At 41.5% G+C, this 144,179-nt stretch overlaps 1 protein-coding gene and 2 long non-coding RNA genes across 5 annotated transcripts; 2 read left to right on the top strand and 1 right to left on the bottom strand.

The window, feature by feature from the left end:
* The first annotated feature begins 49,361 nt into the window (after nt 1-49,361).
* Nucleotides 49,362-98,272, top strand: LOC115595921 (cytosolic phospholipase A2 gamma-like). 3 transcript variants are annotated; one of them, XM_030440771.1, is made up of 15 exons: nt 49,362-49,804; nt 57,862-57,914; nt 60,714-60,824; nt 63,749-63,891; nt 70,265-70,451; nt 70,991-71,096; nt 71,181-71,321; nt 73,405-73,470; nt 73,633-73,773; nt 74,030-74,176; nt 74,299-74,382; nt 75,536-75,714; nt 86,024-86,195; nt 97,589-97,757; nt 98,041-98,272. In XM_030440771.1, the coding sequence occupies exons 2-14, from the start codon at nt 57,888-57,890 to the stop codon at nt 97,753-97,755; spliced, it is 1,671 nt and encodes a 556-aa protein (XP_030296631.1). In that variant the 5' UTR covers nt 49,362-49,804; nt 57,862-57,887; the 3' UTR covers nt 97,756-97,757; nt 98,041-98,272. The 3 variants fall into 3 exon arrangements, with proteins under 3 accessions (XP_030296631.1, XP_030296629.1, XP_030296630.1); XM_030440769.1 differs by lacking the exon at nt 49,362-49,804 and having other exon boundaries at nt 57,640-57,914; XM_030440770.1 differs by lacking the exon at nt 49,362-49,804 and having other exon boundaries at nt 57,641-57,914; nt 75,560-75,714.
* Nucleotides 82,226-83,158, top strand: LOC115595922 (uncharacterized). Its single transcript, XR_003986826.1, has 2 exons — nt 82,226-82,452; nt 82,577-83,158. It is a non-coding gene; the product is annotated as an uncharacterized LOC115595922 (long non-coding RNA).
* A 27,395-nt stretch (nt 98,273-125,667) lies between the features above and the next one.
* On the bottom strand, nt 125,668-127,186 carry LOC115595265 (uncharacterized). The gene is made up of 3 exons (XR_003986669.1): nt 126,909-127,186; nt 126,731-126,816; nt 125,668-126,361 (listed from the first exon to the last, which is right to left on the bottom strand). It is a non-coding gene; the product is annotated as an uncharacterized LOC115595265 (long non-coding RNA).
* Nucleotides 127,187-144,179: the final 16,993 nt, after the last annotated feature.

Raw genomic sequence — 144,179 nt, 5'->3', positions numbered from 1 at the left:
AGCGCCAACTTCCGCATTTCTATAAATAACCACCCGACCCTCTCCTCTGCTTCGCTCTCGTATTCTGAACCCCTCCCCCCCACCCCATTTATCTCTGCCTGTTTCTTCTTTCTCTCCTCTCCTTCGTAGGTACATGAGGGGGTCCGTCGCTGCCTGGGAGCGGCGGCGGATTCTCTACAAGAATCGCCACAACGCAGTTGAAGAACTCAAAAGAACCAAGATCTTCGACACTTCGTTTTCCTTTGTCACTAATAAATCCTTAAACGCATCTCGTTAACGGTGTGGTCCTTGCTAGTGAAACTGTTGATCAGGTATGTCTAGTGGAAGGGATTGAAAGAGATACAATAACCTCGGCAGAATAACCATTTTAACAGATTCAATACGAGAACCAAAATCAAGAAATGGTATTAAATCCCATCTCCTAATGTCTTCTCTAATTTTCTTGTTCAGGGGTAGAACATTCAGTGAGAGCAGTTTTGACAAGTCTGCTGGTATATTCACCCCCAGATACCTCATGGATTCAGCTTCCCAACTCAAATTATATCTTTTCTTCACATTTTCTGAGGACTGTAATTGAAACTGAGAATTTGTGTTTTTGAAACATTTAACTTATATCCAGAGAAAGATCCATATTGATCCAAAAGTGAAAAAAAATGTAGGCTACTAGAGATTGTTCTGGACTGGATAACTGTATCAGTATGTCATCCGCAAACAAGGAAATCTTTTGTTCTCCTCCTTTCATGGCTGATGATTTGTGGTAACAGTCCTTCTATTCATTTGGCCAGTATATGTGTAAAGAGCTTATAGTCCTGATTTAACACACTAACCGGTCTATAGTTACCGCATTCAGATCTATCCTTCCCCTCTTTTGGAATAAGTGAAATTACTGCTTCGCTCCAGGAGGGGGGTATTATATTCCTTTTAAGGACCCAATTAAAGGTGGACTGCAACATAGGGATCAATGAATCCACCATCACCCCGTACCCCTCTGAAGGAAACCCATCAGGGCCAAGGGCTTTCTCTGATTTGAGATGGGCTTTTGCTGCTCTTATTTCTTTCTCTGTAATTTCTACTGCAAGTTGGTTACTCTGCTCACCCGTCAATTTAGGAAGATTAATTTTCCCTCTATCAACATGGGCTTGAGAGTATAGTCTTCGAAAATATGTTTTAAAGCTATTCTGTAGACATTTTATTTTGAAAGGTTACTAGTGGTTACAGGCAACCATCTTCAGAGAACAATACAAACAATCTGTTTTAAGGCCTCCATTGTAAAATTGTGTAATTGACACTAGAATATAATACTAACATGTAATATGAAAATAATGTGTAGTATTTAAGTGACCAAATAGTATTGGGGTAAAAGTTATTGAATAGTGTTGAAATAAAGTGATAAAATTGTGAAGGATTAAAATGTTCCAAGAGCTCAAATTACTTTATCAAAACATGTTTCAATCACACTATATCAATACAAAATACACAGGTTTATTAGACATGAATAACTTGTGTTAATTTAACTCAATTGTTTAAATTGCTGCCAAAGCAAAACATCTGTGTGCAACCAATGTCCACTACTGAATTAAGTTAATCCAACATGTTCCTTTTTTCAGTGTATAACAGCATCATATGATTATAAACTGTCAGCGGGTACGTGTTTAGATTAACAAGAGGACAGTGGGGGAGACACTTTGAAAACACACAGATATCATCATCATGACGTCTACCAGCACAGGTAGGTGGAAATCTTTTACTTTTGGTAAAACAGGTAAAATAGTTAGGATCTACATGTGTAACATCAAATTGTGGTTTAAACTAAACAAAGATTGAAATATATGACAGAACCTTTGCTGACAATCAAAAGGCCAGCACAAGCTAACATGCAGCAATGTTTTTGGCTGGAAGTCAAACAGTGTATGTTGGGCCCTACCAGACTTGTCTCTTGTTATTTTCATGGATAGGAGTTCAATGTCCAGCCAGATGGGTGTGTTTAGTTTGGGGAATTTAGAATCAATTCTCTGCTTTTTGTTGATGATGTAGTTCCTTCTGGTTTTATCAGACAGTAACCTTTAGCACACTATCGGTGCAAAATAAGTTGTTTGCAGCCAGTGATGTGCACAGGGGGGGGGGGGGGCAGGGGGGCAGTCGCCCCCCCTCGTGGCCCAATTGTTGAAAAACATGTGCTAAAGTGCCCTCCTGAGAGCCAAAAAAGCGTGCCAAAGTGCCCTCTTGGTTGGCAAAACACACTAAACTGCCCCCTTGGCTGGTTAAAACATGGTAAACTGCCCTCTTGGGAGCCAAAACACGTGCCAAAGTGCCCTCTTGGGAGCCAAAACACGCGCTAAAGTGCCCTCTTGGGAGCCAAAACGCGCGCTAAAGTGTCCTCTTGGGAGCCAAAACACGCGCTAAAGTGCCCTTCTTATTGCCCCTGCCCTTCAAAAAGTCTGCGCACGCCACTGTTTGCAGCCAAGACTGAAGTGTTCAGGACAGGAGTCAGCACTTCTAAATCTGAGGCATGACTATGCCAGAAAATGGTAGAGTACTCCAGGGTAGGGGTGATTAAAAGCCGTTTCACACCAAGTGCGAATTTCCTTGCGGATTATTCGCACGGAAATTAATAAATAATGATTTCATGGGTTATAACTTTCGTGCGGCAAAAAAAAATCCGGAACCACTTTGTCGTCTGCGGAATTCCATCTGCGAAACTACACGCTTGACCAATGAAATCGCTTGCTTTGTAGACGGGAAGTGACATCATACAACGCAAACGATTTATCTGATAAAATGAGCGAAAGTTTAATCATTCTGGTGTCCCAGCTAGAGCTTAGATCGGGCCTGAAAAATCAAGCCCAACCCGACCCGAGCCTGTGCACGTTGTGTCCGAGCCCGGCCCGGCCCATTAACTGTAATTATGAGCCCGATTTATTTTTTAATACGTGGCCTGTTATAAATGCAAGGTTTCCTCTACATGTAATTGATTGTGGCGCACCGCCACGGCAAAATAAAAGCCGCCACACCTTCAGAATAATATTTTTTATTTTTTAAACCTTGTTTTTATGTTGTTTTATGTTTATATTAATGTAAATTATTGTAAGAAATGTGATTTTGGCACAAAACATAGTGTTTTTCATGAAATGTGATGCTACGCTGCAAATAGCCTACCCTTACTTTGAAAAACCAACACTGGAGTCACCACTTGCCTGTCTAGCTGCGGCGCGAAAGACGAAGAGAGTAGAGACAACACTCCGGACGTGGAGGGAGAGAAAAGGGTGAAAGAAAGGTACCTAAGCTAGGTTATATATTTTTATAGGCCTATATATACAGTTTTGTTCAAACCAGTGAAAACGACCCTAATGTATAGATGGATTAGGCTACATAAAAAATCCTGATAAATGTGTTACTGATTGGTTAATACAGGATACGCATTATTTCTATCATTATTTCAGAGAGATTCTTATTTTATTTTATTTTATTTTTGTACCATTGACACTTGTTAAAGAGAGATTACTTTAGGCCTAATAAAGCATGTCGAGTCTTTGGTTATACAGTAGAGAGAGATATTATTTTGTTGTAGATTAATTTTTAACTGTAAAACTTAATTTTCTATTGATAGAGGAAACCTGTTACGTTTCGGATACACGTTTTGAACAGCACGACATAACGTTAGCTTAGGTAATGCCCAGGTAATTTTCTGCCATGACTCTTTTCTGGTTACATTTTCAGATGAGTATATTAAACTATTTTCAAAAGAAGAGAAAGGTTCCAGAGGAAGAGAGTCAGGTAACCTTACATAAAGGAGAGGCTCAATGTTCTTGACTTATTGTCGTGATGTTATTCCCTCAAGTCAAAAGAAATGATAATGATGTGTACCATGATAAGTGTAATATTTAAATATTCCTAACATTACCTGCGTGGTATTGGTGATGTGAACGAATTTAACACTTCCCAATATTATATTAGATAAGAGCACAGGCAGAAGTAGTGCAGGAGGTGAGTGGAGGAGAGAAAAGAGGAGAGGCAGAGAAGGAGGTTGAGGTATTCAGTATAGACTAGTTTAGTTATTTAACTTATATCTTTAATTTGTTGTTGTTGTGTTTGTTGTTTTGGCCAAGTGATACTGCAAGATCCTATTTGCAATTATTATTTTCAAGCCATGTACCGGAAACCCTATAGTAAATAATGTATTTAGAAAAACATTCAGTTTGAAATAGTCATAATTTCACATTTCAAAATTCATGTTGCCGTCGTCGTCGTCACCACCCCTCTTCCACTCGGGAAGACCTCCCCCACGGTTTAAAAAAATCCTGGAGGAAACCCTGAAATGACGTTCTCAACTACAATTCCATGTTGTTTGAACCACAGAAATATGTTTAGAATTATCTTAACGAATAATGCAACAAGTGCCGCACTTGATGCACTCGACACAGCCGACACATGTTGTCACTGCCCATGATTTGTTTAAAATGGTTCCACACCTCCGACTTTCCTCCAAACTTGCTCAAAGTTAATTTTCCTGTTTTTCTTTTTTTCTTTACATCTTCAAGCTCCATGTTGCACTTAAGTTATACAATCAGTGATGCCGGTAACGCGTTACTCTAATCTGACCACTTTTTGCAGAAACGAATAATCTAACACGTTAATATTTCCAAACCAGTTATCAGATTAAAGTTACTTATTCAAGTCCCTGTGTGTTACTATCATTTTTGTCAGTTTCCTTAGTAAAAATATATATTTTCGCTTTCTTCTTGCGTCTCGGGGAGTGATGTCACGTGTGCGACAAGTCACGTTTTCAGCATGAGGATAACTCACGTGTACACCACGCAGCGACACAAACACACACAACAATGGAGGGAGGAGAGAGATGCACGTTTTCTAGCTTGAAATACAGTCATTATTTTGAGTTATTAAAAAAACAACAACACACAAATGCTTGATCAAGGACCCAGCCAATTACTATTGTTATTAGCCGGCTCTGTAGGTGCTGAAGAGCTTGAGCACTCCTGTCAGATAATGAACCGCAACTTTTTTCGTTACTCTCCCAATTTAAGGAATTATAAGAATCTCGGGGTCACGGTAAAATGGAGCTTGAGATCATTAGGCGGATTGGTGGTTTGAGAAGTAATGTGAGCATTGTACTGGACTTTTGTGGTAAAGAGGGATTTGAATCAAAAGGTGAAGCTCTCATTTTACAAGTTGTTCTACACTCCAGCTTTTACCTGTGTTCATAAACTTTTTGTAGTGATGAACAAGATGAGACTATGAACAAAAGCCGGCGGCTTGAAGCCGCTCACATAAGATTCATCTGTAGGGTGGCTGAGCTCATCCTTAGAGACAGGATAAGGAACCAGGAACTTGATGTTGCAATTGTAACACTTTCTATTTCTTCTTGTTTTTCATTTTGGCACAGCAGTTTCAGCAGAGCTTTGCTGTTGTGCACTGCAGTGCACACGGTGAGAGTCAGCTAAACGTCTGCATGTAAATATAAGGCCTCTGCTTATTTCTCTTCTGTTTGTCATGCAGCCAAAACTTCAGGGACACGCAATATAAATTAAAGTACATCTGTTTGGCTGTCAAGGCCTTGAGGGACTCATGCTAAGCCTCTGCACAACTGTGATTTCTGTAATGATATTTGAATACAGCCTCTGGAGCACCTTTAGCATGAGTCAGCAGAAAAGTTCTGTCTGCCTACTCCTGTGTTCTTAAGATGCTGACTTTATTGAACCGAGGTGTCCATAGCAACAGTATTCTGCTCTTTTATACTTCAAATCATTCCAATGAATATACAGCGTGTTTATGCCAGAAGCACAGTAAGGACATTTTAATTTTCTATAGTGGAATGTTGCTAATTTAAAGCTGTCTGTATTTGAGAGAGGGGGCCCTATGGGGTGCTTCAGAGGACTGAGGGGAGATGGGAGTATGGTTGAGAAACCTGTTAAGTGTAAACATCTACCCATTTGTATTTGGCTCTTTGCATGTTTTCCTGCCGCTCCCCCGTTTTCTGTCAATCCCAAAGCTGTCCTGTCAAATAAAGGCAACAAAGCCCCAAAATAATCTAAAAATAAAACAAGCAATGTAGGCTTATTTCAAATTATTGCTGAACACCTTTATCCACATATTGTCCCCACAACTGGATATTTACAAAGTTCTTTCCATGAACCCTTTCTTACGGTTGCCCAGAGGTGTCAGACCAAATACAAAAGCCACAACACAAATACAGTAGCCACAAAACAAATACAAAAGCCACAACACAAATACAGTAGCCACAAAACAAATACAAAAGCCACAACACAAATAGACAAAGAGACTTGGACAAAACAGGAGAGAGCCTGGTGAAAAGTCAGCGAGGAAGTTAGACTCTGTGTTGCCCAGAGACAGCCGGCACACGGACGGATGCTAAAATGCCAGCAACAATCCGCCTCATTGTCAACATCCGTTGCCGTTCACTTCCGTTGTGGGTCACTTCCGTTGTGGGTCACTTCCGTTGTGGCTTTTGTATTTGTGTTGTGACTTTTGTATTTGTGTTGTGGCTTTTGCATTCGTGTTGTGACTTTTGTATTTGTGTTGTGGCCTGACACCTCTGGGCCACCGTACTTTCTCCTACAAAATGGGTTGAAACAAGAGAGAGTTCGAGAAAACATGAATTGATAATCTCAAATACAGATGCAGAGTATATTCTTAGTACAACATATAATTTTAAAAGTCCTTTATTCTCTGGTGTTTTGCATCTGTGGATTCAATTGTGATAAAAAAAATAGCTTGAACCTTAAAGGAAAGGTGTCACTGTCTCCGGGGGAGCAGTGGTAAATCCAGTTATACAACCAAAAGGGCCCCTTCTAGATGGGTGCGACAGAGGACATAGTGTCTGTGAAGTGAACAAAATGAGGCCTGTTTTTACAAAGACAAATACGTTTCTTCTGGCAAAATGGAGATAGTGGAGACTATATGGCGCCCCTCCTAACAAATAGGATCCACAGGGGTCAGAGGTTAACGAAAAGGGAACGTTTATTTCACAGTTCAAAGAGGAGGCATGAACACATTGATATGCGTTTCTACAAATTCAAGGAATGTAACCCTAACCCTGCCACCAAAACTAAAATGGTATTGTATTGGTGTTTTCTGTGTTGCTTACCTTAGGTTGAAGCATTGATAAAATACTGTAGCGCATTCTGCAGCAGCCCATGACTGTTGTTGACTGTGTTGTCAAACACGAAAAGATCTACAAAAGCCTCTGTTACACGCCTCTTGCCTGCTCTCTGGCAAATAAGGCAAATATATAAATATACAAATTTCTTCTATTCCACCTTGGCCAGGGGATGAAGGGAGTAACATAGTTAAAATAAAAGCAGGTGTAAAGGAGGGAAAAGAAGCAGTTGGTAATAGTAAATCAAAAACTACTTCATTTGCGCCAACAAAAAACACTAATCAACCAAGATACCTCTTGTCGCAAGAGAACAGTGCAGGCTGTATCTCAGTGTCTCTGGCTCCTGCACATCAAGGCGCCCCCAGCCTACTGACATCCACAGCACCTTATACCACTCGGCCTCAGTGGCAAGTAGACTCAGGTGTGGCGCTCCACAAGGAGGGTAGAGTAGGAACAGAAAAACACAAAACACGCCCACAGCACTGGGGCTGTAACACACCTCTAAAGGGGGGGTCAGAGGTTCAAGGTGGCTTCAGAACAAATCCCTGGAGCTGGTGGGAATTCAGTTTGCTTCTTCAGGGCAATTCAGTAGGTAAGTTACTTGCCAACACAGAGATCCCTAGCTGATAGACGTTCTGTCTAACCAATTACCCCACCCTGCCTCCCAGCCTCTAAAACTAGTGTTAGATCCCGTATACTCTGCTCCACTCTGTGGTTTTCTTTAATGGCTGCCATCCAAGTCACCCCATGTTCCACAGAGAGCCCTGAGCTTTCTGACATCTACCTAAAAGAGAACATGATCGTCCTTCAAAGTGTTTTCCTTATCTCTAATATATGATAAAACTGGCAAGGAGAAGAAAAACACTTCCTACAATGGTTTAAATGAAAGACAGAGAATATCAGTGTTTTCCTGAGATTTATGGGTTTTCTGTAAATGAATGATGCTGTATTTACCATAACTAGTAGATTTAAGATCTAAGTATGGTTAAAAAATACTTGTAAAAGCTATTTATGATTTGTGTCGCTGCAAGTTATTTATTATGGCTTTATCGACTCACAAGGTAGGTCTGGCTCATAAACTGCTCTGTTTACGGAAGTTTAAGAGCTGTAGCTTTGCAGGTAAACACACTATCTCTTAGTCCCTTCTCCCAGTGTTCTGCTCCTCTCTGGGTCACTCATCATCCAGAGCTGCTCTTTGCTGCACCTGAAGTGTCTCTGGGCTTGTGAAGTATAAAAGACAGCCCAGAAGGCAAAGCAGTGGCAGGGCAACCCACCTCAACCAGCTGGCTGGAACTACCTATCTAGCAGGTTATTTCCAAACTGCATGTTCAGTGGTTGTCTGGGGTTAATGGCTTGTGTTTATCTCATCAGCACATCCTCCGGAGCCGATCTCCTCAACCAGCTTAGAGACACTGCAGCTGAAACAGCCTATGTGGTTGGTGTGTTCACCTGCAAAGCTGCAGCTCCTAAACCATAAAGCCACAGTAAATAACTTCTGGTGCACACAAATCGGACAAAATAAATATCAAAATCAAATTTGAATTCCTTATATGTGATCTGAGCATAAAGTCATGTTCACAAACAAATAATGACATAACAATTTTAATTTTCGGATTTTGGATTCTCTATTGAATTATGGATTATCCGATGACACCCCAACCCAAAAAATGGAAGTGACGAAAAATGAGTATTTGTCTTACACATACTCATTCTACCATATAGATGTGGTATGTGTAGCTCTGAAACAATATAAAATTACAAACTTCTGCATATAACTAGGCTTCAAATAAACCATAAACATCAAATACCAAATGAAATGAACACCATTAAATACACCTGTGACAAAAGATAATTGTTGGCATTTCACCTAAAGGTAGCAAAATCACAAACCACTCATACAACACACTCCTACTGTTGGTAAAGACGCTAATCATCAGTTTAACCTACTGCTGTCACGATTGCGGATTTGGTGTTGTGTTTTGTTTGAGTTTTCATGCCTCATGTGCCTTTAAGTTCCCTGTTCTTTTCCTGTGGTCTGCCCTCTGTCTCCCTCTGTCTGTCTGCCTTGTTCCCTCCTGGTCTGCTCCTCTGTGCTCCTCCCCTTCGTTAACCCACCTGGCTTCCTCCCTCCTCTCTCTCCTCACCTGTTCCTCGTCTGGTAATCAGTGTCTGTGTATTTAGTCTGTGTGTTTCCTTCACTCCCTGTCCGGTCATTGTATGTCTTCCGTTTGGTTCGTCTGCCCCTGCTCATGCCTGCTCCTGTCGGTTCCCTGTTCCTTCTGGTATGTGTTTTTGGATTTTGGATTTTGGATTTTGCATTTTGATTTGAACTTTGGTTTTGGTTTGTACTTTGCCCTTTTTCCTTTGCACTTTGTTGTTTCGCTGTTCAGTTGCTACTTTGTTCTTTCGTCCCTGTTTTGTCTGTTTTGGGTTTGCATTCAGCTTTAAAATAAAGCTCGCCTTTTGTTCTTATCTGATCTTGCCTCTTGTCCCCTGTTTTACTGCGTTTGGGTCTAACCCCTTTCCCCTGAGTATCCCGTTTCCCAAGAACCTGACAACTGCGTTCACTCAAGCAACAGCCCTTTGCAGTGGAAACAAAATTAAATATCAGTGCTAACACTGACAGCTGCACACACAATAATTACTTGCGTTAAATTATATGACAAATTGTATTGCACCAAACGATGCAGTCATCATCTCTTGCTCTGTGCATGTATAAATGTATACTATCAATCTGCATGCAGTCAACTACTGTTGAATACTTTGTTTTTATTTATTTAATTGGTTTGTTACTTAGTAACCCTGGTATGTGCTTTTAAATTACAGAATGGCCATTCTACCGTCTGGGCTTTTAATTTGAAATATATTTACTTTTAATCCCAGCTCACCACACTTGATTTTCCTAATGTCTTTCTTAAAACGGAGAGCAAAACAAAATTGCACTGTTATGTGGTTTTCATAAAAAGGAAGACTTTGTTTTTTTTGGTTTTGAATTCCAAGAAATAAAAGATCTAGCATTCTTCATTATTCAATCCACAAAGAAACAGTACTCAGGAAATTACCAATACCAAAAAATTGATTGGTTTGTTTTGAAACATATTTTATGATTATTTTGTTTTTAAATTACAAATGAGTAATGGATTATCTGATGATACCCTGTCCTTCTCAGTCCAGAATAGACCCCATCATTCTCTTTAGGTGCAGATCTGGATAAAGGGACATATCTAGGAGTTTTCCGCAGGTCTCTTATAGTGGTGTGGTGTAATAAATGCATGCTAAAACCCGTAAAAAAAAATACATAATTAAATGTCAATTTAATTACATTAAATTATAAAGCCCTTACATTGAAAACAGTGGTTGCTAACAAGTGTCTAATTGAGACTACAGAGGTTGTCGGAGACAGAGACTCATCTGCTCACTATACTGCTCACTGCCCACTTTAGATACAAACTATTCTAACTTTACAACTTGTACATTGATCAAGTTATAGAAAACGTTTAGAGCTGTATAACTACTCACTAACTAACTCAACCACCTTAGTACTCGATTCCCTGTGATCAAACTGGTCTGGGGTCTGGAGTTTGTGTTTAAGTCCTGACACTGGCTGTGTTAACTTGCGTGTATGCCATTGTTAGCAGTAACTTGAGCAAAAGCCATCTATCTGTTCATCAGGAATCTCTGTGAATCAACCTTCCAAATAAGGGTGTGGAGGTTGGGGCAATGGATGGTAAAGTTCCGCGTTTAGTACCTATACCTATACCTAGTACCTTACCTATAAATATTATATTTTCCATTAATTGTTACCGGAAAATGTTATCCTAAAAACATTCAATGCAATTCAAGGACTTTGCATAATGATCCAATATGAATTTTCTGTGGTGATAGTTAGTGTTTGTGTAGTGCGAATGTGAAAAGAGCTGGTCAGGTATTTTGTGTGCAATCAGCATGGAAGGATTAACCACCTGACCTATTGGGCCAGTGTCCGGGGCCTTTGACCTCTAGGGAGCTTTCAAAACCCAGCCAACTGTGGCCTGATCCTGTCTTTGGTTTTGGTCTTTTATCAAAACAAATAGATTAATTGAGTGTGCGTATGTGAAATGAAATGTGAATAAATGAATGCAAAGTAACTTTTTTTGTGAATAAGAAAAATATTGTAATTGATTTGCTGGCTGTGTCTGTACCATGATGATGATGAGTCAGGTAACTATGGGAATTTGATGGCACCAAGTCCAGTTGTAGACTGCATTAGCAGACACAAACAAAGACATTGCAGATACAAAAAGCAGTGAAGCAGCAAAACTGAGTTAAAAGAGGAAATGCTAACACATAGATTAAAAGATTAAGATTAAAATAGGGGAAATATAGCCATATCTATATCTTTTAATGCTATGCTGTCTGGCAAAGAGTCAAAGCTGTCTGTGAGGATGACAAAGAAAATATGGCACAGGCTCACAGGTACGCTTACAGTTTGACAGCCCCACAATGTATCTTTTACTTTTTACCAATCTAATTCAAATACACCTTTATTAATTTCCACCATTCAGGCCAGATGTCAAGTAATCACTTTGTGTTTAATCAGAAACGGCTGCAAAATCAACAGCAGACTCCATTTACAGAGCCTGTTCTGATTTGAATAAATTGTTTTTTCATGATATTAAAAGTACTGTTTCTGCAAAACACTCCAGTGCATTTTACAATGCTGTTTGTGGTTAAATAAAAGCAGACACTTTTGCCCAAAGCGACTTATAGTAATTCATACACTGATGGCAGTGGCTGCCATGCAAGGTTCCAACCAGCACATCAGGAGCAGTTTGGGGTTCAGTATCATGCCCAAGGACACTTGCAGACCAGGGGCATCAAACCAGCAATCTTCTGATAACAAGACACTGGCTCTACCCCTGAGCCACAACCAAACCCACAGCTACACACTGTAGTTGATATTGTGTTGATATTTTGTGTCCAGGGACCTCTGCATTCTTAATCTATGCCTGGCAATAAGGTTCACATGAGTCATCAAACTGAACGGCTTGTCCTTGGCCACAAGCTCCTACTGCTACCTCAGACTCCATATGACCCTTTCAGTTCATTTGAGATAACACATTAGCTATGAAACTGATTAATCCAGTTCATTTGTCACCAAACAGACATTAAAGGGCATTGCAAGATCAGAGGTAAATTTAGTTGTGAAGTCATCATCCGTTGCATGGAGCCCTGACTGCTTGCACATTGGACTGAGTCAGTTCTTTAGTCAAACAGTGTCATTGCCTCTTTTAATTTGTCAAATACATTTACTCAGTAATGTGCTGTGAGTCTAAGCTAGAGTGTTTCATAGATTTAGTTTTTAAATTCAATATAATGCCAATAAACACATTTCCCACCCAAGAAATACATTTTGTCTTCATGGATTTAAGTTTTAATGTTTGTATACTTCTGTCAAATAGCCTGCATTTGATACAACAAATATGTGGCTGTTAAAAGCTCAACTTCAAATAGGTCACTTGGGAGACAGCTTAATTAGCTTGACAAACTAATTCCTGAGATGAAACCTCCTAATAATGAAGTAGGATTATGGGAATATTCTCACAACTGGGTGCTGAGAGCCTGATATGGAAATGAGGAAAAGAGAAGGAAAAACAATGAATGCCACTAACACAAGTCTGAGCAGGAACACTGTTGGGTTAGCAACTGAGAGCAGTGCCGTTGGTTTATTCTGCACAACAGCTGCAAGGGGTGAATCAAACCAGTTTCAAAATTCTAATTCCCTCTCTGCTCTGAAGCCATGCTGAGACAAAGACAAAGAATGAGACTGGGAAGAAGGTAAAACATTTTTACTTCATCACTATTTATTTCCACAAGTCAAAAGTCATTATTGCTAGTTCATTTAAGTACAAGTGAGATGTGAGGATCCTTATTTTGATTCTAATCTACATACTAATACTTTGTAAAACATTTTTACTTGGCCACATTCAACTGGACAAAGCTCTTTGCTATTTTTCTTTAACCACCTGCATTACTTCCAGTACCATTCATAGATCCAACTGATATTTTTTATGAAATGTGTGTAATTTAGAGACAAGTACAGAAAACTTACATTTTGGTTTCAGTATAATAATTTCTCAAGCAGGATCATTCCAAATGTAACATTTCAAAAGTCTAATACCAGACAATTACAGAAATAAACAATAAGGTGCTGGTCAGTCTTGCTTCCAGTTTTGCCCAGTGGCCAATCGCGTATTACAGCAAACAAAGAAGAAAGCAGCATTTTAAAAGGGATGTCTGTAAAGACACTTCAAATTTTAAACAAGTTCAATTATAACTCCTTTCTCTTGTGAATTTTTGATCCATGGAGATTTCTATTTTGTACGTCTTTCCCCAATAAAACTGTACAACCAACCAACATGCCAACCAACCAACAACAGAGAGCAGGTCCTGGTGCAAAATAAAACAACCTTACATTACTGCTTGGCTGTAGCACCTGTGAGTAGTGCATATAGCCACTGACTCCTGTGAGCTAGATACGTAAGTGTAACTGGTGCAGTCAACAGGGAAGACTGCCATACTTTTAGCTCAATAGCCCATCTCCCACCACTGAAGCTTTCAGACTTCTGGCTCTGCTTTCTGATATTAAAGTTGGAATCTTAATGAAGTCAGGGCTCTCTAATTGTCTCACAGCTGACCTTAAGGTCAGTTTAGTTTTGTGAATATGCTACCTTTTCTTTATAGATGGCTGCATTTTATTTTGTTTGTGTTTTTGTGGCGTTTTAATGCATATTTGTATGATTTTTGGTGTACTTCATCTCATATCTTATTATGACCCCTTTCTAATGAGGGTTTTTCCAGTGGGGAATAATAATAGCTTTTTTAATGGTTGGTAAATTATTACTAATAATTTTTTATAGATCCTATCTGCTAAAAGCTGTGGTCTGTAAGTATTTTTGCTATATCTACTAAAATTGTCATTATGATCTGATAGTACAATAAGATACAGGTCAGCTGTGTAAAAATCCAGTCTGTGGCTCCACCCAGTGGCTGTAATTTAATTTGCAAAAATCCACTGCTCCCAGATCAACACAACCAATCAGAGCCAAGGGGAGTGTCTGAGAAGTGTCAGTCATTCTGCACTGCAGAATAAATAACTGATGAAGAAAAGCACTTCAGGCTCTTGGCTTGCTTTGCGAGGAGAGACAAGCTGTGAGAGACAAACGGCGAGAGCACGCCTACTGGCAAGGGCAGAGTGAGGAGACGCTGAAAGCGGTGTGAGAGAAGACTGAAGAGGGGCAAGAGAGCTGTTGTCCGTGCCAGGCTAAGAGCTAACGCTAGCCGGCCGTCTCTCCCGTCCATCCTTATCTCCAACGTTCGCTCACTTGAAAATAAACTGGACTACACCAGACTCAAACGGACCACACAATGGGACACCAGGGACTGCTGTGTATATGTTTTTACAGAAACATGGCTCAATGACCGAGTCCCGGACGCGGCCAATCAGCTAGGCGGACTAGTTTTGCATCGAGCTGACAGAGACCCAACACTGTGCGGCAAAACCCGAGGTGGAGGTCTGTGTGTTTTCATCAACATGGACTGGTGCAATAACTCTGTCCTAGTCTCCAAGTCCTGTTCATCGCTGGTGGAATACGCGGTTGTGAGATGTAGACCCTTTTATTTACCGAGAGAGCTCTCCTCCCTGCACATTGTAGCTGTTTACATTCCTCCCAGTGCTAATGCTAAGGAAGCGCTAACCGCACTGTATGGGGCCATCAGTGATCTTGAAAACAAACACCCAGAAGGACTGATTATTGTTGCCGGGGATTTCAACCATGCAAATCTCAAAGCTGTGCTTCCTAAATTCCATCAACATGTGGACTTAGAAACGAGAGGGGCGAACATGCTGGACCTTGTTTACACCACCATACCCGGTGCATACCGGGCTGAGCCCCACCCCCACCTTGTCCTGCTGGCCAGGCCAGACGATGTGGAGGGGAAAATCGTGGAGTAAGGACCGTATATAGATACACGATCCCTTCAAAAGTTAGGTGTCACTTAGAAATGTCCTTATTTTTTAAAGAAAAAGCACTGTTCACTGTTCTCAATGATGAAAACTTTAAATTAATCAGAAATAGAGTCTAGAGATTGTTTATGTGGTAAATGTCTATTCTAGCCGGAAACGGCTGATTTTTAATGGAATATCTAAATCGGTGAACAGAGGCCCATTTCCAGCAACAATCACTTCTGTATTCTAATGGTACATTGTGTTAGCTAATCATGTTAAAAGGCTAATTGATGATTACAAAACCCTTGTGCAATTATGTTAGCACAGCTGAAAACTGTTGTGCTGATTAGAGAAGATGTAAAACTGGCCTTTCTTTGAGCTAGTTGAGTATCTGGAGCATCAGCATTTGTGGGTTCGATTATACTCTCAAAATGGCCAGAAAAAGAGAACTTTCTTCTTAAACTCGTCTATTCTTGTTCTGAGAAAAGAAGGCTATTTCATGCGAGAAATTGCCAAGACACTGACAGGGGCGGATTTAGTCATTTGGGGGCCCAAGGCAAACCCAGTCATTGGGGCCCTCCACGTCCTCGTACTGCACCGACAAAAGTTTTATTCTCACCTCAACACAAGGTCTTCAATGCAGGCAGCAGCAAGTAGATTCAGCCTGGATATTGTTGTATCTTGTGTTACTACTTAGTTGAGCTAGAGCAGGGGTCACCAACACAGTGCCCACGGGCACCAGGTAGCCCCCAAGGTCCACATGAGTCGCCCTCAGGCCTGTTCTAAAAATGAAAATTGAATATTGATATTATCTGTTTCCCACCATTTTAAGTCATTGTTGATAATTATTGTGAGAAATAATCAACGTGATCAGTGTCTTCACATAGATGAGTATCATTAACCATCAATAATCATATATAACTAAAGGAAAACTGAGCAAATGTGTTATTTCAGAAGAGTGTATCAAACTGGTTGCCCTTCATATGACTCAGTACCCATGAAGTAGCTCTCAGTTTCAAAAAGGTTGGTGACCCCTGAGCTAGATAGTCCTTAGAAGAGACGGAATTCCAACACTACTAGAACGGCTGTAAGTCATTTTGACCGCTAGATTTTAAACTCTATAATCTCTCATGTAAATACCCAACTGAGTGATGAATGCATTCATTGTGTCATGATATTTAAAAAAAAAACAAAAAAACGAAATAATACGAAAATGTACATTTTAACAAGTTTAATTATACATTTATCAATATTCATATCATCGCACATAGTAAACCGTAATTATTGCATATATTTATACAAGATTTTAATAGAGAAAATCAGAACAAGAAAATTAACTATTAAAAGTAACTTATTTGATTATGAAACATGCTATTTTAACACTTAATATATAATAAATTGAATAATAATAATCGAAAAAACTGAAAACGAGTTGATCTAAAACAAAAACAAAGAGCCGTTGTGATCACTGGTCACAGATTACCTCCGCTCTCCTCACAGTCACCACACACGAGCTTGTGGCATTTCAAGTGTCCGACGTTTGGTTCCGTTTGCAGCTCTTTCGGACCGGCACTGCCTCCGTGTCCGTGTCTGCTGCTGCTGCTGCGGTTTCTTCCGCTGCTGCACCTTGTGACGACCAGTGTTGGGAAAGTTCACTTTCTACACGAACTAGTTCAAAGTTCAGTTCACAAATTTTCAAATGAACTAGTTCAGTTCATAGTTCATAATTCAAAATTTTGAACTAAGTTCACAGTTCCAAAAATAAACTAGTTCATAGTTCTTTTTTTTTTTTCAATATGTTGATGCGAGCTATTATTTTTCAAAATTATTGCCACAGCCCATATAGAACCACAGACGGCTATTATTCTATCAGTTTTAACATTGAAACTGCAGCTCTCCCACAATATTCTGCAGAACCAGGTTGTCCAGCTGCGGCTGGGAGATGAAGACAACGGAGCCGCTACTGTACACCGTTAATGCAATTTGGGTGGTAGAGGATCTGTTTTGGCTCGCCGTTGCCGTGTCTTTTGATTTTTTATTCACTTGCACATAACTTGAAAGGCTAGTCGGGTGCTTTAGAGTTCAAATTAAAAATAAAATATATAAATAAGTAAATATTTTTTTAAAAAGAAGAAGAAGAAAGGGAAAAATAAGATAATAAATAAATAGATAGTTGAGACAGTGGCTTCAGGGAAAAACTTTTCATAATGACTCAGTAAGGTATTACTTTTTTTGTTACTTAACAAAATCAGAGATTTAAGCAAAGAGCTCAGTTCCAGGAGAAAAGGAGCAAATTTAGGTAGTGATTTTGCTCATTTTTGTTTGTGAATAAAACATTTTGCACAGGATAACAAAGTTTGTCGTGTGTTCAAGAGCATTATCTTCTGGGTTAACATAGCAAATAACATGTTTAAGGGTAAGAGAATGGACAGAGAGCAGCATAAAAAAAATGAAATTCAACATCACTCCAAAACTTTTGAGATATATCACAATAAAAAAAAAACCAGATGTGAAGCCTTTATTTGTTTTTGCCTTCATGCTTAGCGCATTGATGACGCATGCGTCGGTGCGACTCTGTGGTGGCTGGTGTTGCTCCTCCAACTGTATCCGTCTGCAGCCTGCAAGAGAGGGGCGTAACCTGAAGTGGGCGTAACGTGTAGTTACGTCACTGCTACAGGTTACGCCCACTATGCACGGTTCTTAAAGGGATATGATCCTAAATAGGTACTACTACAGTTTGACCACGGTCCAGCGGCACAAACGTCAATGTATACGCAATCCTTGCCCTATAATAGATGTATTCTTTCTATTGTTTATTTGTTTTAGTGGTAAACGAGTAAAAAGGCAGGATATTATGATGAGATGGAAACACCAAACTTAAGACACTCTCAGAGACCAGAATTCATGAGTAAATGGATTCAATAAATAAATATATCAATGTCATTGCTTGTGTGGGTGTGAGTAAGATAGCTAAACATTCCTGTGTTAAAAACAACGTGTGAATTAAAATCGTATGTGTTAAGCATGTGTGTGTGCATTTATTTGAACAGTTCCTTATTGCAGAGGGCAACTGATGGTATGAATGACTTTTTGTAGCCATTCTTCTTGGCCTTGTCCTATGAGTCCGAATAGGTCTGCACTATTGTGAGAGGGTGTGCTGTGCCTCATAACGGGGCACATCTGAAGGATGTGGCCTTGCCCCCCGACGCTGATCGTCTTGGCCCCGACCCCGACCTGTCTTTATTTATTTTTTTTATTTATTTGTTTATTCAGACATGTTAAAGACAAAATAAGACATTAAAATAAGTTAATAAAATAATACTGTGCATCACACGCTGGCCGTGCGCCAGCGTTTGGATGTGATGCGTCGCTTGTGAAAATACAGATATGGAAACAAACACGAAACAATCATTTAATAAATTCCTTCATGGTGGTGTTTAACTCGGAAAGGACATTTTTTATCTCCCGCAGTTCCCTGGCAACATCATTTATTGTAGTGATGGTGTTTCTCTGCATTTGCTGTACTGCATCTGTAAGGACATAGCCGCTGGATGACACGAGGGGCATTGGTGTCCCCCTCCACCTCCGTCACAGCTCCACTCAGGTGGGATTCCCCAATGATCCCCACCAGTTTTTCATCCAGCGGGGTGAGCTCCGGTGGCCGCTCCCCCGCCCGTGACACAGACGCTCTGCCTGTGTGATGACAGGCGCTTTTTTGCTTCTACTTTTATGTCTGACCACTTTTTTTCACTTCGGCCACACTCCGACTTTCTGAAGCAACATTATTTACATTGTCTGCCGTAGCAGCCTAACATCATGGTGATAGAACCTGGTGCAAATATTCTTTTTGTGCCCCCATCCTAGACACAAGCTCACGCTCGTGATTGCAGGCACGCACACACAGGCTTGGACACACACACAATGCACAAGTGATTTCAATGTTTATAAATCAGCTTTTTATTAGTTCTTTGACTGCCATGACAGAGAGAACATGGTCTGCTGACAAACATCTGCTTGCGAACATGGTAGTGCTTGGACTTGTGTTAATATCAATGCTTCTCCTGTTAGGAAATACTTGTTAAGCGTTGTGTGATTTGACCTTAACAAAGGACACTGGACACTTATAAAGCAGTTAATAACATGGCTGTTCAAAGGCAAGGATTAGCTCTTTTTTTCTTTACATCCAACTCAGGCAGTGATGCACACTGTAATGCCTTTCAGCTTTTTGTCTCAAGTTTTATGGAGCCAAATGATGCTGATGGAACTATGAAATGAAACAGACCAACTGCATATACAATACAAAATGATTACAATATCCTGTATAATAGATAAGTTTATGTATGCACACATGCTCACATTTGAAACATACTCTAGTTTGTATGTGTGCACTGCTCTAGTCTAAAACACACAAACACATACACACAAACACACACACACATACTGCTGTAAATATTCACTTGTGCACCAAATGTGTATTACTCCATCGCAGAAAACAGTCCCCAACAAATGCACCATTTACTACAGTTTTGCATTACACAGAGGAGAATGGTTAGAGGCCCCCGTAGGGCTGTGACACATTTAATTGGAGGGTCAAAAGAAAAAAAAAAAGTCAATCTGTGAAGATATTACATCTTATAGCTGGCTAAGAAATGCCTCAGAGGGCTCTTCGCATTCTATCTTTATAGGCTTGTAGCTTCTCTGTTGCATCCTCTGATAAATGTTTCATCAAGTCAGCTTGCATCATTTCCAATTCACTGTCAAAAAAAGAACAAACATTAAATGAAAGGTTTCAAGTAGGTGTTGCAATATACTTTATTGTAGATGTGAATGGTTATATTTCATTACACATTGAAACATGTCTATCATCAATTCTTTATATATTAATCTTACCATGGTTCATAATGTGGGCCCCTTCTGAACCTGGCCACAGCCTCTGGCACTGTCAAGGTGTACTTTTCAACCAGGGTGTAGACTGTCACCTGGACAGGATTATTGACATTTGTTAAATTAGAAAACAGTCACAACTGAATGTAGCCTTTAACAATGTTATGTCTAGTTTGATATCACATCCTTATGACACTCTTAGAGTGCAATAGGCTATGTAAGATTTGACAAAAGTAAAAAAAAAAATGAATATTCTACAACACGGGGTCTGAATGCTCTGAACAATTTTGAGTTTGTCAAGCACCCCACAAGCATTAAAAAAGGAGGAAGGTTTTAATATTACACATCTGTATTGTTCCATTTCAAGGTTTTTTCATCTATCATTTATCTATCAAGTGTGAGTTGTGATATGAAAAACCAGTATGTACAATATGAAGCACAGTGCCAAAATTAATAAATGTATGTAAACAAAACAATCATGTCATACTTCTGGCAAAAGGACATAAAAATGAAAGCAACCCAATCTGTCAGCTGTCTCGCCCTTGGCGTTTCCCTTATGACCAAGAACAGGAAGGAGACAACTTGGTCAAGTTGTTCATCCTCAAAATAAAGGGTGGGCCTCTCCTTCCCGTGCTCCCATGCTGACAGAAGATCCCCGGTTATGATAGTCTGAAACTGTGTAGGTTTGTGTTTGACTGTAAATTTGAACAAAAACCTCAAACAAACTAATCACGGCACAACACAAGTGCTTGTGGTCAAGCTCTATATAATACTAGGCACATGAATGTCAAAGTCGAGCTGGTGATCCTTATCAAAGTTACCGGTTTAATGTCATTACTAATTTTAAATTGCTGCACTAGACCAGACTGCGCTAAAAGTAATGTTTTTGAATTAGCGGGTTAATATTACAGCGGAGTCACAATTTTCAAGTTATTTCTGGCTACATTACAACAGCCACAATTTCTAGCTTAGATTTATCTACTTGGGTCAACCTTTTAGGATTGTTTAGGATAGAAATACATACATACACGTTGCATGTTATTTACCAAACGGGCAAGTAAATAAGTTCCCAGCCTGGGATCAGTAAAGTATTTCTACTTAAGTAACCCCCTCTGAAGCTATCTTGCTAACGTTACCTTGTTTGGTTCAGTTTCCACAGCAACGGGCTAGCCTCGTTCTGTCTGCCCAATAATATTTAATACTGTGGATAAAATGTATAGCTTACTTGCTTAGTTCATCGCCCCGGTTAATAACATAACTATGTGCAGCAATTGTATACGTGTGTTACATGAACTAAATAAAATATAAGGACACTTACTTGTCTGGATACGATCCGCAATTTTTCGTTTTTGAGACATCTCTTGTACATTTCCTTGTTCTGTTTTTGCTTTTGGCGGGTCTCATTCTACATCTCGCGTGGTTCAACGTGATTTACACAACTACACGTTACGCCTACTACACGTTACGCCTACTACACGTTACGCCCACTACACGTTACGCCCCTCTCTTGCAGGCTGCAGACAGACCCTTCTCGGTGTTGCCAGTGTTGTGTCCGTTCAGGACGAATTAATCTGTGTTCGTTTGGTAATGCCTCACTGCATGTTTGGTATGCAGCTGTTTCTGTCTGAAATAGTTAAGTTTCGTTTTGATCGAAAGTAAAGCAAGTTACACAAACATCTCGTACAGCGTCCTTTCTAGACACAACAGCCAGATAGGGTGTTTTTCCGCTACATCAAAGCCTGTTCACGGTGTGTTTTAGCCGGTTTTGGCCTGGAAGGCTTGATGGAAATCTGGCACTCTCTTGAACGAAGTTAAACTGTGAGAACGCGCCGTTCACAAACGCCAGAATGAACGAGTTCACTATAACGTTCATCAGGCAGAAATACAGTGCGTTCAGTTCACGTTAGCCCAAAATATGAACTCGTGAACTCATGAACGATCGTTCATTGAATGCGTTCATGCACAACACTGGTGCCGACTGCCGCGGCCGCGTTCCCCTCCATGTATTCTGCCCTCAGCTCCTCTGCCAGCTGCTGCAGGACTTGGACCTTAAAGCAGCCTTTCTGACAGAGATAGAGAGATATAGAACTAGACAGCTATACATATATATATATATATATATATATATATATAAGATATATATATATATATATATATATATATATATATATATATATATATATATATATATATATATATATACATAGCTATATATATAGCTATATATATATATATATATATATACATAGCTATATATATAGCTATATATATATATATATATATATATATATACATAGCTATATATATATAGCTATATATATATATAGCTATGTATATATATTGGCTATTCAAAACGGGGAAAATATGGAAGAAACATTTTGAAAATCTATACAGTGCATCACACACATATTCTCGCCTCCTCAGTCAAGCACACGCCTATGTTAAATCCCCGCTAATAAAGGAAGCGTGCAATGGAGCGCCTCTCCCCTTCCGTTAGCTGCCTCAAGTTTGCGGATGAAGTCATGACCTGCAATGTCTATCCTATCCATCTTCACCGTAACGTAACACCAGAGCACTACTGTTTACCCTCACCATGCCTCACAGTCACACCATGCGTGTTTAGAAGCGCAACATTAAAAAGGGTCCGGTCTGAAACAGTGTCGCGCAGCGTAGCGTTCCAAACGCTGTGAAATACACCGGTATGGCAGTATATTAAAAATTCATATCATAACGAAAATATCCACGCGTACACCGGTATTCAGTGTGAACCGGTATACCGCACAGCACTAATAGAGATAGATATATAGAAAGAGATATACACAGACAGACCTGGCTGTCTGGAGAGGACCGGCTGTGTCGGTTCTGTCCACACAGACCTGTCTGTGTGGACAGAACCGACACAGCCAGAGCAGCACTTCCTGTTGCACTGTGACACATACACAGACCTCAGAACCCAGATATACACTAAAATCACAGGTACAACCCCAGACTTCCCCAAACTATCAGACCGAGAAAAACTGCACCATTTACTGGGAGAAAAAACTGGCAATGCTGTAGATGCAGCGAGATCTGTGAATGCTGCCACAGGAGAAGAGACGAGCTGCACAACAACACCTGACATGATTTCCTCTACATGAACCAGCTGATCCTGACTGGGTTCTTACCTGCACACTGATATTCTGTTTATTATTGTTATTATTGCCATTATTGTTATTGTTATTGTTATTATCATCATTATATTGTTAACATTTTTTTCTGTAATCCCGTACGCTTTGGCAATATTGTGAACCACAGTCATGCCAATAAAGCTTGTTGTTGTTGAAATATATATATATATATATATATATATATATATATATATATATATATATACATATAGGGAGAGAGAGAGAGAGAGAGAGAGAGAGAGATCTCTACACTCACAGCTCTCCTCTTGGCAACAGCACTGTGGACTACAGTATTACAGACCTGGAGCCCTTCAGTGTAAGACCATTCACTGTCAGCCCCCTCACACCCTTATCTGATCACAGCAAAATCACCCTATATATTCGTAAGACACCAACTGACCCCCATGTAGCAGAGCCCAGTAAACTCAACCCCTCCAAACAACCTTATAGATGGACAAGTAATAGTAAGGATGACTACCAGAGAGCCATCGGTCATCCAACAGTCCATTCTCATTAGACCATTTTATCACCACCTCATATCCCCACAGTAACGACGGCCTGAACCAGGCTGTGCGGGATATTAACTCCATATTTGACAGCACAGCATCTCTATCCAATCTGAAAAAATCTGAGTATGAAAGTTCAAACTCAGCTAATGAAAAGTGGTTTGACTCTGACTGCAGGTGTCTGAGAAAAACATTCCGAAAATTATCCAATGAAAAACACAGACAACCTGACAATCATGAGCTCCGCCTCCAGTACTGGGAAACATTGAAATCATATAGAAAAACACTGAGAGCCAAAAAGGAGCAGCATGAACAGCGTCAACTTGAAGAAATTGAGGGGTCCATTGACTCAAACAATTTTTGGAAAAAATGGCATACATTCAACAAATCCAACAAGGAAGAATTGGCTATTCAAAACGGGGAAATATGGAAGAAACATTTTGAAAATCTATACAGTGCATCACACTGGATTCAGACCAAAATAATCTGCTCAACAAACTAGAAATCCTTAAAGACAACCAAAATCCTTTAGATTATGAGATTAGTGAAGGGGAACTGTTGGCTAAGATCCAGGCCCTGCAGCCGAGGAAAGCAAGTGGCCCTGATGGCATCTTAAATGAAATGCTTCAGTTTAGCAGCCAGAACATCAAGACTGCCATGTTGAAATTTTAAATCTGATACTAAACACTGGAAACTTTCCTGACACCTGGAGCCAAGGGCTTATCACAAAAGTGGAGACAAATATGATCCAAACAACTACAGAGGCATATGTGTCAGCAGCAACCTGGGGAAGTTATTCTGCAGCATCTTAAACAGCCGACTGCAAAACTTCCTCAGTGAGCACAATGTCCTGAACCAGAGTCAGATTGATTTACACCACAACACAGAACCACTGAGCACATCTACACCCTCCACACCCTCATCCAGAAACACGTCCACCAGAACAACAACACCATCTTCTCTTGTTTTGTAGATTTCAAAAAGGCATTCGACTTAATTTGGCATCATGGTCTGTTTCTGAATTTACTAGAAAAAGGTATTGGAGGAAAAATCTACGATATTATTAAGACAATGTATATAAATAATAAATGTGCTGTCAAAATTGGAACTAGGGAAACAGACTTCTTCTCCCAAAGTAGAGGAGTGAAGCAGGGCTGCAGTCTGAGCCCCACCCTGTTTAACATTTACATCGACCAACTGGCCAAATCCCTGGAAGAGTCAGAGATCCCTGGTCTCACCCTCTCTGACACAGAGGTCAAATGTTTACTGTTTGCAGATGACCTAATACTGCTCGCTCCATCAAAGGAGGCTCTACAAAAGCAACTAGATCACCTGCAAAAGTTCTGTCAGACCTGGGCCCTGACGGTCTTCCAGAAACGACGCAAGAGTCAGAAAAATCCCCACAGGTTCCACCTGGACTCTACGGACATAGAACACACACACAGCTACACATATCTAGGACTAAATATCACATTGATGGGAAATTTCAATCTGGCCATTAAGGATCTCAGAGAAAAAGGCAGAAGAGCTTTCTGGACTATAAAAAAGTCTTCAAACAGAGACATCCCTGTCAAAATCTGGATCAAAATATTTCAATCGATAATTGAACCAGTTGTATTGTATGGTAGTGAAGTGTGGGGCCCTCTCATGAACCAAGACTTCCAAAAAGGGGACAAACACCCAATCGAAAGCTTGCACACTGAGATCTGCAAAAACATCCTCAAAGTTCACAGGAACACCCCCAATAATGGATGCAGAGCTGAACTGGGCCAATTTCCCCTTTTAATTCGGATCCAAAAAAGAGCAATAAAGTTGTACCAACACCTCAGAGCCAGTGAGCCCAGCTCCTACCCCTACAAAGCCCTACAATGCCAAGAGGAGAGCAAAGAAGGGAGTCCCCTCAGCCAGCTGGTCCACAGGCTGAGCTCCAACAGCACCGGGCACCAAGACCGCCCTCAAACCATCCAGCCCCACCAAATTATAGCAAAAGAAAAAGACAGTTACATCAACTATTGGACAACCGCAACCAAAACCCAAAGCAAACTTCAATGCTATTTGGCCCTAAACAGACAAAACTCCATGGCAGATTGTCTGAGCTCTGTAACTGACCCGAGACTGAGGAAAACGTTGACTATGTACAGACTCAGCGACCACAGTCTGGCCTTAGAGAGCGGCAGACACAGACAGACCTGGCTGTCCAGAGAGGACCGGCTGAACCCACCCTGACTGCATGCATTCCCACTAGTAAGCTACAGTTACTCTATGTAAGCTGAGTCCAAGTTGTCTCTAAGAGAGTCTCTAGAGTGTGAAATATTGCACATTGCCTCAGCCTGCAATAAAACTTTCTCATCTCCTAATTGTTATACTTAATAATACAATGTCAATGTTGTGTAAGAAGAATCATTAATTAAATATATGAAAGTTACACAAGACAACAATATAGAAAAATTTATGGATTTGACACTGTGATCGGTGATCGGCAATATCGGGATCGGCAGATACTGCTTTCGGTGATCGGTGATCGGCCCCAAAAATCCTGATCGGTGCATCTCTAAATATAATGCAGTGCAAGTAAAATAAGATACAATAGAATATAATAAATATAATAAAAAAGATTTTTGTTCAGAAGACGATGAGGGCAGCGTCCAGGTGTCTGTTCTGTGATCCAATTGTCATGTCATGTAACACCGACAGAGCTTTGTTGGTGTCTGCCCATGGTAGGATGGATTTGATGGTGTTGTCTGGGTCATTTTCCTCAAATACACTTATCTTCCATCCATTGCAGATCCCTGTTCTTTTTACTGAGGAGTAGTGGGCTCTGAGTAGTGGGAGCTGATGACATCCAGCCAGGCATAAGCTTCATCAGTGTAGAAGATTAAATTACATGCCCTCCCATCTTTATACAGGTCGAGAAAGAGTGTTTCTGGTCTTTCCCGGAGAACTTGTTGTTTATATTTGCTCCTTACAGTCTTGCTTTTTACAGCTGGGGGATATTCTATTGTCTCTAGGCAGGTAGACATCATGATACAGCAGTTAACACTCTGAGGTCTGTGAGTTTTTGAACAGGAAAGTTCCGTTGCTACTGCTGCAGGGAGATGCCACTGATGCCGTTGCTAGGCAACCGTCCAACTGTTATTAAGCTAGTGGAAGCTAGTTAGCTGTTAGCTTTAATATTTCAGTTGGGATTTTTTGTAATTAATTTGTAATTTAAAGTGTTAAAACGTACTGTCAGTGTCCAGTAGTTTTTACAACTTCACCGGACTAAATCCTACCACATAAGTCAGTTACGTATCATGTCAAAACCGGCTGAGCTCGCTCGCTGTGCTGTAAGTTTCGTTCTTCTGTTTTGAGACGCTGCTGCTGTTTGAGAGGCTTTCACGTAAGATCATCGTGATGATGAGACTCCACCTGCGCAAACCGCGGACTCACTGAAGTTACTGTGAGTGACTACTGTGCACTCAGGTGGCTGTAATTAAAGGCAAGCTAACTACGCTGACCGGGCCAGTGGCTCAGAGGCCACTGTGGCTGTACCATGAGGTTTTTTTTCACGGGGCATCAAGGCCAAAGTGCGGGGCAACTGCGGCCATGAAATTCCCTCCCTGCATGCAGTTAATGCACTGTCTTTATATATTTGAAACTCAGGGCTCAAAAGGAGAAGGAGCGTCATGCAAATACCCCACCAACCCATGGAAGCAAAACCTCCACCTCTTCTCTCCCCACGCCTGACAGAGAGCCCGCAGACGCTGACACTGACCCTCCCCTGCTGGAGCACTCAGAGGCTCCTAACATCATGAGGGAACAGTTCTCCCAGATGGAGATAGAGCTGAATTGAAATTATCAAAAATATTTGGATGAAAATTAACACAGAAATAATATGTGCAGACCAACATGTCTACCTATGTGCTATTTACATACACCCCTCAGAATCTCCCTACTACAATGAAGATATTTTTTCCACTCTAGAAGGGGAAATAAACCAATTTAAAACTTTAGGAAACGTGCTAGTCTGTGGGGACCTGAATGCTAGAACTGGAGAGAAAGCTGCCACTATAAACATCCAGGGAGATCAGCACTTAGGCCTACCTGGAGAAACCTGCTTTCCTCTCCCCAAACTCCCCCCAAGACACAATTTTGATAAAATTACCAACACAAGCGGTACCCAGTTTTTACAGCTCTGCTGCACGCTGGGTCTGCATTAGGTCAATGGTAGGTTACGAGGAGACTCTCTGAGCCGTTACACATTTAGTCCAGCTCTTGGCAGTAGTACGGTAGACTATGCCATAACAGATCTGGACCCAATGTCTCTCAGAGCTTTCACAGTCAACCCACTCACACCCCTCTCTGACCACAGCAAGATCACAGTCTATCTGAAGAGGGAACACAGTAACTGTGAGGCCTCTAAACCCAGTGAACTGTACAACACCACACATTCATACAGATGGAAATCAGACAGCATGGAGAGCTACCAAAAGGCATTTGAAAATTCCAAAATCCAATATTCAATCAATTTTATCCATCATTATTATGAGGAAATATTTCAGTTCTGAAATATTTCCCCCATAACAATTTTTTTCCCCATTATTCCCCCATAACAATTTGATAAATTGGCAAAGTTATCACACTTGAAAACATCTAATCATAAACCAAAACAAATACACAATAAAAAATCGTTTGACAACGACTGCAAAAATATAAGGAAAACTTTAAGAAAGTTATCAAACGAAAAACATAGAGACCCAAATAACCAAAATATAAGCCTTCATTACTACGACACCTTGAAACAATATAAACACACACTGAGAGCTAAGAAAGACCAACACACCAGAACCCAGCTCTCTGAAATAGAAGAATCTTTAGAGTCAAACCAGTTCTGGCAGAAGTGGAACACTCTAAACAATACACAACAAGATCAATTGGCAATACAAAATGGCAGCATTTGGATGAATTATTTTACTGAATTATACAGCAATTTTGCAAAGAACAGTGACCAAAATAAAACACAAGCCAAGTGGAAAACTTTAGAATTAGTATTTAAAGACAACCAAAACCCTCTAGATGCTTCAATAACAGAGCAGGAACTGACGGAAAGCATCAAATCCCTGAAAGCTAAAAAGGCCTGTGGAGTCGACAGCATCCTAAATGAAATGATCAAATATTCTGATCAAATAAAATTGGCTATACTCAAACTTTTTAATATAATTCTAGCAGCTGGCACTTTTCCTGACATATGGATTAAAGGTTTAACAACACCACTTTATAAAAATGGAGATAAATATGACCCTAATAATTACCGTGGAATCTGTGTAAATAGTAACCTAGGAAAAACCTTTTGCAACATTATTAATAAAAGACTTATCAGTTTTATCAATGACCAACATGTTTTGAATAAATGCCAAATTGGATTCTTACCAAATTTTCGCACAACAGACCACATCTATACCCTCCACACCCTGATTGAGCAAGAATTAGACAAGAAGAAAGGAAAGAACTACGCATGTTTTGTTGACTTCACAAAGGCCTTTGATTCCATCTGGCATGAGGGTCATTTCTACAGACTGCTCAACAGTGGCATTGGAGGAAAAACATATGATGTAATAAAATCTATGTACACAAACAGTAAATGTGCAGTTAAAATAGGAGACAAACAAACAGCCTTCTTTCCCCAAGGTCGTGGCAGGGATGCAACCTTAGTCCAATCCTCTTCAACATATACATCAATGAATTTGTATGTCAATTAAATCAATCCACGTCACCTGGTCTCAATCTGAATGGCACAGAAGTTAAGGGTCTCCTGTACGCAGATGACCTGGTGTTGCTGTCGCCAACCAAAGAAGGTCTACAGCAGCACCTCAACCTCCTGCATACGTTCTGTCAGTCCTGGGCTCTGACAGTTAACCCAAAGAAAACAAAAAATATGATCTTCCAGAAGCAGTCCAGAAATCAGGACAACACACACAATTTCTATTTTGACACCACTAAATTACAACATACAAAAAACTACACATACCTTGGCCTCAACATAAGCTCCACAGGGAGCTTCAACTTGGCTGTGAAAGATCTGAGAGACAAAGCAAGGAGAGCTTTCTATGCAATTAGAAGAAATATCAAACTGGACATTCCAATTAAGATCTGGCTAAAAATTTTCCAATTTGTATTAGAACCGATAATTCTCCATGGCAGTGAAATTTGGGGACCAAAACTAAATCATGAATTTGACGAATGGGACAAAACAATAATAGAATCTTTCCACACAGAGTTCTGTAAGAACATCATGCACGTCCAGAGAAAGACACCAAACAGTGCATGTAGAGCAGAACTCGGCCAATTCCCCCTCATATTGAAAATACAAAAAAGAGCAATTACATTTTACAATCACCTAAAATCTAGTGACCCCCAGACATACCATCACAAAGCCCTAACCTGCCAAGAGCTGAAGCCAGAGAAGAGTCCCCTCAGTCAGCTGGTCCTGAGGTTCTGTCCAGACAACCCAACATGGCCCGGACAGCCTCGGGACTACAACACCAAGCCAATCAGACCAAACCAAATTATCAACCAACAAAAAGACATCTATATCGCATACTGGAAGGAAACAACTAAAACACAGAGTAAATTAAAATGTTATCTGACCCTAAAAAGAAACTTCACATTAGCAAATTATCTGAGCACAGTAAAAGATCCTAAATAAAGAAAAGCCTTGACTATGTACAGACTAAGGGTGTTTTCACATATAGTCCCCTTTAAAGGTCCCATATTATGGTCATTTCTGCATCTTAACATGGTTCCTTGAAGTCTAAATGGAATGTTAGTAACATGCTTTGGTCGAAAAAAGCTGAAGGATTGAGCACAGCAGGGTTCTTGAAACACCAGTTTCACAGCCCTGCTCCAGGTGGCCTGTTTCAGTGCCTTTCCCTTTAAATGCTAATGAGCTGCTGCGCGCCGCCCACGGTACCGCCCATCTCTTCCTGTCTGCGGAAGACGTGAGGACGGCATCATGTGACCATGGCAACGGCGGAGTTTCAGGAAGTAATGGCCGCTGGACAACAGACTGCGGTCCGACCCAGAACAAAAGGCTCCAGAAGAAAGTAAGCAGCCAATAATTAACATTGATGTTTCTCAGTGGTTAGTAGTTAATTTGTTACCTCGACATTACTTTTATGTTACTGCAGACTAAGTAAAGTTTTACGGGCTTACTGGCCGTCTGCCCCGCGTTGTTTCAAATAACAGCCCCCTTCTCCTGCCTCAAGTGTTTACATCATAAAGCTAGCCAAACCTCGGCTGGTGTTTACTGCTGTCCAGTTGTTGTAACGCGGATGCAATTTAGCAACAGCCGTTACAAGACAAAAGCATAACCCCATATTATTATTTACCTTTATGTAGCCAGGTAAGTTGATTGAGAACCTGTTCTTATTTGCAGTGACGACCTGTAATTAGCTACTGCCAGTAATTTTCAACTGTAGTTTTCAGTAAGCCAGTTGCCCCCCATCACCTCTCTACCAGTAGAATTGTTTTTTAACCAGTTACAACGGTTTATAAACTTTAGATATATCACCAAAGAAACAAAGCGACGTGATTAGCGATTATAGTTTACAATGAATAATAAAAATTCTGCATAAAAGCAGGTGTTCCTGTGGCAATTGTGAACAAATGTCTACATAACCTGAGAATATCTGCTGTATGGAAATACCACAATGAAGTGTGAACACTGGGCAAACATGGTTGTTATTTTGCAGTCTATCTTTTCTGTAATCTATTGTCACTCACTTACCTTTCATAATTTCTAGGTTACACGAAGACTACAGCAGCTTCCTGAGCCACCATCATGCATGGTGGACCCTCCTGGCCTGTAACCTGTCTGCCTGACTGTATCTGCACTGCAGAATGCACTGAACATTTATTGGGCAGACTATGGACCTTTACGTCTGAGGGGAATAGTGCAGTAAGCTTTTAGTCACATAAATACTATTCATTTATCGCAAAAGTGTTATGATGAAAAGTACATAACTGATTCCTCTATCTTACATTGCTTATAGTTTATCTTTTACTTATTACCATGAAAATTACATAGCAATCAATGAAAACACAGAACAGTTAGGAAAAATGTTTTATTGTAAGAAACATTTTTAAACGTGTTGACATGAATGAAATAATAACAAGAAGAAGAAAATAAATATCTGAAGTGAAACAGTTTAACTTTATATATTAACTTCAATATCAATAAGAAAATAATAACAAATAAAGTATCTAGTTGCCATGGGTGTAAACATTCAGTGCTGACTTTATATTGAATTGTGTTCAGCCTATATAGCCTACAGAAGCTTTGTAAGCTGGTGCTGGGGCTCTCAGGGGCGGAGAGTGAGAGTTGTGCTGCCTGTCTGCATGGTCTGAGAGATCTTCAGGGATTATGAGTTTCAGCACCTCGTTCACATGTGGGTCAGGGTCCTGGAGAACCTTCTCGAGATCAGGTCCAACAGTGCATCACCGCAGTCTGCAGTGCAATAAACAAAAATGTATGTTTACAGGAAAATTGCAGTAGAACCAAAAAGCCTTGTGCTGTACTGTTGTAAAGTTTCTCTTATTACTTAATTACTTAGTGCTTGTGTTTGTTTTCAACCTTTTGTGTGATGCCTGTGTGTCCATGTTTATTTTAATTTGAGAAGTTCAAATAAAAGATTGTAAAACTTACAGAATGTCATGCCTGTCTTCACGGGTTTGGCTCTGCACTCTCCCTTCCTGGACTTTGGAAAGCTCAGTTTGAAAAGAGGATCTCCTGATGATGTGGTGGCTTGTCCTCTATCAGCCTTCTCACTGTAATGCAGTGCAGCCAGGTAGAGTCTTGAACAGTAAAAAGACAATAAAACATAAAACAATTGCAAGAAATGGGCAAATGTTCTCAAGTGATCACAGTTAGGAGTAACACATGACAGCACTGTTACAGTATAATTCAAGCACTGAAGGCTGCATCGCGTTACGTTACTCTAACCTGACCTCTTTATTTCTGTAACGAGTGATCTAACATTTCCAAACCAGTGATCAGATTAAAGTGATTTATTCAAGTCACTGTGCATTACAATTATTTTTTATCATTTTCCTCAGTAAACATATATATTCTTGCTTTCTTCTTGCGTGTTGGTAGTGATGTCACGTACGTCTCAAGTCACGTTTTTACCATGAGGATAACTCACGTGTAACACCACGCAGCAACACAAAAATGGAGGGAGGAGAGAGATGCGCGTTTTCTAGCTGGAAATATGGTCATTATTTTGAGTTATTAAAAACAAAAAGTCACGATTACTTGGTCAAGGGCCCGGTCCAGCCTGCTGTGTAGCATTCAGCAGTACACTGGTTTTGCCCTGGCCTATGCCAACATATTCCAACTTAGCAAACGTTTTCAAATGCATTATTTCACAAAATCCTGAAAACTTAGACCCGGCGGAGGGTGTGTGTATGTACCTTGACCGACCGGGTCTCTGGGTTTGCATGTGGAGACCGTGTTGATCGCGAACTAGAAGCTCGCGGTTAGCATTAGCCTGGAAGCTCGCGGTTAGCATTAGCTGGTACTATGTGACACTGCTTGGTTAGTTCGTGTAAAATTGCTAAATAAACACAGCTAAACACTTGCACATGCAGACATTTACCTAGGACGCGCATTACATAATGTGCAAGATCAGAAATGTAATACACAGAGTGATTCTGCTGTAGCACTAACTTGTGTGGTCAGAGAAGCTAACGTTAGCGGTTAGCCGCTAACAATACCTTGTTCTCATTGGTAAAACACACAGTACATCACGCACGAGTTCAGCCTTATCTACAGGAACACACAGCACATTATTTGTATACTTACATGTCCTTGGTCTGCAAGTATTCCTTTGAGTACAAGTCTGCCGACTACTCCTGCCTTGTACTGGCCCAAGTTGGTGAAACAGTCAGCGTCAAAGTGGTTCACACACACCAACAGTTTTTTGCCAACTTCAGCTGGGACATTGGCCTCAAAAATAAATTCAGTCCATGCAGCTCTTTTGTCCTCTGCAGCTGGGAGACGATGGAGTGTTTTGTGCTGGTCCTTGCAACCAACAACAGCGCACTTCTCCTTGAGCTTGGACATGGTGATTTCAATAGCGTAATGGCGGATCTCCCAGACGGTAGCTGTACCTGGTGGGTGGAGACACCGTGCGGTGAAGGGAGGGGCAGTGGGGTAGCCATATGCAAATGAGTGGCCGTCGACGTCGACAGCCGCAGCAAATTTGACTGGTGTATCTGGAAACTGCAGGCAGGACCCCTTTAGAAATCTGTATCTCACTCAAAAAAGCACGGATAGTCTTTTTTCAAAGTTTCTAGGTGTGTGGCAGCACCATAGACCCACAATAACACCCCAAATCCCAGAAAAAGTCAGTTTTTCATAATATGGGACCTTTAAGTGAACCGAAGTCAGTCCTCTGTAAGTGGACCAAAAAGTGGACCAACAGAAAAAGCCCTCAGTTCTTTTTGTGTTCACATTGTGAGTCTATTACAAAGAGGACCGGGTTCTCTTTCTGGTCCAGTTCAGCTTTGATGGGGCCTCAGTCCCCTTTCTGTTCACACCTGGTCCTCTAGAGCTCTCAGACCCCCAATGCACTGAATTCTGGGTAGTTTTCACTTGGAACAAAATGTCTGCTGCCATGCTTGCCCTCCTGTGTTTTCTGGTTAGATTTGCGCATATTCATCGGGAAAATAGAGTTATCCAGATTACATATGAGCACAAAAAGCGATTGAGGAGACTAAAAAGAAGACTGGCATTGCCACGACCACGACCACGACCTGCCTTGTTTTGGATTCTCTACCCCTGAGTTTTCCCCCACAGTCGCGTGACAAATCTACGGCAAGCGAAGGAGGTTATAATACAGTGAAAAAGGTGAAGAGAACCTGGTGCGCTTTGTGTTCACAATGCGCAGATTAGGTGAACCGTACCTCTGACTTTTAGCGAACCATACCGAGTACGGTTCATTTCAAAGGGGTCTGGGTACGGTTGTTGTGTTCACATGTGCACAAAAAATGCTGAGTCATCGGTCTGAGTTCGTTTGAAGGGCTGAAAGGGACCAAGTGTGAAAACACTCACAGTGAACACAGCCTGGCTATAGAGAAGGGTCGGCACAGACAGAGCTGGCTGCCAGAGGAGGAGAGACTCTGCTCCCACTGTGACCGACAACAGGTCGAGTCAGAACTGCACTTCCTCACCTCATGCCCCAAATACCAGGCTCTGAGAAATGAACATTTTCCCAAAATAATAAAAATACACCCTGAATTTGAACACACAACAGACATGGAGAAACTCCCATATTTACTTGGGGAAATGCCCAAATGTGAGGACATTGCAGCCAGATTCATCATCTCATGTCACGACCTGAGGACAGCCGGTGGAACCTGAGAAACAACTCAGAATTTACTTCTTTTAAGTGTTACCTCATGCCAATAAAAAGCCAACTGAATTGAAATTGAATTGAATTGAATTATAGGGATAGAGATATAGAGATAGATGGAGAGACAGCGATACAGAGATAGATAGATAGCTAGAGATTCTAAGATTAAGAAGTCACTCACTGGGGCAAAAAGGGGAGCCAATCAGGGCTGAGATTTACTGAGCAGATGGGTCCAACACAAAAGGGATCCCAGGAACACCACACGTGAAGTAAATAAAAGTGAAACAAAATCAACCCAAAAATAAGTAGTAACACATGAGGGACACCGCCACCGGGACACCAATCCGCCACCCTAGGCTCAGCACCTGAATGGGGGGAGGCAGAGGACAGCAGGTGAAAAAAACATCTGAAATTAGGTGCAACTAATCACAAAACACACATAAGAAATCAAGAAATTTAATATACGAAAGAACTAACAATTAACACAATAGCAAATCAAATAGAACTAACAGAATCTACATAATGACATTTATCGGCAACCCTCAAGGACCAAAATAACCGTAAAGCCAACATAATAGTCAAAATAACAGGTTGCAGTGAAACCAATTTTTCCAAAACATAGCCTGGGTAGGAGCTATTTTGGCTGTATGGTTAGGGAAGACCATGAAGGAAATCTAGCCATAATGGCTTGTGGTCATTCACTAAAATCCGGATGTTTTTACGTCTTTATCTGGTCTGCAACTAAATCTTCACATTTATTCTCTTGCTTGGCCAAGTTAGCTGTTGGAGTTTTAATCGTAGTTTGTATGACAGCAATTTCATGAGAACAGCTGTAAGCGACTGCTTCATTTCCCTAACAGTATCTTTCAGAGCTAACATATTATCTTCAGCAGCAGCTTTGTCTGGTGCTAGTTCTTTCAAGGCTGATGGTTGCCAAAGCATCTCAGAGTTCTGTCTTAAGTTCAGTTTCTAACATGCTGTAATATCTTTCCTCAAAGCGGCCAGCAGCTCGAGCTTCAGGGCCATCATATCAACTGAAGGTTCTGCCTGGGGAGAAACAGGCTCAGCGGATGGAGACATCTCAGAGGAGGCCATGAGTGAGGCTTGTTGACTAGGCCTCATTTGTGATCGAGAATTGCAGTAAAAGCAGCTTTTACTGCTATTCTCAGACATTCTTACTGAATGCAACGATGACTGGACAAACAAAAAGCTATATGAAGCAGGATAGTGGTAAGAAGAGACTCCAAACTTCCGTCCTACTTCATTTCCAGCTCAACAGCGCCCCCAATCACAATTTTAACATGATTTCATTCAAAAGGAGAATTTATTATAGCATACACGAGAAACAGAATGACAGGAATGAGAATAGTTGATTTAAAAGGTGCATAAAAAGGGAATAGCATTAAATGATCAGTTCATGATTGGTTTTCAGCCTTATCGCTACATTAGAAAAGAGCAGTTTCACTGACATGGTCTTGTGTGCCCTCTTCAATCTGAAGCTTTTACCCGCTTAAATAGCACATTTAACTCTTTTAACCATCTGTTGTGGCAAACATTGTCAGATTTGTTGGATATAATTATTTTGTCTTGCATTTACAAATGACAAAGTTCAGTTGCCTAGGTGTGCAACTGAGACTACAGCATAGGACAAAACAGTATAGAGTATAGAAAAATATGATTTATAACCTAGATGACTGTGTTGAAGAGTATCATCATGTATGTAACAAGGAAGTGTGTAATGGTGAAGGGTGGAGTATATTCTTTGTTGGATTATTAAAGCATTTGTGGGAGAAATTATGATTTATTTAAATCATACAATTAATTTGAATAATTATTAATTAAAAATGTTGATTCTATGCTAGCAGCTCTGTGAGGCTGTACTTTGGCATGGCAGTTCTGTTGAGATTCATTATCATTTTACAACCAGGTTGTGTAACATAATGAAGTTTCTGGACCCTATATGTTACTTACAACAAAGGTGTAGATGGAATAATAAGTCCTTAAAAATTAAAGTTTTTTCTAAGGAAAAAGGAGTCTCAAGCCTTAGAAAATAAGCTGCTCTGTAGGCAGCAGATACTTCGGTATATCTTGCCAGATGACCCCAGTGACATCACTGATGCTCTGTAAATGGGTCTGTCCTATAGAGCCTTCCTGTCTTGTGGGAGCACATAACAAACCAGTGTTTGATGTGTGCAATCAGAATGCTTTCTATCTCAAACTTGGCACAGAAATGTTGCTTTCTTAGGTTTACTCAACCCTAACGGGATAATTCAACATTGGCCCTGGGAATTGATTGAACAGTCATGTGCTCACACATGAAACAGAGAATACTGTATTGACATTCATTAGAGGAACCACAATGTATAAATATTTCATTGTAGAGGTTATCGATTTGTGTCTGCATAAATATTCAGTTAAAAGAAATGTCCCTGATCTGCTGTGCAAAACGAAAGGTAAGTGGTTGGAAATAGGCATGAGCCACTTTCATCATGCTTTTAATAATGATTGCTACTTTCTACTACAACATAGTTTGCTTTTGGTTATCAGATTTTATTTTCTGCAATAGTAGGGTAAAAAAAAAAAAACTGGCAGGGCACCATTGATTTTTTTTAGTTTTCCCTCCCATATGGTACAATAACCATTCTGCATGGCTAGCTTAAAAAAGACAGGATTAGTAGGAAAACACTGCCAGAAGGGTTTTTTAGACTGGCACATAGTGCAACTGACAATTTGACGAAGTCACACAATGGTCATGTTAATTTCAAGTTGCGATCAATCTCTGACTTGAGATGATGGAATGTTGAAGACTAACTTTATCTTCATTATGGCTAATCACATTTACATTTAGGGCATTTAGCAGACCTTTTGTCTAAAGCGACTTACAATAAGTACATTTCATCAAATGGTTATGATGTCCCAAGGTAGCAGTAAATGAATGCACATATTGTGGCTGCTGGGATGACAGCAGGAGGGCTGTCGAGGGGCCAACATGGATGCAGAATGATCAGGGGCTTGGTACATGACTGAGGTGCGGGTACATGGTGAATAGAAAGGGAAGCTGGTATAGCATGTGCAGACACAGGAGGAATGGATAATGGGGCAGACTGAGCAGTAGCAGTGGGAACCTTAACAGGGGCTAAGCCTTGCTGCAGTGGTTAAGGCATTGGAAGAGTTTGAGAGGCACTGGGTTAGCCAATTTGAGAAAGCAGGGGAGTTGAATCAAAGTGAGACCTAGCATATCTCATGTTTGAGGGGGCAGAGTACATATTTTGGAGGGAGGCAGATCATAAAAGGTGGCTACATATTCTTGAAGAGATGAGGGAGTTAGGGCAGAAGCTCAGATACAAGCTGGACTGACTCAAGTTCTTTAATACGTATGAGTCTGAAGATTTTATCTCTCTTCCTGTGTGCATCATTTTGTCTTTGCTGAGCAGCACTGGCTTCCTCATCAAATAATATGCATTTTTTATCTTTGTCTTTTTAGCTCCTCCAGCACATCTCTCTTCTCCTCCAGAATGCTGGCTTGGAGATCACTCAAATTAGAAACATTGCTGCCTCTGGAGTGCCTAGGAAATTGAGAAGCTGTAGGGAGACTTGAAGCTGACTTGGAGTCTTCTTGTTATGAGCACTATGTGAACCATGGGATCGTGTAGATGTCTTGTGTTGTGGTAAATTAATCCCATAGTAGTCAGGGGGGTGCTTATGGCTCTTGGGTCTAGCTCCTGGGCCCTGGCTTTGTGGGAGGGTTATCAGATACAACATGAGATACTGATGGCAAAGTGGTAGCTAATGGTTCAGGTGGAAGGACAGACTCTGTTTGGGGAGCAGGTGAAGATGGCCTAGGTGATGTTTAAGACAGTACGGGGGAGCCTTATCCATGTTAGGCTGGGTTATGTTCTTTTCACCTTGATATCCATTCATATATTCAGTAGAAGGAGCCTGAGCTTCATCTGGGAGCTCATCAACAGGGTTAATACTAGTGGTGTAAAGATTCAACAATACGAAACGGTAACCAATTTAATGTTAAAGATGCGACCACATCAATATGCGGACCCCTGTATCGATTTAAATTTACCATTAACGGGTCGATGGCCCGATTCTAAAGTTATGTATCAGTTCACTAAAGCTTTCCTGCTAATTCCTCAGACCGTCTCTCAACTCTCATAAAAGGTTAAAGGGCAATGCGAAATTCTCACAAGAGTAACGTTAGCGTATGCTAGGGAAAAAGACCTAATAACAACAACAACCACAACATGCCTGATGACTCCGACACTGTTTACAATACACCAGCTAATCTGAAATCTAAAGTTTGGAAGAGATTTGGATTTTATAAGAAGGAGGGACATTTGGACAAAAGTCTGGCCATATGTAAGATCTTTTATAGAATTGCTTATTTTAATTTAAAATGGAAAATGAATGTGTACATTAAACAAATGTTAAGAACTTTATCAGGTTGCATCGAACCATATCAAATCGAATTGCATTGAATCGCACCAAATCGTTCCATATTTAAAATGTATCGTCCCTGAATCATATCATAGCCCATGTATCTAGATGCATATCGAATTGTCTTATGAGGGAGAGATGTACAACCCCAGTTAATACAGTCTCTGAATCAGCCATTTTAGGTCACTGTGTGGAGGCTCGAAGGACCATATGTTGTGGATATAATGGTTGTACTGGAGCCATAAACCACCAGGAAAGACAGGTTGCAATCAAAAATTAATTGTTTATTTTCCCAGAATGATGTGAATATTGGTGTTAGAATGATTCCTGGTTGATTGCCATGGTTCTAAAAGAAAAGAAACAAATTACAATATTTTGTCCAAACAAATTAGAAATCCAGTTTTGAATTATGTTAAATACTTTTTAATATACTAATATTAATACTAATATTTAAAATGATGATTTGACCAATGTACTCGTTTTGGTTAAGCTGAAGATATTTCAATTACTAAGTACTATTTTGCAAATTATATCAAATGTTCTTCATCATATTTAAACTTCATAATCCAAATAAAACAGATTACATACTATTTACAGTGAGGGATTCTCCAAGACACATAGCAAACTTTATGAAGTGGGAGGAACAGTGGGAGGTGCTTGCACCACTATTCCACTTGGTGTCCTTGTCACGAGCCAATGACATGAAGGGTATCAAACCTACAGTTTCTAACACTGCGATTTTACATGTACCTACATGGGTGAAGACGTGAGCAATCGATCTCAGCTTCAGACCACTTTGTAAAGGTTGACACTAACAGCAAAAAGAAAGTAAACAATGTTGACAACAACGGCACCCTGTCACAACAAGATACACCAGCGGACTTATTAGTAAGCCCTCTCTGCAAAGCTCACTTCTATCCTTGTAATTCTGATGAAACTATCTACGATTTACAGTACAAGCCATGTGTGAAACTTGTAAGATAACTGTAGTTTTCTTAAGCTGTTATAGCCAGTATCAAGAAAAGATGTACACATACATAAACTATGACTTTCACAAGTCACAGAGACACTGTTCTTCTCCTTTTTCTCCCTGGTCTTGGAAAGCCGCTTCATTCCAAGTAGGGAGGCCAAGGGCTGCTGACTTCCAGTCACAAACTGTAGCAGCAGCAAGTGCCCTGGCTGTATGAAATTAAACAGGACTGGCCATGTAATTGCTCCTGTAGGGACTGCTCTGCTTCAATAACACACTTTGCGATTGGGTTTGGGAAGAGCCTGCCCTGACAGTCAAGGCAGAATAAACAAGGAGGTGGGGGGGTTTATTCTGGTCACTGGCCTCATGTGTGACAACGGGACAGCACCCAGGGGAAACAGGCAGCCAGATGTGGCCTGTGCTGCTTAGTCCACACACACATACACATCCTCAGCTACTCTCCCATCATGGACCATAGCAGGGGCAATTGATATGACTATATAGGATGTGACAGGTAGTGTGGGGTCAATTGTAGGGAGCAGGCCTCAAGTTGTACATGAGAATTTTTCCCTTTTACAGTACTCCCATCAGCCTTCATGTCTTTCTTTTTCACTTTATTTCTTACAAATAAAAAAGCCTGCAAGACTTACTCTCCATAATGATGAATACAAATAACTGTAGGCTGTTCAATTGGTCTTTGTGTGTGATAATGTGGGCTACATGAATTAATGAGCCTGAAACAGGTCCAGGTGTTCACTTAGTAATCAGTTAATTAAATTATAATTTAGTTCATTACAATTTTGGTCTTTATTTTTATTTTTATAGTCATTTCTTTAGAAATTATAATCCATTGCAGTTTACAGACCCTCTTCTTCGTTTAACTTTGAACCTCTGTGCTTGCCTTTGTTGTGCAGTGGTTGTTTAATGAAAAACGAATACTTACATTTCAGGTCCGTTTACTTTCAGGTTTATATCCAAGTGCCATCCAAGTGTCTAGGTGGTGAAAATAATTTTACTTCTTCAGGGGGCTGTGGGAATACAGGTTGCTTAATCACTGTGATTAAAGTGAATCTTTGAATTAAATGAATGATGACCCCATTCACAGAGGCTTGAAAAATATGGTCTCAATCCTGTATCATTGGCAATCCTAACCTGACAAGATAAGATACATCTACACGATCGCCGGCAAGCCCGCCTGCCAACCCACTGTTGAAAGGGGGTTCCAGATGCTGTCAGACAAGCTGACAAGCAGTTCATTTAAAGTGCTGTGTTAAAGGTAGGGTTAGTATAAGTTATTCTAGACGCATTTTATATTTGTAGAAAATCTCTCAACACCCAGACATCAATCAATAAATCAAATGCTCTGGCAAATTTAAGATAGAAGTCCAGTAACTGTGGCTCTTCAATCATCTATTCAGCCTGTATAAAAAGACTGCACGGCTACATGTCCATCTACTACATTTGCCTGCCTGCCTGCACACAATGCTACTCAAAACTTGGCTACAATCTCACCAACCCCAGCTTAATTTCATCAGCAAAAAATATTGATAACCTTTAATCCACAACAAAAAAAGCTAAACCAAGTAAAACATTACTGTTGACGCAAACTGTGACAAATTATTTTGTCAAAAATTATATTTTCAAAAACTATAAAAGAACATTATTGTCTCAACGACCTGAAAGGATCTTTGAGAACCTTCATGACCTGTACTAATAAGCAGTAATATTTCAGTAACATTATGTGTCTGCCATGCTAAGCTAACATAACGGTTTTTTGGATTACTACATGTAACTATTGTATTATTATTATTATTATTATTATTATTATTATTGTTATTTTTCTTTTAATTAATTGTATATTTCAGTTCTGTGTAACTTAGAAAAAAGGAACCTACTTATATAGAAAAAAAAACAAGCTAAATCTATAGAGAGAAGATAGATTTTGGTGGAGTAAAACTAATTGGAAAAACTTGGTTGAGTTCAGCATTGTTGGTCCATGTGCTGCAGCAGGCCTGACTGCCTCTGTCAGTTGGAGTTTTCAGCATGGCGGCTCTGCTGCTCTTGGACAATTCTTCAGGCTTCCTGCTGAAACTGCCTGCACTGTACTTTTACTGCATATTCACTGAATGATAAGACATCCCTATGTATTGTGACCAAACATAAGCAGGGCAACTGTTTAATTGTCTTTGTCTTATCAGTATCAGTATCTGTACTCCTTGGTTATTGACAAGTAACAAAAAAGTAGTGGGCTGTCGGTCAACTCAGAATTGGTCATTAAGGAGACCGACACAGCTCTCCACAGCCCACCCCCCAGCTGCCTGCTCTTTAGTTTACAACTGGTAAATCAAATCAATTTTTTTCAAATCAATTTTATTTATATAGCCCAAAATCACAATCACATTGCCTCAGTGGGCTTTACAATCTGTACAGTGAACAACATCCTCTGTCCTTAGACCCTCGATTTGAGTGAGGAAAAACTTCACATGTTGATGGAAAAAAAACCTTTTAACAAGGTAAAAAAAAACAATGAAAGAAACCTCAGGAAGAGCCACAGAGGAGGATCCCTCTTCCAGGACGGACAGACATGCAATAGATGTTGCGTGTACAGAAAAGAGCAACAATTCACAGTTTACAAGGTACATCAACAGAAGATCTGATACAAGTTATGCAATGTTAGTGGAACCAGGAGATGACCGAGCAGGACGAGACATCACCAAGTGGAGCCCGAGCCAGACGACCTCCTGTCCACCATGATGACCTGGAAGAGGGCAGGCCACACAACATAATTAGTAATAGACAGAGAGAGGCATCAAGATTAACAGAAATATAGATATGAGGAGATAGTGAAGCAGAGGAGAGCAATGATCCAGCAGAGCCCGGGGTGTGACGATCCAGATCAGCCAGTATTTCAAGGCAGCAGGAGCCCGGAAATGGTAGATGGTCCCAGGGGGCCGTGGTCCATCAGAAGGGAGCCTGAAAGAAAGAGGGGAGGAGGAGAAAGAGAAGGAGGAGAGAGAAGAGGAGGGGAGGAGAAAGCTACAGAGAGTGACACAGCTTGCAGCTTGTGGGAACAGACAACAAAAACAAAGGTTAGAGAAATGCAGTATTTATCAGAAAAAACAGATTGTTTCTCGTCGGCAGCACAGTGTAACTCTAGTACTATAGGAACTCATTGAGACTGACACCTAGCCACTGAAGAAGCTTACAGTTGATATCAGGGCTAATTAAAGGCTAAATCGAAGAAGTGAGTTTTGAGATTAGATTTAAAGGCGTCAACAGAGCCAGATTGTCTGATGTCAGCTGGGAGGTTATTCCAGAGGAAAGGAGCCCGATAGGAAAAAGCCCTGCAGCCAGCTGACTTCTTCTTTATCCTGGGAACCAGCAGGAGCCCTGAATTTTGAGAGCGTAATGCCCGAGTTGGAATATATGGTTTAATGAGATCTGACATGTTCGATGGGGCAAGGCTGTGTACAGTTTTGTATGTCATCAGCAGCACCTTAAAGTCTGATCTTAGATGAACAGGGAGCCAGTGCAGAGATGCTAAGATTGGTGTAATATGATCAAATTTTCTTGTACGTGTTAAGACTCTGGCTGCAGCATTCTGAACCATTTGAAGACTTTTGGTGCTCTCACATGGAAGACCTGAAAATAAGGCATTGCAGTAATCAAGCCTAGACGAAACAAAGGCATGAATCAGGATCTCTGCATCCGCGGTGGACAGGAAGGACCTAATTTTAGCTATATTGCGCAGGTGGTAGAAGGCGATCTTGGTAATTTATTTGATGTGCTGATCAAAGGAGAGTGTAGAATCAAAAGTAACACCTAGATTCTTGACAGTTGAGCTTTGAATAATAACACAGTTGACGAGAGTTACAGTCACCTGGTCAACATGGTGTCTCTGTCTGGCGGGGGCGATGACCAGCATCTCAGTTTTTTCCGAATTTAGGAGCAGGAAGTTTTCTGACATCCACTTCTTCACTGCATATAGGCAGGTCTCTAGCTTCGTGATTTGCGATTTGTCATCAGCTTTTAAGGGCACATACAGCTGAGTGTCGTCCGCATAGCAGTGGAAATGTATTCCCATAGCTCCGAATAATTTGGCCGAGAGGTGAAATATATAAAGAGAAGAGCAAAGGGCCCAAAACAGAGCCCTGGGGAACTCCATACTTCACAGCAGTAAAAATTGATGACGTACCATTGTAGGAAACACATTGTGTTCTTTCGGACAGGTACGATTTTAGCCAGGCTAGGGCCAGGCCAGAGATGCCAAATTGACTTATGAGGTGTCTGGATGGCAACACATTCTGATATTTGAATTTACTTAGTGTAGATTAAATGATGATTAATTGTTTCTCCTCATATGAGTTAAAGAGTGCAGACAGAGTGAGGCTCACAGCTCCAGGGGTCCTAAAGTAGTTTTTCAACTGGTGAAGGCTAAAGGTTAGTAGACGGCAGGCCATCATAAAGTACTAAAACCTGAAGTTGGCCCCGTCCAAATGGTGGGAGATGCCCAAACGTTTATGTTCCCATAGAGGGATGGGGAACCCATTTGGGTCATTTTGGGGACAAGACCTACAGTTGACAGCAGCCAGGTCAGATGAGTTAGGGGAGAAGAGTAGAGAAACAGGTCAACTCCTCTTTTAGGCTATTGGATAATATGCCAAAATAACCAATTAGAAGAAGTGGGTGTTTACTGGGAAAGGGGCTCTAAAGGCCTGTGCAGGGAAAGAAACAGGGGTGGCACTTGAAAAACCTCCTAAGAAGCCAAGGCTGAGGTTTTGAAGGAGCAGAGGGCAGAGCATTTTTTGGCATTGTTTTGTCCACAGATTTGATAATATCAGAACACGGCCGCTTCTGATCGGGACTCAAGGCGCTAGATTTTGTTTCAATAAAGATTGCTTCTTCATTCCACCCGCCTTGACTCCGCAGACTCCTTTTATGATCAAACTACACGCCGACACCTTAAAGAAGAGAAGCCCAGAAACCACACTTTCAAGTCTGTCTGACAGTATGCCATGATCTATAGTATCAAATGCAGCACTGAGATCCAGTAACATGAGCACTGAGGTCGAGTTAGAGTCTAAGGTAAGTAGAATGTCATTTACCACTTTAGTAAGGGCGGTTTCAGTGGAGTGACAGGCTCTGAACGCTGACTGAAAAGGTTCCAGGAGATTATTATTGAGTAGGTAGCCTGAAAGTTGTTGGGACACGACTCTTTCTAAGACTTTCGAGAAGAAGGGAAGGTTGGATACTGGTCGATAGTTGTTTAGTGGTCCTGGGTCGAGGTGTGGTTTCTTAAGTAGAGGCTTAACCACAGCAGACTTAAAACTAGAGGGGACAACACCAGTCATGAGAGATGAGTTAACAATATTTAACATTGTAGGTCCCAGTGCTGGCCATAGTTCTTTAAACAGTTTTGCCGGAAAGGGGTCCAGGACGCAGGTAATTGGTTTAGAGGATGAGACAATTTTAGACAGTATCTGAAGGGAGATATTTTTAGAGATAGTGTTTAGAGCTGAGACTAACTGAGAATCGGCAGCAGGACAATTTTTGACAAGGTTTGACGAGGATGCCAGAGATGATGAGTTAATTTTAATTCTGATCTCATCAATTTTATTGCAAAAGAAATCTAAGAAATCATTTGCATTAAAGGGTGCACAGCTCACCGACTGTGGTTTTTGAGTAAGTTTAGCCACAGTGTTAAAGAGAAATCTAGGATTGTGTTTATTATTGTTTATTAGGCTGGAGAAATATGCAGTTCTAGCAGTATTTAGAGCACGCTTATAGTTTAGTACACTATCATGCCAGGCAAGATGAAAAACCTCCAGTTTGGATTTACGCCACACTCGTTCCATTTTCCTGCAGGCCTGCTTGAGATCTCGGGTTTCGTCAGTAAACCAGGGAGTAGATTTCTTTGGTTGTCTTGTCCTGGTAGAGACCGGTGCCACAGAATCGAGGAGCGAAACAGTATGGAATTCACTTAATTCGTGAGGCTTTCCACATGTTTTGTCACAGTCGCAAAGGGAGCCAGGACCCTGGGCACTTTATCACTGAGCGTCGCTGTGATTGCCGGGCTGATATGACGAGAAGTAACAACATTTGTGTCATGGACATACGGACAGGCTAATGACGCTTCAAATGTAATGAGAAGTGGTCCGACACAGCAGAGGAGACAGAAGCGACATTCAGGGCTGACACATCAATTCCATGGGAAATTATCAAATCCAGAGTGTTTCCGCTGGAATGAGTGGGTTCATGGACAAGCTGAATAAAGTTGGAAATATCAAGAAGTCTCAAAAAAGCTTTCCCTAGAGGGTCAGAGGGCTTATTTAAGTGAATATTGAAATCCCCAATGATTAGGATTTTATCTGAACGAGTCACAAGATCTGCAATAAATTCACCAAATTCTTCTAGGAACTGGGAGTAAGGCCCTGGAGGTCTGTACAGTACAACCAGGTGAAAGCCTGTTCCCTGGACAAGGCTGTTACTATTTGATGAGGATGGTTTTAAAACCATAGCCTCAAATGAAGTAAATTTAATATCCTGGTTGGAGCTTAGGCTGAGAATAGATTTGTAGATTAGAGCAACACCTCCCCCCTGTTTAGAGGCCCGAGCAACATGGGCGTAGTTATAGTCAAGAGGAGCGGCTTCATTTAATGGCAGAAAGGTATTTGGTTTCAGCCATGTTTCACATAAACCAATCATGTCCAGCTTATGCTCAGTGATCAAATTATTAATCAGTAAGGCTTTGGTTGACAGTGATCTAATATTGATAAAACCAAATTTGAGGGTTTTAAGCTCATTGGAGCAGTTTCCAGTGACCGGCCGTTTGGTGGAGCTTATGGTAGATAATTTAGGAATTGGAACAAGGTACCTTTTTGTAGTAGTAGGTTTTGGCTGCCTGTGCGGGAAGGGATGACGGGATGCAGTAGTGATTAGCTTTGGTATTTTATTATGTTAGACTGTGTAAGGTGCTTGCTGAGACATTTCCCCACTGTCAGAGGTGGAGATCAAGATTAGATTTTTATGATTTACACATTTTAAGGATGATTCAATGGAAAAGTGGCAAGGGAAGGTGACAGTCTCAATGTTATGAACTAAGCTATCAGTCTGGTACTCTGTGCTATGTCCCTGACCAACCATGTTAACTAGGCTAGTGGACTCCATACCAGCACTAACAATAACACTAGCAGGCTCTCTAGAGACCTGCGACCTGCTGAGTGTTACATCCCTTGTGTCAAACCTGCTTCAAACACCTGTCTATATTGCTAGACAAACCAGCAGCGCCGACTCCAGTAGGATGAAGGCCGTCTGCTCTCAGCAGGTGGGGGCGACCCCAGAAAGAGGGCCAGTTATCCACGAACCTGTATCCCTGCTCCCTACAGTGACGCGCCAGCCAGCGGTTCATAGCTGTAAGCCTACTGTATGTCTCATCATTACCCCGCTGGGGTAAGGGACCAGAGACAATTAATCGATGCCGACACATCTTTCTTGCAGCCTGAAAAGTCCTGGCTAGGCTTTTGTAATCTCAGACTGCTTCTGACGAATATTATTGGCGCCAGCATGAATTACAATGTTGCTGTAGCTTGTGGTGCTGTGTGCCTGAGTTCCCTGTTTAGCCCTGCGTGATGCCAGCACCCTAAGATTAGCCTCTATGTCGGAAGCTCTGGCCCCAGGTAAACAATAAACAGTGGCTGACGACGCTAGCTTAACGTGGCGGGTAATGGAGTCCCCTATCACTAGCGTGTGGAGTTTAGCCCCGTCGGCCGGGGCTGGGGAGGCACGCGAGCCAGCCGTGCTAGCAACTGGGCTAGCAAGGACAGAAAACTGGTTAGCAGTCAGGAGGGGTGACTGCTGACCACCCCACGCAACTGGTGACCTGCTCCTGCGCCCTCTCCTACGCCTCGGCCGAGCAGGAACAAACTCCACAGCAGCTGCCGACGAGACTGGGCTGGTGCTAAGGCTATCAGGCCTGCTATCAGGCCCGGGGCTAACACTATCTGCAGTGTCCGTGTTTCTAGCTAAAAGAAGCTGCTCTAGCTCACGGACACGTCTCTCTAATAGAGACACCCTATCAGTAACTGCAGAACAGTCAGCACAGGCCATCGTAACACTTGTTTATCGAGGCTGTGTTGACTGCGGTGAGAGGCAGAGAAGGAATGAGCTAAGCTAGTTTGAGGAAGCTAACCGGGCAGTAACAAACTACCCAGTAAAAGAGGCTCAATTCAACAAAATACGTACAGGTACACAAAGTCTAGCGTTAGCTACGGTACAACACTTGTATGACTATGAAGACTAAGAAATCGAAGAAGAATAAACAGCTAAGATAGACGGAGAAGGAGAGAGACACAGTAAATACAGCTATCGAGCTCACGGAAGTCCCGGCGTGCGTAACAGGCGGCGTCACAGGTGGCGTCACAGGCGGAGGCGGCGTCTGGTACCTGATTTGATTATAAAAGAAAAGACAGTAAAAGAAAACCAACGTTTCAAAGCAGGTTCTTTGCTGTTTTAAAAGAAACACAAAATAGAAACCTGGTACATTATGTTTAAAAGCATTAAGTTCAAAGGTCTTAACCAGTTGGACAGAAACAAACAAAACTGTTTAGTGCTGTAATTGTGTGTTGGGCCTCGTGCCCTCATGCACATGTCTCAAACAAAGAGACCAAGAGAGGCCTGTAGTTGAAGCCAGAAGCCTAACTTCTAGGGCATCACATGAGGAACTACCGAACAAAGAACAGGGTAAAAGGCCCACCAGGTGCGAAAAACATGACCAGGTTGACCTGCCCCCAAGACGTCACCCGGTCCCTATTGGCTGTGAGCCCGGAAGCTCCGCCAGGATCACAATGACGTCACTCCCACATTAAAAAGGTCACGGAGCAATCCTGCTCTTTGTATTCCGGGAGCTTATGTTGTGAAGAGACTTTGGTTTCACGCAACTGCTGCCATAAGGGTACAACTTTGAGAAACGTTTTTCATTTTTGCTTGAGCTAATTTCAGTGTCCTCCTCACTGGACGAGACAGAGACTGTTTTTGTTTCACTTTCATTTTTGTTCGAATGTTCATCATAATTGTTTTGGATCCCGAGAGGAACGCTGTACAACCCAGCCGTTTCCTCACCGCCTGCAGAAGGAAGAGAGTATCTTTAGAGGGAGACTAGATCCCCGAGGTCCGTCCCTTCCATCGAGTCGACATATCACTGTGAACAGCCTGCCGTCAGCAGTTTAGGACGCTAACGCTGATCCCACGCTCGCCTCCCGAACGAGTTGGAGCTCCGAGTTAGACGGGCACCCACGCTACTGCAACAAGCAGCAAGCAAGTAAGAGGCTTTTGTTTGGGCAGAAACAGATAGTATATAGCGTGTTTTTCTTTGTTGTGCTTTTTATTTTGTTGTGAAAGGATCGCAGAGTCCGATTTACGGTTACCCGTACTGTGTGCTAACTGTGTTTGCTACACTCGCTAGGAGCTCATTCAGGCTAATCCAGCCTGTACGGTCTTGCTGCCGTGTGTGACCACAATACGTCGTATTCCCGCTCGATCAGCGGACGATACACGAACCTCGATTCACTTGCCGGCCACTGTCCAAGGGAGAAACGACCGCTGTGCACCACATGGTCGTTGTGTTTGTTTCTTTGTTGACTGCTAAGCCCGCTTAGCTTCTTCCCTCTTTTACTAACACACACACGCACACGCCTAGATACACGTACTCTTTAGGGCGATTTGTTGTAAACTTATAGTTAACAACCCCGCTATAACATAAGACGTGTGTCCAGCATATTCCCTTTATTGACTTTAAAGACAGACTTCCCCGGTAGCACGGTTACCTTTTTGGGACAGTGGCTATCATCCCTGTAAATTCACCCCTCGTGTGACCAAACCGCACACGAGATCAAAGACGGTGCAACCGCTGCCTTTGTTCAAACCACGCGCGCACGTGTAGTGATCACCTTTGGTCAATACAGTCACTGCCGCCATTTTTGACTTCCAGGTATATGAATCAGTGAATCTGAATTCATCATCTCGGAATTCGCATTCTCGCGTGACACAAAGTCACGTCCAGTGTTTCCTGTAGTCTCTCTGACGAGACTTCCCAAGTCACGCCCACTAATTTGTAGTCCGGCGAACGTGACTTCCCAAGCCACGTTTGGCCATCTTTGTAGTCTTTATTGGGGACTTCCTGCCATACACACACACACACACACACACACACACACACACATGACTCCACCCAGGTATCTGTTTGGCTTGCTTATGTTTTGATGTTGCTAGTTGTTGAAGGAAACTGTTGTTTGTTAAAGTAGGTGGTTTGTTCTGTGGAGAAAAGCTTTAATAAACACTGTTGATTTTAACTGAGCAGCATCTGTGATTATTTTGCACAGTCCCATATTGTAATAACTCCTGGTTGAGATGGTCAGTGCTCGGATTCACACCTTCCCTCTTGTCTAATTATTGATATTTTCATAGTATTGACAAGTTGACTAACTTTCAGGCTATGAGACTAAAAGGTAAATCATTTGATTATTGATCCCTGATACCAGGGTGGTGCCCCGTGTTCATTAATGACTCATAGTTACCTAGGTTTCATTAATCAACTATAATAATTTGTAATTAATTAATAATAACATATTAATCAATAATCAATAATCAATAACGATTCCCAACATGTGATTTGAGAGCAAAAACAGCTCAGCCATAAAGCAGTCAACCACGCAATTGCACAGAGCAGGGCCAGCGAGTGCTGACGCACCTTTAATCTGCTGCATCACTTACAACAGAGTTTCAAACTGCCTCTGAAAGCTAAATTAGCATAGGAACTGTGCAAAAAAGTATAGCAGCAGCTTGAGTTTCCCTTTTTCTTTGTTAAAGTTTCACATCAGTATCAACCAATTTTACAACAGATAGGTCTCAACACATTTGACATATGAACAGTTTTACAGTTTCTCTTTCTTTCCCTCTTATATCCCAATCCCCACTCATCTCTCAATCTGTCACTCTCTTCTCACCTCTTTGATCTCTCTGCATTCAGAGTCACAATATCACATGGTATAGCTTAATTTGCATGCAATTGGTTTGTGGATTTCCCGAGCCGCTAAATTAGTACCGTAAAGTCTACAAAAACTGCACTGGTCAAAATAGAAGCCCCCGGTCAAAATTTGAAATACTTAAATAATTTATTGACTATAGGTCCAGGTCTGTATCGGACGGCGTCTGGTTCCAGACTCTGACCTGCGGCCTGCCTGTTACTTACCTATGATGTAAAGCATGCTGGAAATGAAAGTGAAAATATGTCCTTTGAAGGGATGAATCATGCTTTACATGATGAGCCAAACAAGTGCAGTTTGGGGAGAGCCCTTTCCGGTACCAACATGACTGTGCCCCTATGCATGAAGCAAGTTCCATAAGGACATGGTTAGATGACCTTGGTGTGAAGGAATTTAATTGATCTGCCAAGGACTGACCTTTAACCCACTGAACACCTTTGGGAGGACTTATCAAGGTTCAGGGTTCATCTGTCATTCTAAAACAAAGGGTTGTACATCAAAATGTTGAGTTGTAGCCCCTTTATACGTCACAAGACTAACTCATTTTGATGATGCAGTGTTGAGGGTAAGTTAAGAAGCCTCACAGCTGCTCTGTAATCTGGTGGTATGGCAGCAAATACATTTGTATCTGTTGGCAGCAGGGTGAACAGACTGTGTTTTGGTGGGTCTTGTCGTTTAGCATCCTTTGGGCTCTGTGCAGACATCTCACTTCACTGATGCTCTGTAGATGGTACAAGTGATGTTTTGGGCAGAAAAAAATGTTTAAATATCGTTATGAACGTGCAATGTAACAGTTTGAGTTTTAAAGTAGTGTTTTGAAATTGTGGAATTGTTACTTGACTTTGTAATCTGATGAACCTCCCCTTTGTTCTCCTTTTGGTGCTCAGCCCATCGTTAGAGGATATTAATTGTGTCTAGCCAGATTTCCAACAGTGGAAGGGGTGCTTCAGGGATTTCTGGAGGTCACTGATGTTATGAGCTAGGGCAACACCAGCACAGCTCCATAATGTTGCATTTGCAATTTGGTTTTGTTCAATCCTCTGCAGACGCTTACGTGGGTGTTCGCTCCTTCACTCCTCCGCTCCATCGCTCAAAGTTATACCAGACAGCTCTGCTCAAAGACCGCTCTCCGCTCACCTAAAATTAAATTCAGCTCCGGTGAAATCGCTCCACGCTCGCTCAAATTTAAATTTGGGAGCAATTCCTGACATTGCACCTATATGACCTGTCTGCTTGCTTTTCGAAATATTTTACAAACTCCATCTCTCAACGAATGACCTCTGACGTAGGCTAACCCTTGAAGGCACACGTGAGTCTGTGTGGACTTGTGCATGCCCTAGACTTGTGGAGAGTGGTATCGGAACGGAACTGGAGTGAAACAGAACCATCGCTCTCTCATAGAATCACACTTACACTTCTAGAAAAAACCTGAGGGGTTAACCTTTCCAATGGAAAGGTAACACCTCCAACCACCTCCAACCAAGCACATCCCTGAGTCTCAAACTATGTGGTAGCTACCATGCTTTTAATTTCGGTAGGCTATGTTGTTTTGGAAAAAGAACCTTAAAATGTACACTTCTCTGGATTAGAGCAGAATCCAATGTGATTCTAGATGTATATTCCTCCAGAAGGTCTGGCTCTGCCCCTGACCCTCACTTGAGAGCTGGCCTGCTGTAAGCAGCTCAGTTTTGGCCCTCCCCACACAACATGTTTTGATAGAGAGACCCCTAGCAGGCACAAATGACATATTGTGTATTTAAATAACAGGGTTCGTACGGGAGCTTGAAATCTGTGAAAGTGCTTGAATTTCAATGTTGTGTTTTCAAGGTCTGAAAAGTGCTTGGATTTTAGTTTAGGTGCTTGAAAGTGCTTAAAACTCTGTTTCTTTCACAAAATTGAGATCAGATTTGATAGTTTGCTTATAACAAGGAGAAATAAAATCAGTAAGAGAACCGTATGTGGAGATGTTTCCTCCTGGGCTCCGCTGAGCCTCTCTGCTCTTCTCTGCGACCTGCTGGTCTGTGTGTGACCCCGCCCCGCCCCCTTCGAAGAGAGACGGCAGGAGATGACAAAATGCCGGGAGGCTCATGTGTTAACGAGTGTTGGCTTGAAAATGATAACTACAAACTATGGTTAAGATAAGGACTGAATCAAAGAGTGGCCTCATGCAAAGTCTGCAAAAACGATTTGATGATTTGTGCAATGGGAGAGTCTGCGCTCCAGTCACATGAAATGTAAGTTAACTTAAGACTTGAGTAACTAAGGCCAACGCTGCACGTTAACACTTTGTTTATGTTAACCGTTAACGTTTGCTAAATTAGCGTTTTTACAGACAACAATTATTATTGTCCAAGTTAACATGTTAATTATAGACATAAACTACTAAACTATAGAAAAAACGTACGCGTTAACGCATGTGATTAATATATTAATATGGAAACCATAATATGCTAAAGAATAATTAACGCACCATTAATCATGTTACGTGACCTCGTTAGGTTAGTGCTTGATTGTCTGTATGCAGTCTGTGGCCTGTGTGTCGTCACACATGCAGTCTGTGGCCTGTGTGTCGTCACACATGCAGCCTGGTAGCAATAGAGAAGTATGGCTGAGGAGAAGGAGTGGAAGTGTGAAAAGGGAATGTTCACTTTTCTCCACTTTTCATTACTTACTTCTATTAAAGTAAAATTAGATGGAAGCCAAGACTTCTTACAGATAGGTGACACATTTTGACAGTGTTGGGCAAGTTACTCCAAACATGTATCACATTATTTATTTATTACTTGTTACTGTCATTTCAGTAACTTTATTACATTATAATATTACTGTGTAAACATTTGCACAGATTTTTCCTCCCCTGCTAATCTTGCGGTGTTGGCAAATTTGTATAAAAACAACACACCACTTAATTTTGGGTTTAAAATGCACTGTAACGTGCGTTACTGAGATTTGTACCGAGGAAAATATTACCTTTTTTTTTTTTAATGCCTTACATTACTGCGTTACAGCAAAAAGTTATGCACTTCAGTAATTGCATTACTTTTGTAACGTGTTACTCCCAACACTGCATTTTGAACATAAAAATGTATGTTAAAAAAGGAAATTACTGGGTGCTCTCAGGTCTCTCTTTGTCTCGGTGCAAGTGTGCCTGAAGAACGCCAAGTGGCTTCCCTCTTTTTTGGATAAAACTTTGTGTTCACCTTTAATTTCTAAACTTTTTGCTGTTATGAAACATAATTTTAAATGTTTGCAGCATAATACAATGTACATAATTGTGATAAAAAAGTGAAAAAAAAATAAGTATGAGTATATATGTTCCTGTAGATATGTATTTTACCCCAGCGATAAGGTGCTGGAAAAATGTGAAAATTACCCTTAGAAGTGCTTGAAAAGTGCTTGAATTTGACGAACGTGTACGAACGAAATGTGTACGAACCCTGGTTTCTGACAGGAGACGCCTCTGGGTTCTGTCATCATTGATCCCACACACGATCCTGTCTCTTAACATCTGTTGCAGGATGTTGCCGTAGTTACAATCTTGTGCTAAACGGCGTAGCTCGGCCACATATTTCATGACTGTCTCGTTGGGCTCGTTTTTACGAGAGTCAAATTTGTACCTTTGCACAATTTCGCTTTGCTTTGGATCAAAGTGATTTTACATCAGTAGTACAAGCTCTTGGAAGGATTTATCTTTCGGCTTGTCTGGGCTGAGGAGGTTGCCCATCATGCTGTAGGTCAACGCTCCTACGACACTTATCAGTATAGCTTTTTGCCTGTCTGCATCATCTGTTTCATTGGCCACGAAAAATTGCTCAGGTATTACAGTATACTCGTCCCAGGTCTGATTCTTGAGGTCAATCGCTGCTAGTGTGCCAATTGTAGCCATACCTCTCTTCTTAGCCAACGACTAATTGCAGTCCTTGCTAGCTCCGGACATTTAACAAACTCCCTCGTCTGTTTTTTTTTTTTTTCTTGTCCTTCTGACGGCTGTCCACCCCAGACTAATCCTCGTCGCAAAAAAGATGTTGTATCTTAATAAATAATCCACTGTCCACACGAAAATGGTCTTTCCAAAAAGGTCTTTACTGAACCACTTGCAGCATAGCACATGTACAACTCTGGCTACGTGCCGTCAGCCTTCTACTTCTACTGCAGGCATAATATGAACCTTGGCCACTTAAACGGTCTCAGTCCGCCCTCTAATGGACTCTTATAGATAATTCAACATAACACCCATGATGCTCTCTGCAGGGGGTATCACTGTAACCCATGTCAATAGTTAAGTATGCAAACATCAAATGATTAGCTGCGATACCACTTAAACGATAGCTTATGTTCTATCCATCAACATCCTGAGGCATAATAATTGCAAAGTCTAACCTGAGGACTCACGTTGTAACCTGAAGCTGCTCCACGGAGTGTCCAGTGACACCTGTAGCTGCTGCCGGATGTATAGCAACGATGCCGCCACTCACTGTAACCTGTGGCCTGTAGCTTGCTGCAGGATGAGAAGCACCGCTACTCATCAGTAGCCCGTAGCTTGTAGCTTGCTGCAGGATAAGAAGCACTGCTGCTCATAGTAGCTTGTAGCTTGCTGCACGATGGGAAACACTGCCACTCATCAGTAGCCTGTAACTTGTAGCTTGTAGCCTGCTGCAGGATGGGAAACACCGCTGCTCGTCGTAGACTGTGGCCTGTAGCTTGTAGTTTGCTGCTGGATGGGAAACACCGCCGCTCGTAGTAGCTTGTAGCTTGCTGCATGATGGGAAACACTGCTGCTCGTCGTAGCCTGTAGCTTGTAGCTTGTTGCGGGGATGTGAGACAACGTTGCACTCTGATGTCTCCTGATGGTTTAGGACAGTTATATAATGGTCACAATTCATACAGATGTCTTTTCAGGGTTTATTTGCTCCTTTTCTCTGACTCAGCAGACACCCAAACACCGTGAAAACTACAACAAAAATAAAAAACTAAGGTTTCAAAAATCACATACAGTACATAAGCCAGTGTCCATTAAACATACAAAGGAAATTACCGTGTGCGCCTCTTGGACCACATGTAGAGCAACTTATCTCTGGAGTGGCTTCTTCATCGACAACCGCTCTGTTCTTACCCAAAATGCCACTGAAATGACCTCACCACATGACCTCACATTTCCCAAAATGCTCTGCAATATATAGTTATACTTATGTCAAATATCTTTTAGACATGGCTTAAATGATCTTCTACTTATAACAGAAACATACACAACAAACACATCAAACTGTCTCTGAGACAGTTACATGTCCCATGACATGATTGATATCGAAGCCACCATTTTTACTCTACAGTGTGTTGATTGAAGGACATTTTCTTGCAATGGAGTACTTTTACTTAACTGAAGGATGTGAGGACTTCTCCCATCAATAACCATGACTTCTGACAGACACTGTGACATGACTTGAACCTCCTTAGGCAAGTCCTGTTGGATTTTAAGTCCAGCTCCACCCACTCAGCCATCAGCGCTCTACAGCATCCAAATATTTCTATTTTGTTGTTGATACAATCTATCATTACTTAAGAGAACAACACTGACTCTGCTAATGATCATGTGATTGATCTGACATCAGGACTCAATTATGATTGAGCCGTCGGCCAGCAGCAACAGAGATAAGAAGTGTTGTGAGGCAAGAAAGAATGTATATGTGTGTGTGTGTTTGTGATTGGTTGGTTTGGTGGGGGTTTATGCCTGTGTTTGGGAGCACTTAATCGACTTCATTTCTTGTTGCTCAGCCTGTTTCGAATTAGACATCTGAAGCTTGCTTAGAAGTTTCTCCCTCAGCACATGGTAGAAATCAACAAGCTTGTGTGTGTGTGTGTGTGTGTGTGTGTGTGTGTGTTTGTGATTGGTTGGGGGGTTGGGGTTTCTTGTTTTTCAGCCTGCTCTTTCCCTCAGCAGTGAGCACATGGTAGAAATTAACAAGCTTGTGTGTGTGTGTGTGTGTGTGTGCGCGTCTGCGTGTGCTAGAATTTGATGTGTGTGATTTGCTTCTGGTACATGCCCTGGCCTGACTGTGTGTGTGCATGCTTGTGTTTCTCTACGTGCAAATTCACACGCATACCTTGTTGTCTGAAGCCTGAGCAGCTCCACAAAGAAAGAAACCATTTTAATGCAGCAACATCTGATCAGAAGTATAACTGTGAATGAAGTCAGACAAGTGCAGGACTTTTACGACTGTGTGGATAAACCTACAGCATTATTTTAGACATTGATGGTCCTATCCACGCCCCGACATGCAGACTGGACATACAGGTTTTTCAGCCTCATTGATTTGCCTTTTGCTTGTGATTTCAGAAGCAATAGCACAATCAGAGGACAACATGGAGGCAAAGGCAGCAGCTTCTGAGGTGAGACACACATCGCAACGGATTTTTAGTAGTTTGTACTTGAGAAGAATGATGTGTATAATCAACTGTCTCTTGACATTCACCAGGAAAATGCATATATAAATCAGGTATACATAAGGGAAATTCTCCTTGTTTGAGCTAATTCTCCAAATAAATTTAGACTCAGCATGATGAATCAGATCTCTTTAATGCTGCATGGAAAGAAGATCCAGTGTGTTCTCTGCAGTCTTCTAAATGTTTCCGAGTTAAATACAACAGAATTGTGTGATCATGCCTTGCCCAGGACAGTGACCATTTGCTGTTTTATTTGAATGTAAATCTACCTTCCTGTAAACAACTCAGGCAGAGAGAATCCCCCCTCATATGACTCCCTGACCTGTTCTTATACTAATAAACCTCCATACCTTAGGTGAAGAGGAATCTCCCCTCCCCTCACATCCTGTTCTCTGCCATACACTGATTACTGAATTCAAAACTATTTAATTTTCCACATCCTGCTACGCTGATACTGTGTCTGTGTGACTGTTTTCATGTCAGGTGCAACAGAAGCATACTGACAGAAAACTAAACAAAAAACATGTCATTTATAATTTGACTGTCATGGCAACAAGTGAGGATAGTTGTATTGAATTACTCCAAGTGGAAATGTGGAAAAAAATCCCTTTCATTATGTGAAAAACTGCTACACTTAAAGGTCCCATATTATGAAAAACTTGTTTTCTCTGGTCTCTACATATATAAACTGGTCCTCCCTGAGCCTACCAACTCCCAGAATGAGGAAAGCAAACGAGTCCTGCATTTTCTCTGCAGGCCACCCACTGGTAAAACAGCGCTCCTACAGGCTGTTTAGATTCAGCTCCTTTTGTTACGTAATGAAAGGAGAGCTGTTCATAGGCCGGCCTCCTCTGTCTGATGATAGCAGATATCCGAGAGGGGGGCGTCCATCCCCGAGGTGAAGTTCGATGTGTCCAGCAGTAAGCTAGTAGTGTTTTGCAATGTCGTTGCTCAGAGCTAGACAAGCAAATTGTTCTGTTGTTGGTTGTATAAATCAACGTAAGTGCCCATATTCTGTCCCAGCTACAGTACTGCTGAAGAGACAGTGGTTGCATTTAATTTTTAATGACAACGTGCCGGCTACGCTTCCCGTTAGTTTGTATGTGTGTGCACTTCACGTCGGACTGCTTCAGTAACGAGGGTCAGTACAAAGCTGGCTTTGCCTCGACACTGACCCTCGTAGAAGGATCAGTCCCAAACATACGGGACCCAGCAACTGCACTTGAGCCACAGGTAAGTGTCGCCGCGTTTGAATAATATTTTCAGTTGCCCATGAGCACGGTGAGGTCAGCTTGAAATTGGCTAACTAGTTAGCGCCGCTTCAGTCCGCGTTGCAATGGCGTTTGAAGCTAATTTAATGTTAATAATATTACGAGGGAGCTTGGTTGTCACAGTAAAAAGTCTGGAGACACGTACAGACTGGCGAACAGTGTCCAAGAGTTTGGAGACTGTGTTGGAGTCAAACACAGCTTTCGCTAGCTGTTAGCCGTTAGCTACATGGTTGTACCTGTAACAACACATACGAACAAACTAAGTAACATATTCAGACACACTAACCATTCTGAAATATCCTGCAGCTGAAATATGCTACCGCTAGCTTAAGCAGCATCCTCTCCCTGAGAGGGGCGTGTAACAGGCAAGGCAGGCAGTTGACAGACAGAGCTCATTAGCATTTAAAGGTGCAGGCACAGAAACAGCCTGCTCTCAGTAGAGCTCACTTGTGCAACTTTTATACAGCTAAAATTCAGGATCACGGATGGGGCAATACATTTCCAGTACATTGTTGTTGGACTTCTGACAGCTGTGTGAAATTGCTGAAAAACAGTATAATATGGGACCTTTAAACAAACACTCTAATCAGCGATTATGGCAATACAGTGACATTCTTGTCCTTGTTTTTTGTTGGACTTGTATTTCAGTGACACTTTATTTGACAGGTCCACTAATTTCATGGTAAGTAGCTGGTCATTACCAAGTAACGTATTTGAAATTCTTTGACTACAGAATGTATTGAAAATAACCCGCACCATTTAGCAATAATATGTATTATAATAGCTGGCAACTTCCTCAGTTAGTTTCTGTCTAACTTCCCCTCAGCAGATGTCAAACTGAAGTGAGTTGTTGCAGCTTCATCTGTAGGTTTCTGTAGGTCAGCACACTGAGGTAAGGGGAAGTTAGACAGAAACTAGGCTATTGTTGGAAATGAAAATGTCACATCAGTGTGTGTATGTGTGTGTATAGAGATAGAAGAGAGAGAGAGAATAACAGATAGATAGAGGGAGATAGAGAGATATAGGAGAGGATATAGATAGAGAGATATATAGGGGATATAGAGAGATAGATATATAGAGGATAAAAGAGATATAAATATAGATATATAGATAGAGATAATAGAGATAGATATAGAGTATAGATAGTGATATATAAAGAGATAAAATATATATAAAGATATATATATATATATAAGATATATCTAGATATAATATATAGATAAAACATATACAAATATATATATATATATATATAGATATAAATATATAAAATAGATATATATATATATATATAATATATATATATAATAAATATATATATATATATATATAGATATATATATATATATAAATATTATATATATATATTATATATATATATATATATAGGCCATAAATGTATTATACATGTACTATTCACTATTATTATTTCCAGTAGACTCTAATTCTGTTAGCTGTCCTTGACTCTGTCCAGACAGCCGTCCGTTGGTCCCAGTCTCTGTGTGCTGGTGAACAACAGTATGTCCGTCAGAGGAAACAAGTGGTGCTAAAGACACTCAGCAGCCTGGGAATCAACTGTACTGCAGTAAGAAATTAACCTATCACACTTCAGGACAGGCTATGTCTTTGTCTCCTGTACACGTATATAATGATGCGATGGCATCTCTTTACATTCTACCAAAGTCTTTTTCCTCCATGATTTCTATGAGCACTTTTGTGAGGCTTTAGAGACCCATCAGGAACAGAGTGGATTTAAGTGCTTCTTCAAGTCATTTAAAGCTGCTGTAAGTGATCTTGTTAAAATCAAAATTTTTAAGAATTAAATAGCTCTGTATTCCAACTGAATCTCTGTTAAAGACTGTTTGTTCCTGTCTGCACAGAGAGCAGAAACCCCCCTGCTCATTCATGTGGAGAGGTAGAGAGGAAGCTGGGGAGAGCTCACTGTAATACACACAAGCAGTTAGCTAAACCAATGATAACACCAACAGCACCTATAAGGTAACTTTTAGATGGTAAATAGTAGAGATGCACCGATCGATCGGCAACCGATCGCAATCAGGCCAAATCAGGCCGATCAGATGACGTTTCAATATAGAGACAGTGCATTAACTGCATGCAGGGTGGGAATTTCACGGCGGCCATGGCCGCTGTTGCCCCGCACTTTGGCCTTGATGCAGCGTGAAAAAAAACTCATCGTACAGCCACAGTGGCCTCTGTGCCCCTGGCCCGGTCAGCGTAGCGGGCTTGCCTTTAATTACAGCCACCTGAGTGCACAGTAGTCACTCACAGTAACTTCAGTGAGTCCGCGGTTCGAGCAGGTGGAGTCTCATCATCACGATGATCTCACGTGAAAGCCTCTCAAACAGCAGCAGCATCTCAAAACAGAAGTACGAAACTTACAGCACAGCGAGCGAGCTCAGCCGGTTTTGATATGATAACTAACTGACTTATGTGGTAGGTTTTAGTTTGGTAAAGTTGGAAATATATTCACAGATTCGAACTTCCCGGATCAATAACTCATAAGTGAAACCTTGTTAAAACACAAACGACGGAACTTTCCTACCGTAGTGAGGAAGACAACGAGCTACAACCGTATTTTCATCTAAACAAGTGTCTGGACATTAACTCTGGTCTGTATGGTCAGCCAGCTGTGAGACGAGGGCGCAGGGACCGTCTACAAAGTGCAGCACTGAAAAGAGAAACTACAAAAAAATTCAATAACTTCACTATTATTCAGAGTGTAGTGCCACCAAAATCACTCCACACATCCATGGTCTCCTGCTGTTATTCTACATTTTTTTGTTTGGAAAAAATGTGCTTTGCCATAATTTTGGGGAATTTCTATTGGGAGAAATATTCAATAACACTAATATTCAGTGTGGTGTCACAAAAATCACCTCACTCTAACCCTACTTAACAAAAACTACTTTCTAATGTAACTTTAACTTGATTTTGGTATTAGAAAATTTGTTAATACATAATCCATGTCTTATTATAAATTAGGATGTTATGGTATCAGTCTGAAAGGTAAATCAACACATTTTACTCAGTGGCCTTTGTGCCCTGTCATGTGGCCTTGGTGCCCCTGAAAACAAAAGTGCAGGCCAAATGGACTTGCCCCTAAAATGACAAAATTCCCATCCTGACTGCATGCATTCCCACTAGTAAGCTACAGTTACTCTATGTAAGCTGAGTCCAAGTTGTCTCTAAGAGAGTCTCTAGAGTGTGAAATATTGCACATTGCCTCAGCCTGCAATAAAACGGTGGTCAATTCATGATACTTTCTCATCTCCTAATTTTAATACTTAATAATACAATGTCAATGTTGTGTAAGAAGAATCATTAATTAAATATATGAAAGTTACACAAGACAACAATAAAGAAGAATTTATGGATTTGACATTGTGATCGGTGATCGGCAATATCGGGGTCGGCAGATACTGCTTTTGGTGATCGGTGATCGGTGATCAAAATCCTGATCGTGCATCTCTAGTAAATAGTATCTGTATTGTTGAACCCAATTCCCAGAAGTTGGTGGAGATCAAATTGGAGGTTAAAGATAGTTGTAGATAGTTGATGTGTGTTTATGAAAGAGGCAATATTGCTAGGCAAATGTTTGCTACAGCTAAATCAACAGAACAAATGTTGGCAATTCATGTTTCTGCAAAGCACAGAAAATGTCTTCACGTTACTAAGTTTCTGAAGGAACTCTCAATTTCATGTTGTGCATGTGGGCTGGATAGGTTCAGGCACCACTAGTAAAAGGGTCAGGATCATGTTTTGGCTTTAAATACCTGCTTTGGTCACCACAAACACAGCTGGAGATGTCCAGAGGTCTACTTCAACATATCAGGTGGCTTCACTCTTACAAATGTTGAAATGCAGATGCAGTCGCCGGCTCTGCAGCCTTTTTGCCCCAGTTTAATTCCATCACCATCTCCTCCACCTCCCAATAAGACAGTCGAATCATAGACATGTAATATAAACATATTATAAGATGTATGGTATGTATGTATTGTGAGAAGTGCCAATATGGTTCCAATGACAAGTATAAATGTGAAAAGATTAGTGTTCTGCAGAAACGATTGCTGCCAACATTTCAGTTTTTCCACAGGGCTGGTTTGGTGAGCTTTTTTTAATTATTCTTCGGGCATGTTGGAGGGATGACAGGTAATGAGCAGGAGAGAGCAAAACAGAGGTCCATGGCTGGATTCGAACCACAGACTTTTACATTTATTTTTGGTGTTTTAAACTCTGAGTCACTTGAGTCCACCAGTCATATCAACTTATGTACTAATGTCAAAAACAGCAGAGAGCCTCAACCCTTTGAGGACTGTGACAACTGTTACTATAACTACTACTTCAAATAATATAAATAACAACAGTTAATATTAATACATGCTTTTTAAAGATTATAGGTGAATACATTCTCTTATATCTGACAGTTCAATGCAATTAGCTTAGCCTAGCCTATATAATTTATCATCTTTCCAACATTTTTCCAACCAGGGTTTGGTTCCGCACATCGCTCTGTTGGGATCAGGTGGAGGTCAGAGGGCAGCCGTGGGTCTGGTGGGTTCCCTCTATCAAATGGAAGAAGAAGGTCTGTTGGACACTCTGCTCTACCTTGGAGGAGTTTCTGGCTCAACATGGTAACAATGCTCACAGTTAACACACATGAGCATGAGTTTGTGTATGAATGATTGAATAACTCCCTCAACAGCTACCAGACAGGTACGTTTGGAAAATAGACTAATGACGACTTATAAGAAGTGAATCGTACAATATTAGTGTTTTGTGCCAAGTGACTGAACTTGTATTTGTCAGGTGTAACGTGAGGTGAAAAGAACTAGCAGCATGTGACTAGTTAACAGGTGCTCCAGGGTAGCTGATTAGCTCAGCTCCATATGACTTTTTATCAAGGGTTTAGGTTACATTTTGACATTGGTGGGGACATAGCCAGTTACATTACAGTGTTATAGCCTATGTTGAGGTCTCACCTGTAACTCCTCTTAAAGAAGATCAGTAGTATTAACTAGGCCTACTTTTAATATTACAACTAGCTAACACATAAAATGAAATTAACCACCATGTCCTTATTTAAGTTCACCTGCTGCTGTGACCCTGCCACTCCACTCTGTCTGATAAAGGGGATGGCTGTGTTGCTTCTTTTGTCAGCTGACAAAGTAACAAATCAATCGCCATTGAGAGTGAGAAAACGGTTGGAAACAATGTTTTGCATTCATTAGCGGTAGCCTTTGAGGGGGAACTATGTTCCACAGGTGACATACATTTTGTTTGGTGAAATAGCTTCTAATGTCTTCCACCTTTCTTTTCTTACCTGACATCCTCGGACATGCGTTGCACGAAAACAGTGTTGACCTCCTCTTGTTAACACTGGCAAAGCCTGCAAGTGAAACAACTTTGACAGCCTACAGGGAGCTAAGCCAATCAAAAAACAGACCTGTCTCAAAGACGTATTTGGTGGGAAAGGATTTAACCCTTTGTGTGCCGCATGAGGTACATTTTCCTTTAACCTTAATATTGTTGTGGACATTTCAGCCATCGTTTTAGATTGGTATGGACATGTCCATATGGTCCATACGGTCCATACGCAATTCTATGCCAATGGTTGTTATGATGTACCAGAGCTGAGTGTTTCTACTGATGTTCACGAGAGAAAAGTTCACAATTTCTTCACCACTCATCATGCAGCTCATTAGCTTTCCACGCTGTTTTTGAAGCATTGTTTTTATCTGCTGCCCGTTTGCCCTGTTGAAGTTAGTGCATTACTCTGTGAATACAAACTCAACACTTCCTGTATCCATTTGAAATTTAAAGCCCACTAGTGTTTCAGTAGACAGAAATGTTGCAGGAATGGAAGACTCATTCAATTGCGAGATTCACATAAGTAGGTCGCTTGAACACCGCCTCTGCCATCCGTTCTCATATTGTTTTAATGTAAAGAAGAAGAAGAAGAAGAAGAAGTAAAGTTCAGTTTAACTGTTGAGAGGAATAAATACACAATGTGTCCACAGTTTCCTTAAAGGACTGTTGTGCTGCTGCCATTCATGGGCACTCATTATGTTCTTCATGGGATCGGTTGAGTCACCTGTGACAGCTGCTGGTGAAATACAGTGTTACCTGTCTGGTCTGGTCCAGTATTAAGACTCCAATCAAAGTAGTTTGGACTGTTTTTAGTTGGCCCAGTATTCACTTCTGAAGATTATTTTCTACAGCATTTCTGTTTTATTGTGAAGAGAGACAGAGTATGACCTAGAGAACTCAGGACAGAAGGTCTTACTGGTACAGTGATTGCAATGACACATACTGATCAACGAGGTTATGATGTTGACACATCAGCTTACTGGTGATCACACTCTGTGTTTCATTAACACTGATGTTAAAAAGCTGGGAGTGGCCACAGTTGCAGATATCTTTTTAATCCCCTTATCTCAAGTCACAGGTTAATTATCTCATTATTCTACGACAACCAAGATGAAAACAAGTGTAATGTGTTTCTGTCATCATGATCTATCAACAAGATAATCATGTCATTTTTTTTTTCCTCAAGAAAACATGAAGAGTCTGAAGCCATATGAGCAGCTCTGTGAGGCTCTGTTCTAAATGCTAATATCATGCTAACAAACTGACTGTGACAATATTAATGTCATGGACATGGGAACGAGGGGTGCTGAGGGGGCTGCAGCACCACTTGTGAAACAACAGTTAACCTGTTCACACCCACCTATTTTCGGTAATTTTCGCCTATTTAGCATACCCAAATGGAAAAGCGTATAACACAATAACTACAAGTCCTAAATGACATCAGTTCAAACATGGCTCTAAAACATTTTATTTTGTCTTCGAAAATAATAGGTCATATTTGAATAACAATAACTATGATGTGCTTTATGGCATATGGCAATATACCACATACCTTCTACATCTTGTCAACTACACCTGGATTAAATTTTAGACTTCTAGGCCTAACCTTATGGGAGTTATGGAGTTTTTAGTTTGTGGTGTCACTGGCGTCCACGAACCTCTCCAAAACGTCTCCAAATGGCCAAATTGTGCCAAATGCTTTTACTCACTTCTGTGACACTGGAAACATTACTGAAGCATTTTGGTGACTATAAAACCTTTCTCCATGATTCAAAACATAATTTTTTCACACATTCATTTGATGGGTGGTTGGAGGGGTTTCCACACGCTTCTAGGTGGCCATATTGAGATATTGTCATGTGACAAGACACTACAGAATAGTAACCATTATACAAAAATGACAGACTATACTGAACTGAATTTCAAACAAGGATTTTATTATCTTTCAATATACTATTACTGTATGTACAACTGTGCTAATATCAACAAAATATGAACAATGAATGAACTATATACAACAAATATAGAATATGAACTAAATATGAACAATATACAAAAACTCTAAAATGTGTATAAAAGTAAAAAGTAGTGGAAAATGTATAAGAAAACTTGTCTACAAAAATGACGTATATACAACTGTACTGTAAATATAAACATAAAAAGTGCGCTGTGATGCGCAGTGGACATTTTGGGCCATTCTACATTCCATTCTGTGTGTACCACTCATTGAAACAGTCCCTTGTGGCAACAAAACACAAGGGAACATCACACGTTGAACAGCCAACTGGTGTCTTTTTGTGGCAGAGTGTGCAGAGCCATCTGCCGACACTGCCTGCATCCCGCTTAGCCACATTTTGTCCCTCTGTGAAATAATGCAGCTTGTGGGATGCTGCTGGGTTTGGGGGTGCAGTGATACATGAGGTGGATGGCTGGGATGTTGATGCGGGTCTTTGGTCCGCAAGCTCCTCAATAAGGGCCTGACGGAACTCTTTCTGCGTCATTGACCCACTCTGACACTGCTGGTACAGGTACTGGTGGATGCAGAAGAGGATCGTTGGCGCTTCTGACGACCGCCTTCAGCAGGAGAGGGGGTTGGGCATCTGACTGTCTCACTTTAAGGTTCCCAATCCATGTCACTGTCTTCAGACTGTGACCTACAAAACACAATGCAATGCACAAATGTTACCAAATATAATGAAAAAATATATAAATGCAATTCAATGGGGTGTTATTTACATGGGAAACAAATAAACACAGATATATGATATTACATATTACACAAAAACATCAGGAAAATAACTGTACATAAACAGAATAATTGAATTGGGGGAATATTCCCAGTGTCTGGTCAGTGAAAAAGATCTAGTTCAATTTGTTTACAAGCTTGATAAAAAAAATCTAAATAAAAGGGAATTAGAGGCTCAAAATGAATTACATTATAGAATAGAATAACAAGGATTACATAGTTGAGTAGTTGAGTAGCTAGCTAGCTAGCTAGGCTTAGCTAGGCTAATTAGGCCCTGGGGCGCTAACCATTTAGCATCATTTATGAAATGCTAATGTATACTGTACTGTTCACTGTAAGCATAAAAACCCCCCACCCACTAACTTTCAGTCAAATTTCACTCATGGCAAAATAAATAAATCAAACATCAACAAAGATAACGTTACTCACCGATCTAAGATGTCGTCGAGTCCCTGAGCAAACATCTCCTCTCTCTCAGAGTCTGCTCACTATCTTCACTTTCATCAGATGATGCCATGATCAATTCCAGGTCTTGTTCCCGGACAAATTTAGTTTTCTTTGTGGCTTTCGCCATTGTAAACTCTGAAAATTCCCGTACATGAAAATTTAAATGTCCAAAGGTCCCTTTACCGTGCGTCTGCTGCGTAAAGTGAGCCTGCTAGTCGCCAGACGCAGCAATACCCCTCGGCTCATACATAACTGACCTGGGCATGCCTACCCTCGTTGGAAAGGTAAAATAATTGGCTATACCAAGGCAGCAAAAAACAGTGAACATAGCCTATTGGTCCTTCAAACAGGCAGCGCGCGATCTACTGAACAGAAAAAGATGGGGACACTTTTATTTTGTAGCCAGCAAAGTGATGAAAACAAGCATACCCAACAACACCACCATACTAGATAACAGTTCGAGTAGGCCACTCGGAACAAGTGTGTTTTCAGGCTAGATTTAAAGTGGACACTGTCAGAAGTGTGAATGTCTGGTGAGAGAGAGTTCCAGAAGCTGGGGGCAGATCGACTGAAAGCTCTTGACCCCATGGTGGTTAGGTTGGGAGATGGGGTAAAGAGCTGGATGGTAGAAGAGGATCGGAGAGTGCGGGAGGGTGTGTGATTATGGATCAGTTCAGCGAGTTATGATGGTGCCAGGTTATGAAGGATCTTGAAACGTGAGGAGCAGAATCTCAAAATCAATGCAGGATTTGATAGGGAGCCAATGGAGTTGCTGCAGGGCTGGAGTGATGTGTTCAGCTGAGGGTGTTCTGGTGATGATACGGGCAGCTGCGTTCTGGACCAGTTGGAGATTATGGAGTGGAGAGCTGTCGGTGGTAGAGTGGAAGTAGGCTTGGTGGAGATATAAAGCTGGGTATCGTCAGCATAACAGTGGAATTGGATATGAAATTTCCTGAGAATGTGTCCAAGGAGCAGAAGGTAAATAGTGAACAGGAAGGGGCCAAGGAGAAAGCCCTGGGGAACAATGCAGGAGACTGGAGAGGAGCAGGATCTTAGGTTCTTGAGTTGGACAAATTGTGTGCGACCAGTAAGATAGGATTTCAGCCAAGCCAGAGGGATGTCAGTGATTCCGATGGAGGCCAGCCTGTCCAGGAAGATGTCAGGAGAGACAGTGTCGAAGGCTGTGCTGAGGTCGAGGAGAAGCAGGATGGAGAGTAAACCAGAGTCAGATGCCATCAACAGGTCATTTGTGATTTTCACGAGGGCTGTCTCAATGCTGTGAAGGGGACGAAAGCCAGACTGAAATTGTTCAGAGGTTGTGGTGAGATAGATGGGTAGTTGAGCTGCAACAGTTTTTTCGAGTATTTTGGAGATAAATGGCAAGTTTGAAATGGGACGAAATTTGTTCAAATCATTCGGATCTGCACCGGGTTTCTTGATAAATTTGGCATTGAAGAAGGTCATAAAGTTATCGCACTGTGCAACAATGAGTAGGTGAGGTGGTAGGGCATCAGGTGGTTTCAGGATATTGTTGATGGTCTAGAATAGGGCTCTAGTGTTCCCATCAGCTGTTCTGATTAAGGTTGAGTAGTTGGTAGTTTTTTGTTCTATATCCATGATTCCCACCAAGCTTGCTTTTAATTTCATTTTCCAAACTCTATAGTTGTTGTATAGTTAAGCTGTCTTAACATGTCTGAAACATTCTCTTCTTCAGTCCTGCTCTCATTTACAGACATGTATCTGTCAACATGCAACTGGCTACCAACAACAAAAATACTGAATAGAATTTTTTAAATGTAGCATCTTTATATAGACATAAGGTCAGCCTGTGATATATTTCTGTCCGAAGGTGGGATTTTTACTAATTCAAAGTCTTTGTTTAGCATGTCAGCAAGCTCACATTACAAGGAAAAAGAAACAGAGGAGGGTAAGGGACATTTTGGGTGAAAATGATATGATATAAATCAGCCTCACCCTTAACACGTCAAATACAGCAGCATGGTCAGTGACCCTGTGCTTCTAAGTTTGACACTGTAGAAATCCTATGGCATCACTTCTTGAAGCGCCCTTGTAATGCAGCGGTATAATGACAGAGAACAGTCTGACTCAGTGTTCAGTTGGGGTGGTTGGATGGGTCATACACTGGACTTCTGGTGAACTGCATTGTGTGTGAGAGAGACAAAGCTGATTTGTTTTTAACTTTGGCAACAAAGTTTGTTGTAGACCTCTCTTGTAAAGATACTCTGGTTCTCACCCCTTTATTACCTACCTAACATTTAGCCTACATGGCAATCCATATATTACAGTATTTCTTCAATCATACATGAAGTGTTTTATTCTGGACCAAAGCAGTGGACCAACCCAGAATTTATTTACTTACATGAAGGAATGCTTAACTTTTCTCCATGACAGTTTGACCCATGTGTGCCTGTCTCCTCTGGCAGGTCCATGTCCTCCCTGTACAGTGACCCGGAGTGGAGCACCAACCTGGACAGAGCAGTGTCCAGGCTGTCAGGTCCTGGGGTGGAGATGGAGCTGGCTCTGGCCTGGTTGGATGAGAGGTCAAAGGAGGAGAACTTCTCTCTCACTGATGTTTGGGGGGTTTTGACCTCTGCTGGGATCATGAAACAGGTACCAGGACCAGTGTTGGGTAACATTACTTTAAAAAGTAACTCATTACGTTACAAGATACTGCCATTAAAAAGTGTTACCGTTCTGTGTTTTTTACTGAGTCAAGCTAACAGTGAAACCTCTTTGTGAAATAATGGGGATATTTCCACTAAGTTAATGCTGTCCACTCTGCCATCTCACTATACTCAATTAGTGAGCTATGCATGCATACTGACATAACTGTAGCTTTACCTTCAGCAGCAACCTGCTGGGCAGCAGGAGAGAAAAAGAAACAGTGCAAATGCTCTATTGATTTTATTTTTTATTTGTGGTGACAAAAGGAATGGGAAATGACAGCATTTTTTGAAAAATTAAAAAAAGGATTGCTTGATTTGCAGAACTAATGCATTACGTTACAACAGAAAAGTAATCTGAGGCCTGTAACGGATACTTTCTAACAAGTTAATTTTATTCTGAGTATTTCCCATTTGAAACGCAACACACTGTGTATTAAGTATTCTATATGTGGTCCATCAGAGATATAACTTGTGTTTCATCAGATGGACCTAAGGCGTTTCTCTGATGAGGCCAGCAGAAATGCCTCTAACCCTTACCCAATCTACTGCGCCATAGAGAAGCATTGCTTTTCTAATGGGCCAATAGAAGGTACACACACATTAGGACTAGCAGTACATACAGTAGTGAGCTACTGACTTGTATTATGTGTAAAGTTGGCCCTCTGTCTGTCAGGAAAATGGTTCGAGGTGAGCCCTCATCAGGCCGGCTTCCCCGAGTTGGGTGTCTTTATTGAGACTTCTCTGCTGGGCAGCAGGTTCCAGGGTGGAAAGCTGCTGGAACAGAAGCCAGAGATGGACATGGTCCAACTACAAGGTGTGTGTTCACAGGCTGAGCAAGCTGTTTGATGGCAGCAGTAGAATGGTAACTACAGCTTTAAGTAAACACCTGGAAAACAAGGCTGCAGTGGTGCGTTTTTTGTGAAGTCATTTTAGTATTTACAGTTTTTACATCAACAATAGTTTCCACATTCATGTTTAAAGTGAAAGGGGTCACTGTCGTATCAAACCCACACTGATAAACCCACTGCACACTACCTGTTCAGCAACATGGACAAAGACAAAGTTAATGATTGATGGATTAACTTAATAGAGTATTTGCATCTAAAGAGACAGATATTTTCCCAGGAGTTGGTGGAGACCAACACAGAGCTAAAACAAGAGTAAAGATTGGATTTTGGGGGATTTGTCAGGGCAAAAAACAACATGAAGCACAAACATGTAGGAAGATGCAGAAAGCTCAACATCCAAATATGTTTTGTGCATGTTTCAGGGGCCAGTTGGGTCACAGAAGAGACCATAAACTACATGTGATATCCATAAATATTGTATCTTGGGGGCTGCACCGATATTTATAAAGATAATATTATAATAGGTTCTGTAGTCTGAACCAGGACAGCAAACTTTTTTTTCCGCCCACATTTCAGATGAAGTGCACATAGACACATTCCATTGTTCTACCTTCCAAAATAAAAGCTCTAGATAAGCACTGCATAACTGCTTATCACCTTTTACTAACAGCTACTCAATAAAATAGCTTACAAATATCATATTAATTTGCGCATAATTATGTTTTCATAAGTAACCTTAAGTTTAAATTATTTGCAGTGATACTAAAATAATGACAGTTATCCTGACATATTTGCCAAAATTGCTCTTTTAATAATGTTTTCTATTTGTTTGCAATCTGCTGTCATCTGTTGTCTTTGGAGGCACTGCAGCTGCTTGATCTCACTGCTAACAAACTATGCTAATGGCGTGGTATGTTGAGTCTGCAACGCTGCAGCAGGACCCCTCTCGTCTGCTAGATGTGAATAGACAGCTAACCAGCCGACTATAAGATAAGAATGTAGGAGATACACTACTTAATAATAAAGGTAATTAATCACTGGCGATTAATAATACATTCATAAATGGGGCACCACCTCCATTGTTTAACTATTTGAATAATCCGGAGGAAATTACTCAAATACCAATTGTACAAGTTTGGCTTGAACAGTTCAACTCAACTTCAAATCAGTTTATTCAATTTCAAAATCTATATTCAATCTCATATTCTGCAGCAGTGCTTTCTTTACACACATCTATCAGTTCTCCACGTTAAAATTGACTTGCATAGACAACGACAAACCATTATATATGTTTATAACTAAATAATTCAGGGTAAAATAAATGAATTGACAATTTAGATGAACAACAACAGAGAACAGATAATGTAGAGATGGTAATGAGAAAAGTAATGGTGAAATTAAAGGTCGGGTATTTATATATTAAATATTATAGGAGTAAATTTTATATTACGGGTTGTGAATTACTAAAAGAAAGTCTCCGATGACGTGTTTATAGCAAGAAAAACATCATCCTCCTGCTCGGTGGAGAGGTGAGGGGCTTTCAGGCCCATATGCTGTAAAGAGCAGTCCATTTGGGTGAAAGGTAATCAAACAGGACCCCTTTGAGATGCAGACAAAAGGGCTTGTGTTCCTACAAGAACAATATGTTGGTGATGTTATGCTGTGCCTACGTGGCAAAAGATAACAATAATGCAGCCTTAAAAGGATGAGTATGGTTGAGAGTTTCAAAACAGATGAAAACCTCCTCAAGGGGCGCCGTTTAGCTCAGTTGGTAGAGCGGGCGTCCCATGTGCTGAGGCTCTGCAGCGGAACCGGGTTCAACTCCCGGCCTCAGTCCCTTTGCTGCTAGTCACTCACCCTTTCTCCAACCCTGTTTCCTGTCACCCTCTTCAGCTGTACTGTCAATAAAAGCCATAAAGGCCAAAAAAAAAAGAAGCCTCCTCAAGCCAGTCAGTGGTGCACAGCAAAATATTGAAGGAAAATGTTGATCATGCATGCACTGTATTCCTCATTGTAATCACACTCTGTGTGTGTGCTGAAACTATGCAGGTGTTTTTGGTTGTGCGTTGGCTCATGAAGAGGTTATCAGAGAGTTCATCCCTCCCTGGCTGGATGGTAATCCCCTTTTCACATTTCTACACTTACTAAACACATCTTTAGAAGCTGCAGGGATAAATCTGTTGAGGTGGAAAAGTCGTCACAACTTCATGGTTACATACTTGCTCTTTGTGTGTGTGTGTGTGTGTGTGTGTGTGTGTGTGTGTTTGTGTGCATCAGTGCCTGGGCAAATAGACTTTGCAGCAGAAGAGTACCTACGTGTGTACAATGCCCTTCACAAACTAGTTGCCCTGACCAGAAGCACCAGTAAGGACCCTGCTTCTTTGTCTGACCTGGACAAACTGCAGAAAATACTAGAAGGTATTGATGATGATGATGATGATGATGGTGATCAGATGGTTAATTATAAATTTGAGCACCTCAATCACATTTGTTCATTAAATCTTGTTTTGGTCGCTGCAAGCTAATTCACAAGACTGCAGCACTCAACATTGATACTCATCAATGTTTCAGTTTTCCTCCCATATCAAATATTTTGTGTCTGTGATGAAATAATGACACAGCAGATGTCTGATTCAAAATGCCACAGTGTCCATGGGAGTTTTATCTTTTGCAGACAAGGTAAATCGTAACGAGTCTGCATGGCAGCAGTCAAGGAGTATGGAGGAAAGAAAAACTCTTTCTAAGCACTGGAGTTTGGAGCTGCTGGCAGTGGTGGAGACCTGGAGCCAGGATCTGGAAGAGGGAGCTTTTAAAACACATGGTCAGTGTATGGCAGATAAACAGCCAGACTGGTCAGTGTTGTAGACACAAAACACATACCCATTTTGCTTAAATTACATTAATACATGTTTGTGTATTTTTCTTTCCATCTGTTCCCCTCAGTCTCTCGGCTTATTCAGACAGTCCTTCCTCTGATTCTGAAGTGGGAGTGGGGAACAACTGCAAACTTCCTGTACCAATACCAAGGTGAGGAGACAGACCTTATAAGTCGTCATCACAATTAAAGGGGCTCTAGGTAAGAATTTTGTAGCAATTTACATTTATCTAGACTATATGTGTGATGACTGTACGGTAATGTGAACAATGAGACCTTCCCTCTCTCTGTCAGCTGACTATACAGCTTTTCTCTTTTTTTAAGTAATGTGCTTATTCGCCCTCTTCTCAAGAGGAAAAAAAGACTGTTAACAGTCTTGTGTCTGTGCAGTAATTATAAATTAAGCTCAAGTTAACTTAAACAGGAAACGGAGGGAAAGCTAGCCAAACAAAACAAACCTACCAGCACCTCTAAAAGGTTCAAAGCCTCATTCATTTGTCACTTAACACCAGAGCTGTAGTAAGGTTCTAGGTCCCTTTATGTTTCGTAATAAAAAAAAACGAACAAACAATTTTTTACTTGAGTGTTGATGATGCTTGGGGACAGAAGCTGCTCTGTAGTTTGGTGGTAGCAGCAGATACTTCTGTATCTGTTGTCAGATGTCAGCAGGGTGAACAAACTGTGTCTGGGTGGGTGTTTTTTTGGGTACACTTCACTGATGTCACTGATGCTCTGTAGATGGAACCAGTGATTTTCTGGTGGTTTTAATCACCAAGCCTTTAGTGGGTGTAAAGTAGTGGATGGCATTGCACATAATTTGAAAGATGTGATAATGTGCATGATGAGGAGTAGTTAATTATACTGGCTGTTCTGCATCTAAATTTGACATTAGACACTGACGTTATACTCTTTACAAGCAAATATCTAGAATAATGACTTATTTGTGACAACAGTGATGGTGTATATAGTGAATAGACAATAGTGTATCATTATGTTTGGTTATAATGTTACAACTTAATCTCCCCAATAATTAAAGGATGATAATTGTCTCTACTGACAGTTTCACCACTCAGTGTCACTGTTGTTATTTTACACTAGCTGTGTATTAAGATTGTGTAAAATAGCAACAGTGACACTGAGTGGTGAAACAGTCAGTACAGACAATTATCATTGTCTGACTGTGTCGAATGTACTAATTGTAATTGTGAAATGCCCTAAATGTAAATGTAATGTTAGATTTTTTTTAAGCTGTACGCCTATTTGCTATTAAAGTAAATCAACAAGTTAAAATAAGTTTGTTTGAAGGTCTAACATTGTGTTGCTGGGCAGAGCACAGCGTTCCACCTTGCCTCCAACTGAAGGATAGATTCCACCTGTTAGACGCCGGGCTGCTGATTAATGTAGCCTACCCTTCATTTCTGGGAGACAAGAGGGACATCGACCTCCTCATCGCACCAGAGTACAGTGCTGGAAACATGTTTGAGGTACTGCAAAGTGTGTTGTAGTGTTCTCACCACATACAGTATATGACATATTAATAAATGCTCATTAGAAGGGGCATAACCTTCATCAATTGATTAATCCATTAATTAAATAATTAGGAGGAAAACAAATACGTATAAAAAAGGTATATCTAAAAGTTATATATTTTGCTTACACTGACTTCTATGTCGGTCATAAATGAAAACAAAAATACAGTGTCTTGTGAAAGTATTCCCCCCTTGGCATTCTTTCTATTTTGCTGCCTTACAACGTGGAATTTTGGGGGAGGGGGGGTATCAATACTTTTTACCTTTTAGATCACTGTTAATACTTACACTTTACCATGAACTGAAATGTATTTGGGATTACTTTTGTTCCTTTTGAACACTTTCACCCTTTAAACATCACAAACACAAATCACTCTTTGTCTTAACTTGAAATATCAAAAGCATTCAATAACCACACCTGTTTTATGAAAAAGTGTGAGTTATTTACTTTGAAAAATATGAACTCACTGGTTAAATGTTTCTTGCAATGGTCTTATCAAATGCTTTACAACTCACAATATTAAGTGCATTCACGAACACATTTAAAACACATGGGCCCAAAGAAAATAAAATAGCCGGCAATAAATTGCCTAAATGAAATAGCCCAGTTCAAAGTTGCAGGCCTGAAGGTAGCTCCTGTACGTTGTAGCCTTAAAGAAAATGGCTGCTTCACCATGAAGGCAAACAACAAACACTGGTACCGTCATTCAATTGAGTTAGCCTCCCGCGCTCAGAAGCAGGAGGAGAGATGAAGAGAAGACTCACACTGCTGACGATATCAACCAAGTCCACCACTTGACAACGCTGTCCGGCTCCATCTGGGTCTCTGTGTCTGTCGTCGGTCTCACAGCTCCACACCGGCTCCACTCATCAAGTTTGCTCGTTGCTAGCTTGTTAGCAAAGTCTGTGAACACACCGCTATCCGCTAGGTCAGCTGCTAACTCAAACTCCTTAATGTCTTCTAGTGCTGAGTAGTCCACTCAAACATAGAACCCTGCCACCATTCAACACCTGGTCGAACACCTTCACTCAAACTGGCGTAGACATTAACTAGAAGGTTCGTCTTTTTACTTTACAGCAGACGACCTGCATCACTCGGTTTTTTCCACTCTTTCTCTCACTCCCTGGTCAGCTCTGTTCATCCCGCCCCCTGGTCCTTTGACCTCAAATGAGACTGGTCCAGGAATGCGAAAGGTCCTGACATAACATAAAATCACCAAAGGTCCAAGAATAACAAATTCACAAAACATTTGTACAGCTATTCCGTTCCTATTCTTACATGTACATTCAAAGCATTTTAGCATGTATAACACAACCAACAATTAACATTTTTAAATGCTTAATTTTATGAAACCTTACATTGTACCTGAACATTACCCAATATTAATTACTCTCATTGAGCAACATTATAACTTCACTGCTGGTCAATGAATTTTAATATTTTAACCTTAAATGCTACTTATTACCCCATGAACTCATTTATTAAATTTCATTATCTTTATCTTTGAATGCATTTCGACAGGGTTACATAAGGTCTGGGCTTTGACCTGGCCACTCCATTGTGTTGCCTTAGCAGTGTGTTAAGGCTTATTGTCCTGCTGGAAGGTGAACCTCCATCCCAGACTCAAATCTCTGGCAGACTCAAACAGGTTTCCCTCAATAATTTATCTGTATTTTCCGACAGCGTTGGATGGTGTTCTCAGCGCGATGAGAGGTGTTAGGTTTTTACCAGACACAGCGTTGCTTGGACAAAAAGTTCTTTTTTTAAATTTTATTTAATGTAAAAATAAATTAATGAATTAATAAAAATAAAAATAATGCTGATAACAATAGGACCCTGGATATGGTATACAGTATATACATGCCCAAATGGACACAGATACACATACATACACACAAATATACATGCACACACTCGCTTTAATTAAATACATATTTAAAACAGTTATAACATTAATGCATTTCAAGGGCGTTTCTCAGGACATTATATGACACCACATGGACATGCTACTTTCTCAAAGCCTCCTCCTGCTGTAGCATGTTACCAACACTAGCATCATGTCTTAAAAAACGTATAAAAGGTCTCCAGATGTCATCAAAAACATGTTGCTTCCGTCTAATAATGTATGTTATCTTTTCCATTGTCATGTTCAATGCCATCTCTTTGATCCACCTTCCAATTCTTGGTCCATCAACATTTTTCCAATTAAGGGGATACCCAAAAGAAAAAACTTGGGGTCCAGCGGTAACTTCTTAGCTAATATCTGATCAATCATATTGACAATATTTGCCAGAAAGGTTTCACTTTCACACATTCCCATACGCAATGGTACATCGTTCCTCTTGCTTCATTGCACTTAATACATGTATCAGGGATGTTATCGTTAAACTTGTGCAATTTGACTGGGGTTATGTATGTATGCATCAGCCATTTATACTGAACAAGTTTTAGGTTGCTGTTTATTGTTTGTTTCTGAGCTTTCATACATGCCCCTTAGTCTTATAGTGATATTGCGTCACCTATATCTTCCATCCACAGTCTCAGCTTATGTTTTGAAGATTCATCAGACCCGGATATAAGCAAATTATACAGGGATGAAAGTAAACCTTTACCATAACAATTTACTATAATTGCTGTCTCTAATAAGGAAGTAATAGGTATGTCCAATGAATAGTATTGAGGTGATGATATAACATCTCTAATTTGAAGATATTTAAAGAAATGCATTTTATATTATGCAAGCATAGGCGTTTCCTAGGACCAGCGGTGCTAGGAACCCTATTGTAATTGTAAAGATTTTTAGGGCCCGAGCAGGTAGACCTGCGAGGTCCCTATTGTAATTGGAAGGAAAGAAATTTTCTTCTCCAAGTTTGACTGCAGTTTTGGATGCCTGAACATACCCGAAAACTCACCAAATTTGGAATATACGTCACATCCGGCGAAAATTACGATCTTGCATTGTCACTGGACGTGGTCGTGGCCTGTGGGCCCCGTAGCGCCCCCTAATGTTCTTCCCTGCCTTCCACATGTGCATAGACGAACGAAATTCGGCACACAGATTCCTCATGACCAGACACACAAAAAAGTCTGGGGGGCCCATACTGTCACTCCAACAGGAAGTCAGCCATTTTGATGTGTGGCGGCATTTTTGTCCAATTCATGCCTACTTTGAAAACTATCTTGTCCTAGAGCTTAAACACCACAGTCTTCAAATTAACTCAATTATCATCTTCATGCCTTGAAGAACAAAAGTTATGGAAATCATTCGGCTGCGTCAAACTTTAGTGGGCGGGGCGGTGGAAACCATTTTTTCCTCACGCCGTCAAGCATCAAGGCTTTATAACTTCAACATACAATTTCCTATCCACACCAAACTGCTCATAAGTGTAGAGGCTGTCTCCCCGAATAAATCTCAGCATCAATACTTAGTCGGCCATTTGCTTTTGGCCGCCATTTTGAAATATTGCCCATCTTCGTACTTAAATTATCTCCTCCTACAGATGTAACACCACCGACTTCACAGTCACTCAGTATGATCCTCTGACGTTGAAAATGAAAAGTTATGGAAATCTTTATCCTACGTCATACCTGCTGGCCGCAGTGGAGCGGTCAATTCAAATCCTTCGCCGTAAAGCATCATGTCCTCGTAACTTCTTCATACAATTTCCTATCTCGGCCAAATCTCTCAGGAATGCAGAGGGAGTCGCCCTGAACAGATCTGTGCTGTCATGGGGCGTGGTCGTGACCTGCGGGCTCTGTAGCGCCCCCTATTGTTCAGCCCCGCCTCCCACAAGTGCGTAGAAGAAAGAAATTCAATATGCAGATTCCTCATGACCAGACGCACAAAAAACCCTCTTGGACCGATACCTTCACTCCAACAGGAAGTCAGCCATTTTTGATGTGTGGCGGCATTTTTGTCCAAATCATGCCTACTTTGAAAATTATCTTGTCCTAGAGCTTAAACACCACAGTCTGCACATTCACTCAATTATCATCTTCATGCCTTGAAGAACAAAAGTTATGGAAGTCATTCAGCTGCGACATACTTTAGTGGGCGGGGCGGTGGAAACCATTTTTTCCCCTCGCGGTCAAACATCAGGCTTTATAACTTTAACATACAATTTCCTATCCACACCAAACTGCTCATAAGTGTAGAGGCTGTCTCCCCGAATAAATCTCATCATCAATACTAAGTCGGCCATTTTGCTTTTGGCCGCCATTTTGAAATATTGCCCATCTTCGTACTTAAATTATCTCCTCCTACAGATGTAACACCACCGACTTCACAGTCACTCAGTATGATCCTCTGACCTTGAAGATGAAAAGTTATGGAAATCTTTATCCTACGTCATACCTGCTGGCCATGGCGGTGCCCGCCATAAAAATCCTTCGTCATGAAGCATCGAGTCCTAATAACTTCTTCATACAATTTCCTATCTCGGCCAAATCTCTCAGGAATCTAGAGGGAGTCGCCATGAATAGATCTGTGCATCAATACTGTGTCATATCCATAGCGCCACCCACTGGACACAGGAAGTCAGACAAACATCATCCGATTGACATGACGTTCACTGCTTGTTTTCTCCCCGTCATGAAATGCTTGTAACAGGTGAGCGCGCAGTCCGACAACGCTGCAGCCCGACACGCGCGGACTGCAAGGGCCCGTTCATCACTGCTTGCAGTTTTAATTATTTTCATTTTTCTCCGGCTAAAAGTGGTGCTGCAGGCTAAACCGTGCAAGGGAGGGCGGTGCAATTTGGAGGGTTAGTCCAGACTCCTGCGAATATCTCAGACACAAAAAACTACATATATCCGCCTGCAGGGGCGCTATAACCTAGGCCAACATGTTTTTGCCTTTAACTCCCAAACTGTATGTCGTACATTCAAAAACCTTGTATCCCCAGATTCCCTCAATGGAGCTGAATCACTTTGCGATCGGCCACGCCCACTTCCGGTTAGAAAGTTTTTTTTCCGCAAAATCGCAAAAACTGGAAAACCTACTTGGGATTGGGATTTTGTCCGATCTGCGTGAAATAACACTGTCCAGCTCACAGGCACTGGGTGCTGGTAGGAGATGGGACTGCCCTCCTGAACTTTCCCAAATGCTGAGTCAACCAGTGGGACATCAGCACTGATTCCCATGGTGGTGATGAGTGGTGCGATGTCCGCTGAAAAGTCCTCATAAACCTCAGCCACTTTAAGGACATCAGGATCAGGCAGCTCCAAATCAATTCATTTACACAATTCAGCTCTGACTAAAAAAACATATACTGTAAATTCACATAGCAAGTCCTTGTTTAATGTGGTTTTATAGCACTCATAGACTTACCATAATTCTTGGCTTGTGCCAGCGTTGTTCCGTCTCTGTACAACTCAGGACTGGGGGAACAGCAGCAATGTTCAGCTGAGAGTAGTGTGTGGTCTGGTACAGCAGTGCAACATTATGGTTGCACAGTGCTGTTCCAGCCACACATGAACACTCTGCATCAGTCATCTGCACAGGGGAGGAGTCCTCAAGGACAATCTTGGGAAAAAAAAGCGTTATCATGTTAGAGTCATAAAGCAGATATTAACACATCAGCTTAAATATTACACAGAAAAAGAGAAATGAGAAACTTGATCAGATTGTTTTGAGTAACTGTGTAGGCTCATCAAATTATCAATAACATCACAAAAAGAGAGTAGTATATTTCTCTTTTGTTTTTGGAACATTGCAATGTAAGGAAATTAAAATAGGTAAGTCTGAGATGTCTATAATGTTAGCGTCTTAATTTACTTAAACCTACGTTCAAATATAGTTTGTCCAACAGTACTGAACAGCATGCAGGTAAATGAAACTCAACATACAAAGAACAGCCACCACAACCAGTTTCTGGGGTTTTCGTGAAGGCTAAATATTTGAATGCTACCCTTACGAGACAGGTGCCTATCTTATCTTACCTACTTCAGCCGTTAATGTTATAGAGTTCCAGAACCTATCCTAGCCACTTCAAATCCCCAGAAAAGGTTGGAGCAGAACTGATGAACAACTGAACTATCTTCTATCTTCCTACTCTGAGGTTGTGAGGTTTCTCATGTTTCCTCATAGACCTGTGGCAGGTTGCTCGGACGCTCACTCTCCCTGTCCGTTGATCTTTATTTGATACTTGGGAAAATATCAAGTTATCATCAACAAACTTAAAACTGGGTCATAGTAGTCACATAGTTGTCAAAATAACCAACGTTAGATAGCACATTTAGCTGGTTAGCAAGCTAGCTAATCCTCTGTACTGTTTATGTTAGGTAACGTTAGCTATTAAGCTAGTAAGTTAGCTTACCTTCGTAATTGTCAATGTACGTGGAAATGTACATTTTGAAGCCTTTCTCTCGCTTACTCCTTGGCGCTGATGTCGCAGCTTGAATGATGCGGTGAACATCGTTTATTGTTAAACTTGGAAGATCCTGGAGACAGCGCGTGTAGAAAGTCATGTTTCTATATTCTGGACACACTGGCCGGCGTCGAAACCGGAAATGCATGTCCCCACCGTCCTCAAACCGGAAGTTGTAGATCGTCTCCTATGCAACTAGCCAATATCCCACAGCTTGTTGGAAATGCAGATGGCAGCGTGTTAGTCGAGACCTTCGACTGGCAGAAGCATCTGAGTCCCAAGTTCCCGAAAGCTACCACAGATCAAGAGTTATCAGCACTTCAGGTATTTATATTGAAACTTTCACATTGTGTACATATAAAAAATAATTTCATGGACATGATAGTGTTTTATGAGAAAATAGCTAGCCATGTTTAAAGTGCCCTGTTATGTGCTTATTCTGTCACAGCTTTGATGCGAAGAGACCAGGTGTGGTGCTTGCAAGAACTCACTGTGATGCAGAACCTGTCGCATTCCAGCTACGGTGCCATTTAGCGGTTCTGCCCCCTGTTGACAGTCTTCCTGTCCTTGCCCCACCTGGACTGAACATTGACAGGCAGACCTATCTTTATGAAAAAATCAGGCCTTTCTGTGCTGACGAGGCAAGAGACATCACATGCCCAGCGCCAAGGGTCACAGCACAGAAGAGTATGCAGAAGAGGATGCAGATGTGATATCATCAAATAATTGGACTCTCCTTCCCACCTTCTCCAAAATGTGCTGATCAGCCATAGGAGCTAATTCAGCAACAGACTGATCCATCTACACTGCACTTCTAAATTTCAATTGCAATGTAATTTCACTTATAGAGCACCAAAACAATACACATGTCTCATGGCGCTTTACAGAGTGTTAAACAGATGTGGTTGTAGATGTGTAGATGTGGTTTATACCTTGGATTATGGCACAAGGGATTGTAACATCTTATCCTGTGTATTAATTAATGATATTCAGGGGCTTTTTGTAATAAAAGCATTTCCATTTCAACATAGTACCTTCTAATTCTGATCAGTCCACAAAAGTGCTTAAGAAAAATAACACTACATCAACATTAACTACATGACAACTGCTTTTGATAACCATTGTTCAAACCACTACAATACTTTCTGCCCTGCAGGCTAACAGATACCAGATGTCACTGAATGAATGTTGGGGGTAGGGCTTATCTAAATGAGATGCAAATGAGCACCATTGTGTTAACTAGCCAGGGGGTGAGAATTTCCTGCTGTGAGAATTGCAAATGTTCTAGGGCTGTTTTCTCCCTAAAGGCTTTTGAGATGTGCATACATTCAAATGGCCACAACTTATTCAAATATTATCAGATTTCCATGTGTTAGACATCATTGGAAAGCTAGAATTTGTAAATAACTCAAAATGCCGCTCGGGAGACTTGTTGCTGGTTTTCTCATGGCTGGTCACATTTGCCAGGCTCGAGTCGTTGATGGAGTGGGGGGTTTTGGGCTTGTAGTTGGTTATCTGTCTGAGCCCCTCTCAGACAGAACCAGTCGTTGGCTAAGAACTGTTGTTTAAGTTTCTCAGAGTACTGTCATTTAGCTTCTCTCACCGCCTTCCTAAATGTGTACTTAAGACTCCTTAAACTTGTCCCTGTCTCTACTCCTAAAAACTTGCTCCTTCTGCAACTGTAACTGTCTGAGTTTGGCTGTTAACCAGGGTTAGTCGTTGTTAAAACTCACCCTGGTGCGTGATGGTATACAGAATTCCTCACAGAAGCTGATGTATGATGTCACAGCCTCTGTGTATTCATCCAGACTTTCAGTAGGGGTCCTGACAACATCCCAGTCCATAGAGTCCAAACACGCCTGGAGATCCTTCGCAGCTTCACTGGTCCACTGCTTTAATGTCCTGTAACAGGTTTACAGAGTTTTAATTTCTGCCTGTATGAAGGAATCAGGTGGACCATGGCATGGTCAGAGAGGCCCAGTGCGGCGCGGGGGACAGCGTGATAAGCTCTGCTGACTGTATCCAGTATATTCTTCTCTCTGGTCGGGCATTTGATGAACTCTTTGTATAAAGGGAGTTCGTGACTGAGGTTTCCTTTGTTAAAATCACCAAGGACAATAACTAAGGAGTCCGGGTTAGTCTGTTCCACACTCAGTATATGATCGGCGAGCATGCGCTGTGCGTCCTGCACGGCCTGCGGTGGAATGTAAACACCAACCAAAATGAACGAGATGAAACTCACGGGGGGAGTAAAAAGGTTTACAGTTTATGATGAAATATTCCAGCGTAGAAGAGCAGTGCTGTTGGATCACTGTCACATCATTGCACCAGCTACTGATGGTATAAAAACAGATTCCTCCACTTTTCGATTTGCCGGAGAGTTCTGTGTCATGATCCGCTCTGCCAGCTGCAGCTCAGATTCCGGTATTGATCCACACAGCCACGTCTCCGTGAAGCATAACACAGAGGATAAAGAAAAGTCACTGTTTTTCCCCAGAAGAAGCTGAAGTTCGTTCATCTTGTTGCACAGTCATCGACGTTGGAGAGGAATATCCCACGTAACGGTGCGCGATGTCCGCGCTGGCGGAGACACACAAGCGCACCGGCACGTTTCGCTCTCCTCCTGCATTTCACTGCATGAGCAAAGGTGAGCGCACCTTTGACCACAATGTCCAATAATTCCATGGAAGAAAGAAGAAAAGTGGGAAAGAGATCAGCTGGAGTTATTCCCCTGATGTTCATGAGCTCTTCTCTAGTGAAAGAGCCCCGGGTATCGAAGCCGAAAACTGAATTAACACACGAAACAAGAAAAAATAAAGCGGTAGCCCTTGCTTAGTGGTGTTGCATTGGTGTTGACTCTGGGGCTGGTCAGAACAGGGGTATACACACTGAGATCATGTGACACTTAGATTGCCCACAAGTGGATCCTATTAAACTAAATAAAAATGTGGCTTCTGAAGGTGATGGATGGGGCTTCAATGCTGAGGTAAATAAATATGCATGCACCACTTTTCAGTTTTTCTATAGTTTAAAATGGTTGAAAACAAGTTGTTTATTTTTTTTCACATCAACAATTTGGAGTATTTTGTGTAGGTCCATTACATGAGATCAAAATCAAAGTCCATTTAAATACCAGGTTGCAAGGCAACAAAATAGAAAGAATGCCAAGGAGGCATTAACACATTTTACATTGGCAAGGCACTGTAAAACAACTTAATTCAAGATATTTATTAAATGACATGGATCATAAATAATACATATGTACAACTTGTGCGGATGAATGAAGGCATGAATGAATTGTAAATGTAGTTATTAAACCATTGCCAATGAAATGAATGAATCAATAAATATATTTTATCAAAAATCCGCCATGGAACCATCAGCATCTTTTCTTCAAAGACTGGAAATGTTGAACTGGGCCTAGATAGCACACAACATAGCATGGCTTAGCAGAGGACTGTTTAACTCTGATTGATGTAATGCACATGGGTTCAATCCATTTGTTTGTTCACTGTTTGAGTGTTATTGTGATTTCAAGTCCAACCCTCATTGGCCACGTTGCAGTCCCTTTTGATATGCCATTTTGATGTAGTCTTCCTTTGTCCATGCTATGTGGAGTGACACTTTCAACCCCAGCCACCACTTTGCTGTTCTTCTTACAGACATACACAATGATTATACTGTGTATCACTTTAAGCTGATCTAGAACCTTTATTAAGAACCTACAAATTATAAACCCTTAACCGATGTATAACCCTTTATACCCGCCTATGTCTAACTTTTGAATCGAACTTTTATCACTCAAGTGTGATTTATATGCCACACTTTGTTCCAGAGCATGAAAGCTGTGAAGCCTGGCAGTATGATACAACATTCACCTCTGCTCCCTTCACAGACTCTGACTCTTGCCAGAGACTACGCAGCTGCAGTGAACAAGCCTTTCCCAGAGATAGACGAGAAAATCCTGGAGGAGAGAGACTGGCCGAAGGACTGCTATGTGTTCGAGGGAAAGGACAAGGAACCCACCATCGTCTACATGCCACTCTTCAACAGAAACAACTGTAAAGGTCTGTTACAGCAGAAGCAGAAGTACTCTGAACATCTAACTAACATCGCAATTACCCACTAGGGGTTTCACCGAATAATTGAATATTCGACTATCAAAACCACTATTAACCACGAGTATTTGTCTTTTTCTTGTTTTTCTTTTTTTCAAAAGCCCGGTGCTGTAATAAAGCGGTGAAAAGGCATCTACATTAATGATCTACCACAGATATGCAGCTGGGGGCATGTGAGACTAGTGCAGTGTGTGTGTGTTTGCGTGTGTGTGACGTCAACACGCAAGGGGCGCCAAGCAGCAGACAGGAGACGAAAAAAAAAGAGAAAGGAGACTGAAAGTAACATGGCTGAGGCGGCTCTCAATACTCGCCTGCAAGTATCCACAGTCTGGAAATACTTTACCAAAACAGATAAAATCGTTAATAAACCTGCAATATATGCAAGGCTACCCTAAAGTACCATGGCAGTACAACTACAATGCATAACCATTTGAAGCTACACCCGGTTACAGCTAGCTACAGCAGCAGCGACGTTAGCGGAGAGAAGCACCAACAACTGACAACAATGACAGACTTCTCCACACGTCAGATATTCGACCAAAGAAAAAGGAAAATAACAGGTCTGTCTCCAATGTTGATCTTAAATAGGCCTACATTGTGTTTTCATGGTCATTAACAGAGGCAAACTCAGTGACGAGGGTTAGGTCTGGCAGCAGCGGTGCTGCATGGATTAAAAAAAAAAACAAAAAAAAAAACAGGCGAATATTCGACTATTAGTCGACTTTTGGGAAGTATTCGACGAATACTAAAATGCAGTATTCGTCAATGCCCTATTACCCACAGAGACAACAAACAGTTCTGACTCTTCAGATGTTCATTTATTTGCCTCTTAGACTTTGGTCCTCCTCTCTGAACTCTTATGGAACATGTATTGGAATTGCAATCATGTTGCCTGCCTCTGAAACAAAAGAATGTCCATACTGGCGATGGCATCTTTGATCGCTAGCATGCTGTGAATTCACAGGAGCTTATGGCTGACGCGTGCTCTTCAAAAAGTGTGTCCTCCACAGTAGTTTCTCTTTTATATTTATTTGACAAAAATGCAAAAAAAAAAGCATAAACATTCCATACGATCCAAGCTCGTTCCTTACACACGCCGAACACGGTCATAAAAAACTGCGAGCTCCTCCAGCTCCAAAGTCAGCAACACAAATTAGCTCCTAAAAACACTGTGCCTCAAAACCACATGGCTACCTCCTTAAAGCTACAGGCTCTTATTTTTATCTGCCCCACAGAAATAAACAATGACATAACAAAATGAAATAACAACATTTGTGTACAACAATGATAGTGCAAATATCAATAAAATAATAATCATAACCTAAATTAGCATTTTTAAATGAATTAAATCATGAAACTAATATCAAATCCAAAATGTACTCATGTACTCACTCACTCCATGTGTTCCATTTCTGGACTTCTTAAGCTCTCTAGTGCCACTACAGCAAACACTAGACTGTAGCCAGTAATAGTTTTAAAGGAGTCATCACCCGGAAATCGCAATTTCTCTCGTTAAATCATGCATATTGGTGTTGGACCTCTGTTGAAACATGCCTGAAAAGCTGGAGTTTGAAAGTGGCTTAATTTTTTCGCTTTGGCTCTTTTTCTGAACAGGAATAGCGCACAGTAGTGCGCGTTCCTAAAGCACGAGATTTTGACTCTGCTCCTGTGGTGACGTTACCACAGGAGGCTACTTGCATATGCTCACAGCCGTCCTCAGCCAGAGTGAGCACGCCAAGTCTGCTTATTACTCTGTCATTTTCACGCCATACATCGTCACCGCCAGCATTAAAACTCAGGTCTTACATGTAAAACACATGTGTGAAAAGTAAGAAGGAAAAAAAAGAATTTACCATTCAGAGACATCCTGCTGTAAACGTGTCTCTTCCACCGTCTCTGCCTCGTCACTCTCCCGTTCGGTTTCCGACTCCGGCTCGTACATAAATGCCTGAATTCCGTAAGGTTCGTCATTTAGTGTGTGCGCCATGACAGGGGGCTGTTTATGTTTTGGAGTCTGTGTGTGCATGCAGGCTCGCCCCCCACTGTTCTTCCTGCGGCCAATCAACGCGCGCCTCATTACATATTAATACAATGCACATCCGGACCGGTCAAAACCTTGCGCATAATCTTGCGTGAGAAAGTCGCGGTATGAAAAAGTGTCAGAACAAGCTCTCTGTTTGATTTTTTTTTTTTTTTTTTTTTCAAATAAGTTTTAAGAATTGATCCAAAGCGATCCAAGAGGGACTGGATATGTAAAAAACCAGGTGATGACTCCTTTAACATATCAAACACAAGTCATCAGTATCCATGCTGATTGATTCACATAGAGCACATCAAATTTCTCAAAGCTGAGAGTACACATCTGTATTACAGGTTTTGCCGAATGCTTACACACATGTTGCAGACTTTGGCTCACTGTGTCATAACTTAACACACAGGTCGAGTAGGACTCAGCATATATATATATAGCACAACTTAAACGGCAAAATGAAACTCTTGAAACAAAACCTAACAATCCCATTTCAAAACTGTTTTTAGCATTAAAACATTAAACACATGCACCTTTGAATTACTCTTTCCTAGCAGCAACAACACACAGATGTGCTTTATGCACGGCATCAGCTTTCATAGTTATGCTGATGATACACAACTGTACATCGCCGTGTCTCCTGATGACACAGGGCCTATTGATGTCCTTTTTAACTGCATTTTAGATATCAAGACATGGATGGCAGCAAATTTCCTACAGCTCAACCAGGACAAAACAGAGGTTTTACTCATTGGTCCTGAAGGCCAGATAGAGAAACTTTTACCAAAGTTAAAGGATTTTAAACCATCACAATCTGTAAAAAATCTGAGTGTGATTTTTGACTCTGAGCTCAGTTTTATTCCACACATCAAAAATATAACAAAGATAGGTTTTTACCATGTTAAGAATATAGCCAGAGTCCGCCCGTTTCTCTCTCAGGCCAGCATGGAGGTGCTGATGCATGCTTTTATCTCGTGTCGTTTAGACTACTGTAATGCCCTGCTCTCTAGCCTTCCCAAAAAGAGCATTTCGAATCTACAATTATTACAAAACTCAGCTGCATGAGTGCTGACGAGGACCAGAGGGCGGGAGCACATTAAACCAGTTTTAAAGTCGCTTCATTGGCTCCCCGTGCGTTTCAGGATTGATTTTAAGGTTCTTTTACTAGTTTTTAAGTGTCTTAATGGTCTTGGGCCTTCTTATTTATCTGACCTGCTTTTACTCTATCAACCCCCGCGGACCCTGAGGTCCTCCGGCACCGGCCTTTTAACCATACCACAGGTTAGTTCGAAAAAGCACAGGGAGGCGGCTTTCAGTTGTTATGGGCCCTGACTGTGGAACAGCCTGCCGGAGAACCTCAGGGTCGTGGAGACTGTTGAGGTTTTTAAAAAGAGGCTCAAGACCCACCTTTTTAACCAGGCTTTTATTTGATTTTTAAATTCTTTTTAATCCCTTTTATGCTGTGCTAATCAGAGCACTTGTATTTATTTATTTATATATTTATTTTTGTCCTTTCTTACTGTTTTAATCTCTCACGTTTTAGCCTTTATGCTCTTATGTTTTAGTCTCTCGTGTTTTTAGCCTTTATGCTTTTATGTTTTAGTCCCTCCTGTTTTTAGCTTCTACGCTTTTTGCCTTATTTTACTGTTTTAGTCTATCAATTTTTAATCTCCAGTGTTTCCTCATGGGGGCCTGCCAGACTGGGAGTGGTCTCTGGTCTGGCGGAGGTGCTGTCCCGTGGACAGTTCCGGCCCGGGTGACTCGAGGGCTCTGCACCTTGGTGTGGGGCCTCCTGTCTGCCTGGGTTGGGGTGGTCTCTGTGGCGGTGCTCCCTGCGGCCTTGGACCGGGATCTCTCCTAGTGTGGTTGGCCCCCCCAAAGGTAGCTTCCTTCACGCAACAGGTCTCGCTGCCCAGCCATGTCTCTTTAGCGTCAGCTACTGTATGTGTGGATGTGAGTGTGTGTGTCTGCGTGCGTATGTCTGAGTATGTGTATAAGTGTCTATGTCTCTGTGCATGTCTGTGGGGGTGGGTGGGTTGGGTTCTTTTAATTTTCTTCTATTGATTTTATATTGCTATTTCTCTTTTTCTGCTGTTGTTTTTAAATTTCTGTGAGGCAATTTGAGATACTTTTTTGTATGAAAAGCGCAAGATTGATTTGATTTGATTTGATGCAAAACACAGCTGTATTCAGTAATTTGGATTGGTTGGTTTTTGTCTCATACAGATTTTTTTTTTTTTTTTTGTGAAAGATTGATCCACTACAGTCTATTTAGACACATGAAAACAGAATGGAAACGCTTAAGAATTTTTTTTTATTTTTCAGGTTTTTGCAAAAGTAAAAAAAAACAAAAACACAAAGAAATGGTACAACTACAATGTTCTATAAAACATAATGTTGTAAGGGAATGATTGGAAGACATTTAGGCCATGGATCCTGTCTCCTGTTGGCATTTGGCCACATCACCTCATCCACATCACAGGCAATGTCCTCCCTTGCCAAGCAACGGGGGAAATATCGCCTTGCATGCAGTATCCAGCCCTGTATGGACCTCACCTCAATGTGGCTGGCGGTCATACAATTTCCAGCGCCATGCTGAAAAGAACTCCTCAATTGGATAAAAAAATGGGGTGTATGGTGGCAAGTTGAGTGCAATAAATCTATTATGGTTGGTGAACCAGAGCAGCCCGATGGAAACTGACATTATCCCAGATGACAACACACTGGGGTTGCTCTGGCCCATCCTGGACTACTGTGTCATGAATTGTCTCCAGAAAGCGAATAGTGAGGGCTGTGTTGTAGGGACCAAAGATGGAGTGGTGACGCAGGACTCCATATACACTAATGACAGCACAAAAGGTGATATTTACTTGCACATAGTCATGATTGAGGTCTTTGACTCTCGCATTGTTCCTCTCAAATTGAACTCTATACAGCTGCTTCAGTGAAATGTTCTGATTTTTAAGGATGTGAGAGAGATAGATATGCTGACAGTGTTGATGACAGCAAAGGTTATTCTATCTGCGATGATCTGCTCTCTCAATTCACAAAGCCGGATTTCGTTATTTGCCAATACAATGTTGACTATGGCCAACTCCTGTTCATCACTGAACAGAATCTGCCTTTCACCCTGTGCAGGTCGTCTGGCAGTTCTGTAGAAAATGAAACATCATACATTTTTTACTTTAGACCCATAGACCTACAGTATTACAGCAATGTATTGTACTATGCGTATGAACAACATGAAATACTGTAATTTCTTTGGTACAGTTTGTGTGGAAACTTAAAAACATACCTGTTTTCCAGTCTGAAAGTTCTAATACAGTTTTTTTTTCGATTGTTGAAGCACAATTTTGAAAACAGGGCCCGTTTTCTCAAAACAATACACTTGTCAAAACTATACACTAATTTATAAAAACATATTTTGTCACCATATGAAACACACACGCTGCATATTACTTAATTCTGTCTGAACCAGTTACGCACTGCTGTTGCTAACCTTAAACACGTTTAGCAATTCTACTTCTCAGTGATAAGAGTACTGTATATGAAGTACACAGAGAAAGTGCAAATGTACAATAAGTTCACCAAACACTTGACAAGACCAATGCTGCAGACTGAGGAAAATATAATTTATTTCTCTCCATACACCCAAATCAGTCAACATGGAGAATCACAAAAAAACATGTCTGCAAAATAAAATAAAAAGATCTGATAAAGAAAACAGAAAATACTGGATAGAAAGTACTAGACATTATCTGTTCGTCTAGCTGGATCTGGCCAGAGAATTTCATCCACATCGCAGGCGATATCCTCATTGGCAAGACAATGTTGGAAGAACTGCCTTGAATGTCTAATCCACCCCTGCACAGCTACGGCGTCGACTTGGTCACAGGCGTGATCCATGGCCTGAATGAGGGGTACCTGACCCTGGGCCGGAGATCGTAAACCTTTCACCGCCATGCAGGGTTTAGAAAAGGAGAATATAGTGGAAGGTATAGGACTGTGAACTGTGGATGGTGTTGAAACCAGTTCTGGACCAGATCAGCATGGTGGAATGACATATTGTCCCAGATGACAATGTATTGTATCTGGTGCATTTGGTTACCTGCTGTGACTATGTATGTATGTCCATGACGGAGGAGGACCCCATCCTGTGTAATGGCCGCACAAAGGGTGATGTTTCCCCCACGTTGCCCTGGGACCTGTGGTCAATGATGTTTCTGCCTCTCCCTCTTGCTTTGGTGAGGTTGAACCCTGCCTCATCTATGTAGATGAATTCATGCTGGATTTCATCAGCATCCATCTGTAGAACTCTCTGAAATACAGTGAGAGACAAGATTGTGTAGTTCAGAATAGATCTAGAATACAGTCAATGTACATGTCAAAAGTTCATGTGTACAGTATGCAGTATCACACTGCTACAGTAAAGTCAACAATACATACCTCCACATACTCATGCCGTAACCATTTGACCCTCTCTGAATTCCACTCAAAAGGCACACGATACAGTTTTTTCATTTGGACCTGATTTCTTTTCAGGATGCATGCCAGTGTTGACAGAGACCTGATGGACATTATTGAAAATGGCATGGTCACCAATAATGTTGGCTTGAATTTCTCTGAGCCTCCTGTCAGAGATTTTAACTGTCCGTGATCATGGCAGGGCCCTCCGTTCTTCTGGCCAGCTCCTGTTAGAGGTCCCAAGGTCAAGATTAAAACAGTGGGGTGATCGTTCTTTTGCTGTCACAGCTCCCAGGCTGTGGAACAGACTGCCCCCTGACATTCGCACCACTACTGACCTTAGCCTTTTTAAATCAAAGCTGAAGACACACTTTTTTAGATTGGCATTTAACTCTGACTAAGGTAGTCCTGCTTTTAGGTGCGCTTATTTTGCCTGTTTTTTACTTTATGCACTTTTAGAGCATTTTTAGAACACCCTGCAGCACTAGCAGCACTTTCTTGTGTTTTCTTGCAGCACTAGTAGCACTTTCTTGTGTTTTCTTGCAGCACTAGTAGCACTTTCTTGTGTTTTCTTGCAGCACTGTAGCACTTTCTTGTGTTTTCTTGCAGCACTGTAGCACTTTCTCGTGTTTTATGTGTTGTTTTTATGTATTATTTTATTGCTTTGATGTAAAGCACTTTGGGTACTGTCTGGATATTGTAAAGGGCTATACAAATAAAATTTGATTTGATTTTGATTTTGATGGCATTAATGGCCAAAACCGTGTTTATTATCTCTCTCTTGTTGTTGTGTGAATATGCGCCCCCTTCCTCCTTGCCGTTTTCCAGCCTCGATCCTATGTAGAAAATAACACATCTAACCCACTGTAAAATGTCACGGAAAGGGGCATCCAAAGTGCTGATGTGGTGCATACAATAAGCAGCTGATTACTGTAACTGTAGACAGATTTTTTTTACCTGTTTCCTTGTCGAAACCTCCTTATAACTGATGCCACTGTATATCTGCTAAGATTTGGCTGAACTCTTAGTCCAGCCTCCCTTAGCGTCAATCCGTGGTTCACGACATTGTCCACTAGTGTTGCAAAATTTCATTGGATAAATTGGGTCCTCTTCTTCTTCTTCCAAGTTCTCCTCCAGCTTCAGATCTTCCTCTTCCTCTTCCGCCCCCTCGGCCTCTGCCTCTGGCTGGGCCTCCACCTCTTCCTCTACCTCTACCTCCTTCTTCTCCTCCCTAACCCTCCCCCTGTCACCCTCACTCTCACTCTTCTTCTGAATCCTTCCATTTTGGTTAAAGGCAGGTGAACTTACCTGCTGCATTTTTATAGTGCTTGAACCTGATTGGTGCATCTTCAATTAAGCAGTCATGGGTTTGTGCACCTGATGGCTGTGTTTACTGACTGGCTCATAGGTGTGGTAATTTGACAGTCAGTGCTTTGGAATTGCAAGGAAGTGACATCATGACATACTTCTGTGTCTAATGTATACAAGTGTATTTTCACTAACAAGACCACGCCAAGTTTAACTGTTGAAACTGTTTATTTAAGTGTTGGGAAGATTTGGAGAGGACAGAATAAAGGGGGGGTCGGGGTGGTTGGATGAGGAAAAGGGGTCGAGGTCGGTGGATGAAAAGGGGGGCTGCGGGTTTGTCGAGCCATCTAGTACCCAAGAGGGGGAGACGGTCGAGACTCAGAGTGGGGGTACGTCTCGATGAGCGCACGTCCTGATGGGCGTGGCTTCATCTTCCACCCCTGGCTCGTGTGCCGGATGGCCCGGGTCCCTGCTCTGGTATCTTCTTGCCGTGGAATGGTGATGTCGAAAGCTGGGCTGCTAGTGGTCCTGTGAGAAGGGATGGTGGAGAGAGAGAGGGTCTGGGGGGGAGGGTTATCAGAACTTGCGACGAACGGGAGATAGATGGTTTGGCTTACCTTATGTAGGCTTCACAGGTGATGAGGTCGGGCGTAGAGGTGGTTGGATTGATTGGGCACAGGTGGTTAGGTTGATGAGACGCAGGTGGTTAGGTTGATGATGCGGGTGGTTTGATTGGCTGGACCTGGGTGGCAGGTCAGCGAGTGGATTGGCAAGGTCCTGTTCCTGAACCTCAGATATAATAACTCCATTTCACTAACAAGACCACGCCAAGTTTAACTGTTGAAATAGTTTATTTAAGTGTTGGGAAGATTTGGAGAGGACAGAATAAAGGGGGGTTGGTAGTGGTTGGATGAGAAAAAGAGGTCGAGGTCGGTGGATGAAAAGGGGGGCTGCGGGTTTGCCGAGCCATCTAGTACCCAAGAGGGGGAGACGGTCGAGACTCAGAGTGGGGGTATGTCTCGATGAGCGCATGTCCTGACGGGCGTGGCTTCATCTTCCCCCAAAAGGTGCTACTGAGATATGCTAACGTGGGCTTGACGGATATCGCAGAGGTGGCTGTGAATGTGGTTGTTGTAGGCCCGGGAGGACCAGCAGCCAAGGAATTTAATGGTGTGTTCGGTAATTCCTTGTTGCAAGGCGGTGGTTGAGTTAATGAGGCGGATTGGCAAGGCGGGGTGGCGTGGTCAAGTTCCCGATCCTTAGATATAATAACTCCGCTTCATGAACAAGACCACGCCACAATTCAATGTTAAGATAGTTTATTGAATTGGTGGAAGATTTTGGAAAGGGTGGGAAGAGGGGGGTTGAGGTCGGTGGATGAAGCGGAGTTTAAGTGGGGCACGGATCGGCTGGACCGTCTAGGAACATCACGTGCGTGATCGATATCGCAGAGGTGGCGTTGGTTTAGCTGTTGAAGGCTTGGGAGCCGGGAGGGTTGTTCTTGGATGGTGGATGATCTGATTTCAGGGATCGTATGGGTGTTTGTACGGAGCTGGTTATACGATGTTGACCGAAGGGAAAGAAGGTTGCGGAGTGTATGTGGTAACTTGACTACGCAATCCGGTGTATTATGATGATGTCAGCGACTTGATGATGTCGGCGGTGAGGCTGTCTGGGTGGATGAGGATTTGAGCTGGTAAATACGGTTCCTTTTAAGGATCTGGATGAGTCACGATTCATGTTCCTCTGATGAGGATAGCTTTTCTGGTTCATTCACGCCCTCGAAGGCGAATTCCTGAGGGTTGACGAAGTCTTGTTCACTAACGAGTGCTTAGTGAAGGCTTGATGTGGGTAGGATAGGAGTTTCGAGTGCGTTCAAATAGACGGGGGGTTCATGCATTGCATGAACAGATGGAAAAGGGGGTTCGATTGCGTTGAGTGGATGAAACTGGGGTTCGAGTATGATGCATGAGCATACGGAAAAGGGAGTTTGAGTATGTCTAGCGAATAGAACGGAGAGTTTAAGTGTGTTGAGCGGTTTGAGAAGGGGGTTCAACTGTGTCGAGCGAACAGAACATGGGGTTTCGAGAGCGTCGAGTGGATGGAACTGGGTTTCGGTTGCGTTGAGTGAACGGAACTGGGGTTCGGTTGCGTCGAGCGGACGGAACTGGGGTTCGACTGCTTTGCACGAGCAGACGGGAGTTCGAGTATATCGAGTGAACGGAACGTGGGGTTCGAGTGCAACGAGCGGATGGAAAAGGGTGTTCGAGTGCGTTGTGTGAGCGAGTGGAAAAGGGGTGTGCATCGAGAGGACGGAACTGGGGTTAGAGTGCGATGCATGAGCGGACGGAAAAGGGAGTTTGAGTACGTCTAGTGAATAGAACGGAAATTTCGGGGGGGTGCTTTTGACAGAAGAAGCGGAGAGGGGGGTTGAGTATGTTGGACGGAGCAGGTGAAATGGCGCTCCATAGCTACCGTAGTGGCTTCAGATATTGCTGAGAGCCGGAAAAAACTGTAATTGAGGCCACTGAGTAGTGACTCAGGTTTGGCTATGGCTTAGACTGATTGGTCTACAGTTACATTTTAAATGTTTTCATGTGTTAGAGTCTGTGTGCTTTTCCAATTTTAGTTGTGTTTTGCATTTTAAATAGATGTGTTTTCCCAGTGATTGCATAAGATTTCCTTTTTGAACTCGTGTGTGTGTAAAAAACTGTGTGTCGTGTTTTGCAAGATGGAATGATGATCTTCAGCACAAAATTAAACTGGTTTAAAACTAACTTACTACTAGCTTACTTTGTGTTGGAAAAAAATTGAACAGGACTGATCTTGACAATGATCAAAGTCATAATCCATTGTTAACGTTATTTGCAGTTTTGGTTCAGTTTTGATCATTTGGCATCTGCTTTTTGCACAATAAGCCCACGTGATAGAAAACTGTAGTTTTTATCCAATTTATTTCAAATGCAGCCCTTCATACCATGTATGATCAATAATTATAAAAACCCTAAATGTATGATCACTCTGACATATGCTCGTTATTTTCCAAAAAAGCTCCTAGTAATCTTTTTGCCTCCTCAGGCTGCCTGAACTTTACATTACTTACTAAAGCCCCAGCACCCTCTTCTCCTATACTTCATCTCCATCCTGATTTATCTACAGTCTATGACATACTGAGGAAAATCCCTTCAACATTATCTAGTTTGTTTAGATAAATGAAGGTCTCAGGTCATGTGGCTGGCTGCCCACGGTGCACAGTTCAGCTCCAGAGTTTGCTGCTGTGGAGGACTGGGGCTACTGAGGGATATGGCAAAAAAAAAAAAAAGAAAGGTGAATAGCTGCATGCACAGGGGCACTGATGCTCAGGAAGTCATGAGAGATTTATGGTGATATAGATCAAGACCATTTGGCATGTAGTGAAGCCTGTAAGGCACTGCATCACATTTTCTCTCAGACTTTGGGTTACTCTGGGAACTTCATAAGGATTTATAGCCAATGGTAACAGTTTATTGAAATCTAAACAGGTGTTCACCGTTTTCTATAGATGCAGAGGAGTTCAAGGCAAAGATGGAGGAATACTCCACCTTCCAGCGTGCTTTCAGCCAGGACAAGATTGAGTTTGTGTTGGAAACTGCAAAAACCAATGTGAAGAACAACAAGGAAACTCTGCTGAGGGAGATAAACAAGGCCGTTCTCCGTCGACACAACTAGAGGTAGGGATGTCTGTGAGCTGGGGAGGTGTTGAGTGAGGCAAAGACAGAGGAATAAAAGGATCAGAGGTGATCTTGAAGCCATATCAATGTAGGTCAAAGCTTAATCTTACTTCCTTACAGCATGTAATCTGTGAGTTCACTGTGTGTCTGAGGAAACCGTCTGTGTGAAAGGAGGTGAAAAGAGATTCAATAACAAGGCTTTATGTAATATGTGAGTATCAGAGTGTGTGAGACCGAGAGATGAATAACTGACTTAACTTGCCCTCTTCTCTCTCTCTTGTAGGTTGTCCCTGAGCCGTGACTCTTGTCTTCTGTTGTGAACTAAATCATCATCATGAACATATGACATAACCTCCACTTTACATCTGTGTCACATGTGACACAGTCGCATGAGACAGATTACACAGCGTAACACAGCCAATACACAACTATGTCATGTAACCGCATTTAGTCATTTCTTATTCATTAAGAGTGTTGTGCCTTTTAACTGACACTATAAAGAACTATTAATTACATGTGTGGCAGAATGTGTCTTCTTTGACTTGTATTGGACTCTATCACCATATATATATATATGCTGGCCTGGCTCTACTTGGTTTGACTTGGCATGATGAGGATTTGCATTTCAACCATAGCTGGGCTACCTGCTTGAAGGTAGGTTAAACCAAAGATGCACTTGTCCCAATCCCCACAGTACTATTGAAGAATCAATGCTAACAAAGGGGCTCTGTTAATTCAGCTACAGATACCTTAGGTTGCCTGCAACTTCTTTACAATAAAAGCCCCCTGTTATTTTACCATTCTGCAGCATTACAGGAAACAATGGCCCTCATGTATCAAACGAACGTACGGCAGAAAAACGTGTGTACGACCATTTCCACACAAACTTAGTGTAGCCCTGTCTAAAATCATTTAAGATACAGTGCATACAATTCATTTCAAAGTATAATAAAATATAATATGTACAGTTTAATAAGACTATTTACAGTTAAAAGATAAATATGCTAAAAAGGTTAAGTTCATAGAGTTAATATATCTGTGATCCAAAGAAAAGGAGAGACGAAGTAGCAGTATTCTCATATGTAATTAACTTGTTACCTGTTTATGTCAATCATTTCATTCCTGTGTTTCTTTTGGTTGTTATCAAACTCACAAACCAATCAGAGTAAATTCACTGTGTAAGAGGCGGGACTAGTGGCGCAGATTAGCTTGGTGCGTAGTGAGCATGCGACAGGAGAGACAGAGACGCTATCGACCAGAGAGCTATATGGAAGCGAATTTGCACCATAATTCAAATTAAAATGCATTTACAGAAATGCTTTTTCATTTTAGGAATGTAGCTGCATTTTTTGACTCATAAATAAAATTAGTAATAAATCATCCAAATTGCATTTTCATTTTCTTCTTCAAGACTGCTCATTTTGTAACTTAATTCAAATGATAAAGAAAAGGACATTTAAGATGTAATATTCAAAAGATGGCCCAGCAAATAGGTACCAAAATTCAATTTGAAATGTCAAATTTGAAAATTAAAATGCATTAGCAGAAATGCTTTTTCATTTCAAAGTCAGAGCTGCATTTTTTGACTCATAAATAAAATTAGTAATAAATCATCCAAATTGCATTTTCATTTTCTTCTTCAAGACTGCTTATTATGTAACTTAATTCAAATGATAAGGAAAAGGACATTTAAGATGTAATATTCAAAAGATGACCCAGCAAATAGGTACCAAAATTCAATTTGAAATGTCAAATTTGAAAATTAAAATGCAATAGCCGAAATGCTTTCTCATTTCAAAGTCAGAGCTGCATTTTTAACTCATAAATAAAATTAGTAATAAATCATCCAGATTGCATTTTCATTTTTTTCTTCAAAACTGCTCATTTTGTTACACAAAGACAAAGAAAACTGCTTTTTTGTTTTGAAGCCTGCCCCCCGCAAAAAAAGGTCCAAAATTCAATTTGAATTCGCAATCCCAAGTGGAGCAGGAGAGTGACGTCAGCGGCCTCTCTTCTTCAGCCCCCAGTCTGACCGACCGTGCTACGCATCTACGTTAGGGGGCGGCGGTGTGCTTATTCGACACTGGAGCAAGAGAAGGGACAAGGGGAGAGTGTGAAGGCTGTGTTGGTAGCATAGACTGTGGTACATGTTTTCAGAAACAGCGGGGAAATCACCACCATGTCCAGTTCTGTACTGTGGTCAAGCCAGCCATGGTTCGCGTTTGCTTGGTTAAATCAGCCGCACATTTTTTTTCCAGTGCGAAATTCTCTAACATTTACGGTGATCGTAATGAAACCGCTCTGAAGAGCTGCTGGCAGTGACGGTGGGTCAGACTGCAGACTCACAGTCAGACCCATGAAACACACACGGTACTTTACAGTCAGTATTCCCGGTAATAAACTGAAGGTATCAGCTGGACCGTACGTCGACGTCGCCGCCATATTGGATGTGGCAGCTCAGCCCCGTGAACTAATACAAGTCAATGGAGTGAACTTTATGAAGCTCCCTCTACAAAGTGCTATAAGCTAATGTCTCTCTCTCTCCCACACCCACACCCACGCACCTGCAGCGGGTCACAAAATCGACTGCCGCTTTATAGCCTGGAGCCCCGCCTTTCCGAAACCCCGCTGTTCCGAACATAGACTTCAATTCATCGTAATGGCGGGGTTTCCCTTTTTTTTAAAAGACCCCGCTATTCCGAAAAGTCTATTGGGGAAACCCCTCCATTCCGAAACCCCCCCACTCTGAACGGACTCAATCAGAAAGGAAACGGAGGCTGCACATTTATCCTTTTTTCCTTTGTGGGTTCAAACGGATCAGGTGGCTGATTAACCGCAAAACAAGCCTACTTCATATTAATAATGACATAACGCTCATTATGCTTCAGCTGGACAAATGGCTGTGTTGAATTGAAATTATTTTATCATGCTAAATATCCGAAATTGTATGAAAATTGCTCCAATGCGTTATACCGATCTTCGTGCATATTCAGACACAGCCTGATATGGGTTCTGAGCAAAGGAATGTCTGTTTTCTCCCCCGGTCTGTTGTCAGCAGGAGCGGGGGCTGCAGGCTCGCGCCTGGGTGAAGTGGGCTCAGGCCAGAGTTCAGCCGGGCTCGAGCCGAGCGGGGAGAGAAAAAATGTGTATTACTTTTGCTCTGTGGGAGATCTCCCACAACAGAGTGGATGAGAAAGCAAGGGGGACAGATCTGCCCAGCAAACATCAGAACGCAGAGTGTAGCCTACTTTGTCTGTGACCTGGTTCAGCACCCTGGACAGCTGCCTGCGTAACTGGATGTGGGAATTTGATGCATTTGAAGCCGCGACATTTGGTTTAGAAACGTCATATATAATAACATTGTTTCGAGTCGTAAACAGTTCTGTAAGTGGAAGAAATAAGAATCAATTAGGCTATTAGTGTTAGTCCTTCTTCATATAATGTTGTGTTACAGTCGCACAGCTGGAGACCTAGAGACAAGAGAGACAATGAATGAAATCCCGCGAAATGATGTGCGGTCAATATGACCGCTTATGGCTGAAATAGGGAAAACAAATCACATTTTCTTTTCCTTTTGTGTAATTTATATAAAAAAAAAACTATTCTCAATTAAAATACAGACACTTGTAGAAAAATGGTTAGAAGTCTGTAATGTTTGCATTTTGTTTACATCGCAGATTGATAACTTAATTGTGATAATGTTCAAAGTTATTATTATTATTATTATTATTATTTCACATAAACACACACACAGCAAGTATAATGGTACTGTGCTAGGTATTCTTTTCGGGGTTCTTGGTGATTCCTATAGACTGATGTGTTGTGTTTACAAATGAGCAATACATCCAGATTTCTTGAGATTTGTATTGTCAATGGGAATTTAAATTTAAATGTCAGGCGATGTTTTCTTCATGGAAATTATTTTTCGGGCAAACAATTATAAGAGAGAGAGGGAAGCGCGGACGGGGGATCTGTTGTGTGACAGTGGAGCGGAGGGTCAGCAGCTGGATTTTGCACGCACGGTCAGTTTTATTAGTAGGTGTTTAGGGTTTATTACGTTTGCGGACATTATTACATTCAATGTAATAATGTAACAGCCTTTGCGTGCGCACAGTTTGCGTGTGTAGGCCCGTGGTCATGATAATCCGTCTATGGCTATAAGAGATGGATGCACAATCAATTTCATGTAGGCTAGTTTTTATTGAATCAAAAATACATAGGTAGCCTATTGTCTTCTCCTCTGCTTTTTTTTTTTTTTTTTCAAAGACAAACTGAGCAGCACTGCTCAATCCACTCAATCAGCTCCAGCTCGACCCGCCCGGCGCTCCTCCGAGTGCCGACAGGACCTGCCAGCTCTCCGGCGCCCCGGAGCGTGGCTTCCCCGTGCACACCCCCTCCTGATCTGACTTTGTCCGTGTTACAACAAACACTCCATGCATCCAGCTACAGCCTCCTGTCCGCTTCTGGGTCTCACCTTTGCTAAAGACACCTAACATTAACAGATCAAAACAGAGTAAACGGCAGCAATCCGATTTCAGATCCACGCTCCTGCCTGCCCCTGCCAGCCCCCACACACCGGCCTGTCGCCTGCGCAGCCGCGCAGGAGGGGACAGGAGAGACCCCGGCGCTGCTGCAGAGGAGCCGTGGACTGCGATGACTCTGAGCAGCATGTGAATTACAATATAATCTATTTCTCGCCTTTCCCCCGATGATCTGAATAAGTCGCTAAATTTGTCGCTAGTCGCTTTTTCGAAATAATGTCGCTTAGAGGGTATGAAAAGTCGCTAAGTCTAGCGAGACAGTCGCCATGTTGGCAACACTGAAGAAGAGAGGCCGCTGACGTCAATCTCCTGCGCCGCTTGGGATTGCGAATTCAAATTGAATTTTGGACCTTTTTTTGCGAGGGAGGGCTTCAAAACGAAAAAGCAGTTTTCTTTGTCTTTGTGTAATAGTGGAGCAGATTAATGGCATATTTCAAGAGAATCGTTCACTTTGGTATACAAGCATGAAATTTGGTACAGATACTCTCTAAGGGTCACTTTTTGGGAAAAAGTAGTTGGCCACCCAAAAATTCAACATGGCGGCCATTTTTTCAAGATGGCCGCTATTTCTGTCAAATGCTCATTATGTCAATCGTTCCAACAGTGATGTAGGCATAATATTTTGTGAAAATAATCTCTTAAGAATGTTTGGTAACACTTTCTATGAAGACCACATCTATAGTGCATTATGAGCACATTCATAGTGAATTATAATGCGCATTATAATCAATCATAATTCATTATGACTACACACATAACACTTTATGATGCACTATATCAACAGTTATGAATAACTATAAATCTAGCTTATAATGACTTATAAATCCAAGGGTCTTATGAGTGCTCTTGACTGGTTATAATGACTGTCTGACTGATGGGGCTTATAATACATTATGACTACTTATAACCCTCTATACGCACACCTCAACAATCGCCTGTTATAAGGACTCATAGGATGTTATAATACTTAATGAATAATCATTAAGTTATCAATGTATGCTTTAGGTAAAGTGAAGTTTATATGGATGCATCTATAATGCAGCATACCTCATCATAATGTTTCATTGTTGGTGTTAAATAAAGTGTAACACATTTGCATGCATTTAAAAGAATCTATGCTGCATCATAAGTCATTATATCAGATACCAAACTATAGAGAATTACATTAAGTGTGTCTGCTTTAGGAATATAACATTTAAGCCCAGTTTCAACCTGTAGAGGGCACTCCACATGCATATTTTGAACAAAAAAAAGTAGATTTTTAACTGTTTGCACTAAATTGTCACGGTTTGGACCTGAATCAATCAGCAACACTACTAAATACCTAACCATAACAGTTTTCAACTGAAAACAGTGGTTTTGGAGTTTAGTTACTATTTAAGGTATGAAACACTCAAAGGGAGAAAAAGACAAAACACATTTATTCAATGTCAAGACTTTATGCAGCCACTGTAAAAGTCTCTCTATTTACATTCATGAGTGTTAAATTTCCTTATGTCATGAAAGAGCCGTCCAAGAATACCATGTCTGTGAGATCGTCCAAGCCAGTACTCAGCTTTAAGATCAGATTTTGCGGGTAAAATTGCAATAATAAGGTGACTTGACTGGGACTTGACTTGACCTAGTACAGGACTTGACTTGACTCGACTTGACATAACCTGTGACTTGAGACTTGAGACGCACATTTTTGGGCCCGGGCTGTTATAATTTAATCAAAAAAGTATATTATAAATCATTTTTATTGAACGCGACGGCCCATTGGTTGATTTTCTTGAAGGACATTGGGCTAATCCAATGAAATCTCTCAGCCCTCCTTTTTTTAAAAAAAATTTGAATCTTTTCTAAGAGCACAATTTAGAGGGGGCGGCCCATTGGTCCATCTTCAATATAGACAGTGGACTGAACCAATTAGGATATATCGTACGAAAGCGGCCCCACACCTTCCCTGCACTGTCACCTGCAACTCCGCTACTTTCACAGTGTTGAGTGTGGGGAGAGGCAGCTTGGAGCAACCAAAGAGAAAGAAAGTAGGTGCCGAGAAGTTGAGTGCTAAGAGAGTGAAGAATCTCACTGTGCTGCAAAATGTGCAAAGATCACAGACATGTTCGCAGGAGGGGCTGCTGTAGCCTCCACGTTCTCTGTGACAGCAATGCTCCAGCAACGCTCCAGCAACCGCAGGTTGGAGGTGAAGACAGCAGCAGCAGGCAGGAGAGGAGCAGGAGAGATGCAGGCTGACTGACAGGGACAGTGTACAGCCGGTAAGCAGGTAGCAACGTTAATACAGGGACTGTGAGGTGATGGAGGTAACGTTAGCTCTATTACCCAGCAAACATTTCTGGTGCTGAAATGAAAGTTTTTCTGATGTCGTTCTCATGACCGACATCATTTCGACGGCTAATAGACACCATCATTTTACGTTGTATCAAAGTCGAATAGACGACATTTCAACCTTTGTCAAAATACACATGTAATGTATTGCATTTAAAAAGATGTTTACCTAAACTGAGTGTTTCAACTAGTGCCTACATAACTGGCATTACCACATCTATAAATTCTATGACAAGCACAGCTCTTGTGCTGTATACATGTGCAATTCTCAATGCTCTTATGTACAACTATTTGATTTAACTTCTCAATTTCAGCAAGCAATTCCTCAAACTGTATCGAGGTCAAAAAGTCCAATAGACAACAACAGCAAATTTCACTTTTGCCAACTTAAAATATCACGGGAATGGTGAACCTGGTTGAAACTTTGATAGTAAATAAACTCACCTGTGATAAAGTTAAAAATACCCAAGTGATGTTCTGGATGTCTGGATAATACTTTCTATTTCTGCGTCCGTGGCCTTCACACTCCATCTCTTCACAGCAGCTGGAGAGAGGGCATAAGAAAAAATTAAACATTTTTACAGAGCGCCTATTTAGATGTTAAATGCACTTTATAGATGGCAGGAACACTTTGTTTGTTTTGGGAGTTGAAAGAGTAATGAAAGAACCACTTCTTAGAGCCACACAGTAGCCTGAATCTGATGGTTCCTAATAAAGCCAGTAGGCATTAACAGTCTGTGCTATGGTAGCCCAGCTGAGCCCAGGATAGCCACATGCAAATGAAGCCCATTCAGTAATTTCAGTTATACAGGGTTCGTACGGGTGCTTGAAATCCGTGAAAGTGCTTGAATTTCAATGTTGTGTTTTCAAGGTCTGAAAAGTGCTTGGATTTTAGTTTAGGTGCTTGAAAGTGCTTAAAACTCTGTTTCTTTCACAAAATTGAGATCAGATTTGATAGTTTGCTTATAACAAGGAGAAATAAAATCAGTAAGAGATCCATATGTGGAGATGTTTCCTCCTGGGCTCCGCTGAGCCTCTCTGCTCTTCTCTGCGACCTGCTGGTCAGTGTGTGACCACGCCCCGCCCCCTTCGAAGAGAGACGGCAGGAGATGACAAAATGCCGGGAGGCTCATGTGTTAACGAGTGTTGGCTTGAAAATGATAACTACAAACTATGGTTAAGATAAGGACCGAATCAAAGAGTGGCCTCATGCAAAGTCTGCAAAAACGATTTGATGATTTGTGCAATGGGAGAGTCTGCGCTCTCCAGTCACATGAAATGTAAGTTAACTTAAGACTTGAGTAACTAAGGCCAACGCTGCACGTTAACACTTTGTTTATGCTAACCGCTAACGTTTGCTAAATTAGCGTTTTTACATACTAAATCATTATTGTCAAAGTTAACATGTTAATTATAGACATAAACTACTAAACTATAGAAAAAACGTACGCGTTAACGCATGTGATTAATATATTAATATGGACCATAATATGCTAAAGAATAATTAACGCACCACTAATCACGTTACGTGACCTCGTTAGGTTAGTGCTTGATTGTCTGTATGCAGTCTGTGGCCTGTGTGTCGTCACACATGCAGCCTGGTAGCAATAGAGAAGTATGGCTGAGGAGAAGGAGTGGAAGTGTGAAAAGGGAATGTTCACTTTTCTCCACTTTTCATTACTTACTTCTATTAAAGTAAAATTAGATGGAAGCCAAGACTTCTTACAAATAGGTGACACATTTTGACAGTGTTGGGCAAGTTACTCCAAACATGTATCACATTATTTATTTATTACTTGTTACTGTCATTTCAGTAACTTTATTACATTATAATATTACTGTGTAAACATTTGCACAGATTTTTCCTCCCCTGCTAATCTCGCGGTGTTGGCAAATTTGTATAAAAACAACACACCACTTAATTTTGGGTTTAAAATGCACTGTAACGTGCGTTACTGAGATTTGTACCGAGGAAAATATTACCTTTTTTTTTTTTTGTAATGCCTTACATTACTGCGTTACAGCAAAAAGTTATGCACTTCAGTAATTGCATTACTTTTGTAACGTGTTATTCCCAACACTGCATTTTGAACATAAAAATTAAAAAAGGAAATTACTGGGTGCTCTCAGGTCTCTCTTTGTCTCGGTGCAAGTGTGCCTGAAGAACGCCAAGTGGCTTCCCTCTTTTTTGGATAAAACTTTGTGTTCACCTTTAATTTCTAAACTTTTGCTGTTATGAAACATAATTTTAGATGTTTTCAGCAAAATACAATGTACATAATTGTGATAAAAAGTGAAAAAAAAGTAAGTATGAGTATATATGTTCCTGTAGATATGTATTTTACCCCAGCTATAAGGTGCTGGAAAAATTTGAAAATGACCCTTAACACTAGAACGGCCGAAATTCCAACACTACTAGAACGGCCGCAACGGTCATTTTGACCGCTAGATTTTAAACTCTGTAATCTCTCATGTTAACACCCATTTGAGTGATGAATGCATTCATTGTGTCATGATATTTTTCTTAAAACGAAATAACAGCAAAATGTACATTTTAACAAGTTTAATTATACATTTATCAATATTCATATCATCGCACATAGTAAACCGTAATTATTGCATATTTACACATGATTTTAATAGAGAAATCTCAGAACAAGAACATAATAATTAAAAGTAACTTATTTGATTATTAAAGAATTAATTTTAATTCTTAATGATATATAATACAAAATAATAATAATCGAAAAAGCTGGAAACGAGCTGCTCTAATACAAAAAAAGAGCCATTCCGATCACTGGTCACAGTCTCCACAGATTACCTCCGCTCTCCTCGCACAGTCAGCACACACGGGCTTGTGGCATTCCAATTGTCCGACGTTTGGTTCCGTTTGCAGCTCTTTCGGACCGGCACTGCCTCCGTGTCCGTGTCTGCTGCTGCTGCTGCTGCTGCGGTGGTTGCTGCCGCTGCTGCCCACCTTGTGCCGACTGCCGCAGCCGCTTTCCCCTCCATGTATTCTGCCCTCAGCTCCTCTGCCAGCTGCTGCAGGACCTCCGGGCTCTCCTGCTGCTGGTGCTCCTTGAATAAGATGCGGGCATTGATCCCAGCCAGGTCGAGGAGGAAGATGTTATAGAAGACCGCCACCGGCCGTGTACCGCCTGTGACGGAGTACTCCCTCGCATCTGGTCCGGGTCCTCGCCGTACTTTGTGTTGTTGTGGTACATCACAGACTTTGGTTTTGCCTTCGCCCCACTAAAGGTGCCCACTTCAGTGTGCTCGGTCCTCGGGATGCAGACAGTCTTCCTGGTACACAGTCCGAGTCGCATCACTTCAGCACCGAACAGCTCCGCTGGCTGTTTCACGGAGGGGGGAACTCCCGTTTTTGTTTGCCCATGGTGCCAACCAGGCTATAAAATGCAGCTATATAATAATTAACTCACAAGTAAATTCGCAAGGAAGAGCAGCTGGAGACGCTAACACAGAGACAAGAGAGACAAAGAGAGCAGCAAACCGCGCGAAAAATGAAACAATGAAACTCGCGAAATGATGAGCGGTCAATATGACCGCTTGTGGCCGGAATAGGTATAATCTATAATATTTTCTTTGTCTTTTGTGTAATTTATATAAAAACTATTTAAGATTAAAATTCAGACACATTTAGGAAAAGTCATGAAAGGGCAACATTGCATTTCTTCATTCAACAAAGTTATTGCACATATAAATCTGAAAACGGTCAAAATGACCGTCTTGGCCGTTCTAGTGTTAAAAGTGCTTGAAAAGTGCTTGAATTTGACCTCTAAAAATGTGTACGAACCCTGGTTATATCAATCTTAGTTTCTTACACTTGATCACATGACACAGCTTTTTTAACTTAAAAGGCAGTTTGTCATGTTGTCCCCCTCCATGCATGTTGTATTTCGCCATGACTCCATTCGTCATGAGCCTGTAAGACATAAATTCCTGTAAGAAATAAAAACAGCACCAAGAGTTTGTCATTTACATCATTGGATCAGTTATATAGGAAGTTGTGTACTATAACTTTTACATTAAAATGTGTTTTTGTTCCACTCAATCTAAACTCCCTCTGCTGGCCCCGACACCACCCACACTTAAGGACTACAACATATTTCCGATGTCTACTTGACAAAAATTCTGCACCTTATAAAATATCAAGTGTCCTCAATCTTTCAGTATTTGTAGTTTGACATTTTTAAATTGGTATATTCCTTTGATTTACCAGTGTTTCAAATGACACATCAAATTAAATTATATGGACAACAGTTGTTTTGGTGCGTGTGTGTGATAGCTAATCCTGAGGGTGGTGCTGTTTTGGGTGTAATATCTTTGGGTTTTCTCAGGGCTTGGTCATTAGACCTGGAATTATTTTTGTCTTCAGTGGGTAGGGCTTTGCGTGCTCTGTGGTAATGTTTTCCACCTGCCAGAAGTTCCTGGTGAGTGTGACTGATGCAGTGCTAAACCAGCAGAGACATACCTGTTCATGCACTTTGTAGTGCAATCCCTGAGGTTTTTGTCACCAACTCTGGACAACAAGGTTATCTGTAATGACAGAACATGAATGTGTAGGAACATGTCCTATTTAAACATCTTTATATCACAGGAGACGCGATCTTCAGGTCCACACAGATTTCCCTCTGACCCACTTTCTCTGACATCCTAATGGCCTGACTCTCTCCCTCCCCCTCTCTCCATTCACACTATGATGGGAAAGAGACAACATGTGCTGGGCAATAAACATTTCTTGTGATAAGGGACTACCCGTTGAGTTCACAAAGGGGGGTTGCCAGACCCCAAAGGATTATCGCTGAAAGTGGGAAGACGACCATTTGTCACCTTAAGTTCCCTCTTACCTGACTTATATAGGGTCTATGTTAGCAAGACACTGGACATCCGAGACTCAGAAAGGTCTCCTTTAACATCTGGATATTGTTCACTTTGATGGACTGTTGATAATTCAGTGCTCAGTGGTCACTGGGAAAAACAAGGTCCCAATCTGTTATACCAGGCTTGTCATCAACAGATATCCTCCATATCTGGCATGGGCCATCAAAGTGCCACAATGTGTGAGTTACGACACTCAACCCAGCCAGAGTGTCTCTACATTCCCAGCAGGAGAGAGGAAGAACTTAATTTGTGTCTTAATGCTAAAAGGGTATTTAATGTAATCTCATTTTTTGCAGGACAAAATATTCTTAATCAGCTGGGTGAGAACCCAAACATACTTTTTTCCCCTGTTTTCTGAGCTCAAGGAAACTACAGTTAGTAATTTCAGATTTAATCTCTGAAAGTGTGATGGAGCCACAGCTCCACCTAGTGGTAAGTCCAGGTATAGTTAAGAGGAGAGTTTCTGAAACAAACAGACTTTATATTTGTACTTATACATATGATCAACTACCTCCAACATATATTTTTGTACCAAAAATTAAGCTAACCCTTTTAGACATGTTTTTAAGCCATCAGGGCTGCTAAAAACGTATGTACTTGTGTGACTTGCTATAACCAATAACTTCCCTTTTTCCTATTAGACAATTTCTGTCATGTTCTTCTTTGTTTTGTTTATGTAACAAAGGTTGATGTAAAGACCATGGTGGATTAAGGTGAATAAGTCGATCGTGATCTTAAAACGTTAAACCGTTATTATATTTCATTAAATAATAAGTTCGCAATGTGAGGTGTAACGTCACCGGAGGTGCCAGTCCGCCCTCAATTCTGCCTTCAGCGTAAGTGTTAAAAGAGCAGACTTCACGTTGCTCGCTCCCTTCTCCTCTTTTTTTCATAACCCCTACCTGCTTAATCTTTTCTACGACGCGTTTAAACTTATATTTTTCAAAACTTAATCTCCGTACTGTGCTTTGTTTGCGGCTCCGGACTTTTTCTCCTGAGATCTGAACTGCTCCCAGAACTCTTACCAAGCAACACGCAGTTATTTTGAAAATAACTTCACTTCGAAACCGAAGCAAGAACGAGATTAATCCTTTTTGTACTCCTTTATATCGCCGAGTATTGCAACACAGTAAGCCAGAAGAAGCTATTTTTGTTTTTGTATTAAGTAACTAAGGCGGACTCGCCAGGCCAGCGTTTCTTTCCCCGTTATTTTTATACAAGAAATTTAATCGATATATGTTCGGAGCTCCGCAATAATCAGCTCAAGAAAGAGACTCTGACCAGAACTCGTGATTATTATAAAGTCGGCGCAGCTAACTGCTCAAGAAGCTGTGAAGAAATCCACAGCCTAGAGAAGAAATAGCATCCGATCGTCTCCGACCGCCTCCAGCGCACTCAAGCAAGAACACTGCTGCCGCCTCCCTGCACAGAGACGAAGCTGCTCCAGACAGTCCGGAGTCCGGGACCCCGCTCTATTTCAACCAAGTAGGCTAAACATTTCACACGACAAAAGTCACACTCGAATGGGATCAGAGTTGGTGTTTGTGGAAGCTTCGAATATATATAGACATATATCACAAAATCAAAGCCCTCGCCATATCGCCTCGATAGAATAAACATTAATTCTGTAGTGGTAAATTATCGGTTACTTACACTAAAACCCACCATCGTTTAGAATTCATCTTGTCCTCATTTTATTTCACAATTTCTGTTAATGTTGTCACATATTTGAATCATTATTTCACATCCTTTATCCTGCATTTATTTAGTAAATAAACATATTTAACCATATGTCGTTGTCTGTGCTCTTTTAATTTGAAGTGGGAAATCGATGGTATCGTGGAAAGAATTCATGACTTCAGAATAGGAGCAAATTGAAATTTAACAGATCAATTCTTTTGTGTTCAAGCCAAACTTGGACAGTTAATATTTTGACTAGTTCCCTCCGAGCTAGTCGTACATAGAACCATCGGAGGTGGTGCCCCGTCTAAAAGTACAATTAATTACCAGTAATCAATTATCCCTTTTATCAAAGTAGTGTCTTCTACAAATGCTTTACCTGAGACAATACTAGTGTGGTCCAACAAACATAACATCTTTCGCGCAGGTGCCTGGCTGTTCACATAGGGAGCACAATAGCACATTAGAGGTTTTTAAAGGACAATTCCATTTCATTTCAAACATGTGCCACAGTTTCATATTACATTTACTCTATAGAATGAATTTGAAGATATTCCTCACCGTTGCTACTGTTATGCATTAGCTCCTCTGTCCAAGCATCATCACAACAGCATAAAACAGGCGCGGACAGCTCTGAGGCTGTATTCATATTCATATTCATGCTGTAAACACACTATCAATGAACACTTGTTTCAAATTTAAAGAAGATGGCTCAAAGTATGACCATTCTACAGTCTTTAGTCCATGTAAAGATCTAGTCGAGCTCCATTTTGAGACACTAAATGAGTATGATGTTTTGAGACACTATAGGACTTTTTTCTTTCCATTTTGATATATTTAATTAGTTGGAGTAAGAATATTCACACACTTTGAGCCATATAAGGTGTTATTTCTGGGTGGACACGTACTTCTCTGTCAAACTGACAGGTGGCTGTGTGATAGAGCTGCACTGCTCGATGCTAGGCTTGGTTTAGCATCGATGCTAGGCTCGGTTTGGCGTCTGTTCCCATACAAGTTACGTGATTACACAGACCCTATACCTATCGTCAACGGTTCAGAAGTAATTGAATGTTCTGTAAAACACGTTTTAGAGGGTTAAGGGATTGAAAACAGTACGAGGCCTAGTCGCACATTGTTTGTCCTCGCCTCACGTAGCCTGTGAGCCAACTCTCGGCTAGTCCATTTAGCTCGAAGCTATCATCCCTGTCGCTCTCAAAGCCTGAAATACTAAAAAAAGAAGACCGGGTACAACATACTCCAAAAGGTCACTGCACAATGCACGGGAAAAGGCTTTTGGACACACGGCTGTTTCACACGGCAGCCATTTTGGCTGCTAGCCGCCGTTCGGTTACGAATAAAAGCAAAAACCAGCTATCTGTAACAACACACGATGCAGCAACAAAATCAAAAGTTTAACATGCAATTGATAAACGTCCCGACATGACTGGATATCTTCATCTCAACACAGCAGTAGTTAGAGGAAATAATTCTTGACAGTGTTTTTTCAGTTCAATATGTTTTCTATGAGATCGTATTCCCCCTAATGCTATCATGTGGAAAAACAGTCGAATTAAAGTCACGACGTGACGCGACGTTGATTGGACGTCTTCATCTAGACGCAGGTTGAGAAAATGTTTTCTGGCAGTATTTATTCAGTTAAACCGCTCTAAAATGCATATTTATATAGGTCATATTTGCCCTGATATCATTTTATCACGTTGAAAAACAGTCGAATTAAAGTCACGACGTGACTTGACGTCGATTGGACGTCTTCTTTCGACGCAGGTCGAGCAGATGTTTGCTGGGTACATGTAGAATTCTCAACGTGTCAGGCCAGCCCGACAAACATGACCGGACCCACTCGGCTTCACGTGTGGTGAAGAGACAATTCATGCGGGTGTGTCGGGCTGCGTAGGGTTTGGGCTTAAAAACACACGGGCCGGGCCGGGTCGGGTTGTAAATTTCAGGCCTGTCGACAACTCTAATTACATGACAATGATGAGCAATGACGTTTGATTAGTATCAATATTAATTGGTATGGCATAGGCTACTTCCCAAAATCTGGCAGCCACGGCACCTTATTCTGATAAAATAGCAAACAGTCAAGGCTGAGAAGTGTTGATGAGCAGTAAGTGTCCATTTTAGGCTACATCATGGCATTTTAGATATTTAGGTTAAAGGTGTGTTGAAAGGCTGCATAGTAGTTTCCATTTGTAGCAACCCTCTACTGTGGTTAAACATGTTTTAATAAAACAGATTTTAAAACTGCTAAATGATAAATAAAAGCTTTGCAATTTAAGCATTACTAAAGTAAGTATAAAAAAAAGTATAAAAGTATTATTAGCAAAAGGTATGCCCACATTGAACGAGACTAGTTGCTTTGCATGAGTTCATAAAGCAGCCTGGTTTTAGCCTGATACAAATGCATCTTATAGCTTTTTAAAGGAGGGAGCACCTTTTAACCTGAAGAATTAGAATTGAGCTGCTATATCACGGAAATTCAGAAAATACTTATCAGAGATGATTTCAATAAAAAGGACAAAATAATCAATTGAACTACACAGAGCAGACAAGTTAACAAGTTAACAATAGACGCTAAACGTCTGAGATTTAGGATGCTGATGATACATTATGCTTGAAAAAGAATATACCAAAGTAAATGTACTTATTTGCTTCCACAATGATTATTTGATAGACTTCTAAAGTCAGCAGGGGTGTAATGTAGTTGTTCATAGGATTGAGAGGGTTTGTGAGCGTTTTTTCCAGTCAATTGAATAAACATATGCACAGCACACCAAAATAATTAGAGTTGGGTTTGGGATAATAGTAAAATACATTCCTTCGGGGAACACATACATGAATTACTAGTCGGATGTACTCCGCTAATTATGAGGGGCCGGTCTAAGCCAAAAATGCCAGGGCTGATTTTTGTCCCAGTTCAGCACTGCTTGAGACTTGCACATATGTGACTTGGTCCCATCTCTGGCTCCTTTTATACCCAATCATGGCACTCACCTCTTTCCTACCTGTTCACCTGTGGAATGTTCCAAAAAGGTTGTTTTTTAAGCCTTCCTCAACTTTTCCAGTCTTTTTTTGCCCCTGTCCCAGCTATATTGGAACGTGTTGCAGGCATCCAATTCAAAATGAGTCAATATCTGAACAAAAACAATAAAGTTTATCAGTTTGAACATTAAATATTTTGTCTTTGTTATGTATTCAGTACAAGTGCCCCATCATTTCTCTTTGTTACACATTGATATAATTTTTATTTTTATGTTCATTAAAGATGGGGTTGGTACCACTGTAGGAGCCAGCAAGAGCAACCTATTTTTTAAAAAGGAGCCAGCTGAAAAAAAAGTCTACTTCAGGCTTACCTCCACAGTCACACCTCAAAATACATAAAGGCACACTGCCTGACTACAGATTGCCCCATAGCTCTCACCAGCCAGCGGGGAGATGTGTCAGCAGCTAGTCTGCCATCTTCAACAAACTGCTATTAGCTTTTTTAATCTATTAACAACATAAATAAACACGTCTCTTAAATGCCAAAAATACCAAAAGCAGCCTCTTCATGACTCACTTACATGTAAGAAAACGCCAAACATTGTCATAATGAATGTAAACAATGAACATGGCCATTGTTAGTACTCAGCACTGACAAGCTAGCATTTTAGCATTAGCTAGCATTGTGTCTGAGATTTTTGTTCCACTAGCTCACTAATAGCTTTAGCAATAAATCCAAAGCCTTGTGGAGGTCACAGAGTGTAGAGCTTGTGCCAGCAGGTACATAGGTATATGGGAAGCCGTTTAGGACCAAACGCGTACTTCACTTACACATACATTTATACTGGTACTGTGGGCTTCAGCACTTGCACATACATGCATGCTCTCAGTAGTGTATATGCATGTGAGAATGCATATCTGTGCAAGTTCAGTATGTGTATATGAAAAAAATCAGTATGTATGTATATATTATCTTTATTGACAGACTCGAGGTCCAGGTATAAAAAAAAAAAACACACACAATAAACAGACAAACATAAGATTACACATACATTACACATGTGTGCTCAATGGTTAAAAAACATAAACATGTTGGTTCCAATATTTCCAAAAGCTGGAGAAATATCTTGTCTCACTTTGGGTAGGGTCAGTCAATGATATTATAATCCCATTCCTAGAATCAATCAGCCGACGCATAAATTTAAACATAAAATTCCTAAGTAATGCCTGAAAAGTGGGAACATTACAGTTCACAAACATCTTGCTAGCACTTTCCCACCTTGGGTATTTTAACAGGATTCTAAGAGCATCATTATATGCCACCTTAATCTTATTCATCTTTGCTTTACTATGGCTACACCACAGGTGTGCTGTGTAAAGCGGAGAGCAGTATGCTTTAAAAAGAGCTGTTTTAACTTCATCAGTGCACATATGAAATTTGCGTGCCAGCATATTTGCCTGAGCATATAATTTATAGCACTGGCGCTGAATATCATCATCATCACTAAGGTCATTCCTGATGATATGCCCTAAGTATTTTACTTTGGTTACAATAACTAGCTCTTGTTCAGACAGGTAAAAGGAGGGAAACTTTAGCTTCTGATCTTCCTTAGTTCTAGCTATCATGATAACACTCTTTTTAGGATTAAATTTGATGTCAAACCATACTTAGCACAAACTCTGAGCAGTTGCTGTAAGCCAGCACTATATGGTGACATAATGATTAAATCATCAGCGTACATTAAATGGTTAATAAGTTGATTCCCCACCATACATCCAGTCTTACACTCTTCTAATTCTCTAGACAGACCATCCATATACAGGTTAAAAAGGACAGGTGACAATATTCCGCCTTGTCTGACCCCATTGGTAACAGGGAATGGGGTTGATGTTGTTTTGCCCCATCTAACTTGCATGGTTTGGTGAGAGTACCAATAATGCAGAATTCTTATTAAGTATGCAGGCACCCCTCGCTCTTGCAACTTAATAAACAGTTTGCCATGATTAATGCGGTCAAAGGCTTTGGACGCATCTAAAAAGCACATGAACATTGTTGAATTGCGCCTTTTATAGTTAGAGACAAGTTCTTTTAAAGCATATATACACAAGTCAGTGCCATGCTTAGTTTTGAACCCAAATTGGTTGTCAGTCGTTATAGCATAATCTTGAAGCCTGTCAAGCAAGATCCGTTCAAACACTTTAGATAGTATACTAGCTATAGCAATTGGTCTGTAGTTATCTATGCTTGATGCTTTGCAGGATGTATGTAAGAGCAGAAGTCGGCGCCGGGGACGTGCAAAGCCCCACTGTAGACTGTAGACAACCGCCGCCGCCCATTGGCCCGGAGTCTACACTCGCCCGCCGCCCGTTGGCCGGAAGTCTACAGTGGCCGGCGCCCTCGCCGCGCCCCATTGGCCAGCGCTCTACGGTTCGCACGCCTCCCCGCCCCCTTGCGGTGATTGACACTTGGCAGTCAACGGTTCGTAGGAGTTGGGAGATAGCCGAATTGCCACCGTTTATCGGGACTTTTTCCCCGACAGACAAACACCGGGTAAGAGTGAGCGGATCGGAGGACTTGATCGTCCACGTTTGACTCGATCCGAGCCGTTTATTCATCTATGTTTTTTTCCCTCCTTGTTAATGCGCCTTTTGACGTCGCACATAGTCTGTATACGCTAGCCTTTGCCTTGACGTGAGTCCGTTCGTTCGTTCGTTCATTCATTCATTCATTCATTCATCAATAAAAATCATCGCGACTATTCATTCATTCTAGCGGACAACAGTGTATTGTTTCACTGTTAATGATTGTTATTCTATTCTGTAGTATAGATCATTTCAGTCAGGTAAAGTCTGTCGTGGGGGATGGGGATACCTGCACTTGCTTTGACGGGAGGGGGGGTTTAAAAAAAATACAAGTCACATTCTGTTGTGTGTGTGTCCAGTCAGTCATTCATTCATTCATTCATTCATTCATTCATTCATTCAAAAATGATCGTGACAATTCATTCATTCTAGCGGATAAAAGTGTATTGTTTAATTGTTGATGATTGTTATTCTGTAGTATAGCTCATTTGAATTGGGTAAAGTCTGAAATGACAGCTATTAAGTGCAGTTATAGGCTACACACACACACACACACACAACACACACACACACACACACACACACACACACACACACACACACACACACACACACACACACACACACACACACACACACACACACACACACACACACACACACACAAACACACACACACACACACACACACACACACACACATAATACATATATATGTATATTCTGTGTATAGATAGCCTATAACAGCACGTAATAGCTGTCATTTCAGTACATGGGAAGAGAATTCAATTAAGGAGAAAAATAGAGTAATAGACTTATAATTTTTTGTCTTCCTCTGCATGTCAGAAGTTATTTGCACAGTTAAGTAAGTTGTTCTGTAAGTAACTTGAGTATCACTGCTGTAAATAACACTGGTATTGGTGTTATAACCCGACATCTGCACATATGAAGTAGTTTCAATGTCTTTCCCACACATTGTTTCAAGGCCCCACTGGCTGGATGTGTCACTTAGTATGACAAACTTGGCTCATTTAAGTAAGCCCATTTTCACTGGCCTCACATTTTCTTCTACAGAGTGAAGTAAAAGAACATGGAGTTCAAGGCAGCTTCTCATTCAGCAAGTGAGTCAAGGGTGAAGGCTGGGATATTTCTTCATCACCTCCTGTATCCTTCACACTAAATATAGTATTTAACAGTCTGTTTGTGTCATTACATTGTCATTAAAAGACCCATTCACACATATTTGTTTTGTTGAGCTTAAGTACTTTTATCAAGGGTGAAGTCCCAGTTCACTTTAACAGTTCAATGTCAGCTCTCTTTTCTCTTTTCAGCTAAGAGACCTGGAACAGATCCATTGTTGCCTGTCTTGTCTATTCTGGACACAAGTGTACCACAAGACAGGCAACAATGTGTTCTGAAAGCAACGAAGGAGGCCAAACTATGCCAGTCATCCAAACCCTCCATAATATATGATGACAGCAGACTGAGGGATCCAAAGACGGCTTGCGAGGAAGGTAATATCTCTGCATAAGTGTCACAGAAGTACAACTAACGTATGATCCATGTGGATGTGTTTGCACCTGACCCACCCTGTGCGGTGCTGCAGGCATGCCAAGCTACTGCCCTTGTAAATAACTTACATGCTTAATATTTGTAATCAACTCTCAAATGTGTAACTCTTCAGCTAAAAAGAAGTGCCTTCTGATTACTGACAATCCCACGGAGAAGCAGTATCTGGGTCAGCTCATTGTCACATTTGGGAAGTACGATGGCAAAAGTTTCAAGTGGCTGATCGAAAATGACGTTGGATATCTCAAATTGTGAGTATTCATTACTAAACAGAATCACACATTGTATGAGTTGTTTTTCTTAAATTCAATAACATATTCTCTATTTTAGTATCCTCGATCGCCACATTAAGGAGAGCCGCCACCCAGACAGAAAAGGTGCAATCCAGGCCGAGTGGGTGAAGGACTACCTGCACCGGTACGTGGAGTTGTACCCTCCAATCTCCTGCCACCTGGAGGCAAACGTGGACAGGGCCATCTATGGACAGGGGCGCTTCAGGTCGTTCACGTTCCAGGAGATGTGGCGGTGGTACAGCCTTCACAAGTGCCTCCAGGCGGATCCTCAAGCCGGAAGCGACTACGAGCGGAAAATGTCTCAGGAGGCTTTCTGCTCAGTCAGACAGTGGCTTGTGATGAAGGAGGAAGACATCTCTTCAAAGTCGCTGAAGCGTTTCCGGCACTACATTTTAAACAAGGAACAAGAGGTAGGTCAAGGCTCCTTAAGTTTAAAGCAGGGTGCAGTTCATATGACAAACCTCAAGCCTGTTCTCAAACTGCACTTTACAGAAATCTCCCCAAAAAGTGGCCCCCCCAGCAGCATCTGCCACATCCAGCACCTCAGGGACCAGAGGTGACGACGACGAGGCAGATGATGCTCTGCTGGCAGAGGCACTCAACACCTTTGAACGTCAAGGTACATCAGTTTATCTCCTTGGATTAATATTACTGCATGAACCGCATTAATGCAGAATCTGTATCGATAAAACCAGCTACAGAATAACACTGAGGCGGGTTCTACAGTCCGGTCCTTTAGCAGCTTTGACACAGATTTTTGTCCTCATGGCTGCATAAACTTTTGTCCTGATTTCTTTTCAGGGGACACTGACCTGACTCCTCCAGATGCTGCCTCCCAACTACAGCCTCCACAGCCGCCCCAGATAGAAGCTGTTTCACCGTCACCTGTAAGCCCATAGTTTATAAATTACACTGACCATGTCAACATTTAGGTTTTATACTAATACACTGATCTCGTTAAAGGGTCCTTCGTCGGCTCCTGCTGGTCAAACAGGGACGATGTCTGATATGACTGTGGCAGCAGTAGCTGCTTCTCCAAGTGAGGTAATACATGCAGCTTAATGGAGAAACAGCCTTATAGTCAGAGCACTTACTGGTTACTAAATGAAGCTCTTGTCTTTGTTATTCAACCAGGTGACATACGAGGGGTGGCACAAAATGTGGGAGTCCGGTCCCCATGGGCTCCCCGAGGCAGACATCAGGTGGCTGAAGGAGGATGCTGAGAGAGGGCTCTTTCAACCCCAGATGTCATTTGAGGACAAGCACAGGAAAATCAGGAAAAGGAAAGTCCTCAAAAGTGACCGAATGTGGTTTTATCCACCTGAATTTCCTGGAGTGGTGGTGGGAGGAGGAGTGCCCTCGGCAGACTCTTTTTTTCACGGCCGCGTGTTTTTTTGGAGACCAGTCGGTGTGTGGGGATACAGCCTCCGCTGTCCCAGGTCTGAGTGCCCAGCGCGTTCAAAGAAGGACACATTTCTGTACCGCTGTGGCTACTCAAAGACTGTCAGACAGATCTGCCACATGTCCGGCTGGTATTCGATGCTGACTGAGGTCCTGGCCTGTAATGCTTGCAGGAAAGCTGCCCAGGATTCAAAGGACCATTCCATTGGCCGCTTCCTGGCGTGGGATGCAGGTGTTTTAAACCAGCTCAGTCCAGCCCACAAAGCCGTGTTCCCTGCTGTTTTAACGCTGAGGTGAGACTCTCAGTTGTTTCACTGTAAATTGAATTCTACAAGATTGTATGAGAACATGTCATTCTTAATAATTGTGCTGTAATTTCAGACGTGGCGTGGACAAGCAGGTGATCCGCCTGATGAGGGATCGCACTCAGGGCAATACTATGGCCAAAGTATGGAGGCAGGTCCAGGAGAGCCACTGTGAGGAGTACCTGCACAGAAAAGACCTCTACACCACCCTCCTCAGCCAGCTCAACAAACCTGGTGGGATCACAAGTAAGTCAGACTGGAGTCGTCTCTTTTTGTTTCAGTGTATAGAAACAGGGATGCTCTGTCAGATGTAGCTAATAGATAATTTCCACCTGCCGGCCTTAATAAGGAAAACATTATACAACAGGAGTGCACACTGTAACAGGAATGCGGGAGCTTTCTAAGAAGACTTAGACTGAGGCAAAGAATATGAAAAATAAATAAACTTATTTACACACTTACCTTTACTTACCTTAAAGTATTAATACTCACAGTAACCCTGATGAATATTGTAGCTAAGAGATCATTTCCATCTGCCGGCCTTAATAATGAAACAATGTACAACAGAAAGCTCCCTCATTCCTGTTACAGTGTGCACTGTAACAGGAATGAGGGAGCTTTATAAGAAGACTTACACTGAGGCAAAGAATATGAAAAATAAATAAAAAAACTTATTTACACACTTACCTTTACTTACCTTACATTATTAATACTCACAGTAACCCTGATGAATATTGTAGCTAAGAGATCATTTCCATCTGCCGGCCTTAATAATGAAACAATGTACAACAGAAAGCTCCCTCATTCCTGTTACAGTGTGCACTGTAACAGGAATGAGGGAGCTTTATAAGAAGACTTACACTGAGGCAAAGAATATGAAAAATAAATAAAAAAACTTATTTACACACTTACCTTTACTTACCTTACATTATTAATACTCACAGTAACCCTGATGAATATTGTAGCTAAGAGATCATTTCCATCTGCCGGCCTTAATAATGAAACAATGTACAACAGAAAGCTCCCTCATTCCTGTTACAGTGTGCACTGTAACAGGAATGAGGGAGCTTTATAAGAAGACTTACACTGAGGCAAAGAAAATAAAAAATAATAAAAAAAACTTATTTACACACTTACCTTTACTTATCTTACATTATTAATACTCACAGTAACCCTGATGAATACTGTTGGTAGCACTGAGCCCGTCAGATTCTTCTACCCCTGATGGAGAGAATTAAAACCGTCAGTAGCGCAAATATAGATCCTACAGTCTAATGTTAAAGTTCACTGTGTGTCTGTGTCTGCATTCCTTTCTGTTTCCAGGGATTCTCAAACATCAGTTTCAGCGGCCACCACCAAAGCGGGAGCTGCCCTCGCCAAAGCTGCTGAGGAAAACCTTCCTGATCGCTGAGACAGAGAACATTGAGGACTACCGTACCCAGATCATGTCCACATTTGGCAAAGTCCTCAAATACGACTCCACCAAGAAGGTAATTTTGATGCAGTCTGTCAAACAGGAACATTTAATTGAAAAAAATAGTCATTAAGTCAATTTAAATTAAGTATTGATTATGTTTAAGTGATCAATTTAGTTTGAATGCGGTAAATGAACGAAATCCCATGAAATTATGGCCAAGCATCATACAGAAGTCTTTAGAAAATAGAAACAGAAATAGAAAATAAAAGCCATAGATCTCCCTGTCACTCTTCATGTCTCAAAAGAAAGTGTCTCTGTGGATAAACAGTCCCTGAATAGTTAACACAAAAGATATGCGCTAAGATTACTGAAAATGTATCACTGTTGTCCGTTTTAAGGCACACTTACAAACATTAGACACAAATTCAAAACAAATTAAAGACAATTACAGCATGCACCTCTTGGATCACGTGTAGAATAACCTTATTTTAGAGCTGTATGTTTTTCCTCTGCAGCAGCGACATCATTACATGGCATCAGAACATGTCCCTTTATGCCTTTAACTAAACTCTGGTCCTGTGAGCACTATATTGCTTAGTCCAGATTATTTTCAGGTGGATGCAGTTCTATATATGTCACCCTGTTGATGCCTTTTTTATTACATTTGTAATCAGTTTTTAATGGCTTGATGAACACAAATTATTATCACTTCAATAAAGTTACTTATGACAGTTTTTACACACACACACACACACACACACACACACGGTTTTACTGCTGTTAATGGTTGAGTCTCTCTGTGTTCTGTTTATCATCAGATTTGCAAGAAACTTTCTGGAGACGGAAAAGGCACTGCAGAATGGTGCACCAATGTGGCAAATGAACTTGGTCAGATCCTCATGGCTGTGATCACCTGTGAGGAGTCGCTGGACAAGATGCGGCCAATGGCTGAGGGCCTCATGGAGAGGTACAAAAGAGCAGGAGAGGCACCTCCTGAACTAATGTATGTGGACCGTGGCTGCTGTCGCGTGCATGGTGTGTCACATCTGGAGCAGCTGTTCAGTCAGTGGGCTGACAGTGGCATGATGGTCCGGCTTGACATCTTCCACTGGATCCACAGATTCGATGCAGCTGTTAGAACAGATCACCACTCAAAGTACGCCCTCTTCAAGTCAGCGCTCTCTGCTGCGGTGTTCTCATATAATAAGGACGACATGGCGCTGCTCATCCAGGCTATACGTGCAGGTCACCACGCCAAGTATGATTCCCTCTCTGATGATCAGATCATTGAAATGCATGTCAGCAAAAATGATCTGAAGCATTATGTCAGGAGGATCACTGTTGGAGCCCTGGAGACCTTTGCACGTGTGCAGAATGCCATCGACATCCTGAAGGGACAGGCTGGGATGGATGAGAACCAGGTCCATCTGTTCAAGGATGCAGCAGCCATCGACCGTGTCTGGGAGAACCAGCAGAAACACCTGGAGTGTCTGCAGGATCCACCAGGGAGAGACATGTACACCATCACCAAGCACATCACCCGTAATGGTGTGCGCCTGCCACATTACAGCACAGTGAGAGGAAGCAACAGCCTGGAGGGATTCCACTCCTTCCTGCCCAGCATGATACCGGGGCCCCACTGTGCCGCAGTCCCCTTCCAGGTGTATCTCCTCAGTGGAATTGCACGCTGGAACTCCGACAGGGAGTCAGCCGGTGTCAAAGGCCAGAAAGGGAGGAAGCACATGGTGTACGTGTCTCCTCTGATAGACCGCCTCAACCAGAGGTGCCAGGACTTGTTTGGCGAGGTTGAGGAGGCAAACTACCGGCCTCCTGTGCCTGCTGGGGACGAGCGAATTGGTTTGGAGTATCTGTTCTCTCAGTCGTCAGAACCGTTCAGCGCTCCAGACCATTACGCTCAGACCAGAGAGACCCTTCAAGCAGCGGAGGATGAAGATGATGAGGTGGTTGCTGCTGAGGTGGTTGCTGATGAGGATGACAATGATGTGGGCTACAACTCCGACAGTGAGAGCGACAAGCTGACGCCGCTGAAGAAGGGTCTGCATCTCACTGATCTGGTTGTGGCTCCTGAGCTTGATCCCTGTGTGGAGGATGTGTGCGGTCCAAATCATCTGCCCGGGTACCAGCACGTGGAGGAGCTGAGCGCTGTGCTGGTCGAGGTTGCCTTGGAGGAGGGAAAGCTTGCGCTCGATGAAGCCACAAGACGGAGAGTCATCGGCTGCTGGAACAAGCTTGATCTCCACGATCGCAACATCCAGCAGTTCGACAGCCTCTACTCCGCACGCTGGGGTAACGCTCTGTTCGGCCGCTGCAAAGGTGATCCGGCTGAGTCATCACTGGTTCAGAAGCTTAAGTTCAGCAAGCGTTACTCGGCCGCCCACCTGCTGGACTCGAGAAAGAACCGTTTGATGTACTGCATCATCAAGCAGCTGTGGCTTCATCCCGACTGTGGCGGAAAGGATCGAGGCTCGCCACAGAAGCATCGCATAACCAAATTGTACCAGCGTGTGCAGCAGAGGGTGACGGTCGACGACCCGGAGCTCAGCAAACTCGGGATTCCTATCCTGAAGGTGAACTTGAAGTGTGTTGCTGAGTTCATTAGGAGACAGGAAGCCTTCTCAGCCACAAATGTCACTGATCAAGGTTTATCAGTCCTCCGCCGTCACCAGAGTGTTGCAAGCACGAGTCAACCACCAGCAGCAGAGCTGCCAGATGAGAGACCCCATACTGCTCGACCACAAGTGCAGTATCTGGTCACACCATCTTTGGCAGGGACTAGGAAACTGAAGCTGAGGATGGATCATTTCCCGCTCCCCGCTCAGCCGTTGCTCACACCGATCCTCGTCGCTCGAGCTGCACCCCCCACTCAGCCGCCACTTGCACCAATCCTCATGGCAACAGCAGGACTACAGCCCACCTTCACTCTCTTGCAGCCCCCAGCAACATCCTCGACGCTAATTGCAGCTGTTCCACAGCCGGTATCTGCAAGATCGACTTTTTATAAGACAAAAAAAGCAGAGCGCAGTGGTAGTGCACCTCAGAGTAAAGTGAGACTGTACACCTGTGTACTGTGTGGCCAATCCACTCAAGGACACAAAAAATACAGGAAAAAGACCTACTGTGAAAAATCACAAGCATCCACATCAAAAGAACTTGCCGGCCAGACTTTTGAAACATTTGCAGACTTCCAGAAAGCAGTGGATGAGGCTTTGGGCCCTCAGTCACAGAGGCCAGGGCCATGAGGCTGTCTGAGCAGACATTCCACACTGTAAATATTTTCATACACACATGCACTTTGCATGTTGTACCTGTGTTTTTATTGTGTTTGTTTTTATTGCAGCTGGGTTTTTATTGTGGCTGTGTTTTATTGCTTTGTTCTATTGTGGTTGCTGGTGTCTCTGCACCGTGTTGTAAATAGTACCTTGAACTCATTCTTGAGTAAACGTAATCGGGCTCAAATATTACTTTTTACAAGTAAAAGTCTTTCAGTGTCTGATATTTAATGTACAAAGTCATAGCAGTGATTTTCTGGCTTTAAATGTTCATCTGACATCGTGTTTGTGATGTGATTTTGTTCTCTTTTTAATCAACCCTTTTACCAGTTTTGATATTGGATAAATCTTTGTTGAATTAAAGGGATATGTTGGGCCTTGGCAGAGGTGTACACTCTACTGCGCCATTGTTATTATATGTCTACATATATATGGGGGTTATATATTACTTGAATTTGTTCACAGGTGTTCCCTTTACACTTTCCAGTATACTTGTGTGACTTACTGATGTTATTGTATATATTATTATATAATCATATGATATATGTACATTATATAATAATTTATTATATAAATAACTTCAGCAATGAAGAACCCGTTTCATTAGATTCCTTGTTTATTAAATTTGTGAACAACTTTACATTTCTCTCTTTATTGTCATACCAGTGCACAAAGACAAATCATAAACACGAGAACAAAATAAATCATTCCATTGCTTCAGCCACACCACAGATTTGAAGATCATCGATACTGATCAATATGTATTCTGTGTCAGCCCTTACACACTGTTCATATCCTGACACTTGACAGAATGAGTGACATGAATGAAATGTTTTAGTTGACTTTTATACCACGGTACAATGACATTTCTCATTTCTTTTTCTCAGTAATAGCAGCAGTATAATAATAATAATAATAATAATGAATAAAACATTTGTAGCACAGAGCTTGCAGACCCCTGGAGAAGCTCCTATCAGGATAAACATGTGCATCCTCACTCATAGCTCCTCCAGCAAGTACCTACACAAGTATTCTCTTGATAAAATAGGCTGCATTTTATTAAAATGCAATTTAATAGAACAACAAATAGCTGTTTTAAATACAAAATATCACTCCTATGGAATGCATACAGATGATGTCAACAATCTATACATTATTTGAGTCTATAGGGGGTGAACAACATATAGATTACTGTAGTTTCCAGTAGACGCCGCTGAATTCCTCATGTGTTCAAAGGGGGAATCTCCACTGTCATCTTTTCTGGTGGTGAGGGACTGCATTCCTGCTCTCCCCTGCAATCACATGACATTCAAATCTTAATGATATATATAGCATAAATGGGTTATTACAGAATTATGGACATACGAGGTAAACACATCACAGCTGGTGACCAATGTCCAGTTCTCTGACTTCAGATATGATGTATTATCAACACAAGATGATGAAAGAAGTCACTGTGATACACTAAATGACAGTTGTGTATCACAGTGACTTCTTTAATTATCTTGTGTTGATAACACATCATATCTGAAGTCAGAGAACTGGACATTGGTCACCAGCTGTTATTCTCTCTCTCCCATTTTCTCCTCTCTCCCTGAAACACGACCTCCCAGCACTTCACCTGTCAGGCTGACATCAGAGGTGAGGATGCCATTATTTACCTGTTTCACAGAGCTTGCACACCCCTGGAGAAGCTCCTATCAGGATAAACATGTGCATCCTCACTCATAGCTCCTCCAGCAAGTACCTACACAAGTATTCTCTTGATAAAATAGGCTGCATTTTATTGAGATGTAATAGAACAACAAATAGCTGATTTAAATACAAAATAGCACTTACATGGAATGCATACAGATGATGTCAACAGTCTATGCATTATTTGATTCTATAGGGGGTGAACAACATATAGATTACTGTAGTTTCCAGTAGACGCCGCTGAATTCCTCATGTGTTCAAAGGGGGAATCTCCACTGTCATCTTTTCTGGTGGTGAGGGACTGCATTCCTGCTCTCCCCTGCAATCACATGACATTCAAATCTTAATGATATATATAGCATAAATGGGTTATTACAGAATTATGGACATACGAGGTAAACACATCACAGCTGGTGACCAATGTCCAGTTCTCTGACTTCAGATATGATGTATTATCAACACAAGATGATGAAAGAAGTCACTGTGATACACAACTGTCATTTAGTGTATCACAGTGACTTCTTTAATCATCTCTCTGTCCCACTTCCTACTCTCTCCCTGAAACACGACCTCCCAGCAGTTCACCTGTCAGGCTGACATCAGAGGGGAGGATGCCATCACATGACATTCAAATCTTAATGATATATATAGCATAATAGGTTAATAGTTCGGCTATGGACATAAAAGGTAAACACATCACAGCGCTGGTGACCAATGCACAGTCCTCTGACTTCACATATGATGTATTATCAACACAAGATGATGAAAGAAGTCACTTAATGACAGGTGTGCATGTATTAAATAGTGGTACATGATATACAAAGTCATTAAATGCTGAGTGAAACCAATCAGGGACTTGCATCTTCTAAAGTTACCTCATAAAAGCAATAATAAGCTATCTAATTCTCAATTGATAATGCTGGAGGGAAGCCTGCAACCTAGGGGAACTCCTCAGTACTTCAGCTTTGGGTTTACAGTCTAAATTTTTATTTGCACTTCGTACGGCCCCAGGCCCGTTCGCGAGTATGTGTATACATAAAAGTGCATATGAGCATAGACAAGAGTGAGAATCCAGTATATATAGCTATGAGTTCCACATCAAATTTTTCGTGTAAGTAGTCAGTTTATGACTGGGGGCTTCAGAACAGAACTGACCAATCTCATGAGCAACTTAAGTCATGGTGCAACTAATTTTTTCCAAAACATTGACTATAGTCCATTCTAACATTTAAAAGGAATGCCAACACTGAATACTGCATAACAGATAACATTGGGGTTATGCACAACCCTCTTAATCACATTTTCTCTGGCTCAGCCCAAAACATGTTGCCTCAAAGCATGCTGGGGAAACTCCACCCACCTATTACCCAACTGAGTCATGTCTCATTGTTAGCGGATTTATGATAATGACACAGCTGCTTCATCAGGGCAGTTCCACTGTCAACGTGAGCTGTACACCGTAAGTCTTGCTTTCTAATGCTTGCCAACCCCCAGATTATTTAGCAGAATGATTTCAATCATTCAACGCTATATGTAGGATGCATTTATTGTTGATGGAAAGCTATCTTGTCAGATCCACCAGCTAATAAGGCACAATGCCTTACATAAGCTAGTGTTAGCATCGTTTTTCTTTCATCTAACCACAAGAAAGTTCATAAGGCAACTTCAGTTCACTAACATTAGAACCAAGAAGTGTAGTTACAGCCTTTGTTTGTAAAGCCAAGACATAAATTATGTATTTAATGCCGTGTAATGTCGTGTTTTATCAACTTTGGGGAAATTAAGGACAGATGCACCTAACTTTTTCATGTTTGTTCACCCAGAACAGGAGGTCTTCTCTCCACTGTAACCTCCAGCCTTGCCATCATTTTCAGGTAATGTACTCTTTTGTCTCACATTAGCTGTGTATGTTATATAGCCAATAAAGCCACAGTATTGACCTAATGTAGGAGGACATAAAACTTAAAGTCTGTGTAAAGCAGCAATACATTTGTGTTAAGAGTTTGTCACACCACAGAAACACGTGTCATTGACCGCTGAGCCAAATTTGAAAGATTAAAAAAATTGCCAAGTATATAAAATTAGGTCTCAAAATCATGGAAAAACAAGCACTTCTCCCTGCTGTGAAACGCTGGGGGGTGTCAGTTAGAGGCGCTGGAACCACGCCCACGTGCAGGAGGGCAGCCTCCTCCGTGTACTGTACAGGGTTCGTATGGGTGCTTGCAATCCTTGAAAGTGCTTGAATTTCAAAGTTGTGTTTTCAAGGTCTGAAAAGTGCTTGGATTTTAGTTTAAGTGCTTGAAAGTGCTTGACAATATAACTCTGTGTCTTGGCAACATTGGGATCAGACTGGATGGTTTTCTTATTACACAGAGAAATAAAATCAGTGTGTGTGTGTGTGTCGTCACATACGCAGCCTGGTAGGAATAGAGAAGGATGGCTGAGGAGAAGGTGAATTTGATGCAATTTGGACTGATGACACGTTCAATATTAATAAACTTTGATGAATAAGCGAAAAGCTTATAAAAGTTTATGTCAAAAAAGAAAATTACAGGGTGCTCTCAGGTCTCTCTTTGTCCCAGTGCAAGTGTACCTGAAGAACACCAAGTGGCTTCCCTTTTTTTGGATAAAACTTTGTGTTCTCCTTTAATTTCTGAAGTTTTTCCTATCATGAAACATCATTTTAGATGTTTACAGCATGATACAATGTACATAATTGTGATAAAAAGTGAAAAAAATAATCATGAGTATATATATTCCTGTAGATATGTATTTTACCCCAGCAATAAGGTGCTGGAAAATTTTGTAAATTACCCTTAAAAGTGCTTGAAAAGTGCTTGAAGTTGACCTTGAAAAATGTGTACGAACCCTGAAATAAAGACATCATACTCTGCAGTTGAGGTCAATAAAGTCTGTTGTTTGAGACTTTAAGGCATTATTTGACCGATCACATCAGAAGAAAGGCACAAATATGTTGGTAAGGTAATCTGTTGGATGCCAAAAAGGCAATATTTTGTAGCTTTAAAGATGTCTATTCTTTTCTCAAGACATTTTCCTTTTAAAAATCAAGTGCAGGGAGATTAGTGTTTAATAGAATGAGTTTGAACAACAAATGTTATCTCAGAGTTTGTTAATGACAGCGAGGAATGAGTCTCTACAAGTTTCAAAGCAGGGGGAAGCAGCTCGTCCATACTGAAGTGGAGCACTGTCAGCAGCAGATTGATGACCTGATCTGCCTGATGGATGGAGCTTCAGCATTCAGCTATCTGCCTTTCTGTCTGCGTCTGAGCAGCAACACGCAGCACTGCAGAGCAACTCCACTCCTCTGTTCACAGATAGCACTATCATTTCATTCAAAAAATATTAAACAAATTGCTCTCCTGTTCACTCACAAGATAAAGTACAATTGAATCCAAAACCATATAATCCCTGAAGAGGAAATGCAACTAAATACATTCTTGCTAAGAAATCAAAATGCCTGTGCTTTGTTTTAACTTGTGCATTTACTGTGATTCAGACAGTTATTGAAACGCTATTGTAAACACATGCTGTGTCTCAATTCATCCTTTGGAGGCCATATTTGAAGGCAATTACAATGCCGCACAAAGGCTGTCCCAATTCAAAGGCTACTCGAAATGCAGCCCACAAATGCTTTTCCCTCTTTCTGGAGGATGCACCGCTACTATTCTTCATGGCCTCACATATCCTAGACATAGTCTTTGCGTGCCCAAAAAAGGAAGAAAGAAAGAAAGAAAGAAAGAAAGAAAGAAAGAGAAAATGGCAACCTCAAGTGACACCGATCTCACACTCAAATGTACGTATTGGGTATTTACTGGGTTTTTACGTATTTGAACATCCAACTCCAGATAACTAAACTTAAAACTTCAACTTCCTTAAAACCTCAAACTTTCAGTTCAAATACATTGGTAATGCTTAGCTTGATGCCTTTGGAAGTAAAGCCCTAAAAGCCTTCACTTTCAAATGTTAGACATTCTGAGGTTGACTTATATCTTATTAAGACTGTTGAGATGTTATAGACTATTGTTGCTTCATGTACATAAATGGACCAGGATGAACAGATTTAGATCAGGCTGCGATCCCTGCTTTATTTCCAGACTGTAACACTGTAAAGTCTAATTAAACATTTGAAATGAATAAAGAGCTAACTTTAGGATTATCCTTATGATGAATATATTTTTGCTATATTAGAACCCTTTTGTCTGTTGACATAACACAAAACGTCTTTTACATTTTATTTTGTTTGAGGGAGCAAACAGAGAGCTTCATCAATGTCTGAGGTCAGAACGACTGTGTTCACGGTGGCGAAACATTCCGCTGTGGTTGGATGGAAGTAAGGCAATAATAAATAATAAATAGCCCATTTGTCAGTCCTGATGTCACTTCTTGTAAATCTTTGCATCCCTGTGTTAATGTGATCTTGTGTTTACCTTTTCTCTTGCTTCTCTGTGTGTTTAGAACAATTCAGGAAAAAAAGGGCATGCAGGGGAAGGTCGAGCCCAGCAGGCCAGAAACAAGTGGGACCATTTAAAGAACTATTACAAACGTTGGTGCAGGTTTGAATGATGATGTGGAAACTAAATTATATCTGTTTTACCCATGCACGTTAATAAATAATTTGCTGAAAATTGCTCCTGTGATTGATTTCCACTGCCTTAGGATTGCAAATATCCAGGGACAGGAGAGGGGGTCAGTGGGAGGCCCAGCGCTGCTGCTGGGTGCTGGTTTGTCCTCATGGATGAGGTGTTAGGACAGAGGCCTTCCACTGCCCCCCCCCCCGTCCTAATTGCCTCCATCCCTGAGGACACACCAAGGCCAAGTGCTGCAGAGGCTGACCATGAGGAGGAGGAGGATAACAATGATGAGGAGGAGGAGAGCCAGGCAGGGCCGAGGAGAAAGAGGAGGAGGAGGATAAACTCCTTCAATAGTTGAAGGAGGATATGAGGCTGCAGAGGGAGGCAGAAGAAAGGAGAGAGCAGAGAGAGGATGGCTCCACAGGATGGCCAATCGTTTACAACAACATTATTTCTGTTGTTAATTAGTTAATTTATGAGTTATTTTTAAATGGTTTGTTCATAATTGTTCATTTTATACAATTTGTGAATAAATATTGTTCTATTGTTACACATTGTCTATTCCATTTAGTATTTAAAACTTAAGTACAATTTATAACAGGGTTAGCAAACGGCATCAAGTGCTACTTTTCAGGGACAATAAGGGGGCATGATGTCACCTGCCCTCAGGCAGATGTTGTGCAGGACGGCACATGCTGTTATGAAGTTACTCTGCTTCAGTACTCAAAAGAACCCCAAAAGAATCCTGTTGATGACATACCTGAGGCACAAAGGTGTGGAGCACCTCCAGCGCTTGCAGGAGGATGCACCTGAACCTGGTCTTCATCATTCCAAAGCTACAATAGCTACATGATTGTAGTTTATAAGATAATTTGAGTTCATTTTAGAGCTTTGATAGATGATACTAAATCTGTTTATCGATCCACTTATCGGTCTAACTAGGCTTCCCAACTAGACCATCCCATTTAACAACGGTTGACCCGGCCTTTCGGAGGTCTCTCCGAGGGACTCGTCTTTGAATACCGCAAAGGCCGGGTCCTTCGAAGGATGCACACCCTGAATTGAGACGCAGAAACTAACTAGCTGGTGAGTCGGTGTTTTTATCCAACACATCCTCATATCTATCTGAATAGGTTGATCGCCAGTGACTTCCAATATGACATTATCACTGTTCTCAAAACAACATGGCCGTTGCAGCAAGCCCTTCTTTAGGTTTAGGAAATGAAACCTACATTATGAACTTAATTTGCCTGACATGACGGCTCATCTAAAAAATTGCAAAGGAAGTCACAATGTTTTAAGTGGGATTTCTGCAATGAAGTTGCGGGATCAAGTGAAAATTGCAAAAATCCTTGCACTTTTGTTTGTGCTTCTTCTACCACTGTCTCACTCAGACACATGCATGCACACACGCGCACACACACAAACAGTTTGTCAAGCAAACAGGTAAACGTGCTTGTAGCTACACTCGTTCTTGAAAAAGGCCACGAATCATACTGATGTCAAGATTCATCCTTTTATTTCCTCCTCATTCTCCTCCAAAGACGACACGACAAACAATCTTGAGACACCGTGAAAACTGAAACAAAAAAATCTAAGTGAGGCCAATGCAGCGCAAAATAATAAACAGAATACAGTCCCATTAGAAATAACCAAAATAATACACAGGCAAACAAAAGTATATTTACCGTGTGCGCCTCTAGAACATAGTGCAGTCTGTTTGCTTTTCTGACCAGGCGTACGCCATGTATCCGGTCTCTCTTTGCTCTAAGCGCGCGGTCTCTTTTTACCCACAATTCCTCATACAACAAGGTCATATGACCGTACGTTTCAAAATAAAATAGACCTCACATTGAAACTCTTTCTTTCTCTTTACACTCTCAATTTTAATACTCTAAATTATTTATGAATTCATACTTATTTATTAACCTTTTAAACCACTACGTTAACTCATGAAATACTGTCTCCAACAGTTACAATGCTTCTTATGCTTACTACCAAACATGCTTATTGGTAGTAATATAACAAAACTGAGAGACAATGATATGGCAAAATTATATAAGAGCTATAATGATGATTAAATAAGTTTTATGTAGCAATGAGGAGTGGGTTTACACAGCACCACCAGAAGGGGGTCCCCAGTAAACAAACATAAATTTGTGCTTCAATTAGCTTGCTAACATGCTTTGTAAGCCCTAAAGCCAGACATATGAAAAAAGGCCTCTTTAAGAATGAAGCAAAATATTTGTCAGCAGAATTACACAAAAAACAACTGGAGGGAGGATAGGGCTCAGCCCAGAATAGACCCCATTGACCCTTGGCAACAGGTGGATCTTTCATTTCTTTGCACATTTCAATTAACCTTGAAACTATGTTTTGTGAAAACCATGAAACACCAGAAAATCAACCACCCAAAACAGATCTGCTGTCAGCTTTGTGACCAAGGACCATTTAATATTTTAGTTCACCAAATTTGGAGATTTGGGGCGAGTGAGTGTATGCTATTGAGATACACTTTTTAATGAAGATAGCTCAATCTTCATCAACATCTTTAATATCTCATGTATAGCAATTGTGTTGAAGCCTTCTTCATTATCTGAGCTGAGGCTGATGGGATAAAAAAAAAATCAGCATAGAAAATGGTAAATGCTACAGGTAGGTGGTGGATTTTATCTGGTTTCTCCGTTTTTTTTCCATTGTAAAACTTTGTAAGCTTTCCAAACACAGACAGGAGACAGTAAACTTCCCAGCCTGCCTCTCTAATTTCTCCCAGTCCATTTATAGTCAACACTGATGCCAGGTTTTGCCATCAGCCAGCAGCAAGACTGATGGGAGGTGCTGTCTTTGGATTGGATGCTTCCTGGTTGTCAGGAGCAGAGGAGGCTGGGAAGAAAGCTTTTCATTCTTGTGGGTTACCACGGGACACAGACTACAGCCACTCAGGATCACTCCACTGTGTGTGCCTGCACACACTCCATCATGTTATCACAGTGGCAATGCTATGTTATCCTGTTAATCTAGTAATGGTGAAATTCATTCAGACAGTCTTGTGGGAGTCAAGGCTTAGGGGAATAGATATTTCTAGGGGTACCAAATTGCCACTGGTAATCACTGAAAATGGTGGTTAATAATGTGAGGGTAATACCCCCTTCTAACACCAATAGCGTAATTTCAGAGCTGTAGTTACAACCTCTTAATTCTAAGAAAAATCCGATTCCATGTGTTTAGAGATCCAGTCCAGATGAGATGTTGAAAAATCAACCTGACCCTAAGGTTAAACTTATTGACTGGTTATGTCCAGTGTTCAAATTTCCAATGATTCTGAACAGATATCCTGATTTCTCATTTGTGTTGGTGTTTTTTTAAACCTTGGACTGTTTTTTCGTGTCCTTCGTAAATTCCCTAAAGTCAATTCCAGCTTTTCTTTTGTCAGCATTTGGATCACCTCCTGTCGTTCCTCCCTGTACATACTACACTCCAGCAATACATGTTGGACTGTTTCTGGTTGTGTACATTGTGAACAAAGACCTGTTGGATTTTTCCCTATTTTACTGAGTGTGTGTTTGAGTCCTGTGTGTCCTATTCTGATCCTTTTTTCCCTCCGGTTCCTGTGTTCATATTATCCCAACTTTCCTGCCAGATTTTGTACATATGTATACTGATAATAGATTTGGTTTCTTCCTTACTTAGTGGTATTTCAATGTTAATTGTGTTTGATCTTAGCGCTAGTTTGGCCAATATATCTGATTCTTCATTTCCTTCGACTCCTACGCAGGCAGGAACCCAGAGGAAAGAAACATCCACACCTTTATTGTATAGTCTGTATATTGGATTTGATATTTCCAAGATCTTGCCTGCATGAATTCCCTGATTGAATACTTGTAAGTGTTGAGATACTGTCTGTTGCTATTGTTACTTTGTGTTGACTACTATCCTCCACCGTCTGCAATGCTAATATTATCCCCATTATTTCAACTGTATACACTGAGAGATGATACGCTGTCCTGTTTTTGATACCTATATTACATTTTGGGATGAAAACTGCTGTTCCGGTACGTCCTGTTTCTGGGTCTTTTGATCCATCTGTGAAAATTAATAATCTATCAGGGTACTGTCAATTTATATAGTTTTGTACTATTGTCCACATTGGTATTTTTTTGGTTTGTTTTAGTTTTTTCCAGTATTTGCATATCTGTTGCTGGAGTGTAGAATTACCAGAGAGGTATTACTGACTTTGGTACTGTACTACTAATGTTTAATACTGTTAACCTTATTTTATGTGCCATTTCTTTGCCGAAACATCTAGCTTTAATTTCCCTGTGATCCCAACACTCCTGCAGGATAGCCCTTGCTTGATGCAATGCCCCATGTCCTTCCAAATTGACCCAATATGCCAGCATGATCTGGTCCCTTCTAATTCCCAGAGGCATTTCGGCCACTTCTACTTGAAGCGCAGATATTGGAGATGTTTAAAATGCTCCTGTGCACGTACGAATGACTTGTGATTGTTCCCTGTCCAGTTTCTTTAAATTTGTCTCTGATGTAAACATATATGCTAAACTACCATAATCTGATACTGATCTCATGAGGGCCCTATATATGCTTAACAAAGATCTTCTGTTTGCTCCCAAGTGTTGGTCTGCTAGACATCTCAAGCGTTTTTTTTTACCTGAGATTTTGCCACTGACATTTTAAATCCCCATTTATGCGTTCATTCCTCCACTTTCCCTATTGCCTTTTGCATTTACTTTTTTAAGTATTCTAGGTTTCTTCCCCTTACCCAAAGTGCCCCACCATCTGCATATAGTGATTTTCCTACTGTGCTTTCCTTTCCCTCAAAGATATCAGTTATCATTATATTAAATAATATTGGGCTGCACACACTCCCTTTTTGGAGTTCCATTTCCAGCAGTGTACATTTTAGAGTGCTTAACACCAACCCTCACCTGTATCTGTCTCCCTAACATGAATCCTGAAACCCGATTAAACATTTTACCTCCTGTCTAATTTCTCTAGTTTAATGTGTAGTCCCTCCTTCCATAGCATATCATATGCTTTATCTACATCAATAAGTACTGAAACTACCATCTCTTTGTTTGCTTGTGCTTTCCTAATTTCTGATTCTAAACAAAGTACTGAGTCCATTGTGTTCCTCCCCTTACGAAATCCACTTTGATGTGCAGAAATCAGATTTTTGCTCTCTACATAGTGTGTTAGCCTCTGTATTACCATTCTCTCCATGGTCTGCCCTAGCTGCGATGTTAAAGCTATGGGTCTGTAGCTTGCTTGGTCTGATGGATCTTTACCAGGTTTAAGTATTGGTACTGTGACTGATTGCTTCCAAGCAGATGGAATTTTGCCTGTTTCCCATATTAAGTTGAACAGCTTCAATACTGCTGTGAGTGAACTGTCCTTCATATTTGCCAGCATTTTATAGCAGATGCCATCTTTCCCTGGTGATGTTTGCCTTGCATTTCTTATTGCCCTTCTTAGTTCTAACATGGTAAATGATAAGTCACTCCTGGATGCTGCATGAGTGTATTATCTCTGCTCTGTTTTGCTTCTGCTGATAGTGTGACAGGTTGTCTCCCTCCCTGCCACTATATGGCACTGTGCAAACTTATTGGGCATCCTAAATGAGGGGCGGCACAATGCGCCCTTACATATAGAGGTGCAGACACACCTGTCTCTTCCTTTTCCTCCGCTTCTCTCTGGTGGCTGCTGCCTGTTCATCGCGGTGGTTCGGCGTGGCCGTTGCGGGTGTACAATCCTCCTCATTCAGGTAATGCTTTCTGCCAGTCTTCCATTGTGCATCTGTGAGTAAATGGACATTTCGGTGACGCGAACTCCGCTCTTTGCAGCGCAAGTGGCTGCTCGGGCTGTGGGGGACGAAGCGCTCTGCCAGAAGCCCTTCCTGGATGCGCTCACCTGTTCCTTTCAGTAAGTTCACAATTGTCTGCCATCCAGTGGCTCTAGTTCAGTTCCCAGCTTAATATTCCTTGTGTGCTCTGCTGTAGCTGAGTGATTGACCCACGGCATGAGCCGTTACTCCTCCGTCGCTCTGGGGCGTCACTGTAGCTTCGCGTCGTGGTATGTATGAGTTAATTTTTTTTTTAGAAATGTCGGTTTTAATGATGTATATACACTACTCACAATAAGTTAGGTATTTGTTATTTACATGAGTGCTTTCCCTATTTGGTCTGAATTTTAATGAAATAAGTAAAAGTTCCCTTTGATATTACTAAAAATGAATGAGAAAAAACACCATTTTCATTAGTTTAATATTTATTACCCTAAAAATTTAGACAATAACAAGGATAGCCCCAGAAAACAAAAATTGACAATGTCAGTAGCGGGTGTTTCCACCATTTGCCGCAATGACAGCTTGACAGCGACGTCTCATGCTCCTCACTAGCCTCATGATGTTGTTCTGAGGCAATGCGTTCCACTCCTCCACAAGTGCTACACGCAGTTCTGCCAGGTCACGTGGGGGTGGGGTACGATCATCCAGTCTCTGCTTCAGCTGGTCCCAGACGTGCTCTATGGGGTTCAGGTCAGGGGACATTGCTGGCCATACCATATGAGGCACTCCGACTTCCTGAAGTCGAGCTGTGACAATTCTGGCACAATATGGAGTATAATCATCCATGAACAGAAAGTGATGATGATGGGTTCTATGATGTCTCTGAGGTAAGAACGTGCAGTGACTGAGCCATCTACAATAACCAAATCTGTTTTGCGCTGACTGGTGATGCCTGCCCAGACTGTTGCACCTCCTCCACCAAAGGGAACCCTGGGGACCATGTTGACCTCGGCGTATCGCTCACCTCGCCTTCTCCAGCAACGCTGACGACCATCATTTCTGTGCAAGGTGACCCGACACTCATCAGTGAACAGGACGGTAGACCACTGCTGCATTGTCCAGGTCACCTGGTCTTGTGCCCACTGCAAACGTTCACGGCGGTGTCTTGGTGTCAGTGGAGTCACCTGCAACGGTCGTCTGGCATTCAAGCCAAAGCGGTGGAGTCGGTTTCCAATGGTTTGTCTGGAAACCCTAGTACCCCTCACATCTCATAACTGGGCCTGCAGCTGTGTGGCACTTACATAACGATGTCTGAGTGCATAGGTCCTTAGGTACTGGTCATCGTTGCGGTCTGTCACTCGTGGGGCTCCACTGTCACGAACTCTGCCAGTAGTTCTATGTCTTGATGCATGTCTGCTGATGACACTTTGAGACACACCAAGTTCACGAGCAACATCTGACTGCCTGCCACCGACCCGAAGGCGCGCTATGGCCAGGTGGCGCTGCTCGTCCGTTAAGTGACGTTGTGTGTTCATGGCTGTTTGAATGATGAACTTGGAATGACTTACTGACAATACCAGCTTTTTATACCCACAGAATGTTGAAATTGATGCCACATTGAAAAGGGTTGTCTTTTAGTTTTTTGGTATTGGCCCCAATATGTAAGGCACACTGTACACAGTGAGACCATTACGTGGAAAACACAAAATGAGGTGTGTCTATCACCCCAATACAATTGCCTCCCTATTCCAAAACTCTCTGTAGTGAAACAAGCACCGTATGTATGAAATCCACTGAGTCTCTCACAATATCCCTAACTCATTGTGAGTAGTGTATGTTCGCTAAATTATAGTTGTGTGCCTGTCTTGTAGAGGCCTTGGTGAATGGTTGGCCTGTGTTCAGCCATCCTTCCTGAGATCCACGCTGCTGTTTTGGCTCTATTAAATTGTTGGACGTCCTGGCTCTCACTGATGACTTTCAGTTTGTTAATCAGCCGTGTGGCTGCCTCATGAACATGTCCTATCTTGAGCTGGTCAATTGTGCCGCTTTTTGGTGTGGGCCTGGCTCCTCAGCACGTGGTCACTATTAAATAAGGCTGGCCACTTCTGAGCCATTTAAAGGGCATTCCACTGTTTCCATTGATTTGTGCCTTAATTAGCTTCTATTTTGTGTTCTTTGTACTTCTGTATTTTGTTTTCATTGTTCTGTCACACCAGCCCTGTGTGGCACCCTGTTGCATGTTTTAACTTGTTGTTGTGTGTTTTGGTTAGGTGCTGTGGTCCAAGGCGGCAGTTCAGTCCCTGGTGGTGTGTGTGTGTGGTTTCACAGGTGTTTTAATTTACAGACCTCCTTACTTTTGGTTTGACCCTGCCGCCTGTAAACTACAGCCCTGCCCTCTAATCTCTGCTATTGCAGGGTGCTAATTAATGTTATTATCATCAACTGGTGTGTGAGTGAACTTTTGATTATTTTTGCTGATTTACTGATAAATAAAGTGTGCTCTTTAACTTGAAAACCGTCTCTTGCCCCGTGGTATATCGAACCTGTGTGTACTAAAAGTTCTCTTAGAATTTTCTGGGGTTGAAATTACCCCAGGTGGCGTTGTTGCAACACTAACTCCTTTTCCACCACGCCACATAGGTTATCTGAACCATGAATCTTCACAAATGTCTGCTTAAAGTTCTGCCTTTTCCACATTGCTAATTGCTTTATTGTTACTGCTACATAGTACTGGTATTTCATATTTGCCATTGATTCCATTCATCTTCCTAATCATTCCCCAGACCTCTGCCAATGCTTCTCTCTCCCAATTTTACTACAATATTTCCTCCAGTATGTACGCTTTGCTGTTTTTAGTGTTTTAGGGACTACTGCTTGAGCTCTTTTGTACTGAACCAAGGTTTCTAAATTATGCTGCTTTTAAATGCTCCATTCCTACATTTCACAATTTATATCCCACCATGGTACACTCTTTCTCCTATTCTTTCCTGTACTTTTTGTAATTGTTTCCTGTGCTGCTTGGATAATAGCTGCACGTACTTTTTGGTTTATCATCAACATCTGTGATTCTCTTTAAATATTTCCTCATATTTGTGGCGTTGTTTAGCTCAGTTGGTAGAGTGTGTGCCTCATGTGCTGAGGCTCTGCAGCGGACCTGGGTTTGACTCCCGGCCTGGGTCCCTTTGCTGCGTGTCACTCCCCCTCTCTCTCCCCCTGTTTCCTGTCATATCTTCAGCTGTACTTTCAATAAAGCCATAAAAAGGCCAAAAAATAAAATATTTCCTCATATTTGATTTCACTCTTGTCTGCAAATGCCTTCAATCTGCCTTCTCTAATTTCCATCTTGGGATACTTAATTCTCTATTCCTTCACACCTCTATTCCAACTTTAGTTACTATCAGTGTTGGGCATGTTACTTTTAAAAAGTAATTGGTTATCATTGCATTCAGTTCAGTCTGTGTCACAAGTTTTTGTGACGCTGGAGCAGAAAAATCCAGCTGTAGCTGCTCGGACAGCTCTGTGTCCTTTGTTAGCAGGGCTCATTTTAGCCACACCTGGCCTGCTATCATCATCAACAGTGTCAACAGTGGTGTTTTTGGCCACTAGTTTTGTAGAAGCGTGTGCCGCTGAGAGATGATTCATTAGATTAGAGTTGCTTACAATGGACGTGGACAAACACTTCACTCTGGGACATAATGAACACTTGCAACACTGAACTCTTGCCTTTTTCCTCAAGGAGATTAAAGTAGTTTCTGTACTTTCACTTTGAAAACGCCAACTTTCCCTCCGGACTCGCCATTGCTGCAGCTCACCTCTGCTAGTTTGTGTCTGTGAGGCTGCTGTGCATGTGTGGTTGGTGTGTAAACTGAACACTGCCTCTGATTGGCTTACAAACTCATTGCTCTACCTTATCCAATCATCATCACTTATGCGGTTGTCTCGGCCCTCCATCCCTCACCAAAGAAAAAACACACTTTACAGCTCCTGTGACTGGGAGCCAAGTCGGATGACAACAGCTTCAATGAGTGGCTTCAGTTTATAACGTGCCACATTTAATAGTCGGTAACGGTAACGGCATTGTAATGATGGAAATAGTAATTAGATTACCCATTACTAAAAAAAGTAACGCCATTAGTAAGGCCAATTATTTCAACACCGTTATTCCCATCACTGGTTACTATTGGGTAGAGATAACTACCAAGTGGAGAGTGGTTCTTTAGCAGAGCTAACTAGTTAGCCAATTTCCAGCTGACTTCACCATACTCTGGGTTAAGTTGTCAGTCTATGGTAATGTCAGCTGAGTAGCAGTTGAGAGGAAGTATATAGGATAAAATATGTGGATTTAAGCAATGTTGTAAATGACTTACCTGTTTGCAGGGAAGGCAAGGGTACCTGTTTCTTGGAACAGCCTGTATGAACACTGGCTGCTCAGCCACTATATAAGCAGACTCTCTAAAGCTGTTTGAGAGGAAGGATGTCACTTGTAGCCATTTCCAGGTCTTGTTAAACATAGAGTGGTTTCACACTTACAAATGCAGAAATGCAGACTGCAACTGCAGTCACTATCGCTATTCACACTGCCATTTGGATGCGGGGATCCTGCTTCAATTCTCCGCCTCCTCCTCTGTGTGAAAGTCTCAGAGGCGGCAAGGGGTGAAATTTCTATGGGCATAGAATACTGCCATAAATCGCGCAAATCAAACATCCGCGCACACAAATCAAACATCCGCGCGTGCATTTTTTTTCCCCGAGCGCTTTCCAAGCACTCGCGAGCTATTTTTTATCCTGCATCTCTGCCCCCTGGGGCAATATTGTAGCCTGCGAGGAGAAAAACAGCTCGAGTGTACGCAGAGTCCACTCGCAATACTTTCCCCTGCTCGTGCGCACAGACTGCTAGCTCACGCAACTCTCCTCTCCTCTCTCGGAAAACTTTCTTTGATTTTTTTAATGGGCGGTTTTTGTCAGTAAGGGGGCGGGCCTCGGGGCATGCCAATCACCATTGTGTCCCCGAATAATTGGTTGAGCGTATTTGCCAATCGGACAGCAGGGTACGGCAACACCACTAGGACAAACGGGACAAACCACACAGCCCTGAATGCCTGAATGATAAGTATTGTAATTTGGTATCTTGACTTGAATGTTTGCAAAATGTCACACAGAGCGCTGAACTTCAGTATGTTTGTCTGAGTGCTGTCTTTTCTTTCCTCCATCATTGACATTAATCTGATAAAATGCTGATCATTTTTTGTAACTTGGACCCTGTTGCACACATACATTTTTTATTTTGGTAAAATGCATGCACGGATGTTTTATTGCGCACGCGCGATTTATGGCAGTATTCTATGCCCATAAATTTCCCTCAAGCGCTGATCCGCCTCTGGAGGCACGACATTGGCAAACCAAACCTGTTTAAATTGATAAGCCGGCGGTGTGTGGCAAGGGCGTGTTGATCTGACAATCTGATAGCCGCACAGGTCCTTCAATCAACAAAATAAAGAGAAATGTCCCACAAAGCAATGATAATGACCAAACAAAAGTAACGTAACTGTCTTTGGCAACTAGAGCAGGCGTCCCATGTACAGGCCAGTTGCAAATAGACAACTGCATGAACAGGTACCTACACAGAACCTTCAGTTCAGTCTGTGTCCTTCTTTGTTAGCGGAGCTCACGTTAGCCACACCTGGCCTGCTGTCATCAACAGTATCAACAACGGTGTTTTTGGCCACTAGTTTTGTAGAAGCGTCCGCGCAGAGAGATGATTCATTAGATTGGAGTTGTTTACAACGGACGTGGACAAATATGGAGGACTAAACCTGACGTAAGTATAAATAAATAAATAAATGGATAAATAAATAAATGGATAAATAAATAAATGCTGAAATAAATGTATAAATAAATAAATAAATAAAAGTATAAATAAAAGAATAAATGCTTTTTATTTATTTCTACATTTCTCTTCACCTACATTTATTTATTTCTGTATTTCTGTTCACCTACATTTATTTATTTCTGTATTTCTGTATTTCTGTTCACCTACATATATTTATTTCTGTGTCCATATGTAAATGAGGAGGTAGGAGGTCCGAACCTCAGTCAAGGGCATGATTGGTTACAGGAGTGTGCTCGATGAGGGTCTACTACTTCTGCCTTACTAGCGACGCTGATTTCTGTACACTGTACAGGAATGTTGCTGGCTACCAGCAAGCCCGCTCAGCTAACTGTTAGCTGCAGTTGTTGACATTTCTTCATGTAGCTCTGGTTTAGTAATGACTTTGACTGGCTTTCATTTTAACTTGAGAGGGTCCCAGGTGTGCTGGTGGTGTGGTTTGAGAATCCCGTCTGGAGAGAGAGGGGTCCTCAGCCATGTCCGCTAACCAGGAAAAACATACTGCTCATCGCTCCAAGTCATGTATATGTGTGTTCTAGACGAGCACTACAGAGCACAAATCGTCCAAAAGTGCATGTTGTCGGTCTCATATCTTTGTCGTGAATTTCTGTACTCTCAAATAACTCATGGGTGGAACAGGCTGAGGCTTTTGTTCACGCCGAGCGGCTCGAGAGCGGCGTGGAGACCCCTGTTAGCTCTTATGTTAGCTGTTAGCTGCTCGCTGTAGTGCAGCGTCCAGGTGACCTTGTGACACTGGTTACCATCGGGTATTTTTCATTCTGCACTTCGTTCAAATGGTTACTTAAAGCCATCGTTCCGAGCCGCATACATCGTTATTAAGCTGAAGCTAAGTCAGTGTGAAAACTGTACACTGTCATACAGCCTGCTGGTCAAACAGTCTGCAGAGTATGTTGACATCCAGCCCGAGCTCAGCGTGTGGTCAATCAGCTGTGGCAAATCGTGAGATGTCCAGATCAACCTGTGATACAAACACCAGTAGCGACAATGGTTCATAGGAAAGCCCAGACATGTATCTCACTCTCGATGGTAACATGTGTCAACAGTTAACCTGAACGCTACGCTCTCAGCACTACAGCAAGCAGCCAACAGCTAAAAGCTAACAGCTAACTGCT

This window comes from Sparus aurata, chromosome 14 (assembly GCF_900880675.1).
Source record: "Sparus aurata chromosome 14, fSpaAur1.1, whole genome shotgun sequence".
Lineage (NCBI taxonomy): Eukaryota > Metazoa > Chordata > Actinopteri > Spariformes > Sparidae > Sparus > Sparus aurata.
The sequence above is the reverse complement of the archived record's forward strand: the minus strand, read 5'-3'. Positions and strand labels throughout refer to the sequence as shown.

Coding starts and splice junctions, on each gene's coding strand:
- LOC115595921 (XM_030440769.1), top strand. CDS start 57,801: ATGCAGACTGGACATACAGGTTTTTCAGCCTCATTGATTTGCCTTTTG. Junction 70,452..70,990: donor CTGCTGGGATCATGAAACAG/GTACCAGGACCA, acceptor GTGTTTCATCAG/ATGGACCTAAGGCGTTTCTC. Junction 74,177..74,298: donor GGGAGCTTTTAAAACACATG/GTCAGTGTATGG, acceptor TGTTCCCCTCAG/TCTCTCGGCTTATTCAGACA.